Raw genomic sequence first — 133,437 nt, 5'->3', positions numbered from 1 at the left:
CTACACGGTGCTTATGACCCCGAGGGACCACAATCTAACCCATGACTAATATCTGTACCTGTATACTGCAATTCATGACATAATAATGTTGAAAACATGCACAATAGGCCATAAGGTTCAACTGAAATAATATAACATCCATATGGGCGAAAAATACCCAAAACAACTGAAAACTGAATCTGAAAGCTAAATCTGAGCGTAAATCCAAAAGCTTCTAAGTACTGTCTAAAATAAGGAGTTGAAGGAACATGTATCCAACTAACTCCATAAAATTGAACTAAAGAAATAAATGAATAAATCAAATAATGTCGTCCTAGAATGAAGAGGACTCACTGTAACTCTGTATGCTGAATGTGACTGCTACTACTGTTCTGGGACTCGTGCCTCTGAACCTATGGTGTAAAATGAAAAGAAAGCACCATAGCGCAAATGCGCTAGTACAACTGGAGTACTAAGTATACGAGTGAGGTAGGCTAATGCAAGGGTTTACGTGCATGAATAATACTACTGACTGACTGATATGAATGTAAGAGTACAAACATACATACATAGTAACTAAGATCGTGAGTACGTGATGGCTAAATCTGTACGCTAATACATGGCTGGAACCATAGTTCTGATAACATGGATGACTGTATCTGACAGCCCTGGATCTGGTTGAACTCTCTGAGTTACGTGCTATAACTGAATTTGACTGTATCTAACAGTTCAGGTATACTGATATCTGAAGAACTATCTAAGTTCTTTTACTGAGACTGATACTGAAACTGTGGGAGGTAGTTATTTAACAAACATGCCCCATATGTGCCATTATGGCTAAGATGGGGTCCAATCTCTGCCCTGACTGGAAGGGTGTCAATACCGCACCACTAGTAAGGACAACATGTGAGCACCCTCATATAACAGGTAACTCTAGTGAGAACGGTGGGAACCCTCATATAACCGGTTAAGCCACCTCATCTACCCTCATATAACAGGCTGCGATATCTCAACCTATGCTGGCTACATAGTTTTGGAACGCAAGGATGACTGCTAAGAATCACACCCTCATATACAGGTGAGTTCCCATCCTTGGGTTCACTCGATGCTAAATCCTACTCCCATCTGAAGAGACTAAACATGATTCAACTGAATGTACATGGACAGATTAACTGACTTCCGTTGACTGACGGAGTAGTACTATTATCTGAGATTTAACTGGGATCATGAGATTTCTAAGGTTTCCTAAGTCACATGACTGACTAAGTTCTATAGATTATAGCTTGACTGAGATTATCGTGACAACATGACATGGCACTAGGCGCACAGCTATGTTTTTCGGGTATGAATACCCCCAAGACTCGATAGAAGAAAACTGACACACATGACATGACTTGCTCACAAGATTGGAGTCCACAATTCGCTATATCATAAGTAGGGGATAGTATACTTTATGTATTTAATCAAAACCTCAAACATGGTAGGGAAAGCATAGATATAATTCGCACACAAAATTCATATTTCTATCATCATACATACTTCATGCCATCACCATAAGAATACATAAATAGCATGGGCATTGATACAATGCTAAGTGTGTATCAAGAGATTCCAACCAACACAAGAACAACAAGATGAACAACAAAGTGCTAGTGAATCGAAAATGGCCACACACGGCTTCACTAGGCTTGCAACACTTGTTTGAACAAGAAAAGTGAGTTTAACAACAACAACAACAAAGACAATATTGCTAGTGAATCGAAAGAGCCCCACACGACTTCACTAGACTTTTATATTCAACAACACAATGTTAACAAGATTTACAAAGAAAGAGATAGAAACTTGACACATAATATTCATTAATCTAAGAACACTAACAAGAGAAAGGACCCTAAGACTAATAAATATCAATACCAAGTTCTTACTTGGACCAAGAGGAACTCAAAGAACCTCAAGAACCTAGTTTCTAGCCAAGATACAACACTAGTATCACTCTACTAGTGAGAATTTGGTTTTGGCCTTTCCAAATGATGAGAAGGAGAAGTCAAAAATTTACAAGTCTTTGTTTCTTGAATAATAGGAATCAACTAAAGAAAGACTAGCCCTATTACATGGCTTATATAGTCACTTAGAAAGGAGGGACAAACACCAAATTACCCTTGGCATTTAAGTGGGTGGGTTTGGGGTGTCTTGGTGGGCCTCTTTACATTTTATTAAATATAGGCCCTTAGATGGGCTCACAAGGGCCTCACACATGGACAAGAATGTGAACAAGGCTTGGAGTCGTTGCAACTCACGTGCTTGACTTCGTGTGAAAGGTCTCGAGCTAGGAATTCCCGTATCAGGCATTCATATTAAAGTGTATCGCTAACATGGACTTGTCATTTAGATATCATGAAATCATGTAAATATGAACTTCTAAAATCCTAGGCATTTTATCAAACACCTTACATGCATTCTTTAAGGCATAGGTGGATTTCATACTTGTATTAGTTCAACCCACCCAAAGTTCATGATTTTCAACCAACAATCACATATATTCCATGAAAAACATCCTTAGATATCATCTTGAAACTTGAACAACAATCATCAACGTGTACATGCTTATATCACCACAAAAGTTTAAAAAAATAACATTTAAAAGCTTGGTTCTTGAAGTCTATGAACGAATTGAATCCATAGATGAACACTAAGCATACCTTAAATCTTGATCTTGAAAGAGATCTAATGTTTCTGAAGGTTCCTGAAGAAATCCTTAGGCTTACCCTTGATTTTTATTGACTACGGTTTAACCCCTTTGGGAAAGAATGTTCTTGTTCCTGAGGAGATGATCTTGAGAGAAAACCCTAATTTTGTGGTTAAAAGTGTATGAGAGAGCTTTTTGAGATGTTTTAACTAAAGAGAATGGAAGATAATACGTTCCTTGAGGGTTATAAGTCATTGGAAGTGAAGAAAAAAGACCAAAATACCCTTATGAAATAAATTCCCGGTTGTTGAAAATAATAGCTGACGACATTTGGGACAAGGCATCAAAAATGTAGTAAGCCGTCAAAAATGTCATCACACAGAAGCTGGAATTGATGGTTTCTGCCTAAGTCTGACGACCTTTGTGGTAAAGAGTCACAAATATGGTAAGCTACCATGAATGTCGTCACTTAGGAGCTGGTTTCTACCTAAGGCTGACGACCTTCGTGGTAGGGCGTCACACATGTGGTAAGCTACCACGAATGTCGTCACACAGGAGCTGGATTCTGCCTAAGGCTGACGACCTTCGTGATAGAACATCACAAATGTGGTAAGCTACCATGAATTTCATCACTTAGGAGCTGGTTTCTGCCTAAGGCTGACGACCTTCGTGGTAGGGCGTCATAAATGTGGTAAGCTACCACGAATGTCGTCACACAGTTTCCAGCCTGACATGCTGGAGTAAAATAGGAATAACTCTTTGCTCTGATATTAGATTTAGGTGAAGTTGGTATCATTGAAAATCTAATTCAATTATATATCTGTTGATAGGTCATGAGCTCAAAAATTCCCAGTATAATGAGATATATTCTCTTTTGAAGTTTACTATACCAATATCCTTCTCAAGAATTCAATCGGTAAGGAATGTTTTGATTCATCTGATAGCTGGGAGTTATTTGAAGCCTTAATATGCATCTAAATTACTCATAAAACTATAAAAGAACCATGATATACTATGCATGAGCTTGGTACATGGCTCTAATATTGGTTTGGATTTTTTGGGGTATTACAATATCTCCCCCTTGGAAACATTCGTCCTCGAATAATGACTGCTTGAGAAGGGAGAAAAGATAAATGACGCATACACTGATCATACTTAACTGGCACATGATTTAGGACTGAATTGAATTCTAAACTGAATATAGCCCAACTAAACATGCATATCTTATGCATGACTGATAAGCTGAATTCACGAATGCATGATAAGCTATGCACTGATACTTGATACCAATTTTATACTATAATTTTGAACATATAACTGAATAAGCTTAAGGAAAACTGTTACCTTGAGCTAAGTCTGAATTAGCAGAGAAAAGATGAGGGTACTTGGTTTGCATGTCTGCTTCTACTTCCCAAGTAGCTCCCTCCATCTACTGATTCTGCCAAAGAACCTTGACTAGAGGGACTTCTTTGTTCCTCATCGTACGAGTATGATAGTCGAGCATTTCGACTGGAATCTCTTCATAAGAGAGGCTATTCTAAATGTCAATGCTCTGAACAGGTACTACAACTGTTGGGTCACCTATGCACTTCTTGAACAAAGAGACATGGAAGACTGGATGAACTGAGGCTAGATCTGAAGGTAATTTGAGCTCATAGGCTACCTAGTCGAAGTGAATGAGAATCCTGAAGGGACCGACATATCGGGGACTGATCTTTCTCTTCTTTCCAAATCTCTTCACTCCCTTCATGGGAGAGATCTTGATATAGACATAGTCATCGACCTCGAATTTAAGATCTTTTCTATGAATATTTGCATAAGACTTCTGTCGGCTTTGAGCAGCCCAGAGTCTTTCTCTGATCAACTGACCTTTCTCTAAGGCATCGAATACTAAGTCAAGCCCTATGACTGCGGTCTCACTAAATTTAAACCAACCGATCGGAGACCTACATCTTCTACCATAGAGAGCTTCGAATGGAGCTATCTGAATACTGGAGTGATAGCTGTTGTTGTATGCAAACTCAATCAAAGGTAAGTGGTCATCCCAGCTTCCCTTGAAATCAATTATACATGCCCTTAGCATATCTTGTAGAGTCTAAATGGTCCTTTCAGCTTGACCATCTGTCTGAGGATGAAACGCCATACTAAGATGAACTTGGGTACCAAGACCCTTTTGGAATGCTTTCCAGAAGTGAGAGGTGAACTGGGTACCTCTGTATGAGATAATAGATAGTGGAACACCGTGTAATCTAACCAACTCCCTAATATAGAGTTTGGCATAATCCTCGGCTGAGTAAGAGGTACGAACTGGAAGGAAATGAGCTGACTTGGTCATTCTGTCTATAATGACCCAAACTGAACCATGTTGATGACGTGCTCTAGGCAAACCTGTCACGAAGTCCATGTTTACTTCGTCCCACTTCTAAGTAGGAATAGTGAACTCCTATACGGAACCACTAGGTTTCTGATGCTCTATCTTAACCTGCTGACATATAGAGCACGTATCCACAAACTCTGCAATATCCCTCTTCATCCCACTCCAGAAATAGATCTCCTGCAAGTCGCGGTACATCTTAGTGGCCCCTGGATGAATAGAGTATCGTGCACCATGCACTTCTGTAAGAATTCGCTGCCTCAAGTCATCTACATCGAGAACACACAGACGGCCCTGATAATGAAGAACACCATCTCCCCCTTGGGAGAAAACCTCTACTTCCTGACTCTGAAATGACTCTTTTAGCTTGACAAGGCTAGGATCCCTGTCTTGCTTCTCTTTTACCTTTAAAACTAGGGATGACTCTAAACTACTCTGAACACATACACCACCCTCTGAAGAGTCGACTAAGCGAACAACTAGTTTAGCAAGCTGATAAATCTCCTGAGCTAATTTCTTCTTACTATCCTCAACATGGGAAACACTACCCATGGACAGTCTACTGAGTACGTCGGCCACTACATTGGCCTTGCCCGAATGATAAAGGACACTCATGTCATAATCCTTCAAGAGGTCTAACCACCTTCTCTGACGAAGATTGAGATCTTTATGGGAAAAGACATACTAAAGGCTCTTATGATCTACGAAGACGTCTACATGAACACCGTATAGATAATGCCTCCAAATCTTTAAGGCAAAGACAATCGCTGCTAACTCAAGGTCATGAGTTGGATAATTCTTCTCATGGGGCTTTAACTGTCTGGAGGCGTAGGCTATGACTCTACCATGATGCATGAGGACACAACCTAAACATACTCTGGATGCATCACAATATACTATGAATATATTGGAATCGTCGTGAAGTGCTAAAACTGGAGCTGAGGTGAGTCGAGTCTTCAACTCCTGAAAACTCTTCTCGCAAGGTTCTGACCACTGAAACTTGACCTTCTTCTGAGTCAGTTTGGACATAGGAGATGCAATAGAAGAAAATCCCTCAACAAACCATCGGTAATAGCCAGCCAAACCCAAGAAACTCCTGATATCTGATGGAGAGACAGGGCAAGGCCAGTTTCTTACCATTTTGGTTTTGTGAGGATCTACTCTAATGCCATCACCGAAAATAATATGGCCAAGGAATTCTACTGATCTTAGCCAAAATTTTCACTTACTGAACTTGGCAAACAACTGGTGATCCCTGAGAGTCTGAAGAACAATTATGAGATGGTCTGAATGATCACGCTCTATGCGAGAATAGACCAGAATATCATCTATGAAGACTATGACGAATATGTCCAAGTACTTCATGGACACCCAGTTCATCAAGTCCGTGAAAGCTGCAGGGGCATTGGTAAGACCAAAGGACATGACTAGAAATTCAAAGTGACCATACCGAGTATGAAGAGCTGTCTTTGGAATGTCACATTCTTTAACTCTGAGATGATGATAGCCTGATCTGAGGTCTATCTTGGAGAAATAACTGGCACCCTGAAGTTGGTCAACCAAGTTATCTATCCTAGGCAGCGGATACCTGTCCTTGACTGTGACTATGTTGAGTTGACAATAATCAATACACATTCTGAGAGAACCATCTTTCTTGAGCACGAATAAGACTGGCGCACCCCATGGGGATACACTAGGCCTGATTAATCCCTTATCTAAGAGATCTTTCAACTGATCTTTCAGTTCCTTGAGTTTTGCTGGTGATATTCTATATGGCAGAATAGAAATAGGCTGAGTATCTGGGAGAAGGTCTGTGCCGAAGTCTGTTTCCCTTTCGGGAGGAATGCTTGGAAAATCCTCAAAAAAAACGTCTGAATATTCATTAACCACTGGGACTGATTCGAGACTGGGAGATTTAGAACTGGAATCCTTAACATGCACGAGATGATACACACACCCCTTACAAATCATTTTCTTTGCCCGAAGGTAGGAAACAAGCTGACCTCTGAAAGACAAAATGCTACCCTTCAACTCTAGTACGGGCTCATTTGGGAACTGAAACTGAACTATCCTATTTCTGCAATCGACTATGGCATAGCAGGAATGAAGCCAATCCATGCCGAGAATGACATCGAAATTAGTCATCCCTAACTCGACTAAATCTGCTGATGTGGATTTCTGAAATATCATATTCGGGCAGTTCCTGTATACCCGCTGAGCTATGATGGGTTTTTACCCACTGGGGTAGAGACTGAAAAGGGCTCTGATAACATTTCGAGATTGATTCTGAAATTGCCTACTATGTATGGAGTGACAAAAGACAAGGATGCACCTGGGTCTAGCAAAGCATAAACATGAACATAGAAAATCTGTAATGTACCAGTAACGACATCAGGAGAATTTTCCTGATCCCGTTGGGTCTGAAGAGCATAGAGTCTATTTGGGTGTTGCCCACTAGTACTACTGAAACTGGCACCCTACAGGTTCGGGCGACCGAACTGAGCTGTGGAACAATTCTGCTGACCCTGAAGACCTGGCTTAGGACAGTCCCTAACTCTGTGACCTGGCTTGCCACAACCAAAATAAATTCCTTGGCCCACTCTACACACACCCTAATGGTGCTTACCACAGGTCTGAAACTGAGGATAAGTACGGCCACTCTTACACTGCTCTGAGATTTAGAGCCTGGTGCTTTGTCTCTGTTGCCGTCCCTGAACTTCGGCACTGGGGCACTAGCGGAGAAAGGGGATGGAACTGCTGACTTAGGACAAAACTACGAACGATTTCCTCCCTCTAATTTGGGTTGAGCAAAACTGAAATTGCCTGCTCTTACTCTCTTTTTCTGCCTCTCCCTAGTCTTAACCTTCTGCTCCTCTATCTGTTGAGCGTGGATCATAAGCCTGGCTAAAGTCATATCACTGTTCAGCATCGCAGACCTACACTTATTTACCACGCTATCATTCACCCCTGACACGAACTTGCTCATCTTAGCCCTGTTGTCTGCAACCACATAAGGGGCATATCTGGCTAGCTAAGTAAATCTAAGAGAATACTCTCTAACTGTCATATTTCCCTGCCTGAGATTGATGAACTCAAGAACTTTGGCCTCTCTCAGCTCTTGGGGAAAAAATATGTCTAAGAAAGCCGTGATTAATTCTTCTCACTCAACAGGACCTGCATCTTCTAACCTTTCTGCTAAGCACTGCTTGTACCAAGTGTGAGCAACATCCTACAATTGGTATACGGTTAACTCGGCACTCTGAGAAGAAGTGACTCCCATGATATCAATGACCTTCTGGACTTGGTCAACGAATTCCTGAGGATCCTCGTCTGGCTTAGACCCAAAGAAGTACGAAGGGTTCATTCGGGTGAAGTCCTGAATCCTAGCTACTCCTGAATTGGCCACTGGGTTGGCTGAAATGACTGTTGGTCGTTCATTCTGGGCAGCTACAGACTGAGCAAGAGTGGTAAATGCAGTCCTGAACTCCGCATAAGAAACATGTTCACCCACAGGATCTTTGGGAAGAGGAGCTGGCTGATTTCTTCTCTTTGGAGGCATATTTCTGAAATAAGAGAAGAGCGGATTAGACTGAGAGACTGACTTGAAATTATGCTTACTAGTACGACATGAATACTGAATAAAGGGAACTATTCCTAAAACATCTCATAGCCTCCTATACATAAATATGGCGCGCAACATACCCATATACAAGACACTACTAGATGCGGCTTTCAGACTTCCTAGGACTCTATTGAACCTTAGGCTCTGATACCAAGTTTATAACGCCTCGATTTTCTAAACCAAAATGTTACACGATGCTTATGACCCCAAGGGACCACAAGTAACCCATGACTGATATCTGTACCTGTATACTGCAATTCATGACATAATAATGTGGAAAACATGCACAATAGGCCATAAGGTTTAACTGAAATAATATAACATCCATATGGGCGAAAAATACCCAAAACAACTGAAAACTAAATCTGAAAGCTAAATCTTAGCGTAAATTCGAAAGCCTCTAAGTACTATCTGAAATAAGGAGTTGAAGGAACATGTCTCCAACTAACTCCGTAAAACTGAACTGAAGAAATAAATGAATAAATCAAATAATGTCGTCCTCGAATGAAGAGGACTCAGTGCAACTCTGTATGCTGAATGTAACTGCTACTGCTGGTCTTGGACTCGCGCCTCTGAACCTATGGTGTAACATAAAAAGAAAGCACCATAGCACAAATGCGCCAGTACAACTAGAGTACTGAGTATATGAGTGAGGTAGGCTAATGCAAGGGTTTACGTACATGAATAATACTACTGACTGACTGATATGAACGTAAGAGTACAAACATACATACATAGTAACTAAGATTGTGAGTACGTGATGGATAAATTTGTACGCTAATACATGGCTGGAACCGTAGTTCTGATAACATGGATGACTGTATCTAATAGCCCTGAATCTGGTTGAACTCTCTGAGTTACGTGCTATAACTAAATTTGACTGTGTCTAACAGTTCTGGTATATTGATATCTGAAAAACTGTCTGAGTTTCTTTACTGAGACTGATACTAAAACTATGGGAGGTAGTTATTTAATCGACATGCCCCATATGTGCCATTATGGCTAAGATGAGGTGCAATCTCTGCCCTGAGTGGAAGGGTGTCAATACCGCGCCACTGGTAAGGATAACATGTGAGCACCCTCATATAACAGGTAACTCTAGTGTGAACGGTGGGAACCCTCATATAACCGGTTAAGCCACCTCATCTACCCTCATATAACAGGCTGTGATGTCTCAACCTATGCTGGCTACATAGTTCTGGAACGCAAGGATGACTGCTAAGAATCACACCCTCATATACAGGTGAGTTTCCATCCTTGGGTTCACTCGGTGCTAACTCCTATTCCCATCTGAAGAGACTAAACATGATTCAACTGACCATACATGGACAGATTAACTGACTTCCGTTGACTGACGTAGTAGTACTATTATCTGAGAGTTAACTGGGATCATGAGATTTCTGAGGTTTCCTGAGTCACATGACTGATTGAGTTCTATAGATTATAGCTTGACTGAGATTATCGTGATAACATGACATGGCTCTAGGCACACAGCTATGTTTTTTGGGTACGAATACCCCCAAGACTCGATAGAAGAAAACTGACACACATGACATGACTTGATCACAAGATTGGAGTCCATAATTCGCTATATCATAAGTAGGGGATAGTATACTTCATATATTTAATCAAAACCTCAAACATGGTAGGGAAAGCATGGATATCATTCACATACAAAACTCATATTTCCATCATCATACATACTTCATGCCATCACCATAAGAATACATAAATAGCATGGGCATTCATATTGAAGTGTATCGCTAACATGGACTTGTCATTTAGATATCATGAAATCATGTAAATATGAACTTCTAACATCCTAGGCATTTTATCAAACACCTTACATTCATTCTTTAAGGCATAGGTGGATTTCATACTTGCATTAGTTCAGCCCACCCAAAGTTCATGATTTTTAACCAACAATCACATATATTCCATGAAAAACATCCTTAGATATCATCTTGAAACTTGAACAACAATCATCAACGTATACATGCTTATATCACCACAAAAGTTTAAAAAATAATATTTAAAAGCATGGTTCTTGAAGTCTATGAACAAATTGAATCCATAGATGAATACTACGCATACCTTAAATCTTGATCTTGAAAGAGATCTAATGTTTTTGAAGGTTTCTGAAGAAATCCTTAGGCTTACCCTTGATTTTTATTGACTAGAGTTTAACCCCTTTGGGAAAGAATGTTCTTGTTCCTGAGGAGATGATCTTGAGAGAAAACCCTAATCTTGTGGTTGAAAGTGTATGAGAGAGCTTTTTGAGATATTTTAACAAAAGAGAATGGAAGATAATACGTTCCTTGAGGGTTATAAATCATGGGAAGTGAAAGAAAAAGACCAAAATACCCTTATGAAATAAATTCCTAGTTTCTGAAAATAATAGCTGACGACATTTGTGTCAAGGCGTCAAAAATGTGGTAAGCTATCAAAAATGTCATCACACAGAAGCTGGAATTGATGGTTTATGCCTAAGTCTGACGACCTTTGTGGTAGGGCGTCACAAATGTGGTAAGCTACCATGAATGTCGTCACTTAGGAGTTGGTTTATGCCTAAGGCTGACGACCTTCGTGGTAGGGCGTCACAAATGTAGTAAGCTACCACGAATGTCGTCACACAGGAGCTGGATTCTGCCTAAGGCTGACGACCTCCGTGATAGAGCGTCACAAATGTGGTAAGCTACCACGAATTTCGTCACTTAGGAGCTGGTTTCTGGCTAAGGCTGACGACCTTTGTGGTAGGGCGTCACAAATGTGGTAAGCTACCACGAATGTCGTCACACAGTTTCCAGCCTGACATGCTGCAGTAAAATAGGAATAACTCTTTGTTCCAATATCGGATTTAAGCGAAATTGGTATTCTTGGAAATATAATTAAATTATCTATCTGTTGATAGGTCATGATCTCATAAATTCCAAGTATAATGAGATATATGCTCGTTAGAAGTTGACTATACCAATATCCTTCTCAAGAATTCAATCGGTAAGGAATGTTTTGATTCGTCTGATAGCTGGGAGTTATTTGAAGCCTTAATATACATCTAACTTACTCATAAAACTATCAAAGAACCATGATGTACTATGCATGAGCTTGGTACATGGCTTTAATAGTGGTTTGGATTTTTTAGGGTATTACAAAAATATACTACAATATATATACTGAAATATATACACACACTATATATATAGTAATATACAAATTTATAAAACATATACACATGTATATGTTAAATATATAGTACTTTAGAAAATATATACACATATATACATACCATTCAATATACACATACTACTTTAAATAAAATATAGTACAATATATACACACACTATATATATATAGTTATATACTAATTTGTAAGACATATAAACATGTATACGTTAAATATATACGTCTATAGAAGATATATAAACATGTATACGTACCATTCAATATATACATACTACTTTAAATAAAATATACTACAATATATATACTATAAATATATACACACACTATATATATATATAGTTATATACTAATTTGCAGAACATATACACATGTATACGTTAAATATATAGTACTTTAGAAAATATATAAACATATATACATACCATTCAATAAATACATACTACTTTAAATAAAATATACTACAATATATACACACACACACTATATATATATAGTGATATACTAATTTATATAACATATACACATGTATACGTTAAATATATAGTATTTTAGAAAATATGTACACATATATACACACCATTCAATATATACACACTACTTTAAATAAAATATACTACAATATATATACTACAATATATATACACACTATATATATATATATAGTTATATACTAATTTGTAAAACATATACACATGTATACGTTAAATATATACGTATATAGAAGATATATACATATGTATACGTACCATTCAATATATACATACTATAAATAAAATATATTACAATATATATACTACAAAATATACACACACTACATATATATTGTTATATACTAATTTGTAAAACATATACACATGTATACGTTAAATATATACGTCTATAGAAGATATATACACATATATACATACCAGTCAATATATACATACTACTTTAAATAAGATATGCTAAAATATATATACTACAACATATACACACATTATATATATATAGTTATATACTAATTTATAAAATATATACACATGTATACGTTAAATATATAGTATTTTAGAAAATATATACACACATATATATACCATTCAATATTTACATACTACTTTAAAATATGTGTACTTCTTTAAATAAAACATATGTAACTTAATATAATAAATTAATAATACTTTATAATAAATTAGTAATATATTAAAACTAAGTATTTAATTTAAACTAAAAATTCAATTTAAATCATTAAATGGAAAAAATTACAAAGTAAGGACTAAGGAGCGAATGAATGTTGAATTTTATTGATTGCAAAAATGATCCAAATTTTATAATTTACATGGATGAAAAATCTACAAATTTTGCATCATTTTTTCCAACTCATTCATGTTAATATTAATGGAAACTTGCATAGGATAGTCAAAGTCAATGGGGGCAAAATCGTGCATTGAACTTGATTCTGCCGAGTTCTCCCATGAAGTCATAATTTCTTCAAGTCTCTGGTCATCGTTCGGCTCCGCTTTCATTCCTTGATTTCTTCGTTCGGCTCTAATCCAATCTCTAAGGCAAACTAGAACATTCATTGCACTGCTTCTCAATGAATGTCGGTTGTCTCTAAGCTATTGTCATCCCTGACTAAAAGCGCTCTCTGATGCAACGATTGACATTGGAATATTCAGGATATCTCTAGCTAATCTTGAAAGCACAGGATATTGTGCTTCATTATTCCTCCACTAATCCAGCGTGTTGATCCGTCGTCTGCGATCCTTTAGCGGCGATCGGAGATGATACTTCAGCTCTTCCCAATAAGTTGTTGTGTAAGATCCCTCCTCAACACTGTTCCAATAAGGTAAATCATAAAAGTAATCAGTAAAATCACTATGTGCCAGCCTTTTAGAAGATGAGGACTCCTCGGGAGGACGAGGAGCAACAATTTGAGTGATATTTGTCGATACAGCTAAATCAACTAAATCAGCATAGTGGTTATATAATTTATCTATGTAAGCATTCGCATCAGCCATAGCCGTCCACAAATCAAGTTGTTCTTGTTCTTCATCATCAGAATCATTGTTAGTATTTATTTCTAAATTAGCATAAATAAGACTACTAAAGTGGCATATAGTATTATATTTCATGCACGGATTTAGCATAGCACCAACCAAATAAATAGGGAGAATCGAAAAGAAAAAAATTTAAATTTAGCAAACATGGCACCAACAGCTTCTTTATAACCATCTTTATTTTTATATTTTTTGAGCAAACCAGAAATATCGGCTATATATGTCAAAATATTACAAAAAGTATGATAATAAGCACCGAAAAATTCAACCGTAGCTATATAAATTTTTTTCAAAAACTTAACAAGATCTTTAATTAGAGCCCAGTTAGAATCATATAGCATGCAGTGGTATTAATCAGCAAACGAACCATAATGTTGGTTAAAAGATAGTGTAATGGGAACTCTATATTTATAACAAGTTTTCAAAAAATCATACATAGCATTCCATCTAGTTTCACATTCTTTAGGCATCAATATCGGTGCAAGTCCATTTTGTTCACATTTAAGTTTAAAGCCTTTAATTCTACTTCTACGATTATTTCCTTGAATAAAACCAACGGCAAGCCGAATTTTTTCAATATAAATCTCAAAAAACTCAAGACCATCTTTTACAATAAAATTATATATATGACAAGCACATTTAACATGAAAAATTTTAAGTAACGGCGGAGATAGCTTAGATTTTAACTTTGTTATAGCAGTCTTATTGTTAGAAGAACTATCAAAAGCAATACATAAGATTTTATTTCCAATACCGTAATATTCTGCAACTTTAGCAATCAAATCAGCAATAAAATCTCCGGTATGTTTACGATCTTCATCATATAAAAAAGCAAGAATACATTTTTGCATAATGAAATTACTATCTATCCAATGACAAGTAATGATTAAATAATCATTTTTATTTACAACACGATCAAGATAAGAAGGTAGGGACATTACTAAATATTTTTTAGCAATGTTAATAAATAAAAATAATATTGTGAATGAAGTCTAAAAATATTGGCCCTACAAGTACTTCTAGGAATACCATTAAACATAGGATTATAAATTGATTGAATATAATGAATAAAGGCATCAGAAGAAGGAAAACTAAAAGGCAAACAACCCACAACTATCATTTTAGCTATTTCTTCCCGGTCTCTCAATTTATTATACTTCTTTATTACCTGACCGGTTTTTGGGTCCATTCTAGCTTGCATTGGACCACCGACATCCGCACCACCTGGTGCAATATTTAACTCTCTTTCGTGATTATCACTTATATGTCTCATCAACGTACACGTACCCCCTTGCTTGCCTCCTCTTTTATGCTTATATATTTGTTGACAAATATTGCATTGCACCTCAATATCTGATATACGTTCAAAAAAATGTAATGCAATACTAGTTGGTTTACGAGCTCTTGGGGCACGGGAAAGACGGGGAGAGAGATTAACCGATTTGGATCTAACGTTAGCATTTCCTATTGCGGGTGTCTCACCAATATTTTCATCATCTTCGTCTAAATTAACCGCATCTACTTCATTTTGTTCTTCTACACCGTAATTTTCCTGAACTTCTACATAATTCATATCGTGGGCACCTACACCTAAAGATACACCTACTTCTTCCTCAAAAGGTTGACTAAGCGGTGCCGGAGGCACACGGATATATCTATTACTTGAAGAACCTCTACCGCTAGTAATTCATTTTTTACTACCACTACAACTTTCAGGATAAAAAATTTTAACATCTTTAGTAGCGAGGTTTCTTAATTTATCCATATTATAAATTAAACTAAAAAAATTCAAAATAAATAAATATAATAAAATTAAATATTCAACAATTAATACACTAAATAAAAATTAAACATAAGAGATAAAACGATAATACCAAATTTTGGAAGTATCCGAAAGTTGCGACACTATAAACTTCCACTCGTACTTTGTAATCACAAAATTAAAAAATTAAAGTGAGCACTTTAGAAAATTAAATATATAGAATATTTGAAAATTGAGATTTGAGAGAGAATGAAAAATTGTGTGAAAAATGATTTGAAAGTGTAGGGTATTTATAGGAATTTTTTTGGGTTTAAAAAATAATTTAATTGAAAAAAAAGTTTTTTTTTTTAATAAAAATGGGATTTTTGCCATTTTGGGCTCCCAATGGCTATATTACCGTTGGTCCCAATGGCCATTTTCAGAAATTTCATTTTAAAAAAAAAAAATCTTAACCAGGATGGGTTGATTCGGGTCGGTTCAAACCGACCCTATTGACAGGTATAATCTAAATTACAGTAGCCGCGAAGAACGATTTTTGAGTGTGTAACGTCCCAAATTTGGTACCCGAAATGCTACACGATGCTCATGACCCCGAAGGACCACAAGCTAACCCATGACTGATATTTGTACCTGTACACTGATAATATGACATAATATTGCGGAAACGTGTACTGAAAGCCCACAAGGTTTAATACTGAACATAATCTGAATAATGATAATATCTGAATAAAGTGGTATCACAATACCAAAACAAAACTGAAATATTGAAGTCTGGAACATGATAGTCTGTATCTAGTATGAAAGCCTCTAACTGTACTGAATAAGAAGTTGAAGGAATATGTCTCCAACTAACTCCATCTACTGAAATGTCTAAGTACTAAAGTAATAAAATAAATAAATAATCATATCGCCCTCGAATACAGAGGACTCTCTGCTAACTCTGACTGCTGAAATTTGTCATGCTACTGCTGCTCTGGAACTTGTGCCTCTAAACCTATGGCGTAAAATAAAACACCATAGAGCGAATACGTCAGTACGACTAAATGTACTGAGTATACGAGTAAGGTAGGCTAAATGTAAAGGGTTTATATGCATGAACAATGCTGACTGATATGAACTTGAGAATACATACATGCATAAGTAACTATAACTGAACTCGTGGTGATACTGACTACTGAGTCTGAATACTGACAACATGAATGTACTAATACTGAGATACTGAATGACTGAGTTTACTGATATTAATATGTAAGTCTCTACTAAGTGAGGAACTAATACTGCATTACTGAATAGATGAACAACTATTTCTGATAGTTTGAATTATGAAGACCCGGTCTGATTGACTGTGTCTAATAGTCCTAAAACGGAATAATGATAACATGAGTTATGATGCTGTTATAACTAATATGATTGTGATGATCGACATAACCGATGTAACTGATACTGAGCGACTGTATATGATAGTCTAAGTTTTGATGGAACTATCTGAGTTCTATTTTATATGGAGTAACTAAATCTGAGATCATTCCTATCTAGCAGGTAATCTCTGAGTATAATGATAATAAAGATGATTTGACTTAGTCTGAGATCAGTCCTACCTAGCGAGTGATCTCTAAATTGTATGATACTGATACTGATTGACCATAGTTGAGATCAGTCCTATCTAGTAGGTGATCCCAAAGTCTATTTATAATGATAAGGATTGACTGTATCTGACAGTCCTAAAATCTGAAGAACTATCTGAGTTCTTTTACTAAGACCGAGTTGACTGTATTTGACAGTCCTGATTTTGTAACTGAAACTATAGGATGTATTCATCTAACCGACATGCCCCTTTCTAGCTAGTCTGGGGTCCAACCTGTAACCCCAGTTGGAAGGGTGTCAGTACCGCGCCACTGGTAAAGACAACTGTTATGGAGTCAGTAATCTAGCGGGTGACCCCTAGGATCAGTCCTATACATTTAAATGTGCTAATGGGTGATCCCTGAGTATGTCAGTCCTATCTAACGGGTGACATCTCGTACCTACACTGGCTACGTAGTTCTGGAACTTAGGGATTTCTTCTAGGGATCTCAGTCCTATTCTAGCGGGTGAGTCCCCATCCCTAGGCTCGCTCGGTGCTGAATCCTACTCCCATCTGAAAGACACTAAACTGATTAATTGAGCTGAACTGATTAACTGAACTGAACTGATTAGCTAAACTAAACTTATCAGCTGAATTGATACTAATGGTATTGTTTAGCGGAGCTAAATTGAGTTTACTTAGTCCCATCGACTGGCGGAATATACTGATGTCTGAGGACTAACTGAGAGTATCGTGAAGCGTGACATGACTCTAGGCATACAGCTAAATTGTCGGGTACAAGTACCCCTAGGACTCGATGGAAGGAAACTGACAAAAACATGACTTTACTCTTCTTGAACACATGACCAATATTCATAATTCAAGATACCATAAGTAGGGGATATCATACTACACATGGTTCTCGACATCTTATACATGAAAGGGAATGCATATAATCATGTAAATACTTGCACAACTTTAATGTCATGGGCATTCCACATCACAATAATCAATACACAACAATAGCATGGAATTCACGTTGAATCATATGGATAGAGCATGGACTTGTCATGTAAGCACTATTGAGTCATGAAAACATGGTTTTTATCATTATAGATATTTTATCGAACACCTTACATGCACAACTTTGGGCATAGGTATACTTATCAATTTAACAATCTAAGTCACCCAAAGTCGTGGATTTCATCTAACATGCTCACATACTTCATGAAAATACATTAAGATACTACCTTGAAAACCAAATAACAACCATCAAATGGACATAATCATACCACAACAAGATAATAACAATTTTATTATTTAAAACTTGATTCTTGAGCTCCATGGATGAACACTATGCATACCTTAGTGATTAAATCGTGAAAGAAAATTGACCTTTCTTGAATGTTCTTAGATTGGAAACCTTAATTCTTGAATATCTTATGGAGAGTGTGATGGGATCTTGAAGTTAATGGAGAAGAAACCCTAAGTTTGTTCTTGGGAACAAAGAGGGTTAAGAGCTTTTGAGACTAAATACCAATAGCTAAATACGTGTTTTTGGTGTTTTATGTCGTGGGGATAAGGTTTAGGGTGAGGGAAAAAGACCAAAATACCCCTACAAAATTACTTCCCAGTTGCTAAAATTATCAGCTGACAACCAAGGTTAATAAGCCGTAAAATCTGTGATAGCCTGTCAGCCCAGGTCGTCACCTGGGAGCTGAAATTTTTGGGTTTCTGCCTAAGCTTGACGACATGACTGATAAGTCGTTAGAAATATCATCAAAAATGTGATAAGTTATCAAAAATGTCATCAGAAATGTGATAAGTCATCAAAAATGTCGTCAAAAATGTGATAAGTCGTCAGAAATGTCGTCACTCAGTTTCTAGGCTGACATGCTAGAGTAAAATGGGCATAACTTTTTGCTCCGATATTGGATTTTGGAGAAATTAGTATAGTTGAAAAGATAATTCAATTATCTATATGTTGGTGGGTCATGAGTTTAAAAATTCATAGTATAACAAGAGATATACTCATTAGAAGTTGACTATGGCAATATCCTTCCCAAGAATTCAATCGATAAGGAATGTTTTGATTCGTCTAATAGCTGGGAGTTCTTTGAAGACTTAATATACATCTAACTTGCTTATAAAACTATAAAATAACCATGATTTACTATGCATGAGATTGAAACATGGCGCTAATATTGGCTTGGATTTTTTAGGGTATTAAAATATCTTCCCCTTGGGAACATTCGTCCTCGAATGAGAATGACTGGGATGGAAGAAAAGATCAACTGAAGTACGTACAAGACATACACTACTGAAACATAGTTTTGGGACTGACATGACTAATAAGCTGAATACATCATTCTGAACATGCATAGTTGATGCATGAGTAACTGATTCATGAATGCATGAATGAGTGTTCTGATGAATGGAGTTTCTCATAATAAGAATGCATATTTGATGCCTAATTTTATGACTGACATGATACGTGAATACATGACTGAAAGTACTGGTAAGCTGATCACGCATATCTGATGCGTGAATACATAACTGAACTGATTCATGAACATACGACTAAACATGTAATGGTAAAGATACCAAGTTTGAATTAAAAACTGAGCATGGAACTGAATACCAAGTTTTCTACTGAAATCTGAACATGAGAATGAGTAACTTCAAGGAACACTGTTACCTTGAACTAAAAATACCGATGAGTCTGAGACTAATTACTCAATATGCATGAGCAGAAACACAAGAACATAACTAAGTCTGGAACGTGATACATAAATTGAACTGAGTTTGTAATACATGGCGTGCAACTGAGGTTGGAGCTTAAGGGTCAACTTATGAGTATCCCCTACTCCATACTGGATTTATCACATAAAGAGAGAATGGAATGCTTATGTTATGAAAGTTCAGGGAATCATAGCATATCTCACCCTTGGGATACTAGGTCCCTCACAGAATACTGACTTGGCTAAGATACTGAGGGAAGCTGAGATGATGCGCAAAGCACCTAGAAACTGAATTGCGCCTGATTATATGAGATCTGAAACTGAGGCATGACACACGAACTGAGATGATTACTGAACTGAAGCATACATTATAACTAAGACTGTAACTGAGATGGCAACTGAGTTATGATAGTCGCATAATAAAGGTTGTCATAAGTCAAGGATCTGAATGTACACTCACACTCTGAACTTTTCATAATTTCTAAGTACAACCTCTTGCTAGTCATTTATTTGCATATTAGCATGATATTCAAGCCTATCTCCATAACTACACCTTCATGTAAAACATGCATGCGATAATATTCTCTTAACATGTATCATTTACTCTCTCACTTATCTAAACAATTGTTCATCACTACACTATTCTTACAAAGAGAGCTCACTGAAGGGGTTGAATCAAGAGGACCTGAAATATGAATGGACACTAGCTGAACTTGACACATGACTGAGGCCTGAGGAATAGGATATCAACAATATGGATGTACCCAAAAGGTCTGAACTGAGGATATACATAACATATCTTGGATTAACTGATCAATAAGAGTGTAACATGAGTTATGGGATCTGAGCAATCTGTAAAGTGTGACATGTGTACATGAGTCATGAGCTGCATGACCTGAGCTGGGAGCTTTCTCAATTCGTGAGACATGATTTGTATTACTGAGGGGAATAAAACCAAACCCCTTATGCTAGGAAATAGAATCGTACATGATTCTATGGAAAGCGTGAATATAAGTTATGTTTATGGAATTGAGACATGAACCATGCATAGGCATCACGCTGACTGGAGTGTAAAACTTTACACTGAGATAAGGATGGGTCGGGAATCATCTTCCCTAACTGCTTTTTTGTACATTCTGGAACTACTACTGAAATCTGAGAGCCTGACTTGGGTACATGATCTACCATCTCCCCCTTGGCTTTAAGCCATCATCATAAGTCTATGAACACTAAACTAATCTCTGAACTGAACTACAATCATCATCACATAGTTACACTCTGATCGACACATGATCGCCTTACTAAATACATCATCTGCCTCTGTTTCCTCACATACTACTAATATCACATTCACATCATCATGCTTAATTTCAAGTCAATAGTCTTAGTTTCTTGCTTGCACTGTTCAAGCCTATTGATTCACTTTGGCACAACTATACCCATGAATCTGATCAATCTGGATAACATTATCCCAAATCCATTACTGCTAAACCCCTGGTCTCATGCTTTTAACTCTAGTCATATGCTATCATAGGATTCTGAGAAGGGATCTGGTGAAATATCTAAATCTGGGTTTAAGAATGAGTTCTCATGATCATGAGTGACATCCATAAAACTTTGGAACATAACAGAACTGAGGGATACTATCTGAGTATATGGCAAATCCCATAACTGTCTGTAGGGACTGTCTGAGAAAGCCCTATTTATAAGACTTGAGCTTCACTATTTCTGGTACCTTGAAAGTAAGGTGGTGTTGACATGAGTGGATCATGATGAGAATCTATATGAATTTCTGTGGAAACCTTTATATAGCACGATCTGAAACATAAAAGAAGGGAAACTGTTTCTAAAATATCTCATAGCCTCCTGCACATAAGTGTGGTGCACAACACACCCATGTACAAGACTCTACTAGATGTGGCTTTCAGATTTCTTAGGACTCTATTGAACCTTATGCTCTGATACCAATTTTGTAATGCCCTGAATTCGATACTCAGAATGCTACACGGTGCTCATGACCCCGAAGGACCACAAGCTAACCCATGACTGATATCTGTACATGTACACTGCATAAATGACATAATATTGTGGAAATATGTACTGAAAGGCCATAAGGTTTAATACTGAACATAATCTAAATAATGATAATATCTGAATAAAGTGGTATCATAATACCAAAACAAAACTAAAATACTGAAGTCTGGAACATGATAGCCTGTATCTAGTCTGAAAGCCTCTAACTATACAGAATAAGAAGTTGAAGGAACATGTCTCCAACTAACTCCATCTACTAAAATGTCTAAGTACTAAAGTACTAAAATAAATAAATAATCATAGCACCCTCTAATTAAGAGGACTCACTGCTAACTCTGACTGCTGAAATCTGCCATGCTACTGCTGCTCTGGAACTCGTGCCTCTAAACCTATGGCGTAAAATAAAACACCATAGCGCGAATACGTTAGTACGACTGAATGTACTAAGTATACGGGTAAGGTAGGATAAATGCAAAGGTTTTATATGCATTGACAATGCTGACTGATATGAACGTAAGAATACATACATGTATAAGTAACTATAACAGAACTCGTGGTGATACTGACTACTGAGTCTGAATGCTGACAACATAAGTGTATTGATACTGAGATACTAAATGACTGAGTTCACTGATATTAATATGTAAGTTACTACTAAGTGAGGAACTGATACTGCATTATTGAATAGATGAACGACTATTTCTGACAGTTCAAATTATGAAGAACTATCCTGATTGATTGTGTCTAATAGTCCTCAAACTGAATACTAATAATGTAAGTTATGATGTTGTTATAACTTATATGACTGTGATGATCGGCATAATCGATGTAACTGATACTGAGTGACTGTATGTGGCAGTCTAAGTCTGATGGAACTATCAGAGTTTTGTTCTATATGGAGTAACTAAATCTGAGATCAGTCCTATCTAGCGGTTGATCTTTGAGTATAGTGATAATAAAGATGATTTGACTTAGTCTGAGATTAGTCCTACCTAGTGGGTGATCTCTAAATCGTATGATACTGATACTGATTGACCATAGTTGAGATTAGTCCTATCTAGTGGGTGATACCGAAGTCTGTTTATAATGATAAGGATTGATTGTATCTGACAGTCCTGAAATCTGAGGAACTATCTGAGTTTTTTTACTGAGACTGAGTTGATTATATCTAACAGTTCTGATTTTGTAACTGAAACTGTGGGATGTATTCATCTAACCGACATGCCCCTTCCTAGCTAGTCTGGGGTCCAACCTGTAACCCCAGTTGGAAGGGTGTCAGTACCGTGCCACTGGTAAACAAAACTGTTATGGAGTCAGTCCTAATCTAGCGGGTGACCCATAGGATCAATCCTATACATTTAAATGTGCTAATGAGTGATCCCTGAGTATGTCAGTCCTATTTAACGGGTGACATCTTGTACCTACACTGGCTACGTAGTTCTGGAACGTAGGGATTTCTTCTAGGAATCTTAGTCCTATTCTAGCGGGTGAGTCCCCATCCTTAGGCTCGCTCGGTGCTGAATCCTACTCTCATCTGAAAGATACTAAACTGATTAATTGAGTTGAATTGAACTGATTAGCTAAACTGAACTGATTTGCTGAATTGATACTGGTGGTATTGTTTAGCGGAGCTAAACTGAGTTTACTGAGTTCCGTTTACAGATGAAATATATTGATGTCTGGGGACTGACTGAGAGTATCGTGAAATATGACATGGCTTTAGGCACACAGCTAAATTGTCAGGAACAAGTACCCCCAGGACTCGATGGAAGGAAACTGACAAAAACATGACTTTACTTTTCTTGAACACATGACCAATATTCATAATTCAAGATACCATAAGTAAAGGATATCATACTACACATGGTTCTCAACATCTTATACATGAAAGGGAATGCATATAATCATGTAAATACTTGCATAACTTCAATGTCATGGGCATTCCACATCACAGCAATCAATACACACCAAGAGCATGGAATTCACGTTGAATCATAAGGGATAGAGCATGGACTTGTCATGTAAGCACTATTGAGTCATGAAAACATGGTTTTTATCATTCTAGGCATTTTATCGAACACCTTACATGCACAACTTTGGGCATAGGTATACTTATCAATTTAACAATCTAGCCACCCAAAGTCATGGATTTCATCTAACATGCTCACATACTTCATGAAAATACATTAAGATACTACCTTGAAACCCAAATAACAACCATCAACATGGACATAATCATACCACAACAAGATAATAACAATTTTATTATTTAAAACTTGATTCTTGAGCTCCATGGATGAACACTACGCATACTTTAGTGATTGAATCTTAAAAAAAAATTGACCTTTCTTGAATGTTCTTGGATTAGGAATATTAAGTCTTGAATATTTTGTAGAGTGTGTGATGGGATCTTGAAGTTAATTGAGAAGAAACCCTAAGTTTGTTCTTGGGAACAAAGAGGGTTAAGAGCTTTTGAGACTAAATACCAATAGCTAAATACGTATTTTTGGTGTTTTATGTCGTGGGGGTAAGGTTTAGGGTGAGGGGAAAAGATCAAAATAGCCCTACAAAATTACTTCCCAGTTGCTAAATTTATCAGCTGACGACCAAGGCTGATAAGCCATCAAATCTGTGATAGCCCGTCAGCCCAGGTCGTCACCTGAAAGCTGAAATTTTTGGGTTTCTGCCTAAGCCTGATGACATGGCTGATAAGTCATCAGAAATGTCATCAGAAATGTGATAAGTTATCAAAAATATCATCAAAAATGTGATAAGTCATCAGAAATGTGATAAGTCGTCAGCAATGTCGTCACTCAGTTTCCAGGCTGACATGCTGAGTAAAATGGACATAACTTTTTGCTCCGATATCGGATTTTGACAAAATTGGTATAGTTGGAAAGCTAATTCAATTATATATCTGTTGGTGGGTCATGAGTTTAAAAATTCATAGTATAACGAGAGATATACTCATTTGAAGTTGACTATGGCAATATTCTTCCCAAGAATTCAATCGGTAAGGAATGTTTTGATTCGTCTAATAGCTGGAAGTTATTTGAAGACTTAATACACATCTAACTTGCTCATAAAACTATAAAATAACCATGATGTACTATGCATGAGCTTGAAACATGGCGCTAATATTGGTTTGGATTTTTTGAGGTGTTACAGAGTGCTTCAATTGGTTTGATTCACTTGTCCTTTTAAGTTGAGAAATTTGATCTCCAATATACTCAAGTGACACCAAATTTGAAGAATCAATAACCCTTATTCCCCTACACTTCTTAATCTTCAAGACATCCAGGGATTGAGATTTTGAGATAAGGTTATCGACAGATCCATTAGATATTTCCACTTTATTTAGCTTTAAAGATTTCAGATTCTGAAATTCAACAACATCTAAGTTTTTCGATGAATAATTAGAAAGAGTTAAGTGTTCCCGAGTTGGTGCTTGTATTTTAACATGCTTGTTTGTAGTTGTCTTTATGGAAATGGACTTGATCTTTTGAAGATTCAAAAGTTCAATCTTACGCCACCCCTTACAACTTTTGAGGATTAATGAGACTATCAAAAGACAAATATTAAGTAGAGCTTGAAGCACATTTTCATTTAACCATATATTAGACAGAGAAAGCTTTCTCAAAGAATGACAGTTCGTTGCACCACTAGAGAATGAAACATTCTGAAAACAAGTATTCATCACTATATCACTATGACTCAGAACCAATTCTCTCAAAGATTTTACTGCCAAGACTTTGATAATAGGAAAATAGTATGACAAAGTAGAGTAGTCATGATTTTCATACACTATACTTTTACACCATTTTGAAGAGCGACGTCTATCAACTTATTCATTCTATGTGAAAATTGAGTACTAGAATCTCTTACACAATTTGAGAATTCAAAATTGTCAATAGGGATTTTGCCATCTCTGTATCTCTGCATGATTGGCTAATGTGAGTTGGCTAACATATTTTTGGACTAAGAGTGGTAGACAAAGATTGGAAAAATTACATATATACATAAGTTAACAATTAAGTATTACGTAAAATTCCTATTACTCAAAGTAATTACAAAAATCTCATATAATTACATAAAATCCCTTAAATTTACTCTTTCTCTCTTATCCCCTCATATATATCAAAATATCATATTTTGCGCATTTATTTATGCATCAGATTTTGCTCCATATCTGTGCTCCCTTATTTATGCCTACAATTAAGCTAAAGTGATCTGAGGAATTTCAAATTGTTCACCCAAGCTCAACATCTCTCTCTCTCTCCTGTCGACGGCAACTCGTTGCCGATTTATCTTTCTCCAAAAAAAATTATATATTTTTTGAGTTTTCCTCTTTATCAAATTTTTCATTTTTCAAAATCATCTTCTATACTGAATTTATGAATTTCGGCGCATTTTATTCGCAATTTGTAAGTTTTATTTTTTCAATTTTTTTCATGTGTTGATGAAAAAATTCCCTCCTCCAATTCCGCCTCTTCTTTCTGGCACTTAAGCTTTGTTGGTTTGATGGTCACATTATACTTTAGATATTATTATACATCAAAAAGTTTACATTAGATATTACTTTTATACGTTGTTGGTTTTATGATCACATTATACTTTAGATATTTACATTATACATTAGAAAGGTATATTTTTTATAATACTTTATTTACTTCGGTAAATGGTTTCTTATACGTTAATATTTTTTTATAATACTTGACGTTGATATATTTTTGATATATGTTGGGTACATTACACTTAACAATTGTAACCTTATAAGTTATGTTATAATATGTATTAGGTTACATTATACATTTAGAAAGTTTATATTTTACATTAGTTTTCTTGATAACATTATACATAGATATACTATGTATAAGGTTACATTATATATTTAGAAAGCTTATATTTTACATTAATTTTCATGATAACGTAACATTATACATAGATATACTATGTATAAGGTGGACACATACATATTGAGCCATTGTATAAGGTTATCTTTTTTGTTTTTGGCAATCTGCTGATATGCATAAATAAATATCAATTTTTTTCCTATTAATTTTGGAAAACGAAAGAAAACAGATGTTTTTTTGGCTTTTTTTTCAAATTGAATTTCAAACAAAAAAAAAATTATGGTGATGTTTGAATATTTTTTGAATTTGAATTACAGTTACTATTTTTAAGCATCCACAAAATCAGTGCATTAATTACAACTGTTAATTAGGTAAGAGAATATTGGTTTCTGATTTTAGTTCCATAATTTTAGGCATAACAGTTTCATCATACATTGCAAATACGTATGAGGTACAGCGATATGTATAAGTATTTTTTCCAATCTGGGAGAGAGAAAGTCAATCCGGGATCTTATGTAATTAGTTTCATTAAGGATGGATTTATGTTGTTTATCCAAAAAAATTAAGACGACAATACCATAATGGATTGAATTTACTTATATGTGGATCGATTTTAGAGCCGTCAAGGGCCAGGCCCGTTGGGCCGGCCTGTAATTTGTAGAGTTGGACTTCAGTTTTTGCAGCCCATTTAAGAATAGGTTTTTTTAGCCTGGTATGAATAAGCCTATGACCCGTGGGGCTTGAGCAATGTGGGTTGGGCTAGCCCGTGGGCCGACCCGTAAGTCAAATACATGCAACTATTTAGATTGTTTATTAGTATTTTTATTTGGTTCGAAGGTTATCATGTCAAAAGTTATTTTATTTCACTATTAGGAGTATTTTTTGGGGTGCTGGAGACTTGATTAACAAGTATTAACACTATGTAATATTGTCTAGTAATATTTATGTTTATTAATATTTTAAAATTAAATTATAAAACATTATTTTTTAAAAAGTGGACTAACTAGCAGCTAGGGGTGTGCAAAAATTGAACCGATAAAAATGCTATTGGGTTATTGGGTTAATGATTTTTTATTGGTTTTATAATTAGGTAAACGGTTCGGTTTCGATTTTAGCTTATTGGGTTATCGGTTAAACCGATAACCCAATAAGGATACACTAAGTTATTGTTTTATCCCTATTTATGTTATATACATAAAACTCTCTCTCTCTCTCTCTCTATCTATCTATATATATATATATATATATATATATATATATGCACTATTTATTCACAATTCAGTGATTCACAAAGTATTAACCTATTCAGGGCAACAAAGGAACAATATAAAGCTCAGTATTATCGTATTAGAAAGCTTGAAGCATTTAGTAGCTTCCAACAATTAGGATTTAGTTTTTTTCCGAACTAACATTCAGTTCAAGTTTGAAGATTCTTGTAAACCAAAATGCATTGCGTAGTATTTTGGCGGTAACTAAGATTTCATTTTTTTATGTTAGTTCTTACTATTTTTATTTTATGAGTATTTTCTTATTGGTTAAACCGAAAATCGAACTGTTAAGGACCAAAAACTGATAAACTGAAACCGATAAGAAAATATCTTATTGGTTGATTATTGGTTTTACATATTTAAAATCTAAAATCGATAAACCAAACCAATAACACATAAAATCAAACCGAACCGACCGATGCACACCCCTATTAGTAGCCCACATAGTAATAGTGTGGGTTTGGTGTTTTTGCCTGACCCGTCAAACTCAAAGCCCGTGTGGGATAGCCCGGATGGGCTGGGCCGACCCTCATTGACAGCTCTAGTCGGTTTCTAGGCGCGAACCTACAACTAAATTTTTGATATGTATAAAATCTGGTATGAGATTTAGAAAAATATTCAATAAGCCAAGAAGATAGCTGTGTGTTTTAGTTTTCAGGTGGAACTTTAAAATTTTGGATGTGAATATATGTGTTCGAATCTTTCGTGCACCTACGGCTCCTAAATCCCAAGTTCGCCACTAACTCGAGTTATTGGTAAACTCTACATACACTTATTTTTTCCAGACCTCACATGTGATATTTTACTAGAGATATTATCGTTGTATATTGGGGTCGGATCTGGCGGATTAAAAAAAATCAAGTAATTTTTTAAAGGCATACTTAGACCAGTTTTAAAATTGGGAGAAGAGTCAAAACATTATATACTTTCATTTATTAATTAATTTTGCCCTTAGCTATATCATAAGGTTAAAATATACCTTGATGTTAGTAAATTTTACATGTATACCCCTCTATTTAACATATTTTCAAATTCAATAAAAATCACCTAATTTCAATTGAAATTACCCAGTTTCCTATTTTAACCCAAACCTAACCCACTATTAAATAAACTCATATCAAATTAATTATTCTTATACATTATAATTTGTCCATGTATCCGAAAAGTAGTATTTTAATAAGGTTATGATATTTTTCCTCTGAAATATTTGTTTAAAAATTATTTTAAATTTTTATTTATTAAGAAAAAAGAGTAAGAGAATGAAAAACGGAGAAGGAAATACAAGGTGAGGAATCAATCCTATTAATAGAATTATCTTTTTTCTTTATTCACTTTTATTTTTTCAGTAAAAATAAAGAATATGCTTTTTGCTTTCATTTGTCAAGTTCAACATGTCAACAGAAAATCATAATTTTTCTCATGTTTTACGCTCAATATTAATTACTTATTTTCTATCATTTTCTAAGATTGGACACTAAACATCAATCAAGATAAATATTATGATAAATTATTTATTATAATCATTATTGGTGCGTGAAAAGTCTAAAATGAATAAGTAAACATCAAGAAAAAAGTAGTGAAAAAAAAAAATTCTCCAAGGATTGAAATGAAGCTGCTTCAACATGAGGTCAATATTTTTTCCACTTACAAATTTGTGGATAAAAAATAGATAAACCAAATATTACTTTCATGCACAAAATAACTCTAACCTTTTGGTCTGACATAATTTATAAAATACTTTCTCCGTTTCAAATTATTCATCTCAAATTGAGATGACACAGTGATTAAGAAAAATAATTAATAACATGATTAGTTTACCATAATGTCCCTATTAAATGATGTTTATATTTTAATTTGAAGAAAAAATAATTAATGCAAAGGTTAAACATGAAAAAATAATTTTGTCTCTTCTTTATTAATGAAAAAGGACAAGTAAAATGAAAAATCAAATTAAAAAATTTAAAACGAAGAAAATAGTTGTTATGTGATTAAAAAATCACTTATTCAATTCATGAAATAGCCTCACGATCGACTCTTGTCCAAATTAACCACATACATAACTCACACATTAATATATCAAGCTGTTCTTTTCATAATAAATACTTTTCTATGAAAAAAATACTTTCTCCGTCTCATTTTATATGTCGTTATTTGATCGGGCACGGAGTTTAAGAAATAAGGAAAGACTTGATAATATTTATCAAATTGTCCTTTATCAAAAAATGTGGTACTATCTTTTTTTTAATTAAGTGAGCCCAATAAGGTTAAAAGTGTAATTATATTTTTAAATATTTATCAAATAAGAAAACAGGACATTCTTTTTGAAACAGACTAAAAAAAATGATGACACGTAAAATGCGACGGAGGGAGCATCTTTCTCCCAAGATTAAAACAAAGCTACCTTAATGTAAGGCCAATAATTTTTTCCACTTAAAAAATGTGATAAAAAAGCAAAGATAAACCAAAAAAATTACTCAACTTTTTACAATCACCATGAAATTCACTACTAGAAACTTAACTACAAACTCCATATCTCTTCCATTATTCTTGTACAAAAATCCAAAATCACCTTCAATTATCAAATGGATTCCTCCATTTCAGTCTATTCGGGTCAAATTCCGGGTCGGACTATCCAATGGATCGGCCCATTTAACTCATTCATCAGTACATGCTTCACCACCTGCTATTCAGTCAGATGTTGATACAAAGTTACAAGTTGTAGAGGAAACTATAGAGAAGGTGAAATATGTTTTACTCTTTGAATGAAATATTGTGTGTAAATTTTTGAGTTTGATTGACTTGAAATTTTATTACGTCCATCCAAAATGACTCCTCGTGTCAAAGATACGCTTAATATGATATAATATTATCGGTTTTGATGAAATTTTAGTGCGTCCGTCCAAAATAGCTCATCATGTCAAAGATACGCTGAAGATGATATAAAATTATTGATTTTGATGAAATTTTAGTGCGTCCATCCAAAATGGCTCATCATGTCATAGATACACTTAACATGATATAATATTGTTGATTTTGATGAAATTTTAGCGCGTCCATCCAAAATGGCTCATCATGTCATAGATACGCTTAACATGATATAATATTATTAACATGATATAATATTGTTGATTTTGATGAAATTTTAGCGCGTCCATCCAAAATGGCTCATCATGTCATAGATACGCTTAACATGATATAATATTATTGATTTAGATGAAGTTTTAGTGCGTCCATCCAAAATGGCTCATCATGTAAAAGATACCTTCACATGATATAATTGATTTTAGTGAAATACGTACACAATTTCCAAAAGGCTTTACGATGTTAATAACACTTTAATTCCTTAATAAGTAGTTTTTTCTTTTATTTTTTCTATAGGACTTTGTTCACCTATCCCAACAATCTCACATAATCTAAATTTCTTATGACCCATCATTATTTTTTAAGAACTGTTTTGCTCAAGCTAACTTGGACTTACCTCAACTAATTCATAAATATCTATCATCTTCCACCGACAACATGTACCAAATAATTTGGAGACTAATTAAGTTGTCACTCACATCAACTGAGTTCGTTGAAGTATTTATAGCGCTGAAACCCCCTATTTTTTTGTAAGCGTCTTCAGAGTTACGAGTAAAGGTAGTAATCCGTCAACTAAGTAGGACCACATGTCATCATTATACTCGTTTTGGTTAAGCATTGGCTCTGATAACAATTATTGGACAAAGCAAGCGTAAATATACTCTTAACATGATGTGACACTGTCTATTTGAGTTTAACACTGTCTAAAAAGTCTCACACCATTAAGAGCATGCATACCTTATAAATAACTCCTTTTTTTTTCTAGTACTTTTTATGAGGGTCTTTGTTCGCACACACCTAACAATTTTTAAAAATAGCTAAAATGTGTTACTGTGTGAAAATCATCAAAGTATTCTTGAACCAGGGGTTGATCGAAAATAGCCTCTCTACCTCACTTCTACGGTAGTGGTAAGCACTGTGTACACTCACCCTCTCCAGACCCCATTTTGTTGAAATATACTGGATATGTCACTATGTTGTTGTTGTTTGTATTTGTCGAGTTCAAATCTTGAATCCTCTGAATATTTGCTTTTTGTTTCTTGCAGGTGATTTACAGCTGTCGTTTTTTTGCAATTCTTGCTGTCTGGGGTTCGTTAATCGGATCATTTATTTGTTTTATCAAGGTACTTTTTTGGCACATGGATCGCAGAGGCAAAGCCAGAATTTTTAGTTTATGAGTTCTAGACTATGTTTACTGAGTTTTGAATATGTTATTTATACATATCAAATGAGTTTCTTAATTGGCTCATCAGGGCATTCTGTTGTTTTCTCTCAACTTCTTTCCATTATGCAAGTATAGTTGATTGATTGATTGATCGATCGATCGATAGATTGGTTTGGATAAACAAATTTGTAAGACTTACCAGAGGTAATGCACTATCGATGATCATAAACTTCCCAGCTCTGCCAAGCTTTGTTATTATTTTGTTGCTAAACTTTGAGAATTCTTTTTGTTGCAAAATGATTGAGCTAATAACTTGTTTCGATATGTAGGGTTGCACTTATGTAACAGCATCATTCCAACAGTATTTTGTAAGTCGAGCAAAGGTCATATTGTTGCTTGTTGAGGCTATAGGTAAGCTTGTAGTAATTACTATTTGCATTTCCACTCAGTTCACGTAGCCAACCAACTGTGTTACCAAGATTCTCTGCAATGATCCTTTCTTTGTCGTGTTTTGTGTGTTGGTTTTATCACGATGCTTGGAAAGCCACGGTACCTCGGCTGCCTCCTAATGGTTCTCATTTCTTATCGCATAATCAATGAGTTTTTCTCATTCCTTAAACTTTTGATCCTCTAAAATGCACTAGTTTTGGAGGATCCGACATGCACTAGTCGACATTTTTGAAGAGTACGAACAACATAAAAGTTGTCACTTATGCTGAGAAGGTTGCGTGATCCGAGAGTGAGTATTGATGTGATGATGCTTTAATTTCTGCTTTTAGGCACTATGGAAATAACCTATATTTTTGTTCAAACTTCATAGAATATAACCCTTTTCTCTATCGGAAACAACCTCTCTACCTCCTAAGGTCGGGGTAAGGTCAGCGTACACTCTACCCTCCCTAGAACCCCACGTGTGGAAATACATTGGGTAGTTGTTGTTGTTGTACTAGTATAACTAACTTTTGGTTCTTGATTGTCTGTGCTTTATGAGTTACTAACCAGCATTCAATTTCTCCGCCAGATATATATCTCTTAGGGACTGTGATGTTAGTCTTTGGCATGGGTCTATATGAGCTCTTCATCAGCAACCTTGACAAGTCAAAATCAATGTCAGAGGAAAAATCTCCGTATCAATCAAATTTGTTCGGTATATTCACGCTAAAGGTTAGTCTGAATTTCTTCCAAGCCGTCTGTTTTGGAGCTAAGCCACCCGTGTCACCATTGCATATATGACACATTCGTATTTCTTGCACAATAGTTGTATATTGGTGCGGATTTTGCAAATGCAAGAACCCGTTGCACATATGACAGATTCGTGTTTCTTGCAGAAATAGCTGCATATGGATGTCAATTTTGCAAATGAATTGTTCTTGCACAATTAGCTGCATATTGATGCAAGTTTTTCATATGCAAGAATCTGTTGCACGTATGACACATTTGTGTTTCTTGCACAAATAGCTGCATATTGATGCAAGTTTTTCACATGGAAGAATCCGTTGCACATACGACACATTTGTGTTTCTTGCACAAATAGCTGCATATTGACGCGAATTTTGCAAATGCAAGAATCCGTTGCACAAATGACACATTCGTGTTTCTTTCACAGAACATCTCATTCATCTTTTTTTTCTTATCTGCACAATTGTCAGGAACGACCAAAATGGTTGGAAATAAAAACTGTTAGCGGAATGAAGACTAAAGTCGGTCATGTCATCGTGATGCTTCTTCTCATTGGTCTGTTCGAAAAGAGTAAGAAGGCTGTTATACACACGCCATTAGATCTCCTTTGTTTCGCAGCTTCAGTGTTGGTTTGCTCTGGCTGCCTATATCTGCTTGCAAGACTCACCGAGGAGAATTGATCATTTTTAGGTTATATAATTTGTACAGTCCTAAGTTGCTCGGACTCTCCAAAAATGTTGCCACACCCGTGTTGGATCCTTAAAAAATACAGTATTTTTGGAGGATCCGACACGCACTCGTTAACATTTTTAAAGAGTCCAAACAACATAGAACAGTCCAAACTGTCTCAATTGACTGGTGTTGTGGAAGCTTTGCCTGAGCTTAACATGTTCTTTTCTAAATGTCCATATGTATAGTTTGTAATGAGTGATGTTAAACAACAATCTCCTACTTATCTTATGATCCAGAACTATGTTGATCAGGCTCTCCGAAAATGTTATCACACCCGTATCGGATCCTCAAAAGATGTACTATTGTTGGAGGATCCGACACACACCTGTGGCATTTTTAAAGAGTTCGAGCAACACAGATTCATAGCTTGTATAATCTTGTAAAGATTTACATTTATCTTGCATCATTTCAAAATGTAAATTTCAATCCGTTGATTTCTCAAATGATCCCTTTCGTTGAAATCTAAGAAGAAAAATGACTTTTTGAGATAATATCTACGAGTGATCATATGAGAAATCAACTCGAAATTGAGGGTTTATATCGTCAAATTATTCCTGAACCGAGGGTCTTTCAGAAACGATAACGATAGAGGTAAGTTCTGCTTACACTCTACCCTCTTCAAACTCCACGTTGGGGATTTCACTAGGTATGTCGTTTTTGTATCATCAGACTATTGAAGATATAATTAATTAAGCAAACAAAAAGGTTGTCATGACTCACAACTAGAAATCAGTCAATTTTCGATAGACTTTCCGTCAGCAAAGCACTAATTCAAATGATTTTCGCTTTATATCGACTTAAGTTTTAAAACGAGATGATCAGACACTTCAACATAAATTTTGTTACCATGCAGAAGAAAGAATTGAGGCTAGATGGGGAGTATTGTTACATCCCTGGAAGTTCATCATTTGGATTGGGAATTGCAGCTTTAACATGTTTATTCATCGCTAAATTAATTGGAAATTTGTTAATAATATACAACAGAGAGTTGTTATCAAGTGATAAATTTAAAAAGTTGCAAAGTCTCTGTTCGTAAAAAATTATTCAAAAATAAGTTTGTTTATATCGAATCAATAAATATAAAAAGCATAATGCATAAACGTATTGTTTAACTTAGCCTCGACACTATCACTTCAACTTTGAATATGCACTCATAGGCGCTTAAAATAATATAAAGTTAAATAAATGGACACATACATATCCTACGTGTCGATCCTTACAGGTCCTATTGAAATTTTATATTTAATGCTTTATAGGTGGCTACTCCAATTTGTTTTTCCATTACATTGCCCTCAATTCAATTTGATATCATTCTCACATGGAATTTTATAATTGGTGTGTTGTGGGGTATGCATCGGTCGGTTCGGTTTGGTTTTACATATTACCGGTTCGGTTTATCGATTTTCAGTTTTTAAATATATTAAATCAATAACCAAACCAATAAGATATTTTTTATTGATTTTCGGTTTATCGGTTTTTAGTCCTTAACAATTTAATTTTCGGTTTAACTGATAAGAAAATAGTCATAAAATAGAAATAATAGTAACTAACATGAAAAATAATCAAAACTTAGTTGCAAACAAAAATCCTACATAATGTGTTTTAATTTGCAAGAATTTTCAAGTTTGAACTAAATGTTGTTAGAAGAAATTAAGAGTTTGTATAATTGAAATAATAAGTTTGTTAATTTGTAGAGATTAAAGAGAAATTAAGAAAAATATCTAATAAGTCATATATATATATATATATATATATATATATATATATATATTCTTATTGGGTTATCGGTTTACCCAATAACCCAATAGGAAAAAATCGAACCGAACCAATAACCCAATAATTTTTTTTTTATAAAACCATTAAAAAACTGTTAACCCAATTATAATAAACCAATAACATTTTTATTGGTTCGATTTATGAGTCGGTTCGATTTTTACACCGTACTAGTTATGTATTTCTTTTAAGGATCTCTTTACCGTGGCCTACCTTCATCCGAGTTCTTACTTCAATTGCCTTGTACTATTCTCATTTTATATTACTTGACTGTTGATTTGATATATTTATTTTTTATAACGTTTTAATTTGATATATTTTTACTTAATGAACTTTATTAATAATGTTAATTTATCTATTACCAATTTATATAGTTATTTAATAGTCAACGCTAATGGTAGTATGAAAAAAAAAAACTCTCTTAATTTGTTAAAATAGACAAGTAAAATAAAAATATCTATTTTTAGTATATGGGTCAAATAAAAGAAGTATATTTTTGTAATAACCTAGCTTCTGTCCATGAATTTTGTGAGTAGTTTTTGAAAACTTGTCATTAGATATCTATCTAGCCAAAAAATTTGATAAATTTTGAAAATCTTACCTTCAAATTCATTCATAGAGTTTAAAATTTCTTCACGTAAAATATATGTCTAACTACATTTTCAATTTCATTTAAAATTTTAATCTTTTTTCAAGTAAAATGCATGTTCAAAAACATCTTCAAAATTCAAAAATCACGATTTTAAAAGCTTAAATTTTTAAATTTCAATAAATAGAACTACTTGCTTACAATTCTCAAAAACACAAAAATATTTTTTAATTTATGATCTTCACTAAGTTGTAATTATTCAATTCTCAAAAACACAAAAATATTTTTTAATTTATGATCTTCACTAAGTTGTAATTATTATATTTGATGATTTTTGCTTATAGAATATTAAATCACTTCAATTTCTTGAGATCTTTGCAATCTCTTTATCTTATCGAAATAGAGATAAAATCTGAATATATTTACTTGTTCCAAATTTCACTTATTAAATCACATTAAGTATATTATTGGTAAATCACTTGAGTCTTTTGATATTTGCTAATTCTACTTTACCATAAATAAATATTTCTTTAAAAATCTTGCATTTTCGTAACAAATTTTTTAAATATTTATTAAAAACTTATATATAATTAACTTTTAAATTAATTATGTAGTAGAAAATACAATACAAATTATATATATTTAATAAAAATTATATATTGCTTTTGATATCTTGAGTTTGGCCCCTCAAAATTAGTACTTATATATTATAGGTAGAGCTGTCAATACGGGTTGGTCCAGTCCATCTGGGCTAGCTCATACGGGCTTTGAGTTTGATGGGTCAGGCTGGGTTGGCCCATTTAAATGACGGATCAAAAAACACCAAGCCCACGCTATTACCCTATGATATTTTATAATTTTATTTTACGTTGCTAATAAACATAAATATTTATCACACAATAACACATAGTATTAATGTTTGTTAATCAAAAGGGAGCCAGAGCTCGAATCACCCAAAGTAGGAAGAAAACGAAGAGGTGACACTACTCAATTGGAAACATCACGGTTGAAAGTCGATGGCGTGTTGAGGGAGATATAGTGAAGAGGAGGCGGCTAGCTAAACTAAGGAAATTAAGAAAGTGAAGAGTACAATGTACTCTTTATGTTTTAGTGGAAGATATTTAATTATTTTATTATTTATTAGATAGGAAAGTAGGAAATTTTTCAGTTTTCATATTCTTTGTTAATGGAATCGGTCAATGGTCATCGTTGGACTTGATTATTTTTTAACTCTTTTATTATTTTTCAATTATTTATTATTTGACTGACGGGCCGGTCCACAAACTAGCCCAACCCACATTCCTCAAGCCGTATGGGCCATGGGCTTATCCGATTCGGGCTAAAAAGCACTGTTTTTAAATAGACAGTAAAAATTAAAGCTCAACCCATCAAATTACAGGCCGGGCCGGGCCGGCTCTAATTATAGAAATCGATTATTATTATTGTAGCTATATTAGTTTTATAACAGACCAAATATAAAAGCGGTAAACTCCCTTTCAAAAAATCAAAACCCAAAAATCACTTGTTCATTTTTTTCTAATCTCCCGCCATTGCTACTGTAAAGTGAAAAAATGGAGATAACAAAGGAGCAGTTAACAACAAGGGAGATTGGAGGAGCAAGATACACCAATTTGAAGTACGCATTTGACCTTGGAATTCACTCCTTATTAACTTCCTGTTCCAAAGAGGTATAATTTTTTCTTTTACAGTAATTTTACTATATTATATAAAACCCTAATAGAATTTGTTTAATTGAAGGCATTTTGTAAAGCTTTCCCTAATTTTGCTCCAGTTCAAGTTGATCGTCTTCATCGATTGTTCATTCAGGTTAGCCTTTTGGAGCATTTTATTGGAAATTGGCTTTAGAATTTGGGAAATTTGGAACCTTTAATTGGGAATTGGAATTTGGACAAATTTCGATTTTTAAAAATTTTTTTTGAAGGGAAGCCTTGGAGTAACCGGTAAAGTTACTGCTATATGACCGAGAGGTTATGGGTTCAAGGCTTGGAAATAGCCTTTGGCAGAAGGTTAAGAGTGCGTACAATACACCCTTATGTTGGGTGGTGGGTCCTTCCCCGAATCCTACATATAGCGGAAGTTTTAGTGCACGAGGCTGCAATATTTTATTTTATTTTTGAAAACTAAGGATGGGGAAAGAGAAATAGGGAAGGGATTCTAAGGTGGGGGAATGAACAAACACTCACTAACGAGGTGAAAGTTTAGGTCGTCAGCTAATTGAGCTACTAATATTTTCATTGATTTTAGCTTATTCTAGATACTCCCTTCATTCTATTTTACTTGGTTCTTCTTTCTAAATATGTTTGTTTCAAATTAGAAATCTATTTTCGCAAATCAAGAGTATTTTATTACTTCATTCTCATACTATCCTTAGTATTAAATACCGAAGAAAATAGTAATAACTATATTTAAAGTTTCAAGACATATATTAGGGTTAATTTTGTAAAATATACTTTTAATAGATGTTTTCTTAATGGGTGTGTCAAGTCAAAAGAGGTCAAGTAAAATGGAATGGAGGGAGTATGTAGCATCTTTTTACTACTCCTTCGTTCATTTTTACTTGTCCATTTTGGACTTTGCATGTCGCTCAAGAAATAATACTGTAATTAGGATGAATATTTTACTCCAATACCTATATTAATTGATATATAGTCTAAGGTCTTGAAAATTGTTTTGAGATAAAGTGTTATTTTCCACAATACGGGTACGTAGAATCTGTATAATAGAATAACAATTTCAACTTGAGTTCAAGTATGAACAAGAACACAATGAAGTTGAACAAATACCCTCAACACAAGATCAAAATGATCTTTACAAGAGGTGTATTTTATATTTCAGAAATATAGATGAAACACAAATTGTTAAGGCCAAGTCGTCCGAATTCACGGACTTTCCTTAAGGAATAATTCCCCTCACTGTACCCGAGGTTATGGAATCTTCCTCCCAGGATAAAATGGCCTTCAATCCGACTATAGCGGTACCTCAAATAGGTGGATTCTTCGAATACACTCACGGTTTGAATGATCACACTTAGAGTATTTTTTAAGAAGAAAAAGAAGCTTGTAATTTTGAAATTTTTTTCTATCTTAACCTGTGGAAGAAAGCAGGTTATTTATAGCCACAATATGCCTCTTCTGAAGAGAGGCAATGGTTCAATCCAAAGGTTGCACCTTTGCTGTAAGTTTATGTCTGTTCATGAAAGATTGCATCTTTTCCTGAACAGTCATCTTGTTTCATGAATAAGTGTGTCCTTTTGCTGAATGGTTGCATCAGTTTGTTCAACCAGTACATCAGTTCAGAAACAATACAGCAGTTCTGAAGCAACATTAGTTCAAAAACAGTGCCTGCACAGTTTCGAAACACTGTTTCGGAATATAAATGGTGTCCAACAGAAAATATTTCCTGCGTTTTACATATATTCAGATCATATTTTCGTCAAATAAAATTTGTCCAAATAGATAGATCTCATTGATCGATCATTTGCCAAATCCAAATCCGAGCCGAGCGACAACAACGATGGCGCGAGGCATCTCTATTTTCTTGCCTCACTTATCATGTGGAGTAAGTGTTCATTAATATAAACACTACAAAGTTTCCTTCGGTGGGAGAATTAGTGGACTTTCCACTTTGGGAGTATACCTTCTAAATTGATATCTCCTTCCTTTCACAATTTTTCTCCATTTTTTTCATTCACACTTCATTCATATACTATGAACCCAACATAAAGTAATTAATGTTGAAGGTAAAACAGAAAAAAAAATAGTAATTGTTTTTTGTTTGTGTGTTAAAAGTGACAAATGAAGAAAATCTGTTTTGGCCTTTTGGGATATTGGAAAAGTAAAAGTGAACGGAGGTAGTAGCTTGATGTTTTTCTTCTCCTGTTAATGTGTTTTTTTTTTTTTTAAATTCAGGTGCTTACTTCCTTGCACGAGGATATACAGGTATGCTATTAACACAATTTAATCCCCTTTTTGTTCTAGGTGAAATTTAGTCCATGGAACTATACAGCTTTGGTCTGTTTAAATGTATGAGTACCTTGACAGTATCGAAACACTACAAACATAAATCTTTACTTGTGATTGAATGCTTTTTCAATTGATTCTCTTGCTAACAATTATTGGTTAATAGCCTGTCAGAAACATTGTTTGCATCTGTGATGTATGTATATGGTAGAGCGTTGGCTAGTATAGAATGCTCACATAAGATGAAGGTAGTAGAGATGAGGTTGCTCAGGTGTATGTGTGGGCATACTAAGAAAGATAGGATTAGGAACGAAGTTATACAAAGACAATGTGGGAGTGCCTTTGTGGCAGACAAGATGAGGGAAGTAAGGTTGAGATTGTTAGACATGTGAATAGGAGGTGTATGAATGCATGAGAGGTTGGTTATAATAGGTTTTAGGAGATGTAGTGGTAGGTATAAGAAGAACCCGGAGAAGGTGATTAGATAGGACATGACACATCTTCAACTTACCAAGGACACTATCCTAGATAAGGTATGGAGGTCGAGGATTAAGTTCGGAAGATAGCAGGTAGTCGAGTGTTGTTGTACTTTTATGTGGGAGGCAGTGATACGATACTAATTTGGTACGTATCAAAAACATGCCAAAAATAGTCCACAAATAAAGGAAAACCCGAGAGCTCAACAAACACCAAATCTCGGTTCCAACAACATTAAGAAACAAGGTGTAAATGACACCAAAAACACTAACAACAACAAGAGATAAACAACAATAACGAGAGGAACAACACTACAATAACAACAATCCAACGGTTACAAGATTACAAGAACCAAACGGTTCACTAGACTACACAACTAGTACATGATATGTAAAGATAGGAAGTGAGACATACACTATTACAAGGTTAAGAATCCAAAGATGTATTAAATCTAAGGAACCCTAAGACTTACAATAGCAACACCACACTCTTACGTGACACAAGAGGGATTCCACCGCTCAAGCACCAACGTTTCCAAGCAATACACAATCACAAGTGAATCCACACTCGTTCATGTCCTAGTTTAGGCCTAGAGACCCTCTCTCTCAAGAGATGTGTTCTTTCAACAATATCCAACAAAAACTAATGAACTAAAACCCCATATTGTTCTATTTATAGTACTTTACAAATAAAAAGATAAAATGACAAAAAGGCCCACCCTTTAATGACCAAGTAGGCAAATAGGCACTCATGGAGTGTTTTAGGGGCGGTTTGGAGCCCTTTTTAACACTTCAACTCGTACACCTCCGAGGTTACATTCAAAATACTCAAAAACGTTCATCTTCATGATCGTGCTTGTATCATCCTCTCCATCTTGAGAGGAATTTGACCTCAAATTCATGGCACTAGCCAAATGAAAATGGCTCCAAAACAGTCCACAAAATAAGAAGAAACTGAGAACACAACAATTTCAAGTCTCGGCCAACGTTTTCATTTTGCACCTTGGCTTCCTCTCCATCTTGAGATTTGCCTTCAATCTCATCCAGCTCAATTGAGTTTAGCCAAGAAGTTTCACTACAAAACAACAAACGGGTTAGTTGTAAAAGAAAGGTCCTCACACTCTCTCTTTATTTCTTTGTTCTCGGATTCCTCACACTTAATCTCACAAATGTTGTATGCTTGCTTGTACTCCGTGAGGTGATTAGAGGTGAATTCCAATGTTTACAACGACTCCAAAATAGAAAAAAAAATACACAAGGACGTAAAAACAAAGAACGGTTTCAAACCAACTCACAATCTAGTAAGTGGTTACTAGCTTGTAAGTTAGTATTGGAATCAACAAAAGAAACAACCAAATGAAACTAAAAGATCAAATTTGAGCTTAAAATTTGTCGTGTGAACAGTAATTGGTGACGTGTCATCCCCTAATTGATCACGGGTCCACACAAGTTTTAATCACCATTCTTGGAATTTTTAGTCCTTATACTTTTGGAATGGAAGACAATTAGTATTTGGAGGGAAAAACACAAGTCTTGTAACTCTTTTCAAATTCAACTCAAAAAGGTGAGATTAGACTTGTACTAGTTTCCACAATACAAGGCTCCTAGAAACAAGGAAAGTGGTTGAAAAAGTTGTTGTCAAGTCAAGAGTGATGTGAGCTAGTCCTTTCACCAACAAGTCTTCCAACTTTGTCTTCACCTTTTCTAGATCTATTAACTACTTTAAGTTGGTCAAGATAAGAGAAGTGATGAAAACAACAAGAACACAACAACTTTTCAAGAACAACAATAACAACACCTTCAACGCCCACTCCAACCTCCACAAATTTCAGTCTAGGTCTTTGTTCACAACACAACTTTAACAAGTTTTTAAGCTCAAATATAGATCTAGATACCTTTAGTGTTAGTGAATCAAGAAACAACAATAACAACAAAGAAATTCTAGACCTAGACTCCGCAAATTTCGGCCAAGACTACAACAAGAACACTACAAGTTTCTCGGCCATGAACAAGAACAAAAATAAGAACAAGAACAAGAACAACACTTCTTTTTCTTTTTCTTTTTTGATTTTTCTAGCAAGCCCAAGATTGATTTTGTTGGAACAAAATCAACCACAAGCTTTGATACCAAATGATACGATACTAATTTGGTACGTATCAAAAACAAGCCAAAAATAGTCCACAAATAAAGGAAAACCCGAGAGCTCAACAAACACCAAATCTCGGTTCCAACAACATCAAGAAACAAGGTGTAAATGACACCAAAAACACTAACAACAACAAGAGATAAACAACACTACAATAACAAAATCCAACGGTTCACTAGACTACACAACTAGTACATGATATGTAAAGATAGGAAGTGAGACATACACTATTACAAGGTTAAGAATCCAAAGATGTATTAAATCTAAGGACCCCTAAGACTTACAATAGCAACACCACACTCTTACGTGACACAAGAGGGATTCCACCGCTCAAGCACCAACGTTTCCAAGCAATACACAATCACAAGTGAATCCACACTCGTTCATGTCCTAGTTTAGGCCTAGAGACCCTCTCTCTCTCAAGAGATGTGTTCTTTCAACAATATCCAACAAAAACTAATGAACTAAAACCCTATATTGTTCTATTTATAGTACTTTACAAATAAAAAGATAAAATGACAAAAAGGCCCTTTAATGACCAAGTAGGCAAATTGGCACCCATGGAGTGTTTTAGGGGCGGTTTGGAGCCCTTTTTAACACTTTAACTCATACACCTCCGAGGTTACATCCAAAATACTCAAAAACGTTCATCTTCATGATCGTGCTTGTATCAGGCAGGGGGCTAGTCTCATCTTCTCCTTATTTAGTAGCATTAGTTAGTATTTGCATAGTAACTTATTTTTCAGTTTTTAATACTGCATGTTGTTTCTTTTGCTTTGTCCATCATGTTGTTTTGCTGTTGTTATTTTCTTTTCAATCTTGTTTTGATTTCACTTCTTTTGAGATGAGGGTTTATAGGAAACAACCTCTCTACCTCACAATGGTATGAATAAGGTTTGTGACATCCTGCCTTCCTCAGGCACCCCACTTGTGAGGTTATACTGGTATGTTGTTGCATCTGTGTCGTCTATCCTATATCAGGTGTTTCTATTTCACGAAAAGCTTAACTGCTGCTCGGATTTTATCCCCGAATAAACAGTGGATCATGTATGATGCTTCTTGCTTAGATAGTGTTTTAAAGAATTATTAGTGTCATTATCAGTTAGAACTTGGAAGTTTGACAAATAATCCAGTCCAAATCTTGCTTACTCTTGCTTTCTTTTTGTTTCATGTGCTACATTCTCTCTATTAAGAGTAATTGGAAGAAGTATACTTCATTTCTTTAAGTTGCATGTCCACGTCTTCCCTCCCCTCCTTCCAATAAAAAGAAGAAACAGAATATTGATACATAAATTGAATATTTACTTGTATTTTGTTTGGAACTTCTTATTTAAGTCTTCATTTCTTCTCAACATGGCTAGAGGTCATCTGGATATTAGTTTTCATTTCTGGGAAGATAATACATATAGTGTCCTCCAATTAATTGTATTTGTTGACCTGATTATTGGCTTTATGTTTTGCTATAGCTATGGTGCTATCTTGAAGTATTATTCCATGTTTGCTGGTGAACTTATAGAATTATAATGAGTTTCTTGTTTCAAATTGATCGGATATATTTGTTGTTAGATTTTGTTATTCGTTCCTTTAAGGACAATGTTGAAAGTGTTGTCTGTTTCAACTGTTGCAGGATGAATTTGAGTCTTTATGCGTGGAGACACAGGTACATATCATATGCTTCGTAGTTTATTACAATTATTCGGAGAAAAGATGCATGCCTACTAGATTGCCCTCTCATCCATATTTTGTAAGGTCAGTAGAAGAATTAGGTTCGCAGAAGTTATACTGTCGGTCTATGAGGACTGCCAAGTGCTAACTGGTCTTCAGTTGACTACTGCAAACTTAAGATATGAGTTCTTCTTGCACCTGTTCTTCTTCTGCACTAACTCTGAAGAGAGTAAGCAATGCCGAGGATCCTATATTGTGGAAAAGAGAAATTCTTGGAAAATATCTACCATTTTACATCTAGATTTTGTCAAATGTGCTTCCTAGAAGTCTCTTTCGTATTATTGAGAATTTCCGATAAATCTTTGTTTTCATATGGATTAAATGTAGTCTGACTTCCAGTTTAGAAGTTCTTATACTGTGATACTTAGACAGAAGTTGCATGCATTGAGAACTATTTGGGAAGCATGTTCACATATCTTTTGTTCTGAGACTGAATTCTTTTATTAGGATATATGTATTTGTTTATACCATTTCCTTTGTTATGAAGTTAACCTGGAAAGCTTATGTGAGTTCTGGCTGTTAAGTTGGAATAACGTGTCTGATATTGCTTTCCTTGGGATCATATTTCCTATTTGTAGGCAGGACCAACACTCAACATGGTGGAGCAGCTTGTGGAAGAACAAAACTTGGACCCTTTGTTTCCAGAGAAGTACTAATGTTTACTCCCATTCAGGAAAATTGCATAACCATGATTAAAATAGTTTTCTATACACTATTGTTTTGCCAAAAACCTTGTGGAATTCTGTTATTTTTCTGTCTTGGTCGCACCACGTGGAGGAAATTCGCTCCATCCAATCATTGGAACAATGATTATAGAGTGAAGAAAAACTGATTTTATTTTGACCGGCTTATAAACTTAGCCAAACACCCTCATACATCATGTGTGCTATAGTAGTCACCCTTGTGTTACTATAATTAACATAAATTACTACATTTTTGTGTGATTTGGATTGTCAACTGTAAAACATGGAATACAAACTCCAGAAAAGGAGAAATGAGCAGAAAAATAGTAATTATAGCTTCACTAACCACCAATAGGTATGGATAGTGATACGTCATTCCATGTAAAGGCATCGTCATGGTGGATACTCCATATTTACAAAAACCACCTATATTCAGTTTAACTGGAATGTTGATGGTTATTGAGGCTTCTGATACCGTTGATCAAGACTACATTTTGCCAAGTATTAGCATGTTTTCTTTACGTCCTATGTCTTCCATGAGTCTTACATGCTTGCAGAAAATATAGAGAAGTTTCTAATACTTTTCTTATGTTTTATAATTTTGGTCTGAAATGAGCTTAAATGGAGCACCGTGGTTAGTGAGGATTCATATAGCTGACCCAATTTATTTGGGATTTGAGGCGTAGTTGTCATTTGATGTGTTGTGTGTATAGAAATGTTATTCGCTGGTCTATGAGAAGTACCTTGGCTGAATATGATTTCAATCTTGACATCATAACCGAAAGGAATTTCATGAAAGAGAGAGATACAAATTCATGTTTCAAAACTTTCGGTATCCTGTTTCTATGAAGTAATAGCCTGCAATTTTGCAGGAGCAATGTTGAAGAAGTCACTCACTACCTATCAGAAGCAAAACAGAATGAGATCAGCTACTTGACAACTATGTTGGAGACGGTAATCTCTTGCTATTTCTTGCAGTCCTTTCATAAATGAAGAGCTTATACATCAATTTTCAAGCGATATGCATATAATTTTGTAACATGGTTGGTTGACGTCCTAATAATGATTTCTTAGGCAGAAGAACAGAAGCGTGCCATCACTTCTCGTCTTGAAGTCCTGAAGAAAGAAAGGCATGATTTCTCCGATGCTGCTGCTGTGGACATTGTTAATAAGGTATAAAGCTGATCAGTAACTATTTCTATCTTTTAATGGTGATATGAATCTCTCAGATTAAAGTAGTCTCTTCGTTTTCCTATGTGGATCCACGCTGAGGACTTGTTTCTTTGCAAATTCTGCAGATATGGACAGTGATTAAGAAGTACGATACTATCAACGATATTGGCTTCCATAACTGATACTGGCCTCGGCTAATGCATCGTATTTACCTTAGTCCTGTGTCTACTCAAGAGCCTGGATTAAACTAGAGATTATCAGAACTTGTCATTTCAGGATACCTGTGAAATCTCTGAAGTAAGCAATTACCATTGCATTCAATTTTAAGCAAGTAAACAAGTCTTTGTTTACATCTTGTTCACTAAAATGCTTGTAATATGACATGTATGTGGTATTAATTAAGCACCAGTGAAATGGTTGAATTTGAAAGAATTGAACGAAGAGATGTATGAGGTAAAAATCTCATGTACGGTTCTGTAAAGTGGCAATAAGGGTGACAGATTGGTTTCATCTCCTCTCCAATGAATTCGAACGGATTGAACTGAGGAGCTGTATGAGGTGAAGCTCTCATGTACGGTTCTATAGAGTGGCAATAAGGGTGACCTATCTGTCAACTTTTTCATTATCACCCTTCATCTATGTAATGAAAGTGAAGGACCTACGACAAAGATGGAATGTCCTGAATAATTGACTCGTTTGCCAAGCAGATTATATGCGTTAGTAGAAGTAGTGTGTAAGTTAATTTTGTTTTGATTTTCTCGATGAGGCATTTTTAAGTAGTCAAAAGTAGATACTTGAGTCAAAAGTCTTTTGGAAATAGCTTAGTACGCTCTATCCTTTCTGACTTCACTTATGGAATTTCATAAGTATGCTGTTGGAAAAGGGGATATCAAGTTTAGTTATTTTGAAAAAGGACATTTTTATCTTTAAATATTTTACGTGCATTACTACTATATGTTTTGAAGAAAAAATAATATATACATACACCTTAACTTATCACATTTACATAAATTTCCATCCTTATTACATGATTACAAAAATTTCAACTAATTATGTAACTTCGTTAGATGTATCGGGAGCTAATTATGTATCTCGACAGACTCAACATTGAAAAAAAAGTATTGGGAGCTAATTAAAAACTATGTATCTTCATTGGATGTATCAGAAACTAATTATGTATTTCGACAGATCTAGAATCGTGATTTTCATTAATTATGCAAAATGTTGGATTTATGGTGTTTACCTTTTTTTATTGCACATTTGAGTTCACATATTAGTACACAAGTTCTTACATAAAGTTAATGTGAATATTATCCAATATGGTCAATCAAATATTACACGTATGCTGCAGCAATATACGCCAAGCAATATAAATTTTATGTGGAACCGAATAATAAATACTTTTGGCACAAATATAATTAATTGTTGTAGAAATGTGGTCCTGTATATCTGTTCGAATTCTTCAAAAATGTTGTTGAACCTATATTCAATCCTTTAAAAATACATTGTTTTTTAATAATTCAACACAATCAATCAAACATTCCTAACTCAATCAACCAAATTTATAACGGATTATAAAACCAAAGCTCCTCAACCAAAACAACAAATTTGTAAAGAATTACAAAACCAACCAAATACTAATAACCTCTTTAAAAATATCTAGATTATGGAGTTACTTAAAAAAGTAATTACTTAATTATAGTTAACTCTATTGAAATAGCAGTGGTTTATGTTGACAGTATATAGGAAAATATTTACACAATCAAGATAATCATATTAGAAATAATTCTATTTAATAACAACAACATTAACAATATGCTCAATATTATTTCAAAATAAATTTAGTGACGGTGTGTAAAATTTCCAGTAAAAAAAATAAGATCTTTTCTTATAATAACATTTTCAGATCTGTAAAATTTGTATAGAATTGAACAAGCAGATATATATATCCTACGTCTTGCGCAAGTGACAATCCACTTATATTATACTACGTATAATGTATATGTATACTTGATCAACTTTATAAATTTAATTTGTACATTGGCATGTTCCTATTGGTGGAATGTAATTACAGAAATCAAGATATTCCTTAAAGTCCAATAAAGAAAACAACTTCATTCTTTATTGTCCCTAAGACTAAAAAGAAGTACTACATTTTAGCCCCCACTCCATGATTGACCTCTTAGATTCGTAGCAAAAACGTCTCCTCCTCAATTTTTATTTTTTCACTATATAAAAATATTTTATTTAATAAAATTTCATGTCTTTATTTTTATTAATTATTTTTTAAATTTATTGAGTATTTCTTCCATCTCATTTTTATATAATATTTTTTTAAAATGGATCAAAAAAGAAAGAGATACATAAAATGAGATGGAGGAAGTAATAAATCAAGTAATAGTAATATTAGGTAAAATATTTATGTGAATTATTGTTTTTAAAAAAAACATGCCAAAGTCCAAATGTATCATTACATTAATTAATAGAATATTATAATAGAATAAGTATATTAATTATTGTTTTTATAATTAATGTAATCGTGCAAGTGAACGAAGAGGGTAAAGACCAATATTTACTCATAGATGGATGCAGATTTGATTGTGGGTCACTACAATTTGTTCAAAAATCATCATAAAATTCAAGATTTTCAAGGAAACACCAAAAAAAAAAACAATTCTTGAAAACAACATGGTAACTGAAAATCTGTAAAAATCACATTTTTTGTTCATTCTATATCTTTATTATCAAGAATCAAGAAACCCCATCAAACCAAACATCACTATTTTTCACCAATTCAATCATCACAGTCACACAGGGTGTATATAGTGAAGAGGGGGTGAGGTGGATTGTGATGAAATGATAAAAATGGCAGCTGTTTCAGTAGGAAATGGTAATGAGTTATGGAGAGCTCACGGAACAATGGTGATGATACAGCTTTTGTATGGTGGATACCATGTGATTACCAAACTGGCACTCAATGTGGGAATGAATCAAATTGTTTTTTGCTTGTATAGAGATCTTCTTGCTCTATCAATTCTTGCACCAGTTGCTTATTTTCGCGAAAAGTTAGTCCCTTTTTTTCCTATATGTTGTTCTTGAATCTGTTTACTGTGTAGCACTTTCCATTTCGATTAGTTTGTTGCTGTGATTGGTCCCATATCTGTATCCCCTTTTTCCAAACTGTTTGGCAGGTACCATTTAAGCTGAGGGTCTATCGGAAACAACCTCTAATGTCTACGTGTGTTCTACCCTCCCTAGGCCCCACTTGTGGGCTCACGCTGCGTTGCTGTTGTTGTTGTTATTGTTGCTCTTGAATCTATAATCGAACCATGCCTCTCTTTATGAAAACACACATAGATTTAGTTTGTTCATGAAAACAACATGGTAACTGATAATCTGTAAAAATAACATTTTTTGTTCATTCTATACCTTTATTATCAAGAATCAAGAAACCCCATTACACCAAACATCTCTATTTTTCACCAATTCAATCATCACAGTCACACAGGGTATACATAGTGAAGAGGGGGTGGTGTGATTGTGATGAAATGATAAAAATGGCAGCTGTTTCAGTGGGAAATGGTAATGAGTTATGGAGAGCTCATGGTACAATGGTGATGATACAGCTTTTGTATGATGGATACCATGTTATTACCAAAGTCGCACTCAATGTGGGGATGAATCAAATTGTTTTTTGCTTGTATAGAGATCTTCTTGCTCTATCAATTCTTGCTCTAGTTGCTTATTTTCGCGAAAGTTAGTACCTTTTTATCTGTTTGTTGTTCTTGAATCTGTAATTCACCCTTGTATCTGTTTATGAATGTACACATAGATTTAGTTTTATACTGTGGTGTTCGAATTAGCTTGAGACCTTATTGCTCTATGTATTCTTGCACCAGTCGCCTATGTTCGCGAAAAGTTAGTACCTTTTTTTGTCTCTATGTTCTTGAATCTATAATCCAACCATGTATCTTGCTTACGAATACACGTAGATTTAGTTATATATTATGGTGTTTGGATCAGCTGGCTACCTTGACTGATCTACTGAGCTTGCTAATAGGCACAAGGTACGTTGTTCAGTCTCTTCCTCTGAAAATGCATTGGTTTTGGAGTATTTTGGAGGATCCGACATGAAACTGTCTGACTTTTTTGAATAGTGCGAGTAACGTAGCTCACAAGCACATATTATATAGGCTTAGTTTTAGCTGTTGGGATTGAGTTAGCCTCGGGTGCCATTACTATTTTTCACCAATTCACCATCTCAGTCCCATAGGGTATATATAGTGGAGAGGGGGTGGGTAGGATTGGGAAGAAATGATAAAATGGCAGCTGTTTCAGTGGGAAATGGCAAGGAGGTATGGAGAGCTCATGGAACAATGGTGATGATACAGCTTTTATATGGTGGTTACCATGTGATTACTAAAGTGGCACTCAATGTGGGAATGAATCAAATTGTTTTTTGCTTGTATTGATACCTTCTTGCTCTATCAATTTTGCATCAGTTTCTTATTTTCGCGAAAAGCTAGTACCTTTTTTTCCTGTATGTTGATCTTTAATCTGTTTGTTGTGTAATGCTTTCCATTTCAATTAATTTGCTGTTGTGTTTGCTCCCATAGATGTATTCCCTTTTTTCCAAACTGTTTGGCAGGTATCATTTAAGCTGAGGGTCTGTTGGAAACAACCTCTCTACTTCTACGAGGTAGAGGTAAGGTTCTACCCCCTAGACCCCATTTGTGGGATCACTATTTTTCACCAATTCCATCATTGCAGTTCCATGGGGGTGGGGTGGATTGGGATGAAATGATAAAAATGGCAGCTGTTTTCTGGGAAATGGTAATAAGATATGGAAAGCTCATGGAACAATGGTGATGGTACAGCTTTTGTATGATGGATACCATGTGATTACCAAGTGGCACTGAATGTGGGGATGAATCAAATTGTATTTTTCTTGTATAGGGATCTTCTTGCTCTATCAATGCTTGCACCAGTTGCTTATTTTCGCGAAGTTATTCCCTTTTTTTCTCCATGTTGTTCTTGAATCTATGTGTCGTACTATTTGTTGCTTTATTTGCTTTGTATCGTGCTATTTGGTTGTTATATTTTTCTCGCAATCCTGCTTCTATTACATTCCTTTTGACCCGAGGGTCTATTGGAAACAAACTCTCTACCACAAAGGTAGTTGTAAGGTTTGTGTGCATCCTACCTTCCCCGTACCCCACTGGTAGGATTACAGTGGGTATGTTGTTGTTGTTCATTATGAATACACGTAGATTTACTTTAAAATTGTGGTGTTCGGGTCATCTTGAGACCCTGACTGATCCACTGAGCCTTCTAACAGACACAAGCTACGTTGTCGAACCTTTTGTTCATTCTATACCTTTATTATCAAGAATTACGAGACCCCATCGCACCAGCTATGACTATTTTTCACCAATTCCACCAATACAGTCACACAGGGTATATATAGTGAAGAGGGGGTTGGGTGGATTGGGATGAAATGATAAAAATGGCAGCTGTATCTGTGGGAAATGGTAATGAGGTATGGAAAGCTCATGGTACAATGGTGATGATACAGCTTTTGTATGGTGGTTACCATGTGATTACCAAAGTGTCTCTCAATGTGAGGATGAATCAAATCCTTTTTTGCCTGTATAGAGATCTTCTTGCTCTATCTATTCTTGCACCAGCTTCTAATTTTCGTGAAAAGTTAGTCCCTTTTTTTCAAAAAAAGTTGCTCTTGAATATGTTTGTTGTGTAACGCTTTCCATTTTGTTGTTTTGATTGCTCCCATATTTGTATCCCCTTTTTAACAAACTGTTTGGCAGTTATCATTTAAGCTGAGGGTCTATAGGAAACAACCTCTCTACTTCTACGAGGTAGAGGTAAGGTCTGCGTACACTCTGCCCCCTAGACCTCACTTGTGGGATCACAATGAGTTGTTGTGGTTACTGTTGTTTCTCTTGAATGTATAATCCAACCATGTATCTGTTTATGAATCACACACATAGATTTAGTTTTGCACTGTGGTTCGAATCAGTTTGAGACTTATGAGGCTGATCCACTGAGCTTGCTAATACTCGCAAGCTATGTTGCTCGGACTCTAAAAAAAGTCGTTGCATTCGTGTCAGTTTAGTCTCTTTTTTCTCTATGTTGTTCTTGGATATATCATCCAATGATCCAACCATGTATCTGTTTATTAATATACACATAGATTTGGTTTTATACTGTTGTATTGGAGTCAGCTTGAGACCTTATGAGACTGATTCACCGAGCATGCTAATACTCGCAAGCAATGTTGCTTGGACTCTTACAAAATGGTGTTGTATCCGTGTTGGATCTTCCAACAAAGAACTACCTTTGGAGGATCCGACATGAAACTGTCCAACTTTTTTGTCTTTTGTTTGGGTAAACCTGTCTACCACGGTTTGGAGCAGATGAACTTACGCAAAATGTTGTAGTTAGGCTTTGGAGGTGGGTCCCCAAAGGTTTATGCCTGTGCCTGAACTGCCCGTCGATCCTCTTGAAGACAGAGATTTCATTTTTAGATTGAGTCAATTTTTTGCGATTATGTTTGTTGAAGGCATTTGCATTGATTTATTTGGGAAAGAATGTTAGAAGTTGGGAAATGGGCATGGACGGAAATAGTTGTTGTTATGGTTAATTGATGTTGAGTCTTTTCTAAAACTTAAGTTACGAATTTAAGTGTAGATTTACTGGAACTTGTTTGCTACAACGTCTACTACGTCATGCCAACCTGTATTTGAATCTTGAGCTGTTGTAGTTAAAGGTAATAACGTTTTAGAAGCTGCATGTTGAGCTGCTTGAGTTTGTTTACCGTATGGAAGGAAAGAGATGCAAGATGTTCTGAAGGGAAATCAGAGGCTATTCAGAAGATTAAATTCAAGTGTTTATGGTTATGGCCTTTTGGTGTAAATCACAGGAGATTAAAGATGAGATGGCATTAGATTTCATAGACTGATAACAGGAATAGGAGGTTGTAGAGGCGGAATCCTTTCTTTTTATTTTTGTATAGAAGAGTCTCAATGCTTGTAATCATCCTGGACCATCTCAGTGCCAGGTCTATATTTTGTGCTATAATACATTACTTACCTGTTCCAAAAAACTACGTTTTAAAAATGTGGTTAGTCTATCTGCATAAAATTATTACTCATAAGTTGTTATTTTCGTCATAACAGTAAAGACTCATCTCAACCTCTTATAACGATAGCAAACTTGTTTATCTTGATGTGTGAGTTGGATCCAAAGAAAAAGCCTTTAGGTTTAGTAAAATGGGAGTAAATTTGCGATTGAGGGGCAAGCTTAGAGAATGTTCTATCCTTTTGTTTTGTTGCTCCCGTAGTGCAGCAATTTTCTTCGGACACAAATACATGTACATTCTTAAACTTCACATACGAATTCTTTGTTGATATTCTGACTAGTAGCTTGAAATTGTCGCTCATGATTTCTAGCTTTTGTTATCATATCCTTGTTCGTTCTTATTTCCTTAAACTTTTCGTCCTCTTTGCACAACTTGAAAGGTTTTTGATTAATATCTGCATCTAAATTATTTATCTTTCCTTTCGAACTCTTTTAAAAAATCGTTTACACTATCTGAAAGTAATGTAAACGTCTCTACCTCGCCTCTGAGGTAGTGGTTTGGACAGCGTACGTTCTACCCTCCCCAGACCCCACTACGTGGGAGTATACTGGGTATGTTGTTGTTGTTGTTGAAAGTATGCACTAATAATATTTCCCTTCCTTCTATGTCTAGGAGGTCGAGACTTCCTATGAATAGGCGGCTTCTACTATCATTCTTCTTTCTAGGTTTAACTGGGTAAGTTTGATGTGCTTGCTAATTCTAATATTTGTGTGGTTAATTTGCATATTCTTACACTGAACTAAAACCTGGTCTTGTGTTAATTTTTTTTCTTTTCTCTTGGTAACTGCAACAGTATTTTTGGGAACCAACTTTTGTTTCTTATTGGTCTTGGTTACACAAATCCAACTTATGCTGCAGCCGTGCAACCTGCAATACCAGTCTTCACATTCATATTTGCAGTATTGATGGGGTAAGTAAGAAATCAACCCCTTTGTCTTTGATTCTGTAGCTGTTTCTCTTTCAAGATGTATTCATGTTTATGTTGCTCAGATCAGTAATTTTAAGAGATGGTGGATATCAATATAACCCTTAGTTATAGAGAGACTTTACCGAGATATATGAACGTAATTGTCGAAAGGGATGCTAAACTCTTTAGCTGTGCACATTGTATGACTATCTACATTTTCCACCGAAAAATTGGGGTCCATCACAACATTTTATTTGTGGGGTACTTTTTGAATACATAAAAGAAGACCTGCTAAGAATTTTTCGTAAAGAATTTCATTTAGAAAAGAAGAGTGCTAATCAAGGCATCCATGCTTTATTTCTATTCCTATCTTCTTTTTTTTTTTTTTTTTTTTTTTGAAAATGTAGCGTCCAGGCCAGCTTGCGCGCACCTCAACTAATTCCACGGGAAGGTAACTCTGTCAACCAAGGCTGAGATTGATGGGAATAAATCACCTAGTGCTTTTGTCTCCGCTGGGATTTGAATCTGAAACCTCATAGTTCTCGCACTTTATTAACCACTAGAGCACGTCCTTGGGTGCTATTGCTATTTGCTTGTTTACTTTTGACAATTCTTCAGTTTTATCATTTACTTTTAGTAACAAAAAACGATTGTTAGTTACCCTTTACTCAAAAAAAAAAAAAAGGGAAGCCGATTGTGCCGTCCTCATACTACCGAACTACCTTCTTTTTGTGTTATTTTCATGTATTTGCACATCCAATTGTCTGTTGTAGTTGATAATCTGCTCAAATTAACTCTTAAATGTTATTTATGCAGTACAGAAACAGTGAAGCTTTTTACGATGGAAGGTCAAGCAAAGGTTGGAGGTACAATTGTTTGTGTTTCTGGGGCAATCTTAATGGCCATCTTCCGTGGACCTGTAGTTTTTGGAGACAGAGCCTCAGAGTTCATAGCACACAGTGATATAAGCGCTAGGGGTCAGCCAGAGCCTACTGGATGGTTAATGTCGAGTTTTCTGGAGTTGGGATTTGATGATTGGCACCTTGGTGTTCTATGCTTAATAGGAAACTGTATGTGCATGGCAGCATACCTAGCCATTCAGGTACTTTGATAATATTTCTTGCTTTTTCATTGATTTCAATTGACTCTAGGAAAACCAGATACTGTTCAATAACTAAACTGAAAGTCTAAGCACAGTTATTGTTGGTTTTTGGCTTTGAAATTAGAGAAATAACAGAGAAAGAGTTGGAGAGAAATAAAATACTGCAATAGTATTGTCAAAGGAAATTATTTTATTAATAACTCAAAGGCATATATTTATGGCTAAATTTCTAACTAGATTTCAATTCAAATAAGGATAACTAATTCCTAATTTAAATAACAAAGGGATAACTAATTCCTAAGTCTAAGCCATTTAGGATTCTAATAATTTAAAACTACTAAAATTATCTACTCCTACTTTATTTCTAAGACATATTTTCAACATTCGTTGGATCAGAAATTGTCTTGGCTTCGGCTGAATTTGACCTCTTGAATAAATCTGTCAATTCATCTTTGTTCTTGCATGGCTTGTGTGCATCTTTTGTTGGATTAAATAAAAAAAAATTGTCTCTTATATCAACTTGTAAAATATCATGATTAGTGAAATTAAAGATTCGACAATATTTATTTCCAAACAATAGTTTAAATCTTTCTTCCATTAGCTGACTAACACTTAACAAACTTTTATCAATATCGGGCACGTAAAGGACATTTGAAATTATTTTTGTACCTGAAATTATTTTGATTGCAACATTCCCTTTTCCTTCTGCAAGAATATAGTCACCATTCCTAATTCTGACTTTCTTATTTTTCAAAGGCAGAAATTCTTTAAAAAGAGTTTTGTCATACGTCATGTGGTCTGTACAACCACTATCAGTCCTCCAGAATTTAGATTTCTTGGTTGAAGAATATGTTGCCACATATAAGTGATCTTCTTCTTCTTTGATGACTTGAGCATCTGCTTCATATTGTTTAGATTTGTTTTTGCAAATCACGGCTTCATGGCCAAATTGATTGCAAATCTTGCATTGTGCATCTGGTCTCTTCTAATATTTAAATAGAGGATGACCTATTTTGCCACAATGCTGGCAAGGTGGGTAGTTTTTCCTTGAATTATTACCCTTATTTTGAGTTTTGTAGTTGGCTGTCAAAGCTCCTTCAACCATACCATCCTGCCTCATAAGCCTTCTTTGCTCTTGCGTCTGCAATGTATTTAACAATTTTGCCAAGCTAATCTTGGACAGGTCTTTTGTGTTTTCCGCAATGTATTTAACAATTTTGCCAAGCTAATCTTGGACAGGTCTTTTGTGTTTTCCAAGGTAATTATTGATACTTCGTATAGTAACAAGAATTTTTTCAACAATTCTTAAGTCTTTAAATTTTGTATCAAGCAATCTTACCTTGTTAACAATGCTAAGAAGTCGGTCTGAGTACTCTTTGACAGTCTCAGATTCCTTCATCTTTTGCAATTCAAATTTCAATACCTTCATGCCTCGTATTCTTTCATCTCCTGTATATTCTTCCTTCAGATAATCGCAAATTTCTTTTGCTGATTTAAAGGTCATAATTCTCGTGATAATTGTTGGAGAAACACTAGCAAACAAAGTTGCTTTTGCCTTTGATTTTCTGATTTTCTTTTCCGTATGATTTTTGATTTGGGCTATCGTGGGATTATCGGGCAGCGGAATAACATCATAATCCTCCTCCACGGTCTCTCAAAGATCTAAAGCCTTAAGATAAGTCTCCATTCTTACTGCCCAAAGATGATAATTTTCACCATTAAAGACAGAAGGAGCTATTTGGAAAAAGTTATTTTCAAAATTCATCTTTCTCACAGATCCCTCAGAAACTGGCTCTGATACCAATTGTAGGTTTTTGGCTTTGAATTAGAGAAATAACAGGCTCTGATACCGATTGTAGGTTTTTGGCTTTGAATTAGAGAAATAACAGAGAAAGAGTTAGAGAGAAATAAAATACTGCAATAGTATTGTCAAAGGGACTTATTTTATTTATAACTTAAAGGCATATATTTATAGCTAAATTTCTAACTAGACTTCAATTCAAATAAGGATAACTAATTCTTAATTCAAATAACAAAAGGATAACTAATTTCTAAGTCTAAGCCATATAGGATTCTAATAATTTAAAACTACTAAAATTATTTACTCCTACTTTATTTCTGAGACATATTTTCAACATTTATCTACGACTAAAATATACAACACTGCACCCAAGGGTGTGGGCTAGTGACCAATGCAGTGGGTGAATCTCAGCTCTTTCTATTACCTAAGCGATTATTGACAGAGTTATTCGGTATCTGCGTCCTAAGAAAGGAAGATTTGGGACTTCTATATAGACAGAAAGAACCTATAAAAGAATATAATCTTTGAGAAAACATATCATGTCGTTACAATATCAGTATTTTGGCTTGATGCAGAGAAAAATTTTATGATAAATAAGAACAAAATATTGGTTTCCAGGTCTGCGGGAGTGGTTCATATTAACCCCTATCCTTTTAGGTGATTAAGTTTTACAATGTATGGAGTTCAAAGAGAATTTATGTCGATAAAAGTATCTGTTGTCAAAAATACCACCAAAGAAAAATCTAAAGATAAAAATGAGGCTTTTAGATTTTTCTGGTTGAGGAAATTTTATGACAATTTGAATATGTTCAAACATGATCGGTCTTGTTGAGTTATTGTTCAACTTGACCCTCACCATTAACTGTTATGCTAACAGATGAAATATTACTTATTGTAGTTCTTAGTCCGTGTTATCGTATACTTTGACCACGTGTTATCACTCTTTCTCTTAAATTCTTTTTCCTTGGATCCATTAATTTCTACTGATCAGATCGAAAAATGACTTGAAATCTTTGAAGTTAATTTGAGGCCTTTTTTCATTGTTTAAAGTGATTCTGAGTGTTTAGCGTTTGATTATTAGGTGATTTTATACAAAATGATTGGCTTGTTAGAAAAGCTTAACAGCCTTAATTTTAAGCAAAGCAACTTATATTTTGGTTTGCTGCCATGTGACCGGGAGGTCACGGGTTCAAGCCTTCGAAACAGCCTCGGGCAAAAATGCAAGGTAAGGCGGCATACAATAGATCCTTTTGGTTGGTCCCTTCCCCCGACCCTGCGCATAGCGGGAGCTTTAGTGCACCGGCCTGCCCTTTTTTCAAATTATATTTTGGTCGGTGAACAATGTTCATTTTGGAATATATTTGACAATTTAGATCTTGGCATGGGGGGTCTATCGAAAACAGCCCGTCTACTTCTTTGGAGGTAGCGGTATGGACTGCGTACATTCTACCCTCCCCAGACCCCACTTTGTGGGAATACACTGGGTTTGTTGTTGTTGTAGATCTTGGCATGCCTTGAAGCATTGTGTAGAAGACTGACTTTTCCTGTTTTCCCGATAAACCGTTTCTGTTTGGATAGTTTTGGAATATGCGGAGTTAACTGAATCTTAGGAAATTTTCAGGCTCCAGTTTTGGCAAAATACCCTGCAAGTATATCAGTGACAGCATATTCATACCTTTTTGGTTGTCTTTTAATGGTAGCAACAGCCTTCTTGGTGACCAATGAGTCAACAGACTGGAACTTGTCACAATCTGAAGCTTTTGCCGTGTGCTATGCTGTAAGATTCTCTTCATTCTCCGTCTTTATAGTTCCTCTTCTGAAGTGGATTCTACTTACTACCTTTATTCGTAGTTTCAGATTATAATGACTTGTCTACTCAAGGCATCAGTCACGACTTATTTTCAACTTGAAAGCTTAGCTCCTTCCTCTCTTACAAGCGGAAAAGATGCCTTGAGTGATACTCTATTAAGATGTACATATACCGTGTGCTTCATAGCATACATCTAGCGTACTACAGAAACTTAAATGCTCTTCATGCTTCTCTTCCCTGGTGTTGCTCTCTAGATTTCCAATCATCATCGACTACTTAGCCATGAGAATTAGGGGATGACAGCCAAAGCATGTCTACTATGAACGCCAAAATACCTACTTAAACTTTATGTGAAATGTTTCATTGCAGATTCTCTTCTCGTGGTTAGTTAGCATGTGCATTCATTTTGGAAAACAAGGGGCAATCTTTTAGTTAGCGCGAAAACAAAATGGTTAAGTTGCCATAAATTCTTTTTTTTTTTCCAGGGAATTGTTGCATCTGCCCTGAACTATGGAATGTTGACATGGTCCAACAAGATTCTTGGCCCTTCTATGGTTGCGCTATACAATCCACTTCAACCAGCTGCTTCAGCATTCCTATCAAAAGTTTTCCTTGGGAGCCCGATTTATCTAGGAAGGTCAGTGCTTACTCCCCGTATAAGCCAAACTTATGTATATGCCTATTATCATTTCCTCTTTGTTACGCTTCACAATTTTCCTCCGAGGTAGAGGTAAGTTCTGCGTACACTCTACCCTCCCTAGACCCCCCCTTTATGGGAACTACACTGAATATGTGTTGTTGTTGTTGTCGTTGTTATGCTTCACAATTTTCCTCTGAGGTAGGGGTTATGTCTGCGTACACTCTACCCTCCCGGGACCCCACTTTAAGGAACTACAGTGAATATGTGTTGTTGTTGTTATGCTTCACAATTTTGGGCTCAACTACAACCGCGGAAGAGTTTTGAAACACCGGGAAATGAGCATATTCGTGTATACTTGCCACATTTGTCCATCTCATACAATCTTTTTTCCTACTTTACTTCAGCGTGCGTTCTACTTATTCTTAGCCGAGCCCTTTACGCTTACAATCTCATGAATTTGTCAATGCAGCATATTGGGAGGACTTCTAATTATAGCTGGGCTTTATTTGGTAACTTGGGCATCTTGCAGACAGAGGCAAGCAGCCATTGGAATTGATCACCATGCTTCTCGGTCGTCGGATCCTCCAATTTCTTATCAGCTAGGACAGCTTTTTTCAGCTCCTCCTTCCTCAAAACAGAAGATCATTGATTAGCTAGTGCTGTGGATAATCAATAATATTATTGAAGTTTCATTTTCTTGATCACCTTCATGATTGTATGTACAATTTTATCAAACTTGTTTTTCCTGCACTAGTCAGAAAGCATATCTCATTTGTTTCGTACTCCTAATTTATACTAGAAGAGCGTGTTGAATCTTTGGGATATGCCTACACCGGCAAAATATCCTCAAGGACGTACGCCTCAAATACACGAGTTTTCGTGTTTTTTTCAACAATATCCAACTTTGAGGATGTGCATCCACAAACCTAAGTTCATCTCCATTGTATCAGTTAAACACTTCAATTTACAAAATGATCATCTAGACAGCTTCATGCGTTATGTCGGCTTGAGCGTCCATGAGACACAATGAAGACAAGTTGAGGCGTTTAGATGTGCATTCTCAAAGTTGTAGTGTTTAGTTGTCAGTTGACATCAAGTTAATAGCTTTTCTCAAGGACAATGAAGGCACATTACTTGAATTTTCTACATCAAATTGATCATTGTATAATAATAATAATAATAATAAGTACCTATATCCAAGGAAAATTTTTACAAATGTTGAAAAGAAAAACACTAAAGCTAAAATTTTATTGGTTGTGGTCTTTGTTAAAGGGCAGCCCGGTGCATTAAGCTCGCGCTATGTGCATCCAAGACAGGGCCGGAATCTAAGGGACTATTATATCCAGTCTTACCTTACATTTCTTCAAGAGGCTATTTCCACATCTTGAACACATGACTTCCTGGTCACATGGAAACAACTTTACCAGCTGTGCGCCTATGCCAAGGCTCGATAATTGTTCAACCAAGTCAAGGTATTGACAAGTGACCTTTATGTCCAAGAGACTTGTTCCATGATGATTCCACACACAAGTAGTGTAATTTCTCAACAAATACCTCTAAAATTTCTGACTCCTCTTCTGGTGCAAAGGCCATGCAAATGCTCAGCTCCTTGACTGCTTCCTCATATTCCCTGTTATAATTTCCTTTATCAAAAGATTGTTATAACTAGCGTCGCGTATTATGAACAGTTACATGTAGTTATCTTATAGGTAAAACTAATCATATAAACATTCTGTCAGCGTATAAAAGTTAAACAACTCCTTGACGGTCCGACGCTAATTTTCTTACCTACTATAGTACAACATCATGCCATGATCTCTCCTCAAAAGACCAATTGTGAGGCTGCAAAATCAGCAATCTTTCTGAAGCCATAATAGCCAGCCTAAAATATATTGCACCTTCTCATATTACATTATGTTATTATAAGTGATAGAGATATATTATGCACAGACATAAGACTATTAATTCAACTAAAGATTCTTGAACCTGTGGGTACAACACCTATGTTGCTCGGACCCGATCCTCCAAAAATGCACTACTTTTTGAGGATCCAACATGCATCTAACGCATTTTGGAAGAGTCCAGGCAACATAGGGTAAACAAAAAGTGGACCCTACCTAATCAGCAAAGAAGGCCAATAGTAATATATGCAAACGTTACCCCTACCTCGTAGTAACAGAGACACAAAGGATTAGATTGTTACCTCAAATCTTGGGGCCTCAACAAATGTACATTTGAGCTATCATTCTTGCTAAAACTACCACTAGATCTAAGATGAGAAGTCAGCATTAAACCATGATTTGATCTTGAAGCACATTTCCAGTGAAGCCTCTGAAAAGAAGAATGTGACGAAAAGGAGTTTTACGCGCAGGCCTAAAATAACGCGACAACTTATTAGGACAGTGGATCTTACGATAAGATTTGCCAACGCAATCCCAATAATATCTCTGATCGTTGCAATCTCGAGCCCTGACAGTGAACTGCTATCGATATCTGAAGCCTTCGTTCTAGGATCATTCGCACACTTGCCGTTGACAATGCCAAACAAGCTGTGACAAGAAGTAATCTTAAACAGCTCCTACAATAGTACCAGTATGTATACATTTCAACTCAATGTGATTATACAGAATTACAGATCATCAGTTTACTGTATTCACAACAAATACGCCTCAGTCCCAAACAATTAAAAAAGGGCAGCCCGGTGCACTAAAGCTACCGCTATGCACGGTGTCCGGGGAAGGGTCCACCACAAGGGTGTATCGTACGCAGTCTTACCTTGCATTTCTGCTAGAGGCTGTTTCCAAGGCTTGAACCCGTGACCTTCTGGTCACATGGCAGCAACTTTACCAGTTACTCCAAGGTTCCCCTTCTCAGTCCCAAACAATGCAATAAAAAAAAAGATGCACAACGTCAATGTTTTTTTGATCAACATACCTCAGGGTTTCTAGTTTGAGGCCATATCAGAAAATCCTCTCCAATACGCGATCCCAAAATAGTCACATTAAGTCTTCGACAAACTTCAATGTAAACGACACTAAGCAAGATTGCTGCACAGAAGGTAAGCACTGTGTTAGACTACAATAAGAGACGGATTCAGGATTTCAACTTACTAAGTACAATCGTATAGGCTCAAACCACTAAATCCACTACTTCAAAATTATGTGTTGAGAACGTAACATTAACACAACGATAATATACCACTACAATATCCAGAGCTTAGTACTGAATGAAGATATGAACACTTTGAATCCATTGGAACAGATGATCTTTTAAAACCTCTCGACTTAAAAAGGACTGTGTTAACTGCATCCAAAACTTCAACCAAATTGCGTCGTGTTTCTCTTGAAATTAACTCTGCTTCAACTTCATCTGCAATAGCATCAAACTCAGACATCCATTCATTCATGTTCTTTCCAGCAAGAGGAAATGGCATCGCCCCATACATGTCGACTCTAGTGATTCAGATGACAACGAAGTAGATTTCGTTTCATTTTGGATCGAATAAGCATCCATCTCACGGTTAAAAGCCATAAATGCCTCGTCCTCAGTGGCAACATGAAGCAAAGCCTATATCCAACAAAAGACGGTTTAAGTTCTATGCACTGACAGCGTAAAAACATGTACACAATTAGATCACCTACCACATGTAACTCTTCATGGTAACAATATTACCTTTGCTGGGGAAATATCTTTGTCCTTTGATCGGAATGATATCTCCTGAGTGAACTTTTCTCTAGCATCTTTCTGCACCTGCCAAATTATTGCGCGTTAGTTTGTAATATTTATTGGTCTTAAATCGAACAGATACATCTGTTTGTGATACAGAACACTTATTCAACCTGTTTATAATATTTGGCTCTATACGAATGTCCAGTTTCTGCAAAAGCAGAAAAAGCTCTTGGCGTTCTCCTCTTGTGTGAAACTGTACTTGCAGTAGCCATGTTCGTCCACCTTCTTTTCTCATTCCCGATCCAACTGTTGAAAATATAATTAAGTAAATGAAAAAGCACCCTGTAAACCGTTTTAAACTTTCATAGTACTAGTTCAACATGGTATCAGAGCCTATAGAGGTCCTGAGTTCGAGTCCTACTGCCATATTATCAAAAAGAGCTTCCACATGCATGTGAGAGTGTGAGCTTAAGGCATAATTAAGTAAATAAGCGTACACGTTTTAACTTTTTAGATGAAATGGTCACAAAGAAACTAATTTGTCATGTTGACAAAAATTTAAAACAATAACCAAAATTCAATAAAACATAATTAAATTCTTGACTTGAAAAAAGTAAACTAACCTGCTGCAAATATCTAAAGAAGCCATGTTGTTATGCTCTATGTAATAAGTACGAAGGTCATACACGCTACCCTCCCCAGATGCCACTTGTGAGATTACTCTGGCTATGTTGTAGTTGTTGTTCTAATTCCTTCTTTATGATTATAAATATAATGATGTGACAACTTAAAAGAGAATCCAAAATACATAGTGTGCCCTAAAAGTTAGAATAATAACAAACAAAGATTTTCAAACTCTAATGCCTTCTCAATCAAGCTCGTTGCACGGGGTTTACCTAGTGTGGTTTACATCTCTTGTGCGGTTTGCGAGCTATTGCACAGTGAGGGGTTACCTAATGCGCACACAGTGCTCACTACAGAGCGCTCACCCGAAGAGCAGAGGCTGTGGCAGAGGGTGTAACAGCTGCATGTTTTCCTGGAGTAAAAAAAAAAAAAAAAAAATTTTATTTTTCCCTGAATTTCCAAAAAAAAAAAAAAAGATTTTCAAACTTGCAAGCATTATACAAGGCTACGAAATAAGGCCAGCCAAAAACACAATTAATTTCTTGAAAGAAAAGTCATTAGTTAATTTAGTATGCAATTTTGGTGGAGTATTTTGACAATTTGGATTAGAAGAAACTATTTTATTCCACAAATGTATAAATACAAGTTTTTGAAATATTGAGTATAACAAAAAGACGACGAAGAGAACAACAACATATCCATAACCCCATAAGTGGGATCTGAGGAGGTTGAAAAGTAGTTTCCAAATGACACTTGAGTATATAACAAAGACGGGCAAAAAACTAAGATTTTTAATCAATCGTCAACTATATATAACCCCATAAGTGGAGATCTGAGGAGGTAGAAAAGTAGTTTCCATATAACCCCATAAGTGGAGATCTAAGGAGGTAGAAAAGTAGTTTCCAAATGATACTTAACTCATAAGTGGAGATCTGAGGAGGTAGAAAAGTAGTTTCCAAATGACACTTGAGTATATAACAAAGACGGGCAAACAACTAAGATTTTTAATCAATCGTCAACTATATGAGAGTAGCTTTCATATTATACGTCTCTATGTATGTTTTGTCAACTATATGAGAGTAGCTTTCATATTATACGTCTCTATGTACGTAAAAAACAAGAAAATACATACTGTGTAGTTGCCAATAAACGTAAGGAAATCTTAGTCGCGCAATAAGTTGGCTACGAACTTTCACCCTGTGAAATACTTGCCCCTTCCCCTATCCCAACTTCAACAACAACATAATACCGAATGCATTTCCACAAAGTGAGATCTGGAAAGTGTAAAGTGTACACAGTCTGTACCGCTACATCAGATGAAGTAGAGAGGCTATTTCCGATAGACCCCCGGCTTAGGACAAATAACAGTACAAAAATCAATATTCACAACTTCACATAAAAAAATTGTCAATATTCACAACAAATGCAGTTCAACTGCATACACAGCCAATATGAAGATTCTGTTCAGAAATCAACTAAAACGACTATGTAACGTATATAACATAACTCTATTTGGATAATCATCAGTTCAGAGATCAAATCAAACACATCTAAGAGCAAGAAAATAACCAAAACCTTATATGCTTCAAGAATAATAAACTCTAGAAATAGTAGTACTAAAAGTAATTCATCATTCAGACTCATCCAAAAAATAGCAATGCTAGCGCGCAAGGCTCTAAGACGTTCCTAATGTCTTATTTCTTCTCTTCCTTCTCTGCTTCGGCCACTCTCTTCAACCTCACACCAATATGACGAGCATTGGTACGCTCAATACGCAGCTTGTTATAAGCATCGAATGACTTCATTTCATCTGTGACCTTCAGAAGCTCGATACCTGGCTGCTCTCTAACAACAGGCATGTAAGGACCCTGGACTTGAGTGGCACTGGCAAGTTCCTCGGCACTAGAATCACCAGCCTGTGCAAATTGCGCATTGAGATGTAAGTTCAAATATGAACCAACAACATACCAATCAGCAAACAAAAAATTATCAATCGTCAATAGCAAGCAGACTGGTGTGACTACGATAATTTCAGGTTTACCTTGACTTCCTTAGCAACCCTTGGGAAGATCACTATCTTAGCTTTGTATGTCTTGATCCTCTGGGCATTGATCTGAAGACCTTCGAGGGATCTGTTCCTTCGCCTGTGATCCACTGCAATGCCTATAGTTCGAGCAAGTTTTTTGAAGATACCAGCTGCCTAAAAACAAAAAAGCTGCTTAGCTTACTAAAATCGAGCAAGTCACAAAATGTTGCAACCCAAAGACAGAGGTGTAAATATTTAACAACTCAACATGTCATTGGCAAAGCTATACTTGCTATAGTCATCTTCCGACACAAACTTGGTATTAAGTCAACCTCGTTTGCTTTATAGATGACGGAATAGAAACGAGTATACGAAATAAATGATAAAGGATATAACGGAGTGTGTCCCACTCAAAAGGATGGAGAAGTAAAAAATAGCTAATTGATCCATGAACTGGCTGGCACAAGAACGAAACTCTATATAAGCTCAACATGACAAACTCTAACAGAAGCTCCGCATGAAACATATATACTTTTTTTTCAAGACAAGTCCCAAATGTCGCGACCCAAAGACAGGGGTGTAAATATTTAACAACTCAGAGTGTCATTGACAAAGCTAGACTTGCTATAGTCTTCTTCCGACACAAATTTGGTATTAAGTCAACCTTATTTGCTTTATAGATGACAGAATAAAAACACATATATGGTAAAGAATGATATATTTGGAAAGATAATATGAAATAAATGATAAAGGATGTAACGGAGTGTGTAGCACTCAAAAGGATAGAGAAGTAAAAATAGCTTATTGATGCATGAACTTGCTTGCACAGGAACGAAACTCTATATAAGCTCAACATGCCAAACTCTAATAGAAGCTCAGCATGAAACATATATACTTTTTTTTCAAGACAAGTCCCAAAATGTCGCAACCCAAAGACAGAGGCGTAAATATTTAACAACTCAATGTATCCTTGGCAAAGCTAGACTTGCTATAGTCATCTTCCGACACAAACTTGGTATTAAGCAAACCTTGTTTGCTTTATAGATGACAGAATGGAAACAAGTATATGTAAAGAATGATATATTTGGGAAGATAATATGAAATAAATGATAAAGGATATAATGGAGTGCGTGTGTATGTGCGCGGGGGGAGGGGGTAGAAACTTGAAGCAACTATCTAGAGCAAGATCAAATAGAATGAATCTTACTTTCAGCTCTTCTAGAGAGAATCCTCTGCCAGCTCTGACTTTCATGTTATATTTTACTGTTTGTCCATGAACAATAGGTCGGAGTGATCCCGCTGTTGGCCTTGGGAAGATCGCTGCAGCTTTCGTCTGCCTAGCTGGAATCAGAAAAAGCAAAATAGGTCAGTTAGTGTAAGTATTCTAGAACCAAAGTTGAAGTAGAGATTTAAAGCCATTACAAGCGGGCAACTCACCAATGTGTCTCCTTGTTTTTCGAGCAGGTTGGTTAAACCAAGTCCTTACGTAGTTTTGCCAATGCTTTTTAAAGTGACCGTTCGGAATAACATTGTTATGCTTCATGGCTTACCTATGAATGCTGCTGAAAAAAAGAAAATAAGTTATTAAGTACTAACAATTGAAAACACCCTAGGAAATTTATGAAGAGGACATTGAAGCACCAATGTAATATGCAAGGGGACATAGTTTTCGCAATTAAACGAGTAGGCAGACATTATGATTCAAACAACAATAAATAACTCAAGAACAATGAATGATTTACATACTCATCGGTTTGCCAACTGATCTTTTAAAAGTGAAGCCAACCAAACCAACCAACTACATTGGCAAAAGCAACCCTCGTTTACGCAACACCCCAACCCCATCAACCTACCCTTCACCCCCTCAACAACAACAACATACCTAGTATATTCCCACATAGTGGGGTCTGGGGAGGGCAATGTGTACGTGGTCCATACCACTACCTCACATTAAGTAGAGAGGTTCCTTCAGATAGACCCTCGGCTCACTACAGATAACAGTTTAACAAACATGACCCTTGATGGGAAGTTGTGGAGGACGTGGATTAGGGTAGAGACCTCCTTCTCCAATTTAACTCAAATTTTCCATAAAAAACTTGAACACACACTGCAATATACCAACTCATCAGTTTGCTAGCTGATCTTACATCTACCTATATCCATAACCATTAAAATTAAATTATCATCTAGTAAATTCATGTACCTCATAAATAAATAAAAATCAACTACCCTTTCACACAATACAAACAACAACAACATATCCAGTATAATCTCACTAATGAATCTTCGTACGATAGAGCATACGCAAACCTTACCACCTCACCACCAATGTACATCAAAATACAAAACATATTAACACATTTGATAGAGCAGTAATTTAATATTCAAATTCATTTACACAAACAATTTTCTTAAAAAGAAATAATATGGAACCAATTAAAAAAAAAAAAAAAAACACCAATAAATATTACTACTACTCACTAAGCTAAGGTTGTCGTTTGGGAAAAATAAGGTGGGAGGACCCTTTGCTTTTATATGTTAGAAAAAAAACCTAAGATGAAACATTTTTTGGGCTTCTATCTATAGGCCCAATATTCTTTACGAGTACAGAAATTGGTCACTTACACTTTTAACCTTATTTTCTGCTACTCAATTTTTCGCAGGGCATAATTTTTTATTTTTTCGTACTCGTGGTTTTTGGGAAATTTTTCATGCATCTCGACTATTTTTACAAGATACATATCACCTCCAATTATGATATCTCGCAAGTTATGTTTGGAAGACTTGTCCTTTAAAGAAATTTGTACTTCAATAGAAATAGAGGTATATTTATTTTTGTATTTTTTGTGAGTCAAATCGAGCGGATTAGATTTAAATATGACTTTACTGTTAAAAAATGGGCAATTTAATGTTGATTTGGTTGTTTGTACATAAAAAATTTGTATATCATAAAGTATTACATCAAGGATAAATTTAGCTACAAGTATGACGAATGGTATATATAGCAATTTTTCAGAATATGACATCAAGGGTAAATTTAGCTCAAAGTATGACGAATGGTATATATAGCAATTTTTCAGAATATAAGGATAAATTTGACGTGACAGCTAGGATAAATCTGATTTCAAAATATGACGAAGGGTATATTTAGCTAATTTTTTAAAGTATGGGAGGTAAAATTAATTTTTTTCCTAATTAATAAGTTAAAAAATGTTTTAATCTATATAATAAGAGTGAATGAGGAGCTTGGGGTCATTTTTCAAAAATGACAACTAAGCTCCTCAAAGTTTTATTTATTAATTATTTAAGGATTTTTTTTAGAATTAATTATATTTATTTAAAATGTACTTAAAAAAATATTATACATTATAATAATGAATGTTAAAATATTTAAAAGGCATGATAAAAAAATTGTTTGATTTTCAAATTTTTTGCAGTGTCTCTTACATTGGGATAACTATTTGAAAATGATATAAAAATACTATAAGTTATAATAATTAACAACTTAAAAACTATAATGAGGAGCTTAGGGTGGATTTTTTCAAAATGACAACTAAACTCCTCAAAAATTCATTTATTATTATTTGAGGATTTTTATAGAATTACTTACATTTATTCAAAAAAAAAAATTAAAAATTATACATTATAAAAATTAATGTTAAAATATTTAAAAGGTATGATAAAAAATTGTTTGCTTCTCAAATTTTTTACAGTGTTGCTTAAATTGGGATAACTATTTGAAAATGATATAAAAAATACTATAGATAATAGTAATTAACAACTTAAAATATTTAAAAGATATATAGAAGTAAGAATGAGAGGAGCTTTGAATCAACTTTAAAAAATGATAAATAAGTTCCTCAAATTCTCACTTATATTTTTTTGATGAGCTTAGAGTCAGTTTGGAAAATAAATAAGAGTGAATGATGAGCTTAGGGTAATTTTTTTAAAATGACAACTAAGCTTCTCAAAGTTCCATTTATTATTATTTGAGGATTTTTTTAGAACTATTTATATTTATTTTAAATTTATGTAAAAAATATTATACATAATAATTAATTTTAAAATATTTAAAAGGCATGATAAAAAAAATTGATTGCTTCTTGAAATTTTTGAGATGTTGCATAAGTTGGGATAATTATTTGAATGATGTTAAAAACACTATGAATAATAATAATTAACAACTTAAAAATGTTTAAAAGACATTACTTTACTCTATATAATAAGAGTGAATAGGAGAGAGAGTGTCCAGCTTCCAATCGTCCTGCTTGTCGATCCTTTAGCTTGCTCCATAATTTTATTATATCGCCCCTAATTAATTATTATAGGTCTTCTACGTATTAGAAAATTAATAATTTTTAATAAAAAAAAGTAAAATAGACATTTATGACCTGTTTGTTTCAATTGCTTCAACCATAATTTAACTATATCACCCCTAATCAATTATTATAAATCAACTAAGTATTAAAAAAGTTAATTTTAAAAAATTATTATAGAATCATTTAAGTATTAAAAAATTAATAATATTTAATGTTGAATTAACTTGACGTCATATATGAGGTCCATTTAATTTATTTTCCATAAGTATTTTTTTATAATAATTTTGTTATATCACTTCTAATTAGTTATTATAAATCATTTAAAACATGTCTAGTTTGCTGCTTCAATACTGATTTTACTATATCATCCCCAATTAATTATTATGACCATCTAAATATTGTGCCACTTAAATTGGAATAGAAGTAAAAATATTATAAATCACAATAATAAAAAAATTAAATTATTTAAGAAATATGATTGACTATCAATGCCAACCAAGTTTGGATAGAGAGAATAACATATATTATTTGAATATTAACAAAAAGTATTATAAATTGCAATAGTTAACAACTTAAAATATATATAAAAAAAATCTGTCATATATTTTTTTAAAATATTATACATCACAATAATTGACAACTTAACAAATTTAAAGATTAATATGTCTGTTATGACACAACTTCATTAGTTCTTTTCCTTGTCTTCATTTTTTTCATCCATTTTAATTTGTTTGTCTTGTTTTTTTCTTTTAATTTGTTTTATATTTCAAAAAGATACGAAAAAAATTCATGTAAATCACAATAATTAATAACTTAAAAAATTTAAAAGATATAAAATATTTGGCTGACTCTCGAAATTATTCATTGTCAATTAATTTGTAATAAAAGAAAAAGTATTATAAATCACATTAATTAAAAAGTTAAACCATTTTAAAAATACAATTGACTATCAGTGCCACAAAATTTTGGACAAGGAGAGTAACATATATTATTTTAAAATAACATAAAATATATTAAAAATTATAATATTTAACGGCTTAAAATATCTAAAAAAAAACAATCTGTTATATATTCCTAAGAAATACGTAAAAAATACTATAGATCACAATAATTAACAACTTAAAAATTTAAAAGATATAAAATATTTGGTTGACTCTTTAAATTATATTAGTACCACTTTAATTAGAATAGTTAAAAATGTAATTGAATATCAATACCACAAAAATTTGGATGAGGAAAGTAACATATATTATTTGAAAATTACATTAAAAAAAAGTAATAAAAATTACAATAATTAACAAGTTTAAATATCTAAAAAAAATAATATGTTACATAACAACTTAAATTTTTTTTAAAATATAAAATATTTGGTTGACTCTAGAAATTATATCTGTACCACTTAAATTGAAATTAAAAAAAGGTATTATAATTTCAATAATTGAAAACTTAAAGTATTTTAAAAATATAATTGACTATCGATGCCACAAAAATTTGAACATGTAAAGTAACATGTATTATTTACAAATTACTTAAATATATTATAAATTACGACAATTAACAAATTAAAATATCTAAAGCATATTAAAAATATGTTTGATTATCTAAATTTTATTTATATCGTATATGAAACTAAAAAATAATATATATAGTAAAAGATATAAATGTATTTTTTGGTCAAGGACAACTAAATTCTCTCTCAAAATCCAAATCCAGTAGTCAATTGAAAAAAACTAAACCCTAAACCCAGAAGGCTGCTTCAAATTTCCCGGCCGCCGCCGGCTAATTAATTGATCCGGCCACCATCATCACCGGTAAGCTCCGCCGCTATATATATATATATATGTGTGTGTGTGTGTGTGTGTGTGTATGTATATGTATTGAACCTTTCTATTAAGGCACCACTTGTTTTTGAATTATCAAAATTAACTGTTTCAATTTTTTAATTTATTTTTAATTTTAAGTAGAAATCGTGATCCTCTTTTCACTTCATGAATGTGTAATCAATTTCAAATTATACTCTTATTCAGTCGTATTTGACCTTACACGATGATGAACATCAATGGCTAGTAGGTGTGGCAATGGTGCGGGTTTTTTCTAAACCCGCAAATTTTAAAACCGCCCCGAACCGCACCGCATCACTTTTAAATCTACATAAACCCGCTTCACACTCGTACCAGCACCGCACCGCCCCACTTTTTTGCTTTTTTCTTTTTTGAAAATTTGTAACTCCACTAAAAATCATAATATCTTCAATACTAGGAACTAGTAACAACCAATTTCTATTATATCACTTTTCACTAAGAAATTATTAGAAATGCATCACGTGTACAAGTAATGATCAAATATCAAATTTTCATTAAGATGAATAAAGAAATTAAAAAAGTTATAAAATTATTTATTTGTAGTGTTATACGTGTTATTTTAAGTATCATAAAATTTTAAATGAAGAATACAAATAATTTTAGGCAGATTTACGAGAATAATACTAATTTTTAACTTTTTTTTTAGTTTAAACCCGCATATACCTGCAACTCGCACCGCGCCATTTAAGAAAACTTACTTAAAATCCGCACTGCCCCACATAGCGTAAAACCCGCACCGCCCCATTGCCATCCCCAATGGCTAGCAAGTTCATGTACCGTATAATTCGAAAATTTGTCAATTTTGACTCTCGATAAGCAAAAGTGAGGGAGATGAGGATGTTGAGATGAATGTGCAGACTTACTAGGAAGGATAGGGTTAGAAATGAGATCATTTGAGAGAAGGTGGACGTGGCTTCGGTGGAAGACAAGATGCGGGAAGTGAGGTTGAGATGGTTTGGGCATGTGATAAGGCGGAGCACGTATGCCCCAATACGGAGGTGTGAGAGGCTTGCTATGGATGGTTTCAGATGGGGTTGAGATGGGCTGAAGAAATATTGGAGGGAAATGATTAGGCATGACATGAAACAGTTACAGCTTACAGAGGACATGACCCTTGATAGGAAAGTGTAGAGGATGCGGATTGGGGTAGAAAGTTAGTGGGTAGGTGTGCGTCCTTACTACTAGAGAGGAGTGCTTTGTTTGGCAATTTTACCTATAGTCATAGTGTTTTGAATGTATCTTGTAGTTTTTCATTCGTAGTGTTTTCGGGATGTTTGTGATTTTGGATAGATAGTTCATACTTCATAGTATTACTCTGTGGTTGTCTTGATTCTTCTATTATCTAGTGGTGTGTTACTATATTTTGTTGTTTGTTTTTATGTTCTCTGCTTGATATATTGTTATGTGTCATGAACCGAGGGTCAATCGGAAACAGAGCCCACTTTATGGAAATACTTTACCCTCCCAGACCCACTTTATGGAAATACTTTATGTATGTTGTTGTTTTTGATAAGCGAAAGTGTCAAACGAATAGGGATTCAGAGAGTTGTTGTCAGTGAGAGCAAGGTAATATTCTCCCCACTCAACTCGTTGTTTTCTTCTTTCTATTAGAAGGATTTTCCACTGTAGCGTATGAAGAAGCAGACGATAAGAATAGAGAACTGCTAAATGGTTAGGAGATACTTGTCTCTGAGTATGCTAGTCTTCTTTTGCTACTTCTCATTCTGGACTTATCTTATGCTTCTCTTCTACTCTTTTTTTCAAGATATTAGTAGTCATCTTTTTGTGGCTTTCTGAAATCACATCTCAATGATGTTTCATTTGGGTTGTTGGATATAAGTGGGATAACTGGGGGTATTTAGTGAACGTTTGTGTTTAGATAAACCTTAATTTGACTTAAAGGACAATTTATTTGTATTGGAATAAAATGAGTCCAAGTAGAGTTGAATGGAAACATAGTATTTGTGTAGCTGGCTGCGATTAGCTTTGAATTGAAGTGTTGTTGATTGATTGATTTAAGTGTATACAAATTACTTGTAAAGTAATGGACTAAGAAGTAATTTGGTTTGTCGCCAACAGTTTTCAAGAGATTATATTGGTATTTCCATGTTTTTGCTGGACTTATGTGCTATTGGCAGATGGTTGACGTTGTCTAATGCTGTATCCACTCATTTTTCCTTTCTTGCATTTGATTTCTGACACATCTTCACCACTGTTATGTATACTCTTCTGTTGCTCTCGTATTTGTTATCGTCGACATCATCATCTTTATACTATCATTACAGCTAGTTAATCCATTATGCATTTTCTAAACAATGTCCTTTGTAGGTGAACAGTAAAAGAAAGTGTATAAGGAGTTTGTTAATGTCTTGATTGCACTATAGAAAGTTTTATCTCGTCTCTATTTCAACTGAAGTTTTATCTCGAAATTTTATCTCGTCTGGAATTGCAGGACATAGCCATCTTTGTCACCTTGAAAAACTAGGTAAGGCTGAGCGTTTTTGAAGTACATAAGCATTATGAGAACTTTAGTGAGACGGAAGGGTATTAAGTTTTGTTGGAAATATTACAACAATCTTTGCTGTCCTAAGGTGAATGTAAATGAGACACTTTCCTCAACAAAGTTACGCTCATTTAGCAGCTCCAACAAATTCAGCAATTACTCCGATGAATCCAATCGATCCAACTATCCTCCTCCCCCTGATCCTATACCGAATAGGCCCTTAAGAGGTGATTCCAGAAGGCCCTTCAGTCCATCTCAAAGACAACGTCCCAGCAGCAACAACCCCACCCATTCTACAACTTTTAGGAGATCTGGTGGAAGCAATGAAAATCAAATGAAGTCCCCGGAAGGTGATGATTTTCTGAAAAGGTTTCAGCTTGGGTTTGATCGTAAAGAGCAAAACTCAAACTCAAACGCTGCGTTCCACCCCAATGGTGAAACCAGTGACGCTCCTGCTTCTGAGGCACCTCCGTCTCCACCAGAAGGTGCTGATGAGATATTCAAGAAAATGAAAGAAACTGGCCTGATACCCAATGCCGTAGCAATGCTTGACGGGCTTTGCAAGGATGGTCTGGTCCAGGAGGCTATGAATCTCTTTGGCCTGATGCGTGAAAAGGGTACAATGCCTGAAGTTGTTATCTACACTGCTGTTGTAGACGGCTTTATTAAAGCTCATAAGTTTGATGATGCTGTGAGGATTTTCCGGAAAATGCAAGGCAATGGCATTATTCCTAATGCTTTCAGTTACGGTATCTTAATCCGTGGACTCTGTCAAGGTAAAAGATTAGACGATGCCCTCGAGTTTTGCTTGGAGATGCTCGAGGCTGGACATTCCCCCAACGTGGCGACCTTTGTGGCTTTGGTTGATGGATTTTGCAAGGAGAAAAGTCTTGAAGATGCCCAAAACATGATTAAAACGTTGAGGCAAAAAAGCTTCATCCTCGACGATAAGGCTGCAAGGGAGTATCTGGACAAGAAAGGCCCATTCTTGCCAGTGGTTTGGGAGGCAATAGTGGGGAAAAAAGCTTCACAGAGGCTATCTATGTTCTAAGACTTCCCCCCTCCTTTTTCGCCGGAATTGTTCTAGAGTTCAATCAAGAATGGACAAGTTGTATGAATATTATCATGTCATTCAAATTTCTAAAGGTTTTTTAGTGCCTATTTGAACTGTTTGAGAGTCTATAGTTTTGTATAAAGCAGGTCATTTTAAGAACTTGTTATGTCTATGTAGGTTCTTTGTGGCACCAATAGCTGCTTATCCCACCCAAATTTGTCAATGTTTTCATGTTTTGTGTTGGTTACTTTCGATTACTAGCAGGGGCGGATCTGGATGGTTGATTACACTTCCTATGCTTATATTATTAATGTAAGGTGCTTGTAGGAACTCATAAGCTTCAAATGTTTGATCCGCCTCTGCACTGAAAGCATGGACACTCGGTCATATCTTTTCGTTTCTAGACATATTTTAAAGACGGTGATGCATCCACAGTTGTAAAATCCTGAATCCGCCTCTGATGGCACCAATACTTGTAGAAGTTCATGGAATTCAAATTTAAATTGCAAATACCTTGAACTAAAGAACAAAAGGGAGCAAGTAGAAAACTTGATTTGGTGTGAAGTTATATACGAAATGCATGTTTGGTGTGCAGCAATTCGTTAGTAATAACTTCTGTTTAACCAATATTCTTAGGGGTCCTTTGGTTTGAGGTATAAAAAATTCAAGGGATAAGTTATCCCGGAATAAAATAAAAGATCACTTAATCCCTTGTTTGGTTGGAGGGATTAATCCAATCCGGGATAACTTATCCCACCATTTTCCCCTTTATGATTTAGAGGTTCCAACAAGCGGGGAAAGAGGGAATGTAAGAGGGTTTATTGGAATCCTCTTGCTTGAAAAACTAGTGTTAAAATTATTATTTATGTACGTAAAGATAGTAGATGTTGAATCTCTTTAAATTCTTTGTGGATTGTAGTCGTTAATTTTAAATCTCTTTTGGTGAAAACTGGGTCCTCCAATCTACATTAGGTTATGAGTTCAAATCGAGAAACTAACTTGCATCAGTTTAGATTGCCTACAAAACCACATTGAAATGCAGTGCGTGAACATGGAAAATTTTGTGCACCCAAATTTAATTTTTATTGATTGAAATTTTCATTTCATCACCCAACCACCCCACTACAATCCATGGTAATAATGAATTTTCATTTCATCAACCCACCCACTCCACTACAATCCATGTTAATAATGAACTAGTAAACTGAGCCGCGCTTTGCGCGGTCATGAAATACTTTATAAAATATATAATAATTTAATTTATTTTTAAAATATTAAAAATAATCATAGGACCTTAAATTATAAAACTTGACCGTAGAATATTTTGATTCTATACAATGATACCAAACACATGTAATATCATATCAATATACGTAAAAATATTTTTTTCAATCCTAAAATATATTTAAAAATATTTTTTTCAATCCTAAAATATATTGTGAACCTTTCAGTGTTATTTGTGATCAATCAATTTCACTTTGTTATTGTCGTTCTTATAAAAAAAATTTCTTATGTATTAAAAACACAATAAGATAAAATAAAAAAAGATACAATTATTAATTAATACGCAAATGAAACATTCAAGTATGTTGTATTGTAAAATGAGAATATAATTTTATGTAGAAAAAATAATTTCAGTTTTTTAACATTCCTCAAATGAATATTTCTTGACACAATTATATTTCCCTTGTTATCAATGAGCAATCAAAATTTGAGTATTGTATTATGCTCTAATTACATATTTCCGTTTCGATCTTTAATAGGTGACCTTTTTTTAATTTATTTTTTCTGTTAGGCATAGTCGATAAATTTTTAAAAATAGAGAAAACCCCAAAAAAATTGACAAAAAAGATAAATAAGAATACTTGCTTGTGAGACATGCAACATCAGCAAGCCTATATTCTTCCTTTATATATTTATATTGATTGATTGATTTTCCTACACTAACAGGATAAGCCATATATTGATTTACCACACACCATTGCATACATAATACTGCCAACTGCACTAGACTACGGTACCTGTGCCATATATCTTTATTCTTCCTCTGACTGCGGTGAATGAGCAACCGATTACTTTTAAGCACCAAGACAAGTACTTACTGGTTTAGCATCTTTCATGCCAAACCTCTCCAAGTACTTTTTCATTCCACTACATAAAGAGTTCCATTCAAAGTACCAAAATCAAAAACTTAACATTACATACCAGTGAGTAACTACTTAATCATATAAACCACTAGCCTAAAAACATTAATCCTTGACGTCTTTAAGGGCGTGGCAGATGGACAAGGTGGCTATCCCTGTGATATGAAGCTGCTTGTGAAGATTATGCATCACATATTAAGCTGAACTTCTTGAATGGCGCAAAACTAGGTAGCACTGCAAGTGGAGTTACAAGACCAATAGTATCTTCAAGTGCAAAATTTGCCCCACTCATCAAAGCTCAAGCAAAGTCATTTATGGGGGGTAATAGGGGAAGCCCAGTGCACTAAATCTACCATTATGCACGGTGTCCGGGGAAGGAGCCCAGTGCACTACAGCTACCGCTATGCGCGGTGTCCGGGGAAGGACCCCACCACAAGGGTGTATTATATGCAGCCTTAACTAGCATTTCTACAAGAGAATGTTTCCAAGGCTTTAACCCGTGACCTACTGGTCACATGAAGGCAACTTTACCAGTTACTACCAGGCTCCCCTTCCAATCGTATTATCTTCATCAACAAAATTATGTTCACACGAACTCCACTTCAACCTTGTCTGCCACTCCAGCCTCACCACCACACACCCAACTCTTGGTCGTGTCAGGGTGGCATGGGTAGTGGACAGTGTCGGGGCTAAGTTCATATCAAACATAATTTCATCAATGAAGATAATGTGACTGATCATGGTAAACAATTTGTTGGAACTTCAATCTGTCCATCAAACACAAAAATTCATAACAAAGTCGCCATTTTAATTCAATGAAAAGACATTTCAATCACAAAATATGGAACACTTTTCCAGTTATTAAAGACTGTTCAAATATAAACAAAATTTAAAACACTGCAATAAAAAAGGTATGGATCAGAATATCTGGCTTGGATTTTCCCACTAATGAGAAAATACAGTAAAAGCGCTCAGTAATTTCAGCTTCGATCATCTGGGGAAATAATCATCACATCCATACACAAATTCAATAACAATCAATCAATATCATATATGTCCACAAAAGAAAAAATTAAATATAAAAAGAGAAAAAATTAAATATAAAAAGAGATGGATCAGAATATCTGGCTTGGATTTTCCCACAATGGAGAAAATACATTAAAAGCGCTCAGTAATTTCAGCTTCGATCATCTGGGGAAATATTCATCACCTCCATCTTCTCACTCAATAAAAAACCAAAAACAAAAAAATAAGAAAAGCAATAATTCTACTAAAATATCTCCATATCTGACTCAAACAGCTCTTTAAAGAACCAAATGAAAAAAAAAAAAACCTGAGGCAGATTCGGAATATTCATATAGCGTCAGCTCATACACAGCGGCCACTGTATATAAACACCGATGGTAATCAGTAAATCGACGCATTTTAACAAACACAAAAACAACACATATAGTCGGGTAGAATCTAGGCAAACCTAACCACTTGATCAACTAAAGTGTCCAAGCATGCAAGACAATATGCGCAAAACAGAAAAATAAAAAGGTTCACATGGAGAATACATGCATCAGAATATCTAGCTTGGATTTCCACCCTGAAAGGAGAAAATACATGAAAAGCACTCAGCAATTTCAGCTTTGATCATCTGGGGAAATAATCATCACACCCATCAACACATTCAATAAACAAAACCCAAAAACAGTCAAATTCACACTCGAGAAAAGATTAATTTCAACTATTCAGAATTTAGCAATGAAAAGATATGGATCAGAATATCTGGCTTGAGTTCTCGCCCCAAAAGGAGAAAATACATGAAAAGCGCTCAGTAATTTCAGCTTCGATCATCTGGGGAAATATTCATCACTTTCATCTCAATCACAAAATTGAAATTTTTCACCTACAAAGTTCAAATCTTAGCTCAAGTGAAAAAAACTAACATCAATCAAAAAAATTCAATTTTTTTCAAGTTGTTAAAAGCAGTTCAAACCTATGTTGCTCAAACTCTTCAAAAGTAGTGTATTTTGGGATAATTTGAAACAGGTGTGGCATCGAAAGTGAAGAGATGGCGCAATCTAAGCTGAAAAATAACCGAAACTCAACAAAGGCCTCAGAATTGCAGAATTGACAACAAGGCCTTAAGGGCCATTCAGTCCCGAAAGATGGTGTTTTTTATAAAGGATTTCATCACAGGCCAAGAAAAAAAATAAAAACAAAGCTCTCATATTCGTATAAATGAATATCTCTCATAAATCTGTCATAAATTATGTGACCAACAAACAAATTCTATGAATTAGTTGTAATGAAAAATGTATATCTCATGGCAATTCCCAAATAGTAATAGCAGAGATTCTGCTCTACAAGGCGATAGGATATGAGATCGCCTTTCTTCGGATAAACAAGCAGGACTCATCCTTTTTTCCGAAGAAATGAAGAAAAAGTCAACTGCTAAAATCAACAAAGAAGGCTTATTCTATGATGATATCAAAACACTTTGGGTCATACAAATACTGAGACAACTCGCCCCTAGTGTAACCATCAAAATAACAGTAATATACAACAAAAAATTGAAAAAATTACAGAAACAGCAAAATAATTTGTGAAACACAATAATTATAGAAAGAACAAAGAAAATTGTAACTCACAGCTACATACAGCTGAAAATCGCGATTATTATACAAACAACAATGCAAATTGTGAATCACATCTACATACAGCTGAAATTTGATAATTATAGAAACAACTAAGCAAATTGTGAGTAACAGCAAAATACAGTTCGAAAATTGATAATTATTGAAACAATAAAGCAAATTCAAATTGTGAATTAACACTATAAATCCAAATGGAAATTGATATAATTACAATAAGAACAAGGCATTAATGTGAGATGAAATTAGTAGACAGGAACAAAGTCAGAACCTATCTGTGGATTCATCTCAGCGGTTGTCTGGCCGCCGCTGATAAATTCAGCTTTCCCTTTATTGCACTAATCGCTAATAGACTGCACTATTTTGAGAATTTAGCCAAGTCTATATATATATATATATGCGAAGTGCAAAATTACCATAACAAATGAAAACTGAAACTACACAAGTATAATAGCACATAATTTATTGCACAAATCGCTAATAGACTGCACCACTTTGAAAATTTAACGAAGTCTATATGCATGCGAAGTGCAGACAAACTGAAACTACAGCACACAAGCATTATATATAATAGCTCACAAAAATGACGGCAGATGAATGAGAGGCAGGAGCAAAAACCCTAGATGATGTTAGAGTTGGAGGAGGAAGAGAGTTTTTATAGAAAGGTTTTGGTGAATTAGGTCAAGCAGTTGTATTTAATTGGGCTTTTTTTGTTATGGGCCTGCTAACTTAATGTGGATGGTCTTTCAATTTTAGCCCATGAGACTTTGATTTTTCAAAAGAGCAACTTTCATAAAGGATCCCCTATTAGTATAGGTACTTCTTAACATATCAATAGTTTTAATTATTACATAAATTACCAAATAAACTATTCCCTCCGTCTCATATAACTTGACATATTTTTTTTACATAATTCTTAAGAAGAAATTAGTAAGAAATGCAAATTACTAATATGACTCTATTAAACCTACATTAAATATTCATTATCTATTTGAGTTAATTACTCTTTCATTAAATTACTGAGGATAAAACTGAAATAAAATGTTCAATTATCTCTTGATTTTTTAGACATGACAACTATTTTGAGACAATTTTTTTTTTTAATAAACATGTCAAGTAACGTGAGACGGAGGGAGTATGTTGAACTGAGGCTTGAGTAATGGAACCAACTTGTGTGTTATGCAAGAGCTAAATGAGCATAGGAAACATTTATTTGTTAAAATGCATCTACTCCAAATGTTATGGTCCAATTGTATAAGCAGCATCAAGAGTAGGTAGTTGTTCAAAGTCCTATGAAATAATGCACTTCATTTGAATTGAGAGAAAATTGAAGATTTTTGAAAAAAAGAAATTGTGAAAATGATAACATTGCTGGAAAGATGGCCTACACTTGAAATGTAACAATAAGTATGCATGTATTTTTTTTTTTATTTAATGATAACTATTATTTTAAGATAGCTAATTATATTTGACTAGGCTATAGTTTTATACAAATTGACACTTTGGTGATTAATTAAACATGTTAGTTATAAAAAAAATCATCATTAAAAATGAGGATACGGAAAGTCGTAATAAGATATTCATACTGGAAGGTGCGATTGAATCACCTCTGAACTCTTTTCAGAGGGAGTTCGTGCTTGTTGGATATTTTATGTATATATATTTTAAAATTTTAGAAAAAATAATAAAAATGAAGGTAAGTTCTATTAGATCAACTCAGTAGTATGGGGCGGGGTGTTGATCAGTTTGGAACTCTCACATTCAAAATATGAAGGTGGCGGAGATGAGGATGCTACGACTAATGTGTGAGTTTACTAGAAAAGATAGGATTAGAAAGGAGGTTCATCGTGATGACGTGGAAGTTGCTTTAGTGGAAGTCAAGATGCAGGAACTGAGGTTGTCACGGTTCAGACATTTAATGAGGAGGTGTATAGATGCCTCGGTGTGAAGGTTTGATAGGTTGTCTAGGTATGGATTCAAGACCGACCGAAGAAGATATGAAACAACTTCAAACTGTCAATAACATTACCTAGTTAGGAATGAGTGGGGGAGACGAACAAGGGTAGAAGGTTAGTAAGAAGAAGCAAGTAGTCGTCGTACTTTGTTTTGTTATCTGTGTCAGCAATCATTGGGCTAGTCTTGTTATGGAGCGTGTTATCGCTTGTTGTATTACTTGATGGTAGTCTTGTTTATGTTATTATTTGGTCTGTCAATACCTATTGTTTTCTTTTAGGGGTCGTTTGATTTGAAGATAAGTTATGTCAGAATTAATTATGCTGGATTAATTTCCTGAGATTAGTTATCCTGATATTATTTTTTAGTGTTTGTTTGGTTTGTGGTACTAAAGTAATATGCGTTGCATCATTTTTAAGAATATATTTTTTATCTACAAATATATCCTTCATCTTATATACGTGAAAAGTGATATAATCAAAGGATTTGAAGGTTAATTATGTCTTTTTATGAGTGACTTTATCTCAAGATAAATTATCCCGGGATTATTATACCACTCAAAGGATGGGACAACATATCTCGGTACCATTTGTTAATGTTAGGATAAGTTATTTCGAACTTGACAACAAAATAAGACATCAAAAATTTTATACCTAAATTATTTTTTTATTCTGAGATTTTTTATTTTAATATCTTATGCCAAATGAACTGTTACTATTTCTTTTATAACCTGTTTTTGTCTATTTTACTATTGAGGTAGTGGTGTGGACCAACACATTTACCTTTTCCAAATATCACTTTGTGAATATACTGAATATGTTGTTTTTGCTATTGTTGTTGTTGTAGAAAACAATAAAAATACGGATGATACTCAGAAAAATATCTGAATTTTGCCTGAATTCTCAATTGAGCATACTGAACTTTGTGGGAGACCTATTACCCCTAAACTTTTTTTTTTTTTGTATTTTAATGGCATATACCTACCCACTTGGACCATTGCGTGTAATTCACGTGCATTGAGCGCATGAAAGTCCTAAAAAATCGTTAAAAACTTTTTTTTTGTCAAATAGCCCCTCATTTTTTTGATTTTTATGATGATTTTGTCATATTTTATTCCCTTCCGAGCAGATTAATTGATCATTTAAAGTTATCCGACGCGCATCTTGATGGGGCATGCTACCAGATTTTCTGATGGTTTTGTAGCCAAAGCTTTGTTGGACTCTCTTGCTGTCCGAGCTTAATACAGATCTGAGCCTCTATTTTCTCTATTCAGCTTGGATTTGTTTTATATTTAGGGCGTGTTTGGTATGAAGGATGGTCCTTGGTCCTGAGCCGGGGGGTCTATCGAAAACAGCCTCTCTACCCCCGTCGGGGTAGTGGTATGGACTGCGTACATTTTACCCTCCCCAGACCCCACTATGTGGGAATATACTGGGTATGTTGTTGTTGTTGTATTTATTTTTTCATTTACATCTCCTTTCTCTTCTCTCTTATTTCTTTCTTTTCTTCAATGGTGCTCCATTGTTATTCCATTATTGAGTTGGAAATAAATTATCTTTAATACAATCAATTCAATTACATCAATTTGACTCAATTTCAACATACACACACCAAATGTGTCTTCTTCAATTCTATCAAAATAGCAAAATTAACCCACCATTGCCATTGTCAACCAAATCACTATTGTCGCCGGAAGGAAATTTGTCGGCACAATATTATAATAATTGAAATTTCGAATTCTCAAGAAATCAGTGAAAATTATTTTCTCAAATTATGATTTTTTTATTTTTTTTTAAATGATACATTTTGAAGTTTTTTGTAGTTGACAATAGGAAGAAAGATATTCCAGAAAGTTGAATTCTTTGTCATCTGGAATCTTATCAACACACATATATAAGAATCTGTTTTCACAATCGAGCAAGTTGCTTGTAGTGGGGGGGTTTGGAAACAAGCATGTGCTTGTGAATTGATGGAGATCTGATCGAGCTCATAGCGATCCTTACTAGTTGTTTGTGTGTTCTGGAGTGTGATAATAAAGTGTTTTGGTTTTAAGTAGATGCTTTGTTTCGTTATTTTTAGTTTAAGGGTTGTGTTTTTTGTTTAAGCCTATGATGGATGAAGGTACATGCAACACGAATGCACTGTCTCATTTTCTTACAAAGACATATGAAATGGTGGATGATCCATTCTGTGCTGTCATTGTCTCCTGGAGTTCGAGTAATAAAAGTTTCATTGTATGGAATCCTTCAAATTTTTCAAGGAATTTGTTGCCTAGATACTTCAAGCACAATATTTTTTTCCCAAATGGCTTCTACAATTGCAGCCAAATTTTAAGAATTAAAGATTTTAGTGAAAAAATGATGAAAAGAATAAGAATAAAGAAGAAAGTATAAAAAAATAATTTTAAATAAAAAATAAACATGTAAATATGAGATTGATACGTGTATTATACTCTATACTCTAAAAACTGGATATAACATTTCGTAAGAATTAATTTCACTTTAAAAAAATCTAAAAATAAAGTTTCAGATAGATATTTTTTCGAGTATTATCCCATAAAAAAATATTTGTGGTACAACCAAATGTAAAGTGTCAAGCCATTTTTACTTGGTTAGATAGGCAATTACATGACAACACAATAAGAACAAACGTGTTATGCTGTGCTGTACATTTGCTGCTTCTTTTCTACGCCCATAAATCCCCCTATAAATTCAATTACCGATCAATTTTCTCCGTCGCATTCTCATACAAAAATGGCGTCCACCGGCGGCGGAGGAGGAGGAGGAAAAGTTTCGTTCAAAGTCACTCTAACTTCCGATCCCAAATTGCCTTTCAAAGTGTATGTAATTTACTTAAAACCTTTCGAATTTCGAGATTCAAACAAAGAATATTTTTATTAATTTTTTCATATATCTTTTTAGCTAGTTTATAAATATATAATTTTTTTTTCAAAAAATTTGAAGATTTTATGTTCAAATTCAGCTCGAACTTAAATTATTTAACTCTCGGAATTCGAATTGCGCCGTGTAACGTAGATAGTATTTTTGATTTCTGATTCTCTCACCTTATTTGTGTGTGTATTTTTTTTTTTTTGCGCAGTTTTAGCGTTCCGGAAGCTGCTCCGTTTACGGCTGTGCTGAAATTTGCTGCGGAGGAATTCAAAGTGCCTCCACAAACTAGCGCCATTATCACTAATGGTATGATTTATTTATTTTTTGTTGTTGTTGTGGAGCACTGGATTATTTGTACTGAATTTTTATTTATTTGTTAAATTAGTTATGTTGTTTGATTAGATTAAATCAGGAGCAGTAATAAAACTTGTAAACTTTTATTTTGATCAAATTGCCTAGTAGTTTCACTACGCCCTTTGAGTTTCGTTATTATCTGTTGTTTTTAATGCTTAAACTATGTACTCTTGTTAGATTACTGTTCACGATGGCTTGTCACGTTGTCTATAGTATTTTGCGGTGGATTTTTTTTTTATCTTTGTTATTTTTTTATATTTTTTTTTGTGCTTTGGATTGCTTTTTTCACGAGCAATGAACGTATATCAGAAACAAGCTCTCTACCTTACCTTGAAGGTAGATGTAAGGTCTACATGCATTCTACCATCTCCAGATCCCACTTGGTGGGATTACATTGGGTATGTTGTTTTTGCTGAGTTGTTTCATTTGAGGGCGTAGCTAGAAGGTCACCTACGTCTTTAGCCAAACCCAATAGATATAAGAAATCCACTAAATATGTACATAAATTAAGCACTCAAGGGTGTGATCTAGTGACAAACAAAGTGGGTTGAGCACTATAAGGTCTGAGGTTCGCATTCCAATGGTGACAAGAATATTAGATGGTTTCTTTTCATCTGTTCTAGTCTTGGTGAATAGAGTTATCTGGTACCTGCTTCATCCCAACGGAGACTAAAAACACTGGGTGATTTATTCCCATCCGTTTTAGACTTGTCTGGCACCCATTGGATCCTTGTAGAGGCCAAAAATGCTAGTCGATTTCTTTCCATATATTCTAACCTTAGTGGACGGGGTTATGTGGTACTTGTTGCTGGTTGGAGGTGGATGGTTATCAACTAAGTTGCTCGGACTCTTCAAAAATGTCTACGGTTGTGTGTCGGATCCTCCAAAAATAGTGTATTTTTGAAGGATATTTTTGGAGGATCCGACACGGGTGCGACAACATTTTTGAGAGTCCGAGCGACTTAGGTTATCAAAAACAAATGTACATTAATTAAATTGAGCACCAAGTTACTAATACCTAATGTCACACATGCAGGTATCCCATGGAATTAGTCGAGGTGCGCGCAAACTGGCCTGGACACCACGGTTATATGAATTAAAAAAAAAGAGAGACCTAATGTCACGCATAAAGTTCAAATCTTGGCGCCGCCTCTGGTTTCGCTTATAACCTTGTAGATGATTACTGTAATCGCATTAGTGAGAGCAAATAGTTATGATGTTTGAGAAAATAAACATTACTTTATGATTTTTTATTCATTAGTCTAATGAAGAGTAGGAAATATAGCTATTTGGAATTTTTTTTCTTACTTATTGTCCGTATAATTAGAAAAAAACACGGGGTTTTGCTAATGTATGTCTTGACACTATTCCTCTTGCCTTTTTATCTTATTTTGCAGATGGAGTGGGTATTAATCCTCAACAAAGTGCTGGTAACTCTACAGTTCACATGTTTATTTTATAGTTACCTCATGTATGTACTTTATGATAGTTTATTTGTTTTATGGATGATAAACAATCTGTGAAATTGGGATACATGTGAGCAAAATTCTGTGCATTGAATAGTGTCATGTAGGCGTGGATTGCTTAAAGAAATATATTTGAGCTCTTTAGTAGATTATTGATGAAATCTATATGGGATGTTTAAGACAATCAATGAGTTGTTACAAAGTTGCTTTCAGAGTGTTGATGAATAGTGATAAAGAATAGTTAAGAATCTATAGAGTTATTTCAAATAATATAAGTTTATATTGATGAGCGCTAGAATAAACTTCTCATCGCGGAGTTGTCTGTTGGTTTCCCTAGTAGGTTGCACAATGCACACTAACTGTTCTATTGGAATTTTCTATGTGAGCTTTGTGCGTTCTACCTACATAATTCAATGTGCTGTATTACAGTATTAGTCTCACCTGATGGTATATGAGATAAAGAAATGATTCTGATATGTAAAAGGATGCATGCAGATGCATACTAGACCTTAAGTTCGACGTTTTTTCGCACGGCCACTCTCTGATCTTAAGGGTTTCCCTCTCTCTAAAAAAGGATTACTTCATTGCCAGAAAATGGTGGGTTTGTTTCGCGATATTACAGGCTTGGCTTTTGTCCGTGCGCCACTGCTAGTTGTTTCATCTGCCCAAGATCTTAGTTCTTGTTTCTTCAAGTTATAATAGTAACTTTCAGGGTCTGAGCTTATGAACTAATGTGTGTGGTATCTATTTCTTTTTCCTGTTTTCTTTTTGTTTTAATATTTACCAAGGCGCTCCATCATTATTGCAATGGCCTTACTTTTCCTATTGATTGACAATTCGTAGCACCTTGATCCTCTTGGGGAAGTTTCGCTTTTTGACTTCTGAGTGCATAAATTAGTGAAAAGGATTTTTATTTCTCCATCATAGTCTGACGTTCGCAAGTTTTGCAAATCTTTTCATAACATTTGATGCATCCTCAGTTCTGATCCTCCCGTGCTTTCCCACCAACTCACCTATAACCTTCATACGAGGAATCTGCCATCAACCACCTTCACTAAAAACTTTCACGGCAAAATCAGATTCTAGTCCTTTCCTACAGGCTCCACCTCTTGCCTCTACACCTCCAAAATGTAATTTTTCATTTTCAAAATATTGGTTAAGATTTACCAGTCTTTGCCAACTAAGAAGCAACATTACTCTTAGGATGCACGGGCATGCTTGACACTTCTTACAAAGAAGTACAGAGAAAATATAGTAGAAATCCTGAGTTTGATTTGTATGTCATGCATATTCAGAAAAAGAATTTTGTGGATATTAGGAGTGCAAGAGAAATCTGAATTTAAAGTCTATGTCGTCACTTAGGAAAGTTCCGTGCCTGAGTGGTTTACGGTCTGGTCGTTGAAGTCAAAACGTGGACCGCAAGTCTGAGTTATTGGAAAGTGGAGACAAGTTAATTGACTATTGCTGACAAAAACTAGACTTCTAACCTACGAGCATGCCTAGTTACCAAGTAATTTGCTTCAAGAAGGCCTCTGTATCCATATGTTTCCGAACCATGGTTTTCACTTGCATACCGCACTGTGCATATCACATATAGTTATAATTGCATGTACTTTAGAAGTATAACTTACTTAAATTCTGCCTCTTTACTGCATTAACCAGAACGATTGATTGTGTAATCTAGTGCTGAGATGCTGCGGACTTTTTGTGTACCAAATTTGGGATCTGGTTTGCTAATTTTACATCAATTCAAATGGCTTTCAGGTAATGTCTTTCTTAAACATGGCTCTGAACTGCGGTTGATTCCTCGTGATAGGGTTGGTGCTGGCTGGATGTCATACTGAGCGCATATATGCCTGTGTATTTACGTATGCTTCTTTCCCTTCTTGAGTAGCACTTTATGGTGTACTGTGCTGCAACTTTCAATGTTGTAATGTCGAGTATAGTTTAATGTCAAACAAAATGAATAATACCCTTTTATCCATGGAGCTAATAAATATATTGTGAATTACATTATTGTTGAGAATTCTAATATGTGTTAATCTGCAATATGATATACTGATAATTTTGATATATTGGTGATAGTCAGTATTGTTTTGATGCTTAGAAAATTTGAATTTTGGAGATCCGTTATAGTAGTAGGAAACTGAAAGACAAAACAAGAACTTGCTACGTATATATACATTAAACATGAAATACTGGGTTAATGTCTTTTACCAACCAAATCTACTGTGTACGAAAAATTAGCTCAGAGACATGTTACAAACACCGATGGTGCTATTGTAGAACTCATAAAGTTCAAACCCTGGCTTCACCTAAAAGACGGCAAAATGTTACACTTTGAATATCCTGATATGTTGTGGAAAATGCTTGATAATTTAATATGGAATACATGAAGATCTAAAGATATTGTGCTTGTATCCTCTCCCAGTTCTGCTCCCACCACTGTTTCGCGTGCACCTCCCCAAATTTTTCACGGCTGAGTAAATGAAGATTAAGTTAGAGAAATGCCAGTTGAAATTGCACTATTTAAGACGCGAACTTTTCTAGACTATCCAAAAAAGAGTAGCACAAATGACTTCCCTCATACCAAACACTAGAAACGAAAAAGGTACAGAGAGGTAAAGTGACTTAACCAAGTTGGTGCATAGTAAGTGGTGAAATACCTGAATCTAACGCGACGTAGCTCTCTGGTACCATCAACTAATTGTCTGATGGTTATACATACTCCAGGCTCATCTTGTTCTATCCATTCTGACTCAATGTCACTAGCATTACTTACAGAAAGTGATGCCTCGTCTCTAGAGGAGGTCGTCGTTCTTGATGCCCCACTACCCTTTCGGAAACTAGGAACACGAGCACCTAATCCAGCATTATGTTGTTGGAATTCCCTTGCAGATCCAGGCCTTGAAGAATAATTTGAATCTCTCTGCAGAAAAAGACCTTAAAATTCAATTATTTGCGCGTTATGATGAGTTTATTACAAGTATAACTATGTGTACTGGATCTTTTTGTTGAACATTCCATGTTTGAGTATGTAATCGACAAAGTCCTGGAGGTACTTTCAGAGGGTTCAATAGAACCTAATATCTTCGATATGGAACATACATATATACTCAAAAAACCACTAGAATTTGAACAAATATTAAGTTGTGAACCCATAATTTCAAAAACCTAATGAGTCTAGTTCTAAGAACCTTAAAGATTGACACCTCGGGAAGTTTAGATCCTGAATCGTAGAAGTTGAACAGCTCGAGCTATATCTAGGTTACGTGGTTTTAAAGGTAGAATGAACATAACATTCAATGATAAGATTCACATACAAAGTTGATGGATATCAAAATGACCTTCTTTAACTGTCCACTTTTAACAGTTGAACTAATTTCTACGAAAATAGTGCATCAAATATACTATGGCTGTTCATGAATATAACTTAAGTTAATGTGCATGGATGTATAATTGGTGATCTAGATGAAACAAATCCATTAGAAGAAGGTGAAGTAGCCATACCCCATCCTCAGACTGTGAAGGTGTGTGAAGAGCATGCTTATTAAATCTCTGAACATTGTAAAGCTCCATAATTCTGTCATAATTCTCACCCCACCATCTTTGAGCTTGCCATTTGTTGAACACGTCCCGGCTTCATAGAAAAGCAACAAGTCAAAGTTAATGTCGAACAATAAAGTAGTCGTTACAACAAAGAACAACTACCATGCTTCTATTCCAAGCTAGTTGGGATTTGATTATAGGAATCTTCATTTTCGATATTCAGTTTATCAGCATTATTCGTAGAAGATTGTTTCCATATCATGTTTTCCATGTTCTCTTATTTACTAGATATAATGAGATTCTCTCTGTTGTCTGTTCCATTTTATAAGACGCCTTTTCCATTCGATCTATTCTAAAAAGAATGATGGTTTTCTGTATTTGAAAAACTGTTCCAACTCGAAGCTTTCAATTTTACCCTTTAAGGACATGTTCTTAATTATATCTTTATAAATAAAGGGCAGCCCGGTGTACTAAAGCTCCCACTATGCGCGGGGTCTGGGGAAGGGCCCCACGACGAGGGTGTATTATACGCAGCCTTACCTTGCATTTCTGCAAATCCGTGACCTCCTGGTCACATGGCACCAACTTTTTACCAGTTACTCCAAGGCTCCCTTCCTTATACCTATATAAATATCATAGCTTATTGAATACCACAAGTTTGTAAGCTTCTAAGAGTATTTGTCCTTGACCAAAGGTCTACGGGAACACCCTCTCTACCTCTCAAGGTAGGGATAAGGTATGTGTACACACTTCCTCCCCAAGACTCCACTTGTGGGATTGCAGTGGGTATGTTGTCATTGAGGAAGGGGATAAGGTATGTGTACACTTCCTTCCCAAGACCCCACTTGTGGGATTGCACTAGGTATGTTGTCGTCGTTGGTCTTGCTTAAATTCCGCGCCTTGCCTAGAACTGCCATATAAAACGAAAGGAGGGGGAGTAAGAGATGATGAATAGATACCTAAATCTGATTCTTTTAAGATCATTTCCACCATGAGGGAGAGAACCAAAAGTAATCTGAATTCCAGGTTCCACTTGTGCTGTCCATTCTTTAGCCTCCTCTTCATCTTCTAGCATCACATCACTTAATCTAGAATCAGTCCTAGCTGGTGTTTGGAGATGATGACCAGCACTTGTAAAATCCCAAGCTGGAGTAGAATTTGAACTTCCATTTTGGTAATTGTATAAAACTCCCTCAGAGATTGCATCAAACTCTGGATATGGATATGGATATGGAGATGGTCCATGCCCTTTCTTGTAATTGTTGGTAGGCATACTTGACTTGCACCTATAAGCACCAGAGACCTTCAATACAATATCCTTTATCTGCAAATGATTAAGATAAAAAGGTTCATAATAGTAAAAATATGGAGTACTGAGCATTAAGTCCAACAGTAATAGATGCTGAGTGTTGCCTAGCGGACAATGAAGTCGATGAAATTCTAATAGAAACATATGTCACAGAAAATAATACAGCAATAATATATCTAGTGTAGTTTCACATTATGAGGTATGAGGAGGGTAGAGCATATGCAGACCCTTACCCCTACCTCAGAGGTAGGAAGACCGGAAGTACACGAATCAACAAATAACAACAAAACAACAGATAGTACAACAACAACAACAAACCTAGTGTATTCCCACATAGTGATGTCCGGGGAGGGTAAGATGTACGCAGTCCATACCTCTACTTCTAAAGAAGTAGAAAGGCTGTTTCCGATAGACCCTCGGCTCGAGACACGAAATACTAAACAAATTCATAGTAAAGCATGGAACAAGATGGCATAATATAAATACGACACCCATAAGTAATAGTAAACAAAGAACAAAACAACAGATAGTAGCAAAACAAAAAAACACTACAAAACAATACAATAATCGAGGTACAAGGAATTAATATGTAGTAACAGAAATCGAAGGACAAGAAACTACAGGAGCAGATAGTATGACTACTAATGTGGCATATGGTTCTTTTAAATCTGTCTAAGAAGAAATAATACCCTTTTATATTGACATAACTTACACTGGATCCACTAAAATTACTGTAGAAGCAAAAGATTTAATTTCTTTTTGTTTATCTAAATCTTGTTGAACATAATTATCTAATAAAATAACAGGAGTGCAACAACCACAAGCAATGGTGGAGCGATAAGTACGCCATCCTTAATCAGAAGTATCGAATTCACTTTCTCGATATGGAATCGCCTTTGATAGGAAACACTTTAACTCCAAAGGTGCGACTTCTAGATTAGTCGAGCTCCAAAACAAGTACCAACAACACCAGTGGAAAACTAGAAAAAATGATGAAGTGCGCATACAAACTAACAGGAATATAGTAGGTAAGGTTAGAACCTGCTTAGTCAGGCTTTTGATAGAATCTTTAGTATTGGGAGACCCATGAATACCTTCTTCTCCACCATCATCTTCAACTTTTTGCTTACATGTAATGCATGTCAGCATCTTCTGTTCTTTTTTGTTATTCTTTTCCCTCTATTTTCCTTTGAATATTCTTCTTTGTTCTTCTAACTGCAAATGAAATATTAAATGAATCATGAAACAGCACCAACAAGAAGTGGGGTATGGGTAGGATAGAGTGTACGTCGACTTTACTACTATCTCGTGGAGATAGAGAGACTGTTTCTGAAAGATGCCCTGCTCAAGTGCAAATGAATCATGAAACAAGTGGGGTCTGGGGAGGATAGAGTGTATGCAAACTTTATTACTATCTCGCAGAGATAGAGAGACTGCTTCTGAAAGACGCCCTGCTCAAGTGCAAATGAGTCATGAAACAACAAGAAGTGGGGTTTGGGGAGGATAGAGTGTACGCAGACTTTATTACTATCTCGCGGAGATAGAGAGACTGCTTCTGAAAGACGCCCTGCTCAAGTGCAAATGAATCATGAAATAAAAAACATACTCAGTGTAATTCCACAAGTGGAGTTTGGGGAGGATAGAGTGTACGCAAACTTTACCACTACCTCGTGACGGTAAAGAGACTGTTTCTGAAAGACGCCCTGCTCAAGTGCAAATGAATCATGAAACAACAACAAAAAAAAACATACTCACTGTAATCCCACAGTGGGGTCTGGGGAAGATAGAGTGTACGCATACTTTATCGCTATCTCGTGGAAGTAGAAGTAGAGAGACTGTTTCTGAAAGCCGAACGGTCAATCATGAAGCACAAATAAACTCATATTCAACACTAATTTGTGATATTCATTTTGTGTGCTTTTGCTGACAGGATCTGTTAAGATCTTTCATTTCAAATTTAAATTACAAAAAGACTTTCCTTTAATAACAAAGTAGAGCTGTGATTTTGAATATTTTGAGATATTGAGAGAATATGCATTTATTTTCAGTCACAATCTTTTAAGGTAAAAACATTAAATAGCAAATGAAATTAATTTAACATAGAAAATCTGGATAAATTTTAGATTTTCTTAGTAGAGCTGTGATTTTGAATATTTTGAGATATTGAGAGAATATGCATTTATTTTCAGTCACAATCTTTTAAGGTAAAAACATTAAATAGCAAATGAAATTAATTTAACATAGAAAATCTGGATAAATTTTAGATTTTCTTAAATGCAGAGGTATTTGGTATGAGGTACTTTACCTCTAAATAGCACTTTTTTATGCGAAATTTGAATTAATCGAGCTTAAAATGATATTAAATATTGAATGGAAAAATCAATAAAGTTAAAATAAACTAGAAAAGTAATTCAACAAGTTAATAATTAACATGCTATACCACTTCAGTGATCATTATCAAGGATATTTGTAAGAATTAGGACCACTATGCTGAACAGAAGGGCAAGGAACACAGGACTGTAAATAGAAAAGGACAATATATTGGAGGACATAATAGATAAAAGGAAAAATTACTCAAGTTATTTTCCATTGGATTTTTTTTAAGTTGAAAGGAACTAGAAAAACTTTTAAATGTACGATGGAGTGATAAGTATTTGTTCATTTTTAACCAATTGTTTCCGATTCGAACCTCGGTATATAGGGGGAGACCTATATTCAAACTTTTGATACTTCGAAATTCATTAAATTCGATGCAGATTAGGTATAATTATATGAAAGATGTATAAAATCTGATATAAGATTTAGAAAAGAACTCAATAAGTTAAGACGATGTTGGGTTCTTTTGTTTCATGGCAGAACCTTAAAGCTTTGGACGTCAATAGTGTGTTTTAACCTTCCGAGCACCCACGACTCCTAAATCTAGGGTCCGTCACTGTCGGCATAAAATCACCTTTAGTAGCAAACAAGGGTGGAGCTAGCTTTGGGGTTAGGTGTTCATTTGAACACCCTTCGATGTAAAACTACACTATTTATTTATACATGGTTAAAATTTTATTTTACGCATATATAGTAGATGGGAAATCCCCTTCAGTTAGCTCATGTATTTACTTATTCATATTTTGAACTTTCATAATAAAAATCCTGATTCCACCACAAGTAGCGGGCGCTTTACGCCATAAGCGACACACCCTTGAGCAAATACAAATTATTTACGTGCACTCAAAGCAAATACCGAACACAAAGTGAAAAATCATGAAAAATCAAAATGAAACAAGAAAAGTAATTCAACAAAATAATTATTAACATAAAGTCACGCATACAATTTGGTGAAGGACATATGCAAAAATTAGGACCACTATGATTATGCTAACTTGTTCAACAAGGTCAAGAAAAATAGGACTTTTTTTCAACATAGAAAAGGACAATATATTAAAGAACATATATATAAAAGGAAAAATATATTGAAATTATCTTCCAAATAATAAGGGCAGCACGGTGCACTAAAGCTATTCCTACGTGCGGTGTCCGAAAAAGGATCCCACCATAAGGGTGTATCGTATGCAGCCTTATCTTGGATTTCTGTCAAAGACTGTTTCTATGGCTTGAAGCCGTGACCTCTCCTGATCACATTATTTCCAAATGAAAAGGATAATTGCTTTCCATTAAGTAGAAGCCGATATAATATTCTTGTACCTTATAGGAAAAATATTTACATTAATTAGATATTTCAAAATTGTAGTGTGTATTTTTATTTCATATTGAAGATGGTTAACTTCAACTTAAGTAATGATTGTACTACATATATTTTACACGACATAGTTGTTTTAGTAGGATTGAAGACGGTTAACAATATAGTGATGCTAGTTTTGTACTCCAATAAATTGAATAAACAATACCAAACATGGGTTGTGGGGCAGTGAATGAGGCTCCCTTAGTAAGAGGTCGAGGGTTTGACCTGGGTACGGAGAAAACTCTGTTGGAAGCGCTGCCACGTTAATGGGCCCTGTCACGCGCAATCCGAATTAATCGGGGCTCCAATACGGGCACTGACCACCAGATGAAAAACCAAAAAAAAATTGAATAAACAATGAAACAAGGACATAGCATTGTAGAGAGAGAGACCAGTTAAACCAAGTGAGAGAGAGGAAAAGGAATTTTTTTTGGAAATTTAAGTTTTGTGTATTGACAGTGTACGAAATATGCTATATTATCATGTAAATTTGACCTGCTAGTAGATTATCTATTTTTTTTAAATATTTTTTATGTAAAAGATTAAATAACCTACCATAACAGATCAATTTTATCTCATGATATAAAATATTTTTTACACTTTGGTAGCAAAAGGAAAAGGAATTTAGTAGGGGTGGGAATAGCATGCAGTAAGTAGGTATCAGAGTTGACATAGTGGTTCAGCGCTATGTCCTTTAAACAAGAGGTTAGGGGTTCGATTTCCGCCTCTGACGAATGGAGCAAATTCTGTGGCTAGTTTTCTACCGCAAAATGCGCTGATCGAGGAATGAAGAATTAGTCTTACGGCTGTCGGTTGTGGAAATACCTTGAGAAACTAAAAAAATGCGCTAACCGAAGAACAAAAGATTAATCTCATGACTGTCGTGGAAATATCTCGGAAAACCAAAAAATAAAAGTAGGCAGAAGTAGCAGAGACAGGATGTATGAAATTTGGTTTGGAGAATGAATGAGCAATCACTGTACAAATGAACTGTCCACCTTTGAAAGGGGCCATTGAATAGACAAACAGACAAGCAATTCCGTACTCTTTTATTCACAGAACTAATTAAAAAAAAAAGGAAAAAGATTAAATTTACCCTTTTATTTTTGAAAATTAATTAAATATACTCTTCATCATAATTTGAGATTAAATTTACTCTTTTATTTTTAAAAATTAATTAAATATATCTTTCATATTTTGGAGTCAAATTTACCTTCGATGTCATATTTTGAGATCATATTTACCCTCATAATTAAGAAACCTAATCTTGTTAGAAAAACTTGACCAACAGAACTGAAGAGGGATATATCTACTTGTATCTCTTTTTTGGCTCGAGTCGGATCGAGCGGGTTAAATTATGGTACGTCTTATTTTTAAAAAGCGAAACATTTAATGTTTATTTAGGAATTTTTATTAAAAAAATAATAAATGTGAAAAGTTTTTTAAATAAATTTAACCCAATGTATAACAAAGGATATAATTAACCAATTATTCAAAATAAAAGAATAAATTTAACCCTTTCCAAAAATAAATAACAACACCCAAACGACTCAAAAAAGTTTAGTTTAGGGGTCCAAATATAGCCCGTGTAACAACTTTGTTGAAAATTTGTAATATTCAATTGACGACCTATTTTTATCTGCAACGAAAATCTTGGAGTAATTAGCAAAGTTATTATTGTGTGCTCAAAAGATAAGGTGTATGTGCACCTTATACCTTGTACATATTCAGAAGTGGGACAACAATAATAACATATTCAATGTTATTTCATAACTTAGAAAAAATGCAGAGGAAAATCCTTAAGCAAGTCGTCGTTCTGATATCAAATCAAATCAACAAAAACATACCTCGTGTATTCTCATAAAGTGAGATCCGAGGAGGGTAAAGTGTATGCATTCCATACCACTAATTCAGATGAAGTAGAGAGCCTATTTTCGATAGACCCTCAGCTTAGAACAAATAACAGTATAACAAACAAAAAAGCATATTAAAAATGAACAATAAAATGAGATAACACACTGCTATATATGAAAAAAACGACACCGATAAAGTAATGCTATAAACTAGATATTCAAGATCACAAACATCATCAGAACATTACGAATAAGAAACTACAGGCACAGATACAAATAAAGGACTCCTCCCTATTATTGCGGACGTACTCCTACCCACTAACCCCCGCTTCAGTTCGCATTCTTCACACCTTCGTATAAAGGATCAGTTCCTCCATAAGCTGTAACCGCTTATCACCTCTCTCTATCTCTAATATTTCTCTGGCCTATCTCTACCCCATCTAAAATCATCCATGGTCAGCCCTTCACACCTTCGTACTGAAGCATCCGTACACCTCCTCATGATTAAAAAAAAAAAAAAAAAAAAATATTTGAAAAATGGCGGTTAAAATCATATGCTCTCACTCTCTAAATAGCAATATAGCATACATAAACTGGAGTTGAAAAATTCATACCTTACATAGCAACTGGAGCTGATAATCAACAGAAAATCATGGGTAAAAATGGCGTCGATTGCAAAATCGAGGTAAAATGCAGTGGAAAATCCCTAAGCAAGTCGTTCATATATCAAATCAAAAATAACATCGAAAATATTTGAAAATTCCTACTTAAAAAAAAAAATAGGAATATTGTTGCAGTGAATTAAATGGAGGCCAGGAAAATTTCATACCTTACATAGCTACTGGAGCTGATAATCATCTAAAAATCCTCGTTTCGTCGAAATTCGGCTTAATTTTTCAACCAAAAAGAATTTTTTTTTTTCTAAAAATCACCGGTCAAATCGAATCAAATAACAGCAAATAGCTACTTAAACTGGAATGAAATAGTGAAGTAGCTGAAAATCACCGGTAAAAATGGCGTCGATAGCAATAATCTGCTTTACTCTGTTCTTCTTACACATTAAAAAGCAACGAGAGAAAATGCAGTGGAAAATCGTTGAGATTTCTTTGAAGAATGAAACAGAAAATCTGAATGGAGACAAAAGGGATATAAACAACTCGTGGGAAGTGTTAAGAGAGGAATTTATAGACCAAAGAGAGCTGCGGTGGAAAAATAAGTACTCTTTTACGGGTCGTTTTGGTACGTGGGATAAGTAGATACACACGTTTTACGTTTCATTTACATGAGACCCCCATGTAGATGCCACGTGGAATGTGTATGTCGATTTATTTAATTTTGTACAAGTTTAAGTATCTGTTTATGCACACTCAAAGTTGAAGAGCACAAATACTAATTAAGATTAGATTAAAACTTAAAAGATGTGATTATGCATTGTGTCTCTCAGTTTTGTGTTCCGTGAGTATGAAGTCGCTTTTATTAGAGATTTTTTACCCCAAATGTGAAACTTCTCGTGCGTTTTTATTTAATGACAAACTCTAATATGAATATCAAACCCCGAAAACAAAAATGAAAGAAAGGAATTTATAAGAGGACGTAACGCCGTCAACATAATTTGGGTCGTTATTTAACGGAAAGCATTGGATGAGTTGTACTTTGCGCATTACTAGGGTTGTACTTTTATATGGGGTTCAATTGTTGGACCAAATGTTTTTTTGTGGTCTTGTTCATGGTGGACATGTGGGTCCCACTTGTCTACATATTAGTTTTAATTAAGTAATTTAAAAGTGGATTAGAAGAGTATTAGGGTGGGATTAACCTTTTTGTGTCTTTTTAAGTAGGGTTCGATATTTGATTATTTTGAGTTTGATTTTTTTTTTTCCTCCATCTATTGTCGGGGAGACTCTATTTTGTGAAATCACAATAAATATGATGTTTCTCTTACGTCAACTTGTAAAATTACGTTAAAGTACATTTTATATCTGATTATTTTATTTGAGAAGTGTTTTTCAAACCAAAAAGGAAAGGGAAAGAAAAAGATAAATGTATTTATATTCGGGAGAAATACATGTTATATTTACCGATAGATTCACGCATTGTAGGATCTATTTGCATGGGTAATAGGGATGTGCATCGATCGGTTCGGTTTGCTTTTATATATTATCAGTTCGGTTTATCAATTTTCGATTTTTAAATATGTTGAACCAATAACCAAACCATTAAGATATTTTTTATCGGTTTTCGATTTATCGTTTTTTAGTCCTTAACGGTTCGGTTTAATGGATAAGAAAATACTCATAAAATAGAAATAGTAGTAACTAACATGAAAAAAAAATTGAATCTTTGTTGCAACCAAAAATCCTACATAATTTGTTTTAATTTACAAGAATCTTCAAGTTTGAACTAAATGTTGTTAGGAGAAATTAAGAGTGTATAATTGAAATAATAGGTTTGTTAATTGGTAGAAATTAAAGAGAAATATATAATAAGGCATATATATATATATATATATATATATATATATTCTTATTGGGTTATCGGTTTACCCAATAAGAAAAAATCGAACCGAATCAATAACCCAATAATTTTTTCTTATAAAATCATTAACAAACTGTTAACTCAATAACCCAATAACAATAAACTAATAATATTTTTATCGGTTCGATTTATCGGTCGGTTTGGTTTTTGCACAGCCCTAGCGGGCAACACTCCCAATATTTTTTTTCCATTTCTAAAGGTTCAAATTTAAATTCTTTGATTAAAAAGAAAGAATCTTGATCATTTATCACAATTTATATTTATATTTAAACTCATTAATTATTTGGTGGGGAAGTATGAAAATGGCTAGGGTATTTTAAGAATATATATGATTCTGTAGGAGATCAGATAACAACCAAATGATTATGTTTCTCTTTTATTTTTCTTTTGGTTGTGTTTAATAATGGAGGATGGTTGTATTAATCACAATGTATCAAAGACTCAAAAGTTATATCCTTTTAATTATTTTCTTAAAAAATGCGAAGTACTTAAGAATTTCATTAAATAAGATGATAAAATTGAAAGAAATTTTCAACACGTCTCTTAAAAAATGAACATTTATTTTAGACATTAAAAAATAGGGTGAAAATCGTTTCCCTCCCCTGAAGTTTGTCTTAAAAATCAACCTCCTCCGAACTATCAACAATAATCAACCTCCCCTTTGTCCCATGCAATGTCCATTTTGTCCTTGTAATTTTAATTTTATATTTATGTAATATCTTTTTATATTATATGTAATGAATATTTTTTCAACATGGATATTTATAGTAATTTATTTAAGTTTATTAACTTTATAAGCAAATTAATACTTTTTATAAATTTATCACAAAATTCAATGTTATTTTTTAAGATCGTTATTTTAACATTATATTTATTAAAGAGTTGTTTGGTGTAAGGTATAATTATAATAATTCAGTGATAAAGTTCATGATTATCTATCCTGCATTTAATTAGATGTATTAGGTAGTGTCAAAATTATTTGTCGCACCATTTATACCATAGTGATGAGATAAATTATCACACATACATGTTAGTACAACTTATTTTGTAATAACTAATCCCGGAATAACTTGTTTCCAAATAACCCACCCCTAAATGTGTATATATACATATGTATGTACATGCATATCCATATATTTTCGTATTTTATCACTCTCTTACTAAATTCGTTTCGTATTAACTTTTTGTTGATATAACACAATCCTTAAGAAAATTTACTTAGAGGTTTATTTTGCTAAATTAACGTTATTAATAATAATTTGAAACTTTAAATTTGTGTATACTGTTACTTTATATAGTTATTTAACACTAAATGGTGGGAAAAAAATATAATACAATTCTTTTAATTTCACAAATTGAGCAGATAAATTAAAACTTCTATTTTTAGTGTGAGGATCAAGTGATAATAAACGACATTATCTATTGTCTATATCAGTAAATAAGATGTGATTGTCACTAATAGAGTATTGCATATTTTATAATTTATATAAATAATATAATCTTTAAAATTTGACCTTATTTTTATTTGAGAAAAACATCTAGTACCCCTAAACTATGACCAAATTTGTTATGACACACGTCAACTTCACGGGGGTTCTATTACCCCTTAAATTAAATTTTAGCGTATTTTTATCAATCTTTTTAGCTAACGTGATGCCCTTTGTCAATCATTTTATATGGCATGACACCTTTGACGTGCGCTCCATTTTATGTAATAAAGGTTTTACTAGAGGCTTATCTCTTTCATTTATTATTTGTATTTTTTGCATTGAAATATGTTTATAAAATTAGTATTACTTATTATTTTCACTTGTAAAATAAATATTACAGTTTTGATTATTATTAATAAAACTAATTTCTTATATCACGCTAATTTACTTCATAAAGATCATCATTAGCCTATGTACTTAATTAGTATTTCTTTGTTTTTTTCTAGAAGATAATGTTTATGTTTTTATGAAGATTTTGTTATATGATTTTTTTTTTAAAAAATAAAGATAATGTTTATGTTTTTATGCAATGTCCACAAACATTATCATATTACAAGGACAAAATGGATATTGTATGAGATAAAGGGGGGAGGTTGATTATTGTTGATAGTTCGGGGGGAGGTTGATTATTGTTGATAGTTCGGGGGAGGTTGATTTTTAAGACAAACTTCAGGGGGGAATGATTTTCACCCTTAAAAAATAGCTCAATAATTTATTTATTTCTAAAAATTACACAAATACACAACTTATTTTCTCAATATTACAAAAAATCCCAACTCTCTAAACATATTACAAATATCCCAACATATACATAGAATGCTATATGTCGGCTATGTTATATATATTAATAGGGAGAGAGAGTAAAGTAATTAAAAAAGTGGGAGAGAGTGTAATTACTTCTAAAATGGTTGGTATTTATGTTATTTATACTATTTATTTTGGACTAAAGAGAGTATTAAGTAATTTTTTTTTTTTACAATTAAGTGATAATTATGTATAAACTAGTTTAGGTGTAATCGTTTTGCGCGTGTACCTCACTTTAATAAGTTCAAACGTTACATTAAATACGATATTAAATAATTAACATGAATACAATAATTAGATTCAACATCTTTTGAACATGTAAAGATGAAAAATTTATTTAATTAGTTATATATAGTATTTGTAAATATCTAAGGTACAAATAAGGTAGGTTAAATCCATTTACAATCTCTTAAACTATGTTTGGTGTCTTCAATAAGATGATGATTAGCGTTTGATAATTCATAAAGTTGCATAATTTGACTTGTTCCATCCTACAGATGTAAAATTTGACCTGTAGATTTCATGCCACTTCGATCCTTCTTCTTGATGAAATAGTCTCTATATCTTTTCTATCCCTCTAAATATAGTCATGCTCTTTCTCTGCAATTCACGCATAATTTCAAAATTTAATTTATCTTTTGGATCTAAAGAAACAATAAGAATAGTATCTTAGAAAGAAAAATAATTGTGTTATTTAATATGATTTGATCAAGTGAGCTACATATTTTAAAAACTAATATTAGAAAAATACACAACTTATTAAGAAAATAATTTATATCATTAAATTTATATCATTTACCTCCTAATATTTTTTACTTGGATGAGATGCATGCCTACTTTTTCAATGTTGGTGAATGTGTATTCATAGTACAACAAAGCTAGACGTTCAAGATAAAAACTATATATAATGATTTATATGAAAATGGAGAATTCATAAATAAAAAAAAGGACATTAATTAATATTTCAATAGGATTTTTCATATTTCCATATATTTTAGCCGATCTTTAATTTACCCAAAAAAAACAATACAAATTTTTTCTTTTAAGAAAAGGATTTTTGGGAAAACCTCACCTACTCAACCACAAAATTAAGCACAAACACACTACTTTCTTTTTTTGGAAAAAGTCTAGTAAACTTTTTTCTTTTGGAAAAGGTCGTGTAATAAAAAAAAAACCCCAAACAACTAATCCCTTTTTAATATATTTATTAAAGTCAATCTTCAATATTATAAAGATAATAGTATAATAATTTAAGAAAAAGATGAAAAAACGATTTTATCTAAAATGAAGATTTCTAATAAAGGGTAAAAAATTCAGATCACTTTTCTAAGGGCTTCACACTTTTAATATATTATAGATTATAGATTAACATTGCAAGTAGTTAAAAGAGGAAGCTACCAATTGCTTAAAGAGGAGGTAGATCTTGATAGGCAAGAAAAGCATATTTAATCAAGGTTCCAATGTTCTCTTTTCTATGTTTCATTCCTTAACTCCTTGTCTGGCAAATAACCTCATGCTGTCTATTGCCCTTTTTGGGGGGTGACAAACTGGCATTTGTTTCTTTGTTAGTTCATATTGCAACACATTGAATGGACCACTCATGAAAGGTGAGGGTGGTATGGTTGAGAATAATTTAAGTAATACATAAACATGTACGTTCACTTGCCCTCAAATCATATCCATGACTTTCAATTTTGAGTGTGTACGAGTAGACATTTAAACTTGTATGAAGTTGAACAAGTAGACACATCTGTCTTATGTGGCATAATACACATAGGACGTCATGTAGAACACGCACATAGGACGACATATGTGTCTACTTGTTCAACGTTGTACAAGTTTAAGTGTCTACTGTGTACACCCAAAGTTAAAGGTCATAGATGTAATTTGAGGTCAAGTTAAAGGGCATGTTTATGTAATGTGTCATTTAAGTAATACATAAACATGTCTTTTTAACTTGGGCTCAAATCACGTCTATGACCTTCAACTTTGAGTGTGCGCAAGCAAGCACTTAAACTTGTATAAAGTTGAACAAGTAGACACATATGTCGTCCTACATGATATAATGCAAATAGGATGCCATATGTGTCTACTTGTTCAACTTTGTACAAGTTTAAGTGTCTATTTGTGCACACCCAAAATTGGAGGTCATAGATGTGATCTAAGGCTAAGTTAAAGGACATGTTTATGTATTGTGCCTTTTGAATTCGAGCTTCGAGAATGCTTATCCTTCAGTAAGCCTATTTGACGTTATAGGTGTCAAATGAGCAAATTGGATTGAATTTTAGTGTATCTAATAAGTGGACCAAATGACTATGGTTAATAAATGGACATTTCATCAAAGTGATTGAACCGCTCAAAAACTACTTTGACTGAAATGAATTGAATCAAGATGGGTGAATAAAAGGGCAGCCCGGTGCACTAAAACTATTGTTATGCGCGGTGTTCGGGGAAGGGCTCCACCACAAGGGTGTATCGTATGCAGCCTTACCTTGCATTTCTGCCAGAGGTTGTTTCCAAGGCTTGAAGCCGTGACCTCCTGGTCACATAGCAGCAACTTTACCAGTTACTCCAAGACTCCCCTTCAAGATAGGTGAATAATGAGTCAAAGATCAAATTCACGCAACTATTACTAAGTTTTACTTTGTTTTCTTATAAGTTGTTTAATTAACAATGAAAACTGATAATTTTTTTCGATAAAATATTTTTATATGACATATCATACAAAAAAAATTAGGCAAAATGACCTTCTGGATCCTTGTACTATGTTCGTTTTGTAAGTTGGACACTTTTACTTACATGTTTGTCATCTGGACCTGAACCCACTAAAAAGCAACATTTTACATCCTTTGACTGTTGACTTTGCCTATGTGGCATTGAAATGGTTGACTAGGATTAAGAGAGTGTAGTCACTGACCTGAGGTGCGAGTGGGGGGTCAATTTTTGGTCAATTTTATATTAAAATAATTTTAAAAAAATAAAATTAATACTAAATTTAAAAAAAAAATTAAAAAAGGACCTGCCTTTTTTTCCTCCATCTTTTTAATTTAGAAATATTTTTAAAAATAATAAATTTTAAAAAAAATAATTAAAACCCCAACTCCAACCCCAACCCCCATTCAGCTAGCCCCACCCCGCCCCAGCCGCCGTTCAACCACCCACACCCCACCCCAGCCCCCATTCAGCCACCTCCACCTCCCCTCCCTCCACGCCGGCCATCACCATTAACGCCGACAAGCACTACACTGCCCCCCCTCCCCCGACAAAACCTCACCGGAAAATTCTTTTTCTTCTCCACAAAAATCATCACACACTACACCACTGACCATTGAATTTCTTTTTCTTCAACCAATTCACAAAAAATTCTTAAGTTCTTTTTCTTCAACCAATTCACAAAAATTTCAAGAATTCTCAACATTGAATTTTAACCAATTCACAAAAATATTTATATTGAATTTCAAGAATTTCAAAATATTGAATTACCCAAATCACAAGAAATCCCAAGAAAAATAAAAATTGAATCTTTACTTTGAATTTCAAGAATTTTCAACTTTCTTGAATTACCCAAATCACAAAAAATCCACAAAAATTGAGTTTTTACGTTGAATTTCAAGAATTTCAAACTTTCTTGAATTACCCAAATCATAAAGAGTCTAAAGGAAGCATAAAAATTGAGTCTTTACATTGAATTTCAAATTTCTTGAATCACCCAAATCACAAAAATCTCTTCTTTTCATACTTCTTAAATTTTTTGCCCCTCACTTTTTTATTTTTCCGTAGAGCAAGAAGAATAAAAAGATGAAGATGACAAAGGAAAAGAAGAATGAGACGAGGAGGAAGAAGAATAAGAAAAAGAAGAAGAAACATAGAAAGAAAGAACTTGAAAGGGGAAGGGAGAGAAAGAACCGGAAAAGAAAGAAAAAGGGGAAGAGAGAGAAAGGGGTTGGTTTGTTTGTTTATTTATTTATTTTAATATTTAATATTTTTATATATAAAGATGATGTGGTAGCTGAGGTGGCAGATGTAGCAAGTGACGTGACAGCTGACGTAGAGAGAGTGTTACGCTCACCAAAAAAGGATTTAAAATATTGTTTTTTAGTGGGTTCAGAGGTTCAGATGACAAACATGTAAGTAGAAGTGTCCAACTTACAAAACGGACATAGTACAAGAGTCCAGAAGAACATTTTGCCAAAAAATTAAGATTTTTTGATGGATCAATCTGGAAACATATTTAGCAAATGGGGTTAGTGGTCTACGAACTTGTACCCGAGTAGCTCAAGTGAGCTCAGTCGGGTGATTTACGAGAATAAATATGAAGGTCGGTAATCTTAAACTTTTGAGCTCGCTTGCTCCATCAGCATATCTTCAAATTTAACAAGTTTTGCCGTTGGAAGTTTGCTTATGAAGAAAATGGGGGTTCAAAAATTCAATACCACCAAATTTAATGGTCATTAAATATAACTTCTTGATTTTTAGATGGCTTGAATTGTACAAATCAAAATAGATTGAGTTAATAAATAGGTGAGTCATTTCTATAAGTGCCTAAACTTAGACATTTTAGGTGGACTACTTACGTTTTTACGTACTCGCTAATTTCGCCACCTCTATTTAATATAAATTCAAATTACTCAGACTAATAAATACCAGTAAATTTCAAATACCGAATACCAAAAAATGACTTTGAATGGAGTGACAAGAAAAACTTTTCAATTACTACTATGTCAACTCTACATTCTCTTTATTGCATTTGTGCAGATTATTTGTCCACATTAAGTGTGACCAATAATTGTGAGTCAAAGCAAAAAACACATACACTGCAATAGTTGTACTATGTTGTCTTTGCCTTGTTGCAAAGGAACTTAACAAAATTCTGTCATGTGCCCTTGCCTACACGTAATGTTTCTAATTTAAATTTGGTTTGGCTAATTGTAGGTTTAGCACAATCATTAAGGTAAATATTTATTTGTAAGAATATGAATTAATTAAGAAAAAATAACATAATCATACGTGATACACCTTAACTTACAATATTTATAAAAATCACCACTCTTACAAAGTAAGTATAAATTTTTTATCTAATTATGTATCTTCGTTGAATGTATCGGAAGCTAATTATCTATCTCGACAGGCCTAAAATCGAAAAAAATATATTGGAAGCTAATTATGTGTCTCTACAAAGGAAAAATATCTCTTCGTTGGATGTATTATATATCTCGACAGACCCAAATTTAGAAAAAATGTATCTGGAGCTAATTGTGTATCTTTACAAGGAAAAAAATATATCTTTATTTGACGTATCACGAGCTATTTATTTGACGACAATCCAATTCACATCTTCCATACCTTCTTAGCTAGGGTCATGTCCTCAGTAAGCTTTAACTGCTCCATATCACGTCTAATCACCTCCCTCCAGTATTTCTTCGATCTATGTCTACGCCGTCTGAAATCATCCAAAGCCAATCTCTCGCACACTGGTTATATTTTCTGTTACTCTACTTATTTCATAAAGTATTTGTAGATTTATCTTTTTATATATAGAGCACGATTAAATTTCTTGATAAAAATTCTATCTCCGCCGACTAATAATCAGTAAAGATGAGGGAACATGCATGAAAAGCAACTGTCGAGATTAGACTTCGTTCAAACGTTAGGAATGTTTGTTTCTGTTTGGGAAAAAAAAAAAACTTAAGACACAACACAACATAATAATGCAAAAGTTTGGGGAAGTACTGATTTGCTGAAAACCCCTTCAATTATATATCATAAAAGTAGGAAAAATGTTGGATATTATCAATTATTATCTTACACCTAAGCCGAGGTTCTTCCGAAAACAGTCTCTCTAGTGGTAAGATCTACGTATACTTTCAGAGGCGGATCCAGGATTCGGAAGCTCCGGGTGCCATCATGTTTTGAACAATAGCGTATACTACAACAACAACAACAACAACAACAACATACCCAGTGTATTCCCACCTAATGGGGTCTGGGGAGGGTAAGGTGTACGCAGACCATACTACTACCTCAGGAGAAGTAGAGAGGCTGTTTCTGATAGACCCCCGGCTTCGGACCAATAACAGTATAACAAACATAAAAAGTAAGCGCATATAAACTAGTATGGTACACAAAACAAACTAACAGTATAATAAACACAAAAGATAAAACTACAGCCACAACACTACGGACCAGAAACTCCAGCCCCAAAGGAGCGCTCCTTTACTACTATCGACGCGCTCCCACCCCCTAACCCTCTACCCTAATTCGCGTCCTCCACACCTTCCTATCAAGGGTCATGTCCTCTGTAAGCTGTAACTGCTCCATATCATGCCTAATCACCTCCCTCCAATATTTCTTCGGTCTACCTCTACCTTGCCTAAAATCATCCATAGCCAGAGTCTCACATCTCCGCGCTAGAGCATCAGGATCCCTCCTCATCACGTGCCCGGACCAACATAGCCTCCCTTCTCGCATCTTATCCTCCACCGAGGCAACTCCCACCTTCTCTCGAATAATCTCATTCCTCACTCTGTCTTTCCTGGTATGTCCACACATCCATCGCAACATCCGTATTTTCGCCACCTTCAACTTTTGGATGTGGGAGTTCTTGATTGGCCAACACTCCACTCCATACAACATAGCCGACCGGACTACCACTCTGTTGAACTTTCCTTTAAGCTACGGGGGCACCTTCTTATCACAGAGGACTCCTGAAGCGAGCCTCCACTTCAACCACCCTGCCCTAATACGATGCGTGACATCCTCGTCGATCTCACCATTACCCTGAATTATAGACCCCATATACTTGAAACTCTCCCTCTTCTGAACAGCCTGAGAGTCCATCTTCACAACCTCTTTATCCTCTTGCGACATATCACTGAACTTACACTCCAAGTACTTCGTCTTGGTTCTACTTAACCGAAAACCTTTAGATTCAAGTGTCTGTCTCCAAACTCCAACTTATCATTAACTCCACCCCGAGTCTCGTCAATCAGAACCACATCATCTGCAAATAACATACACCAAGGCACCTCCCCTTGAATATGTCGCATCAAAACATCCATCACTAAGGCAAATAAAAATGGGCTAAGAGTCGATCCCTGGTGCAACCCTATCAAAACTGAAAAGTGCTCCGAATCTCCACCTACCGTCCTCACACGAGTCTTCGCACCATCATACATATCCTGAATCGACCTAGTGTACGTCACGGACACCCCTTTAGCCTCCAAGCACCTCCACAGAATCTCCGTGGAAACTCTGTTATACGCCTTCTTCGGATCAATAAACACCATGTGCAGGTCCTTCTTCCTCTCCCAAAACTGCTCTACTAATCTCCTCACAATATGAATGGCCTCAGTGGTCGAGCGACCTGGCATGAAATCGAACTGATTCTCGGAGATCGTCGTGATCCTCTTCATCCTCAACTCTACCACCCTCTCCCAAACCTTCATAGTATGACTCAACAACTTAATACCTCTATAGTTGTTACAACTCTGAATGTATCCATTGTTCTTATACACTGGAATCATCGGGCTCCACCTCCACGCTTCAGGCATCTTAGCTGCCCTAAAAAGAATGTTAAACAACCTTATCAACCACTCCAAACCTGCCCTGCTAGTGCTCTTCCAAAAATCTACTGGAATCTCGTCTGGCCCCGTCACCCTACCCACTGTATCCTGCGAATAGCTCTCTTGACCTCCTCAACCTCGATACGCCTACAATAACTATAATCACGACCCTCTTCAGATATCTCCAAGTCTCCCAGCACAAAACCTTTGTCCCCCTCGTCGTTCAAAAGTTTATGAAAATATGACTGCCACCTCTCCCTAATGAGGGAATTCTCAACCAACACTGTACCATCCTCTCCTTTGATGCACTTCACTTGGTCAAGGTCACGAGCCCTCCGCTCCCTTGACTTGGTCATTCTATACAACTTCTTATCTCCGTCTTTCTCCTCTAAAGCCGCATATAAACTCTCAAAAGCTGCTGACTTAGCCGTCGTAACTGCTAACTTAGCCTCTCTTCTATCTACCTTATACTCCTTCTTATTCGTCTGTCTTTCCTCATCATCCTTGCTTCCAACCAACTTAGCATAAGCTACCTACTTAGACTCCACCTTTCTCTTGACCTCTTCGTTCCACCACCAATCTCTTCGATGCTTTCCAGATCGACCTCTCGAGACACCCAACACCTCTCTAGCAGTTTTTCTAATGCAACTAGCAGTCATCTCCCACATACTATCCACACCCCATCTACTCTCCCAAACCCCCCTACTCTTCAACTTCTCCTCTATCTCCAAAGCACTAGCCAAAGTCAAGCTACCCTACTTAATCCTGGGCTGAGCCTCCTCACTTCTCTTCTTATTGCCCTTATTGATAACCAAGTCCAACACCAACAACCTATGCCGAGTCGAGAGATTCTCACTAGGCATGACTTTACAGTTTTTACATAACGCTCTATCCCCTTTTCTAAGAAGCAAAAAGTCTATATGAGTTTTAGCCACTGAACTACGAAATGTAATAAGGTAATCCTCCTTCTTTGGAAAGCTTGAATTTTTTATCCACAACCCAAAAGCCCTAGTAAAATCTAACAGAGAAGCTCCTCCTTCATTCCTCTCACCAAAATCGAAACCGCCATGTACATCATCATATCCTCTCGACAAAGACCCAATATGCCTATTGAAATCCTTTCCCACAAAAAGTCTCTTAGTGCTCGGGATACTCCTCACCACCTCATCTAAAACCTCCCAGAATTCCTTCTTCTTCTCTTCGTCCAAACCTACTTATGGGACATAGGCACTAATAACGTTCACCGTAGACCCTCCCATGACCAACTTAATAGACATCAATCTATCACTAACTCTCTTTACCTCTACCACCTGTTCGCTAAGATTTTCATCTACTAAGATACTTACCCCATTTCTATGTCTCACACTACCCGAGTACCACAACTTATATCCATCCACGTCTCTCGCTTTAGTGCCTACCCATTTAGTTTTATGGACACACGTTACACTAACCCTCCCCTTTCTAAGAATCTTCACCAGCTCTATAGACTTACCCTGCAAAGTACCTATGCTTCAAGACCCAACTCGTAACCTTGAAGCTCCCTTATCCCACCTAACCTTACTACCGCTAGTCCCTAGCCCCAAACTCGATCCTAGACCCGACCCCGACCCCAACCTATGACATGACCCTAGTCTACCATTGCCAATCACAGCCATTACGCAATATAAGAGAAAAAAGGATGAAAGGAAAAAGGGAAGAAAGATAACAAAGGGGGATCAAGATAAGGTTAAAAGGACACAAACAACAATTTATAATAAATAGAGAGCAACAAAATCAATAATATACCGCAAGTTTTGATAAACAATAGTCAATACCGGGAACTATACTACCACAATTATCAGATATGCTTGTAAATCAAGTAACAGTAATCAGACAAGGTACCACACTCCAAAACTACTAAAAACAATAAAAAGCCAAAAACACAAATAGAATTCACAATTAAAACACTATTACGGAGTAACCAAAATCAACCAGTAATTCGACGCCCACTATCTAGATAATAACGTATACTCCGTACAATATTTTAGGATAGTGAAGTCAATATTCACAGAGTAAACTATAATTATATATATCAACAAAAGATAGTGCAATATAAAGGCTTGTCTGGTTGGTATTATTAAGTGTTATGTTAGAAGAGGTCAAATGTTCTTTAGTTCTAAAAATCGTCCCAAAAAAAACTAAAAACAGTGTAAAGCAAGGGTCGAACCTGCGTAAAACAGTCATTTCAACCACTTGCACCACTAGATCATTTGATATTGTGGGTGCCAAGCGTAATATTTATACATTAACTGATACATATATACAGATATATACATAATATACAGAGTTTCAACCGAGAAATGCGAGTGTCGTGGCACCCCAATTCTTCTACATAGATTCGGCCTTGTATACTTTATCCTCCCCAGACCTCATTTGTGAAATTCTACTGGATATGTTGTTGTACTCTCTAAATCTCAATCTTAAAATCTTTCCCTATTTCTCAAGGTTTCTTTGATTAGATGAACATTTGGACATAAAAAATGTAAAAAAATAAACGTAAAAATGTTTGTTTAGTAATGTATAACTGAAATCTAGACATTAAAAAAAAAAACTCAACAGATACGATTAAAATTTTAGTCATTTTTTAACACGTATTTCAATCATGAGTTTGTTAGATTTGTAATTGTTTTGACAAAGTGATAACTGAAGTTTGTTCTTATGATAAATGAAACTTACATTTCAAATTTGTGCTTATTTGGAGTAGATTTGAGTGTTTAATTATTGAAACTGAAAGAGCAAAAAGAAAATTTTGGCAAATCAAATTCAGACACACATTACCTTATACAGATACACGTGTTATATCATAACTATATAATTTCTATACATATTGTATACAAATTCTATATATATCTTATACAGATACACTTTTTATACAACAACTAAATAATTTCTATACATTTTCTATATGTATCTTATGCAGATACGTATTTTATACAATAACTACACAGTTTCCAAAAATGTCTAGTGGATGGAAGTAAAATAATCTAATGGCTATCCCATGGCATAACTTTGAAATTGGCCACTTTGGTGGAATTTATTTGGCCTAATGGACATAGAGTGTCCCTCCCCCCCCCCCTGCACCCCCCCCCCCACACACACAAAAAAAAAAAAAAAAAAAAATTACAAAGCAGGCATAAGTTAAATAGCGATCCCAAAAGCGGATATTTGCTCACTTCACTCTTTAGTTCTTTGAAGTCTTTATAACCCTTGGGAATCGTTTGGTGTGAGGTATAAGATATAATAATCCTGGGATAAAAAATAGGATTATTTTATCCCGCATTTGGTTGGAGTTATTAGTTAGTCTCGAGATTATTTATTTCACCATTTATACCTTAGTGGTGGGATAACTTATCCCGAGATAGCAAATCCTGGGATAATTAATATCGGGATAACTTGTTCCCAACCAAACGACCCCTTATATTTGGGGCCTAAGTAGCAACCCAAGTCAACCAATGGGCTTTTTTCTTTGCAACTGATACTATCCATTCAAAATGAGGTAAGCCCAGCCCAATTCTATGTTCAATGTATTGGGCAGCCCAATTCTATGTGCTATGTATTGGGCTGATTTGGTATTCACTGATCAATACTCATGAATCATGATTTGGTTGTTCTATATAAGTATATTATTGAGATTATTCTTGTTCTTGTTAAAGTGACTAATTATTCTAGTTTAATGTGGCATATTTTACATATTATTTTGATGAGATAAACATATAAACAAATTTTAGTAGCAACTAAATAAATATTAGAGCAGAATGGTGAACATACTAATATTATCAAACAAGTAGGAGTAGTAATATTAATGATACAGCATTGTCTTAAACATTCATTAGCAAATGCAAATGAACAAGCTTCAAAATCTTGTATTTCTTCCTATACCAATGAAGTAAAGGATTAAAATTATCATAATCTCAAACACAAATAACTTTTTATATGCTTTGTAATTATAGGTCGATACGATCATCTACAATAATATATTCAGTATAGTCGTATAAGTGATATCTAAGGAGGATAAAGTGTACACAGGACTTATCCCTACCTCTACGGTAGATAGGTTTTCTCACTATAGGTCAACACTCTTTTACGGAACAAGGAGTTAAGCAACGGCCAGGAGATGGATAAAGGAATCTAAAGCCTGACAGAGCAGTGTCACGTGGAGGTAGAAGGCCACTTCTTTGACTAAAGCAACAAGTGCTTTAGAATACATTTTTGCTACCACGAGATATATTGACAACCGCTGATCATTCTTTATCCTCGAAGTAACTCTCTTCAACTAGCAAAAGTTTGAAGTGAACTAACACTGAAAAACTTTCGCAAATTGATCAAGAAATTCTAAATGTTGAAAATGAAAAGCGCCAACGACAGCAAACTTTGCATGCTATAATAAGATCAAGATAAAAGTACACTCAAACAAAAATACATTTATAGATCCCCCACCCAAAAGAAAATCCTACTTCTTTGTTGATCCACCACCACCCCAAATTGATTGCCAAAAAACAGGCCAATTCTTCTTAGCTTCATTCCAACCCAAAGTTGATCCTTCTCTCATAGGATCCCAACTAGATGAAACTATACCATAACTAACTCCCAATAAAGCTGTCCCAAAGAACACAAATGACACAATAAATGGCACCCAAGTAGGCACATCAATCTTTAAACCAACCTTAAGATAATAAAAGAAAGGAAAAAACAACAAGCCAATAAACAAAGGTATACCAACTGAATATCCCATTCTTGTTATCATTCTATTAGTTACTATCTCTGGTATAACACCTCCTTCTTGATCCCCATCATCTTCTTGTTCATCTTCTTGTTTTTGTTGTTTTGGTTTCTTGGTAAGCTTCTTAGGTGAAGGTCCAAAACCTTTAGGAGAATTGAGTGTTGCAAAAAGTGGTGTGATTTTTTTGTGGTGTTGTTTAGATTTGTGAATTTGGGAGTGAAGGGAATGTTTGTTTTTTGAGGTTAATGAAGGTAAAGGGGATGATAGTACTATTCTTGGAAATGAACATGTTTCCATTGTTTTGCTTTGCAACTTCTTCACACTTTCACATTGTGTTGTTATTTTGGTTGGTGGTTATGCATTTGTTTTCAAGATTTTGTAAGAAGCTTATCTATATAGATAGAGCCTCTTGAATAATTACTATATTGCCCCCAATTGTTCAATATTAAAGTGCTCTATAAGGTTGTTTTTTTAAAAAAAAAAAAAAAGGAAAATGGTCTGGTATATAATCAAATTTTAATAAAAAATTGTTGTAAGACGCATGAATTTTTGTGGGGCTCTATGATTCCCTAGATTATTTATTAGCGTATATTAATGATATTTATTTTTACTAAACTCTTTTATTTATTTATTAATAAATTTTATCTATTTATTAGCTTATAAAATATATTAAAATACACTAATAAATAGTTTAGAAGGACCCTTACAAAGTTGAAGCGCTTTACAACAAATTTCATTAAAGTTTGAATATATTTTAAACCATTTTCCCAAAAAAGTACTATTGCACTTGTATGTTGATTATTTAATGTAGTTGTTTGGTTTGCGACCAAAGTTATCTTAAAATTATAATTTTGCCCCTAATTTATCCTATCTTTTAGGAGGATTAAAATCGTACCAAGTTTGAGGTATAAATTTATTTTGATATTAAATATATTTTCAGTTAGACAATAACAAAAAAGAAAAAAATGATGTAATCCTACAAAGTGAAGGTTACATTTTCATACGTAAAATTTAATTTCAGAATTAACTCTGCGATAGCTCATTTTATCCCATAAACTAAACGACTCCTTGGAGTATTTTCTTTTACGAGTTGTAATGTATCACTAAAATTGAGTTTACTCTTTCCAAATTTTAAAAAGTTATTAGCATAATTAAACATACTAAAAAGAAAATTGTGTCATATCAACTATAACAACAACAATAACAAATAAGATGCCCAGTGAGTTCCCACCAAGTAAGGTTTGGGAAGGATAAAATATACGCAGTTCATATCACTACCTCCGAAGAAGTAGAGAGGTTGTTTTCGATAGATCCCGACTTATATCAACTATAATATAATTTGAAGGGATAAAGTTGAAGAGATAAAGTATCTAATTTGACTATCAAAAATTGTGATGCAGTGATAAGTAATTTCATTCTTAATCAAAGATTCAGAGTCTGAATCATTTGATGTAAAGTAAGTACCAGATTGCGAATGAAAAATTAAATAAAATATCTCTATATATATTATTATTATTATTATTATTTTAAAATATGGGTTCTTTTTGTACTTTATTACTATGTATTTATTATATATACCATACAATATTATAGACCAACTCATATGTGGATAGATCAAGATTGCATCAATTTTTGGCCATAAGTGATATATTACAATATTCATATCAAATTTCAAATAATGTTTACTCCAAGATTCAAGAATATTGCAGTGAGAGTCCACTACTGAGCAGCACCTTTTCATGGTACAAACTTAAAATCACTCAGTTTTACTTTTAATTTGCTATTAGTATGTATCATGTATATATTGAATTATCCATTATATTTCTAAGTGTTGCAGCTTAGTGTGATGATGTTTCATTGTTCTTGGGGGTATCTTTAATTGTGAATCAAGTATACTGAGGATATGACCTTAGACAGGAAGATATGTACGTCGAGGATTTGGGTAGAAAGTTAGTGAGTAAGGGGCGGAGCCAGACCTTTGGCAGGGGGTTCGATGAACTCCCTTCTACGGAAAAATATACAATTTATATATGATTAAAGTTATTTTTTTATGTACGTATAGTAGGTGTTGAACTCCTTCGTCTAGGTTTTCTTCAAATATTGAACCCCCTGTATTGAAATCCTGGCTCCGCCTCTCTGAGTAATCAGGGGCGGAGCCGGCCCTTTGGCAGGGGTTCATCGACAGAAAAATATACCATTTATATATGATTAAAGTTATTTTTTACGTATCTATAGCAGGTGTTGAACCCCTTCGTCTAGGTTTTCTTCAAATAGTGAACCCCTGAGTTAAAATCCTGGCTCCGCCTCTCTGAGTAATCCAGAGTTGTTGCATTTCATGTGGGAGAGGCATGGGGCTAGCCTCCCCTTCTTATTCGTAATCATATTTAGGAATCACATATTTTCTTTGTTATATAGTTTTTAATACTATTTGTTGCTCTGTTTGCTTTGTATCCTTGTTTTGCTCTCTTTTTTCTTATAATCGTTCTTCGGATTCTTCTGTTGGAAACAACCTATCTACCTCATAAAGTTAGGGGTAAGCTCGAAACTCCACTTGTGTGAGTCAAAGATATTGTTTATCCTCAATTCTAAGTGTTGCTACTTATTTTGAGGTTTCATTGTTTTAATTAGGCTATATTGTGCTATTTTGTTCTTGGGGTTTCCTCTAATTCTTAAGATCATAACTCGTGTGAATCGAGTACAGTGTAATGAATTGTCCATTTTCATTTCAAAGTGTTGCTGGTTACTTTGATTAGGTTTCATTGTTTAAAGAGTGCTAGTTTGCGCTCTTTTTGTTCTTGGGGTGTTCTCTAATTCTTAAGAGCATAACTTGTGTGAACAAAGTATACTGTAATCTCCCTTAATTTCATTTGCTAAGGGAATAGTTACCAAAATCTTCGGGTTAACTGGGAATAAAGGGGTTAACTTTCTAGTTTCGCTTTCAATTATTACAACTTGATGGTTAACTTGGATGAGCAGGGAAAATTAGTACAAAAGATAGAGAAAGAGAATACTCCTTTCCCAATTTATGTGTCGTACTTTCCTTTGCGGTATGTGTTGAAAAGAAAGTCATATTTATTCAGAGAAAAAATCAACTTTAATTTTCTCATTTTTACCTCTAATGTTTTGATTTATAGTCACACCTATGCCTTGTTTTAGACCATTTTTCAAAGTCTAATCAAACACAAAAACATAAATTGGAACGGAGGGAGTAAGACAGAGAGCTCCTGAACAAGTAAATAAAGTTCCATCATATTGTTCTAGACTGTTAGAAAGCTTTGAATGGATAACTTTCCAGACGGAGTTAAAATTTACCCAATTCGCCAATGAGAAAAGCCTCTCCGGACTTGGTATTTCCATTTTGGTAATCGTAGGGTATCCTTCGCAGAATTTGAAAAGACTCACGGTCTTGTGATTGTAGGTAGAAATGATTATAAAGGGAATGCTCAGGAGATATGAAAGATGGAATCCGGTGCATCCTACATATGGAGCCTTCTGGGGCATGGGAATAGGCATTGGCTGTGGGGTGGGGTGGGGGCCTGGATTTGGTCCTGAGGCTATTGGTTATGTTGGAGCTGGCTGTGGGGTTGGATTCAGCGTTGGCTTCTCTCTTCTCGGCATTGGCATTGGCCTTCCTACCAATTACATCTTCACAGTCCCTTACAATGGTATAAATCACTGACTTTTTCATATTCAGCGTCTTATTGAATTGGATGTTTAAGTTCTCTATTTCTATATTTGGTCGATATTGCCAACTGTATGAGATTTGAAACTACTGTTGAAGTTGATTTATTAAGTTACTGGTATGTTCTTTCGCAGCCTTCACAGCTGCTAGAAGTGGTGCTATAGAGATGGCTCGGTCCACTGATAAGCAAAGCATGAGAAACATTGTGGAAGACAGTCGGTGTAACCTCGATTTAAATATTTCTGGTTTGCAAGAAAGGGTGTTTCGTACATTTTCAAGCTTAAGTGCCAAAGAATCATTAGGGGAGGTGGTAGATTCATCTGAAATGCCGACCAAAATTTCCTTTCCCAATCAATGCATGGATCGTCTAAAACAAGGCATCAATGGCTTACTTCATCCTCGCAAAGGTATGCTACAGAGTACTTACAAATGGAAGTAGTACTATATTGCATTTTAACCATGATTAGACTTGTCATGTCACTTTGTTCTAATTCCTTAAACGGTGTAATATTGGTCATCAATCTATGTTCTACATGTTGGTCATTTTGTGGTTTTTGCTGTTAGTCCCTGACAAATTTATTCGTTCAAACTAATAGAGATAAGTTTGCCAATAGAGCGCCAATTATTAGGTTCCAAGCTGCTCTTTGGTCTTAAGATGGATGTGATTGTTGATGGGAAAGGAACTTGATCTTACCTTAGTTAAATGATTGTTGGTTCGGATTTGTGTGCAATTTGCAACTAAGGACGCGTTTTTCATTTTACAATCATATCAACCACTTTTTCCAACATTGAATATCTCCGACTGTGTTATGTTGATATGATTGAAGAAATACACACCAATTATATTCGCACAAAATCAGTTGTGGATGATATTTTGATGAGAAAAGTGGAACAGATTTTGGATTTGGGGTGGATGGATGGAGGATTAGGTGGTGTAATCTGAAGCTAGATAATGATTTTGTAGACTTTTTAGAATCCCTTCAATCACCGGTTCGAGCTGTGAAGCAGACATTAATGCTTGCATTAGGGTAGGCTATCTACATCACACCCCTCGAGGTGTGGCCCTTCCCCTTCCCCTGGTAACGGGGGGTGCTTTGTGCACCGGGCTTCCCCTAACAAATGGTTTAAACATTTTGCTTAAGGTTTGTATGACAAAGTTTATAATTGATCTTCATTATTATTTGAGTTACTTTAGTGAGTATAATTATAAGTGAGTCGACTGTTCCTCTATTTCCACAATAATTCTTCTCGAAGTAACAAAGACCGTAAAAAACGATTAGCAAAAATCAAGAGACCAGTAAGTATTTAGGAATATATTTAGTATCCATTTTAACTTTTCAGCAAGCTAGAATGCTTGTAATTCTAACTTTTGGACTCGTAGATTTTGACACTTGGTGATAACAGATTATAGCAAATGGCCAACTATATTTCATTATTGTGTCAAAGAGCTCATATGATTGAGCTCTGTGTGGCTCAATAGAAGATCTAACAAAAGGGTGGCATTATACTCGGAGTAAATTTTTGGGGAAATAATGTTACTAAATGTACCCGAGGAATAGGGTTCAAATTCCATCCAAGACAAAATATTACTTAAGTGATTTCTCCGCATCTGCATAAGCGTTGGTGGACAGAGCCACTAGATACCTATGCTAACATGGGAGGTATCAGGCACCCAATGGAATAGTTGAGGTGGGCGAAATTGGCCCAGATACCACCATCATCATCTAAAAAGTAAACTGCATAGATTGAAGTTAAATGCATTTGGAAATTTGCTTTTATGAAAAGTTTGAACGATAGATAGAAGATGGAAATACTGCAAGATTAACAGAATAATGCTATACTCTGTCCTGTGCATCTCTTAGTTAATCGAGATGATCTCTTGATAAGCCTCTTACCATATTTTTGGTGGAGGGATATACCTTAGGATGCTAAGGAATAAATTTCTGGTATGGTCTCTCACCAACTTACAGAATCAGTTAGGAAGTAGGGACCTATGTTGCTCAGACTCTTCAAAACCGTGTCCGATACTTCAAAAATGGTGTATTCTTGGAGAATCTGGCACGGTTGTGGCGACATTTTTGGAGAGTCTGTGCAACATAAGTAGGGAGGGACCATCTAAGCGATATACTGCGATGCTAAACGTAGAACATTTTGAACATGTCCTTATTAATTAGTTGAATCACCCAAATGTCTTGCTTTCATATATCAGCCTTACTTATGGCCTTCAAACCTACCTCCCTTTTCTTAGCTCTTCTAAGGTTTCTTTAATCTGGATGATTAAGGGGAATCTCCTTGATTATGAATCGTTGAACGGGAGCCTTGGCGTAGCTGGTAAAGTTGCTCCCATGTGACAAGGAGAAAGCCTCTTGCGGGAATGTAGGGTAAGGCTGCGTACATTAGAGCCTTGTGGTTCCGACCTCGTGCATAACGGGAGCTTTTAGTGCACCGGACTGCCCTTTTTCTTTTCGTTGATTGTGAATCATTGAACACGATTACCCTTTACATCTGGTACACTGGAACGTACTGCCTTATTATAGTCTTTACCAGAATCTATGTTAAATAGTTAAAAGTTGTCTATGCTACACTAATATATAACGCGTTCTCATCTCTGTAGTCTGTAGTGCTGTCATTCATAACCTTGCCTTAACTCGACTATTTCTGAAATGCGTATTTGGAACCATGACCTACCAGTGTTGAGTAGGTGTGATACAAGGTCAATCAGATCCTTCAGAATATACTCAACACTAGAACCGGGGAAAAAAACTTGATGTCCTCGTACCAGATACTTGCACGCACTCATACACAATAAAGGAAACCGTAATCTGTCTAACATCGATGATTTGATGTATCCTCCTTAACTTGGAAAACTTCTCATGTGTCCTGCGCGTATCGACTTCTTGCAGGTTCAAAGGATTAAGCAGCATGGATGGGAGCACAGTACTGTTTTTCTAGCCCAGAAGGGTCAGTGTACATTGTACACTTTATAGCATTGGCCTTTGTTTTTGCCTTCCCACAACATTCTGTTTCCTTACACGTTAAACTACAAGGGAATCCCCCTCATTCCCCACCCCCCACCCCCCATCCCCACCCCCACCCACCCACCTTTTTATTTTTTATTTTTTGCAAATTTTCTGCTAATTATTCTAATTCTTTTTATGGGGGTGATTGGGAGTGTAGGTAGAGAGAAAAGAGCATTTACAGTTGTAAGTATTAGGCTGCTACTATATTCCAATGTTAGAAAGCATATCATGTCTCATATCTGCTGACCAGCACAGATGTAATGTTACTACTTACTAGTATATGTATGCGTGCGATGTACGAATAATATTAAAAAATTAATTTTAATTATTTTATATTAAAATGTCTCATTGAAGCATGTAAAATCATAAGTATTATCTTTTAAAAATTTTATTAATGAACAATGTAAATAAAAGTGAAATCATTGATGAAATATAGTTAAACATATATTATATCATGATAAAATTTATTTTAATTTCTACGTAAATATTCAACTCTCAAGACTATTACATCGCTTTCGTAAGTGCTCTATTAATGCATTACGAAGTTCAAAATGAGCATTTTCGTGTCTAGTTAAAAATTATTCAATTTTTTTTTTTTAAATATAACATGAAAAATAAAAATACAAATATAATAAAGATATTACATTAGAAAAATAATTATAAATATTACAGCCTAAATTAATGGTCTTTTATAATTTATTATATGTTCATTAAAAATGTTATGTAATGTAAATAATAATATAATAATCAAAACGTAAAATAGAGGGAATGAATAGTGCATCTCCACATTTGAAGAGACGCTATTCACCCCTCCAAATATGACGTTCAGAAAATGAAATAAAATCGGTTGAAGATGGCCACTCTCCAAATTACCCTCCAAATATAGAGTTTAGAGGGTAATTTGAAGGGCGGTTGGAGATGGTCTAACGTCAATATATTAGAGTGAATTTAATTCTCCAATTCAATTACATCTCCAATTTCAATCTTGTATTTGTCTTGATATAAATATACTACTTTAATTAATTATTAAATTATATCATAACTAGTTGCTTCTTCCGTTTAAAAAAAAAATAACATAAAAGTATAATGATATTTTTTATAGTAGTATTTTAATTTTAATTTTTCACGTGTTGGTGCGAGGAAAATTACGAGAACAAAAATTTAACTATGAAAACAAAGGAACAATCGAATAAGAGATAAAGATAATTAGATTAACACGAGAAGATACAAACAAATAAGACCTATTGAATATATTAAATTCAAAATCCTTAAATCCTTTATCAACAAACACTTAATGAACCAAAAGAGAATCAGTCGCCCTCAAAACCCTCATTTCTAAATATGCATTCAACACATCAAAAACAAGAGGGGAATCACTCTCAAGTGGTTGCTTCATTCATACTAAAAACAACTAAAGAAAATAAATCTTAAAAATTATTATTTATAATCTATTACGAAGGCTAATAAAGGGTCTTAAGGAAATTTGAAATGTATCAGGCGTCAAATTTAAGATAATAAAATTAAATGATAGTTAACACATTTATTATAACTTTAATTTAAGACGCTATCTTTTTTTTTTAATTTCATGTTAAATTAAAATAGGTCATTTATTTTTAAACTAATTAAATATATGTAATTCTGGTGAACACGCAATAGATATGAGAAGGAAAATCATGTGAGACAACTTTCTTTAGATTTTTCTATGTACTAAAATAAAAAATACATTGATATCCACATCCACAAATAATAACATAAATTAGTGTAAAATTAAATAAATAGACACACATTATAAATGTGATAATTCGTGTGAAATATATTCAAATTGATTTGTATTATATGGCGTAGACAGTGGATATTATCACATAAAAAATATGCACTTACTTTTTAAATTTTATATATTTATTTATATATTATGCCTAACAATTTAACACTTGACCTTAGAATAATTGATGTACCGGTTAGGCATCCTTTTAAAGAGTAATTTCTTAGATTTATCCTAAGCATTTAATTAAGATTGTCACTGAAAGTTAGTAATTTTTTATTTATATAAAAAAGTTTTATTTAATGAAAATAAAATTAGAGGAATATTATTTAATACTCTCTTGATTTAAAAAAAATATTTTTTTTTTAATTCGTTTAAAACAGATTGATCCTTTCCTTTGACAAACACTTTGATTGTAATTTTTTACGTGACATGTTTAAAAACATAAGATTAAAAGTTATTTTGATACATTTGACATAACTTTAATTTCATATCATACAACTAAAAGAAACTTTATTTTTTAAAAATATTCTATATCATGTCAAAATAAGTCATTCCTTTTAAAGTCGACCGACTAAAAAAATGAAAAATATAAAATATGATATTTATATATATATTTTTTTTGTTTTAAAAAAGAACAAATCTGGGCAGCTTTTCTCACTTTGTCCACTCTCTCTCTCTTCTTGCCACCTTTTCTATCAAGGTGGCAAATAAAAGTTTACATCAAGAATCATTTTTTTTTTCTCAAATATTTTTTTCATATACCTAAAAAGAAAAAAATGAGTCTGTTTGGTCTTGGAAGGTAAATAATCATCTCTCTATTCTTTTTTTAAAAAAATTATTTGGTATGATTGTGAATTGTTCATGTTTTTTTTTTCTTCTTTTTTAATTGATGCATGATAACTAATCTAATGATCTGAGTTTTTTTTTCTTCTGAATTTGTTTTTTTTTTTTTTGTTGTTATTATTTGTTGTCACATTGATTTTTTTATTGGTTTTAGACTTTTAGGTTGTTTGTTTCTTGTTTGATTGAGTTTTTAGAAGATTTTAAATTTATTTACTATTTTTTTTTTTTTGTAAAGTGTTTGTGCAATCCAGAAGATTGGAATTTGTTAGGGTTCCATGAACTAAATAACCCCTTAGTATAAGGTAAGTTATTCATGTATTAAATCTCGAATAACTAATACATGTATATAAGTTACGAGGAAATATGTAGTGTTATTTTATGTACGATAGAAGATGGAATAACTAATACATATATATAAGTTACGAGGAAATATATGTAGTGTTACGTAGATGAGTAACTGCTTAACTGATATGTAGGTTCCGTCATAACTAATTCTTGTATCACTAATAGTCGCATAACTCTAACCAGCTACCAAACGGCTACTTAGTATTTTGTTTAATACATATATAAGATTTAGGCGAAAGGTATTTGATTCATGTCAACGGCTTGTATGCCATTATGTTGTTTGCTTCACTTGTTTTGGGAAGGAAATCTAGGATATTTAGTTATTTACTATTTCAAGATCAAATATTTGATCTGGTATATATTTTATTAAGTGAATAGTCGTGTACTTTTAATTTTTAATTGGACATGAACTAGACAAATGGAAGGATGACGTTTGTATAACGTCTGTTGTAAAGATTGTACTTTCACAAGGAGGATCAAATTAACAACAGTTTTGAGCTGAGGGTCTATTAGAAACAATCTCCCGTACTCTCACAAGGTAGGGGTGAGGTTTCATACACGATACCCTCTCCAAACCCCACCTGTGGGACTATATATATGGGGTATGTCGTTGTTGTTGTTGTTGTTATAAACAGGAGGTTGGAAGCCCTCGTGTGTATAAGAAGAGAGAACTATGCTTCGAGAACTTATCTCCTTTTTTGAACCATATATAGAAAGTTCATCACATATCACCGAAAAATGGTTTTGTTTTAACACGCGGCTTACTCAGTAGTACGTTGTAACACTGGGTAAATAGAAATGGGTAACACATTGCTTTAGCAAGTTTGCGTTTTTGAGGCTTCAGCTCAATGAAGATAATGCTATTTCTGCTATTCATATCTCACATGTAAATTGTAAGTAGCTTTTAACAGGTGACTATCGCATTGGTTCTCAAATTTATTAGTTCCATTTGACATTCTTGTAGTGTTTTGCATACTTTGCAATTTGCATTATGTTTCTTGTCATTATTTTAGCTTTTTCCTTGAGTGTGCTTTTCTATCCTATTTGATGGATTATTGGTACATAGCATTATTCATATGACGTCTTGTTTGCTATTGGTTTATAGGAACCAGAGAACATTCCGACCCAAAAAGACTGCACCCTCAGGGAGTAAGGTTATGCTCTTTCCTAGTTTAAGAAGAAATTCTGCTGTTCTTGTCTTGTCCTTTTTTGGTAGTTACATCCTGTACGTTAAATGTTCCGCTGCGCCTGCTAATTTCGATACCACAAATTTCTAGAACTTGTTCAAGGAAATGACATCTTCAAGTAATCAAGTTTATAGGGTTAGTAGATCTTTGTAATCCTCAAAACATGCTTAGATTTCTACTTTCTATTTTTTGTTTGCTAATTATAAGCTTGTCTTGATCAAGGTAAGCTTGTCAGTAGTTGAATTTAGTTGCATATTTTCATGCTTGTTATTATGATATTATTGGACATGGTGTACCGTAGACTCAACCCAGGGTCATTGGCGACTTTTCACACCCGCACCTTTGGTAACTTATCCCTGAACACATTGTAGGAGATTGAGAGTCATTTTCAGTAGACTGTCCCTCCTTTGCCATGCATGATACTATGTGTTCAACAAGTTTATAGCGAAGTTGGCTTTCTTTCCATCCGACAAATGGTTTGAATAACTTAGAGAGAGGGAATGTCGGAGGAGACGCTATTTGGCCTTCTTTCAGGAGTTGTAGATAGTATCAATTTTAGCTGGTAGCTAGCACAGAAGTAGTACGGCTCTACCTGCGTAGAGAGAACGCCGCTTTACTTTTAATGGGAAACACGGTTATTGCCATCAGAAGACTTTCGCTGGCTTAGGAGAAAGGGTGTTTGTTGGCATACCATTTCTGGACGTAGGGAAGTCCATAGAATGCTAAGCCTTGATAGCAACAAAGCCAACTAGCAGAGCCGATTCGGGGATCGGTGGGATGCAGTAGCTTTAAGAGATAGGAGCGGAGGGAGGCAATCGGAAAGGCTTTTTAGGGAAGAGGGTCCCCTCCCTCTTTCGTTGTAAAAGGAAAGTGCAGATCTTTATATTTCGGCATAACGGATGGTCCTCGCCAACTGCTTATCTCTCTTCCTTGCATTCCATTCATGACTATCCCTCTCTCGGGTAGTGAATCACTTGCTGGATCGAACCCAAAGCTAGGTTTGATAGGCCGGGTGTTGGACCGAATGAACACTCAACCGCGTCATCACCGCAGTGATGGATGTCCAACCTTGAGATCTCTTCTTTCTTAATAAAGGCGGTTAAGGAAATTCCGAAAGCTAATCCGGCAACTGCTGGCTAGAAGGTGAAAACAGCTTATGCCAATCAAAGCCCCAGAACTAGTAAGGGACTCGTGCCCCAGCAAGCCACCCAACCCTACCGCCAAAGCTATTTCAAGTTACTAGGATGCAGCAAGCTTTGTATCTATGACACGAAAGGTATCAGGATAAGAACGAATTAATGGAGTTAGATGATTTGACATATAATCTGTTCGGAGCTCTTGGAAACTCATCCAACTCCAAATTTCGGTATGTTTAAATTGATATAGTTGGCTAGTTTTACAATCTAAAGTATCTCATGCTTAGAATTTGAACTCTCGGGAAGAAAATTTTATTTTCCTTTGGTTTTCTTGCATGTTATTCATTCTTCCATTGTGTCTTCTTTTTAATTTGCAAGTTGATCTAAACAGTAAAATTATGGGTAGAAAAGTAGTATTTTTGGTCCTGAACGGGTCATCTTTCTTGCTTTGCTCGCCGTTTTCTTTGTTGCAGGGTGCACAGTTAAGAAAGCACATTGATTCTACATTAGGCAGTGGAAACTTGAGAGAGGCCGTGAGGCTTCCTCCTGGGGAAGATATTAATGAATGGCTAGCTGTCAACAGTACATCCTCTCTCCCTCTCTCTCTCGTTCTCTCTCTCTCTCATACATAATGACGGGAATCCGTTGCACATTAATATTTCCTCCATTTCGGCTGTTTGATATGATTGGAATATGATTGCCGGACGCGGTATCTTAGTTGAACTGCAGGGTAAAACTCTCACCCACTCTTAATCTCAAAAATCCTGACTTCTCTAACAAGAACTTCTTTTCTCTTTTGGCTACATGGAAACTAGGAAAAAAATGAATAGAGGCTTCCATCTTCTCCGGATTGACTGATCTGTTTGTATATTACCTTTTCAGTAACAAGTCCTAAAGAGGTGTCATGTAACCTAATTTTGTACTAATAAAAGTTCACATTCACCAAAACATCAACTCTATCTCTATTGTAGACCTACTTTTACTGTAGATGCTATGAAAATATGATGAAACTTTGGTTCATATTCAACGAAAAGAATATTATGACTCTGGTTAAAAACCTCAACTGTAAATCTGTGCCTGGGACCTGTTGAACCGCTGTAGATCCTAGGCCAGGTATCATGAATGAAGTCCTTAGTGATGCTCATCCGTGTCGAGATAACCCCAAAAAATATCCTTCGTCTCCCTCTAGCATATCAAACTAGTGAAAAACATGCATTTAGGGTATGTAAAACAAAAAAAAAGATCCTGAGGTTGCCTATCTCTTGCCTTAATATCCATGTAGTCAGATTAGGTAGCTTGAATGGGATGAATAAGAGTACTTAACATACTGGATATTGATGTTAGGATACCAGCCTAAATATAGGTCATAAGTCTTGCTTGGATGAAGTGATTCCGTCCCGTGTGGTTTTTGGCGTCTTTCTATGCCCTAGACTCAACAGACCTAAAACAATATTTTCATCAACAACGACAACAACACCTCAGATCCGAATAGGTTGGGGTCGGCTATATGAATCCTCATTTCTTCATTTAGGCTCATATCATATCAGCGTCTTAATAATTAAAATAACGGTGAAAAATGTGTTTGTCTTACGAGTGTAGAACCTATATCACTTAATATGGATCTTTTTCTTCCATTGTGCCCTATCCTTAGTTAATTCTGCATTTATTCCAAGTAATTGCAGGTCTTTTGAGACCACTTCCTTCCATGTAATTTAGGTCTATCACGTCTCCTTTTAACACCTTCACTTACCATAGTTTCGCACCTACAGACCGGTGCATCTGTAGGTCGACGTAGAACATGTCCAAACCATCTTAAGCGACCTTCTCACATTTTATCCTCAGTGTGTGCTACTTGCACCTTATAGCGAATGTGGTGATTTCTAACCTTATCTAATTTGGTATGACCACACATCCGTCTTAGCATCTGCAATGCCGAAACACCTCATCTTGTGGATATAATCTCCGTTTGAAGCCAATGCTGAGAATACATGCTACATATATCACATTCAGTTTTCCTACTTGTTGCTGTAAGCTGATCAAGTTTAATTTAATGGCGATTTTTTTTATTCTTGAATATGCAGCTGTAGATTTCTTCAACCAGGTGAATCTACTTTATGGCACCCTCACTGAGTTCTGTACGCCAGAAAACTGCCCGACAATGACTGCAGGCCCCAAGTATGTTTTATAAATAAGCTGTGTCAAGCTAAGTTGCTTAGACTCTCCAAAAATGTTGCCGCACCCGTGTCGGGTCCTTCAAAAATGCACTATTTTTGGAGGATCCGACACACACCCGTCGACATTTTTGAAGAGTCCGAGCAACATAGGTTTCAAGGTTACTTCTATTATATACATTATTTGAGATGTAATTTAATCATTTTTGCGGAAAAAAAAGTCACTAAAATTGTTCCTTGGTTATAGGAAGTTGATTCTTGCAAATTGTGTGAGGACCATATTCGAATTCAACTGTCCAACAGTGGAATTTGTATGGCTTTTAATCACAGGGATATGAAAAACTCGGCTGTTCCGCTTTCCCAAATTACCTGCCCATATCACAATTCTTTTAAGGGGGTGCAAGATTCTTGCGTAAGCTGTTATTAGCAATTAATCAGAACCGTCTTCTTAAGTGACATGACATTAAGGCATTTGGTCTAGAATTTCATAGACATCTAATGCTCTGCCCAGAATATCGTAACTTGAACAGTTTGAGAACATCAACGAGGCTAACATAATGATAAGAAAAAATATGAACACTGATGTCGTGAGTTCCAAGAGTGCAGCAATCTCGAGAAGATGTCTTGATGCAGCTTTGACCAAAGTAAAGATAAGGATTATAGGATTAATGGACCAAATACTAAGAAGTAACAATATTTTCCCTTCATTTTGTGATTTAATTCCGAGAAGACCAAATATATACCAGATAACGTTAACACTAGTATTAGGCTAGGTGGAAATCTAATCTGGGATTATTCTTCAGCGGGCTACATCATTCTTGACTTCTTCTGATACAGCCTTAGGAGAACTACACCCCAAAAGCTAGCTAAGCCCCACATTAGTTTCCCATTTAACCGATGTGGAACTCAAGTCCCATCCTTGCAATAATGTCATAACATCTTCATATATTGTGTTTCAGGTATGAGTATAGGTGGGCTGATGGTGTACAGATTAAGAAGCCTATTGAAGTTTCGGCTCCGAAATATGTTGAATATTTGATGGACTGGATTGAAACTCAATTGGATGACGAATCTTTATTTCCTCAAAGGCTTGGTAAGTACTAATTACAGTTTACCGACTCATATTTTTAACGTCATTTTGGAGATGTAAAGAATGATCCCCTTTCCCAACTCATATAGCCTACTTTTTATATTGGAATGCCTGAATTGTTTCAGATTCTTTTAAGTTATCTGGTTACGATCCTTACAACAACTACTCCTATTTTTTTTAATAATTTGATTTAGACTGTGTATGTTCTTCCTAAAAATGATTTCACAACTACTGCTAATGTGCAAATCATGTTATCGTTTTGTCTCTATAAAAATGGATTTAGGAAGTGATCTTGAGTGAGTGAAAACTTTTCTCTTGGGGCGGATGCGTAGGAGTAGGTGGTTTGAAGTTGGATGAGGAAGTCTGGCTTAGCTAAAATCCCTGGCTTTCTTAGTTTAGACAATATTATGTTATCTTTTCTCATTGTCGTCTGGGCTATATTTTTGTAGGTGCACCTTTTCCTCCTAACTTCAAGGATGTTGTCAAGACAATATTCAAACGCCTCTTTCGTGTATATGCTCATATTTATCACTCCCATTTTCAGAAGATTGTGAGTCTTAAGGAGGAAGCCCATTTGAATACGTGCTTCAAACACTTCATACTCTTCACCCATGTGAGTCGTCTAAACTGTTGATCCTGAATGAGCTTATTTTGCTGTTTGCGCATTTACTAGTTTTTATTTTGTTGTAGACATGGTCATTGCATGCTAATACGCATTAACAAGTTTCTTACTGCAGTTTCTGTTATGTGCTTGAAAATGTTGATGTCAAGAACTTCGTTATGCAGCATAACTTTGTTCTTATGGTTTTCAATAGCAACAACATACTAGGTGTAATCCCACAAGTAGGGTCTGGGTTGGGGCTTGAAAATGTCGATTATGTCAAGTACTTTATGCAGCTTAAGTTTGTTCTTATGGTTTTCAACAACATACTCGGTGTGATCACACAATGGGGGTCTGGGGAGGGGCTTGAAGTAGATAATGTCGAGAACTTCTTTTGCCAGCCCAATGCACTAAGCTCCTGCTAAGCACGGAGTCCAGAAAAGGACCGGATTTTAAGGGTCTACAGTACGCAGCCATACCTTGCATTTCTGCGAGAAGCTCTCAAACCCGTGACCACGTGACATGGTCAAGAACTTCTTTGGCCAGCCTGGGAGGGGCTCAAAGATGTTGATTATGTCGAGAACTTCTTTAGCCAGCCGGTGCACTAAGCTCCTGCTAGGCACAGAGTCAGAAAAGGCCGAACCTTAAGGGGGTCTATACACTACGCAGCCATACCTTACATTTCTGCGACAGACTGTTTCCACAGCTCAAACCCAAACAACTCAAACCCGTTACCTGGTGACATGGTCAAGTAACTTCTTTGGCCTGCCCGGGACTATGTCAAGAACTTCTTTGGCCATCCCGGTGCACTAAGCTCCTACTAGGCGCGGTTTCCGGAAAAGGGCTGGACCTTAGGGGTCTATAGTACGCAACCACACCATGCATTTCTGCCAGAGGCTGTTTCCACAGCTCAAACCCACGACCTGGGGACATGGTCAAAATCTTCTCCGTGCAGCATATTTTTCGTCGTATGGTTTTCATTGATACTTTTAACTATAGGATTGATATTGTCTAACACTTATAATTGGTGTTCATTCTGCAGGAGTTTGTGCTGATTGACAAAAAAGAGCTGGCTCCACTCCAAGAACTCATAGAATCTATTATTGTTCCTTACTGAACATCTTCTTTCTGTTTGCTTTTAAACCTGTTTTAATAGGAAATTGAATAGTAGTATGATGTGAATAAAAATGTATTTATAGTCTTCTATATGTAGCCTAAGGTGACATTTTAATGATGTGCATGCTAATATTATTGGGGACAGTTTAGAAGTTTGATTACAGAAAATTTCAATATTTTACATAATTACTGAAAATTTTGATTTTGGGTCTGTTGAGATATATAATTAGCTTCCGATACATCTAATGAAGATACTTTTGTTTTTCCTTTATATAGATACATAATTAGCTTTCTATACATTTTTTGTGATTTTGGGTCTGTCTAGATACATGGTACATCTAATGAAGATATATTTTTTTTCTTGTCAAGATAGATAATTAGCTTTCGATATATTTTCTCTAATTTTGGGTCTGGTGAGATACATAATTAGTTTTCTATACATCCAATGAATTTATATAATTAGCTGAGATTTTTGTAATTACTTTGTAAGGGTGAGATTTTTGTAACTTTATGTTATTTTTTCTAACGGAAAAGGCTCAAAAATACCCCTGAACTATCCGAAATAGCTCAAGAATGTCCTTCGTTAAATTTTTGGCTTAAAAATATTCCTCCGTTAAATATTTGGCTCAAAAATACCCCTCCCTCTAACGAAATTCGGAAAAGGATAAAAAATACCCCTGAAGTATCTGAAATGAGTCAAAATATGCTCTGTTAAATATTTGGCTCAAAAATACCCCTCCCTTAACGAAATTAAATTATTTCGATTATTTCGTTAATTTATATAAAGTTCAGCATTTAATTCATATTTCGTTAATTTCTTTAAGTAAAATTTATATTTCGTTAATTTCTTTAAAGATTGAAAAGATGTAAAGTGAAAATACCTTTTTAGAATAAATGTATGTTTATTTTTCAAATCAAATTCAACCAATTTATATTATAATTCAAATACTTTTTTTCATTATCTTATTTTTAAAATTAAAAAAAAAACTTTTATGTAAAAAAATTAAAGTATTAGGGTTAAAAAGTTAAAGTTAGGATTTAATTCAATCGAAATAATTTAATTTCGTTAAGGGGAGGGGTATTTTTGAGCCAAATATTTAACAGAGGGGAATTTAACGAAATTAAATTATTTCGTTAATTTATATAAATTTCATCATTT

At 34.7% G+C, this 133,437-nt stretch overlaps 11 protein-coding genes and 6 non-coding genes across 30 annotated transcripts; 7 read left to right on the top strand and 10 right to left on the bottom strand.

The window, feature by feature from the left end:
- Positions 1-30,522: 30,522 nt before the first annotated feature.
- LOC107851740 lies at positions 30,523-34,649 on the top strand. The gene is made up of 5 exons (XM_016696823.2): positions 30,523-30,841; positions 32,230-32,307; positions 32,678-32,759; positions 33,370-33,512; positions 33,998-34,649. Exons 1-5 carry the CDS (start codon positions 30,596-30,598, stop codon positions 34,205-34,207), a joined length of 759 nt encoding a protein of 252 aa, XP_016552309.1. The 5' UTR covers positions 30,523-30,595; the 3' UTR covers positions 34,208-34,649.
- Positions 34,650-38,085: 3,436 nt separating this feature from the next.
- Positions 38,086-47,315, top strand: LOC107851657. Of its 2 annotated transcripts, XM_016696738.2 has the most exons (8): positions 38,088-38,309; positions 38,380-38,448; positions 40,551-40,580; positions 44,852-44,884; positions 45,528-45,598; positions 46,505-46,586; positions 46,707-46,805; positions 46,931-47,315. In XM_016696738.2, the coding sequence occupies exons 1-8, from the start codon at positions 38,193-38,195 to the stop codon at positions 46,985-46,987; spliced, it is 558 nt and encodes a 185-aa protein (XP_016552224.1). In that variant the 5' UTR covers positions 38,088-38,192; the 3' UTR covers positions 46,988-47,315. The 2 variants fall into 2 exon arrangements, with proteins under 2 accessions (XP_016552225.1, XP_016552224.1); XM_016696739.2 differs by lacking the exon at positions 38,380-38,448 and having other exon boundaries at positions 38,086-38,309.
- Positions 47,316-49,294: 1,979 nt separating this feature from the next.
- On the top strand, positions 49,295-61,114 carry LOC107850179 (WAT1-related protein At4g19185). Of its 2 annotated transcripts, XM_016694598.2 has the most exons (7): positions 49,295-49,870; positions 54,577-54,639; positions 54,758-54,874; positions 55,688-55,973; positions 59,396-59,551; positions 60,070-60,221; positions 60,694-61,114. In XM_016694598.2, exons 1-7 carry the CDS (start codon positions 49,662-49,664, stop codon positions 60,875-60,877), a joined length of 1,167 nt encoding a protein of 388 aa, XP_016550084.2. In that variant the 5' UTR covers positions 49,295-49,661; the 3' UTR covers positions 60,878-61,114. The 2 variants fall into 2 exon arrangements, with proteins under 2 accessions (XP_016550084.2, XP_047257199.1); XM_047401243.1 differs by lacking the exon at positions 59,396-59,551 and having other exon boundaries at positions 49,339-49,870.
- Positions 61,115-61,195: 81 nt separating this feature from the next.
- On the bottom strand, positions 61,196-64,959 carry LOC107848865. The gene is given in 10 exon segments (XM_047401242.1): positions 61,196-61,854; positions 62,013-62,050; positions 62,052-62,106; positions 62,428-62,555; positions 62,638-62,802; positions 63,159-63,271; positions 63,423-63,666; positions 63,669-63,791; positions 63,897-63,974; positions 64,064-64,959. Coding segments are annotated over 10 exon segments (1,209 nt in total). The 5' UTR covers positions 64,166-64,959; the 3' UTR covers positions 61,196-61,691.
- Positions 64,960-65,887: 928 nt separating this feature from the next.
- LOC107850180 (60S ribosomal protein L13-1) lies at positions 65,888-69,070 on the bottom strand. Of its 5 annotated transcripts, none has more exons than XM_016694599.2 (5): positions 69,025-69,070; positions 67,981-68,105; positions 67,751-67,884; positions 66,559-66,717; positions 65,888-66,433 (listed from the first exon to the last, which is right to left on the bottom strand). In XM_016694599.2, exons 2-5 carry the CDS (start codon positions 68,084-68,086, stop codon positions 66,212-66,214), a joined length of 621 nt encoding a protein of 206 aa, XP_016550085.1. In that variant the 5' UTR covers positions 68,087-68,105; positions 69,025-69,070; the 3' UTR covers positions 65,888-66,211. The 5 variants fall into 5 exon arrangements, with proteins under 5 accessions (XP_016550085.1, XP_016550086.1, XP_016550087.1 ...); XM_016694600.2 differs by having other exon boundaries at positions 67,981-68,102; positions 69,025-69,046; XM_016694601.2 differs by having other exon boundaries at positions 69,015-69,044.
- Positions 69,071-72,511: 3,441 nt separating this feature from the next.
- LOC107850181 (pentatricopeptide repeat-containing protein At4g38150) lies at positions 72,512-76,512 on the top strand. Its single transcript, XM_016694604.2, has 2 exons — positions 72,512-72,673; positions 75,177-76,512. The coding sequence occupies exon 2, from the start codon at positions 75,244-75,246 to the stop codon at positions 76,276-76,278; it is 1,035 nt and encodes a 344-aa protein (XP_016550090.1). The 5' UTR covers positions 72,512-72,673; positions 75,177-75,243; the 3' UTR covers positions 76,279-76,512.
- A 2,826-nt stretch (positions 76,513-79,338) lies between these two features.
- LOC124889958 lies at positions 79,339-79,444 on the bottom strand. The gene has a single exon (XR_007048870.1). It is a non-coding gene; the product is annotated as a small nucleolar RNA Z103 (small nucleolar RNA).
- Positions 79,445-79,535: 91 nt separating this feature from the next.
- LOC124889959 lies at positions 79,536-79,641 on the bottom strand. Its single transcript, XR_007048871.1, has one exon. It is a non-coding gene; the product is annotated as a small nucleolar RNA Z103 (small nucleolar RNA).
- A 343-nt stretch (positions 79,642-79,984) lies between these two features.
- Positions 79,985-80,092, bottom strand: LOC124889961. The gene has a single exon (XR_007048873.1). It is a non-coding gene; the product is annotated as a small nucleolar RNA Z103 (small nucleolar RNA).
- Positions 80,093-80,184: 92 nt separating this feature from the next.
- Positions 80,185-80,292, bottom strand: LOC124889960. The gene has a single exon (XR_007048872.1). It is a non-coding gene; the product is annotated as a small nucleolar RNA Z103 (small nucleolar RNA).
- A 232-nt stretch (positions 80,293-80,524) lies between these two features.
- On the bottom strand, positions 80,525-80,616 carry LOC124889825. The gene has a single exon (XR_007048742.1). It is a non-coding gene; the product is annotated as a small nucleolar RNA SNORD96 family (small nucleolar RNA).
- Positions 80,617-81,297: 681 nt separating this feature from the next.
- On the bottom strand, positions 81,298-81,477 carry LOC124889972. The gene has a single exon (XR_007048883.1). It is a non-coding gene; the product is annotated as a small nucleolar RNA snoR143 (small nucleolar RNA).
- Positions 81,478-85,560: 4,083 nt separating this feature from the next.
- LOC107850183 (ubiquitin-fold modifier 1) lies at positions 85,561-89,757 on the top strand. Of its 2 annotated transcripts, XM_016694605.2 has the most exons (4): positions 85,561-85,859; positions 86,120-86,217; positions 87,663-87,695; positions 89,496-89,757. In XM_016694605.2, exons 1-4 carry the CDS (start codon positions 85,774-85,776, stop codon positions 89,573-89,575), a joined length of 297 nt encoding a protein of 98 aa, XP_016550091.1. In that variant the 5' UTR covers positions 85,561-85,773; the 3' UTR covers positions 89,576-89,757. The 2 variants fall into 2 exon arrangements, with proteins under 2 accessions (XP_016550091.1, XP_016550092.1); XM_016694606.2 differs by lacking the exon at positions 87,663-87,695.
- Positions 89,758-89,883: 126 nt separating this feature from the next.
- On the bottom strand, positions 89,884-99,337 carry LOC107850184 (protein BREVIS RADIX). Of its 6 annotated transcripts, none has more exons than XM_047401239.1 (7): positions 99,002-99,337; positions 98,787-98,878; positions 93,684-93,804; positions 92,240-92,604; positions 91,242-91,371; positions 90,398-90,660; positions 89,884-90,210 (listed from the first exon to the last, which is right to left on the bottom strand). In XM_047401239.1, exons 3-7 carry the CDS (start codon positions 93,699-93,701, stop codon positions 90,132-90,134), a joined length of 855 nt encoding a protein of 284 aa, XP_047257195.1. In that variant the 5' UTR covers positions 93,702-93,804; positions 98,787-98,878; positions 99,002-99,337; the 3' UTR covers positions 89,884-90,131. The 6 variants fall into 6 exon arrangements, with proteins under 6 accessions (XP_047257195.1, XP_016550095.2, XP_016550100.2 ...); XM_016694609.2 differs by having other exon boundaries at positions 93,631-93,804; positions 99,002-99,336; XM_016694614.2 differs by lacking the exon at positions 98,787-98,878.
- A 15,624-nt stretch (positions 99,338-114,961) lies between these two features.
- On the bottom strand, positions 114,962-115,708 carry LOC107851694 (protein PAM68, chloroplastic). The gene has a single exon (XM_016696781.2). The coding sequence runs from the start codon at positions 115,617-115,619 to the stop codon at positions 115,053-115,055; it is 567 nt and encodes a 188-aa protein (XP_016552267.2). The 5' UTR covers positions 115,620-115,708; the 3' UTR covers positions 114,962-115,052.
- A 1,203-nt stretch (positions 115,709-116,911) lies between these two features.
- LOC107851741 (cadmium-induced protein AS8) lies at positions 116,912-122,365 on the top strand. 2 transcript variants are annotated; one of them, XM_016696825.2, is made up of 4 exons: positions 116,912-117,064; positions 118,741-118,987; positions 119,139-119,411; positions 121,908-122,365. In XM_016696825.2, exons 1-4 carry the CDS (start codon positions 117,062-117,064, stop codon positions 121,919-121,921), a joined length of 537 nt encoding a protein of 178 aa, XP_016552311.2. In that variant the 5' UTR covers positions 116,912-117,061; the 3' UTR covers positions 121,922-122,365. The 2 variants fall into 2 exon arrangements, with proteins under 2 accessions (XP_016552311.2, XP_016552310.1); XM_016696824.2 differs by lacking the exon at positions 121,908-122,365 and having other exon boundaries at positions 119,139-119,458.
- A 2,056-nt stretch (positions 122,366-124,421) lies between these two features.
- LOC107851738 (MOB kinase activator-like 1A) lies at positions 124,422-132,480 on the top strand. Its single transcript, XM_016696822.2, has 7 exons — positions 124,422-124,588; positions 126,083-126,131; positions 127,774-127,882; positions 129,382-129,475; positions 130,431-130,564; positions 131,011-131,174; positions 132,205-132,480. The coding sequence occupies exons 1-7, from the start codon at positions 124,566-124,568 to the stop codon at positions 132,277-132,279; spliced, it is 648 nt and encodes a 215-aa protein (XP_016552308.1). The 5' UTR covers positions 124,422-124,565; the 3' UTR covers positions 132,280-132,480.
- The last annotated feature ends 957 nt before the right edge of the window (positions 132,481-133,437 follow it).

This window comes from Capsicum annuum, chromosome 12, assembly GCF_002878395.1.
Source record: "Capsicum annuum cultivar UCD-10X-F1 chromosome 12, UCD10Xv1.1, whole genome shotgun sequence".
NCBI classification, from domain to species: Eukaryota; Viridiplantae; Streptophyta; class Magnoliopsida; order Solanales; family Solanaceae; genus Capsicum; species Capsicum annuum.
The sequence above is the reverse complement of the archived record's forward strand: the minus strand, read 5'-3'. Positions and strand labels throughout refer to the sequence as shown.

What these genes read in the sequence shown, in the direction of transcription:
- LOC107851740 (XM_016696823.2), top strand. Translation starts at nt 30,596, where the DNA reads ATGAAATTCACTACTAGAAACTTAACTACAAACTCCATATCTCTTCCA. An exon ending in CATTTATTTGTTTTATCAAG is followed by an intron (nt 32,308 to 32,677) that starts GTACTTTTTTGG and finishes TTCGATATGTAG; the next exon opens with GGTTGCACTTATGTAACAGC. An exon ending in TCGGTATATTCACGCTAAAG is followed by an intron (nt 33,513 to 33,997) that starts GTTAGTCTGAAT and finishes CACAATTGTCAG; the next exon opens with GAACGACCAAAATGGTTGGA.
- LOC107851657 (XM_016696738.2), top strand. Translation starts at nt 38,193, where the DNA reads ATGGAGATAACAAAGGAGCAGTTAACAACAAGGGAGATTGGAGGAGCA. An exon ending in TTCATCGATTGTTCATTCAG is followed by an intron (nt 38,449 to 40,550) that starts GTTAGCCTTTTG and finishes TTTTAAATTCAG; the next exon opens with GTGCTTACTTCCTTGCACGA. An exon ending in CTGTGGACATTGTTAATAAG is followed by an intron (nt 46,806 to 46,930) that starts GTATAAAGCTGA and finishes CAAATTCTGCAG; the next exon opens with ATATGGACAGTGATTAAGAA.
- LOC107850179 (XM_016694598.2), top strand. Translation starts at nt 49,662, where the DNA reads ATGATAAAAATGGCAGCTGTTTCAGTAGGAAATGGTAATGAGTTATGG. An exon ending in TTCTTTCTAGGTTTAACTGG is followed by an intron (nt 54,640 to 54,757) that starts GTAAGTTTGATG and finishes TAACTGCAACAG; the next exon opens with TATTTTTGGGAACCAACTTT. An exon ending in AGCCCGATTTATCTAGGAAG is followed by an intron (nt 60,222 to 60,693) that starts GTCAGTGCTTAC and finishes TTGTCAATGCAG; the next exon opens with CATATTGGGAGGACTTCTAA.
- LOC107850180 (XM_016694599.2), bottom strand. Translation starts at nt 68,086, where the DNA reads ATGAAGCATAACAATGTTATTCCGAACGGTCACTTTAAAAAGCATTGG. An exon ending in AAAAACAAGGAGACACATTG is followed by an intron (nt 67,885 to 67,980) that starts GTGAGTTGCCCG and finishes TTCTGATTCCAG; the next exon opens with CTAGGCAGACGAAAGCTGCA. An exon ending in TCTCTCTAGAAGAGCTGAAA is followed by an intron (nt 66,718 to 67,750) that starts GTAAGATTCATT and finishes TTTTGTTTTTAG; the next exon opens with GCAGCTGGTATCTTCAAAAA.
- LOC107850181 (XM_016694604.2), top strand. Translation starts at nt 75,244, where the DNA reads ATGAGAACTTTAGTGAGACGGAAGGGTATTAAGTTTTGTTGGAAATAT.
- LOC107850183 (XM_016694605.2), top strand. Translation starts at nt 85,774, where the DNA reads ATGGCGTCCACCGGCGGCGGAGGAGGAGGAGGAAAAGTTTCGTTCAAA. An exon ending in TAGCGCCATTATCACTAATG is followed by an intron (nt 86,218 to 87,662) that starts GTATGATTTATT and finishes CTTATTTTGCAG; the next exon opens with ATGGAGTGGGTATTAATCCT. An exon ending in TAATCCTCAACAAAGTGCTG is followed by an intron (nt 87,696 to 89,495) that starts GTAACTCTACAG and finishes AATGGCTTTCAG; the next exon opens with GTAATGTCTTTCTTAAACAT.
- LOC107850184 (XM_016694609.2), bottom strand. Translation starts at nt 93,738, where the DNA reads ATGCTGACATGCATTACATGTAAGCAAAAAGTTGAAGATGATGGTGGA. An exon ending in TCAAAAGCCTGACTAAGCAG is followed by an intron (nt 92,605 to 93,630) that starts GTTCTAACCTTA and finishes AATCATTTGCAG; the next exon opens with ATAAAGGATATTGTATTGAA. An exon ending in CTACGTCGCGTTAGATTCAG is followed by an intron (nt 90,211 to 90,397) that starts GTATTTCACCAC and finishes TCATTTACTCAG; the next exon opens with CCGTGAAAAATTTGGGGAGG.
- LOC107851694 (XM_016696781.2), bottom strand. Translation starts at nt 115,619, where the DNA reads ATGGAAACATGTTCATTTCCAAGAATAGTACTATCATCCCCTTTACCT.
- LOC107851741 (XM_016696824.2), top strand. An exon ending in CTTCACAGTCCCTTACAATG is followed by an intron (nt 118,988 to 119,138) that starts GTATAAATCACT and finishes GTTCTTTCGCAG; the next exon opens with CCTTCACAGCTGCTAGAAGT.
- LOC107851738 (XM_016696822.2), top strand. Translation starts at nt 124,566, where the DNA reads ATGAGTCTGTTTGGTCTTGGAAG. An exon ending in CTGCACCCTCAGGGAGTAAG is followed by an intron (nt 126,132 to 127,773) that starts GTTATGCTCTTT and finishes TCTTTGTTGCAG; the next exon opens with GGTGCACAGTTAAGAAAGCA. An exon ending in TTTATTTCCTCAAAGGCTTG is followed by an intron (nt 130,565 to 131,010) that starts GTAAGTACTAAT and finishes ATATTTTTGTAG; the next exon opens with GTGCACCTTTTCCTCCTAAC.